General features: G+C 37.3%; 1 protein-coding gene across 1 annotated transcript; it reads right to left on the bottom strand.

Annotated features, from left to right (window-relative positions):
* Window positions 1–46,885: 46,885 nt before the first annotated feature.
* LOC125232686 (kin of IRRE-like protein 3) lies at window positions 46,886–130,867 on the bottom strand. The gene is made up of 16 exons (XM_048138441.1): window positions 130,831–130,867; window positions 128,957–129,089; window positions 114,513–114,721; window positions 98,557–98,667; window positions 82,750–82,953; window positions 81,866–82,017; window positions 75,135–75,282; window positions 68,478–68,608; window positions 66,385–66,544; window positions 53,897–54,000; window positions 52,461–52,650; window positions 51,835–51,968; window positions 51,006–51,189; window positions 49,252–49,499; window positions 48,216–48,374; window positions 46,886–47,214 (listed from the first exon to the last, which is right to left on the bottom strand). The coding sequence occupies exons 1-16, from the start codon at window positions 130,865–130,867 to the stop codon at window positions 47,041–47,043; spliced, it is 2,478 nt and encodes an 825-aa protein (XP_047994398.1). The 3' UTR covers window positions 46,886–47,040.
* Window positions 130,868–144,179: the final 13,312 nt, after the last annotated feature.

Below are 144,179 nucleotides of genomic sequence, written 5' to 3'. Positions count from 1 at the left end.
GCATCTGTTATTCTGTACTTACACAAGAAATTACAAGTACAGGTTGTCAAGTTTGAAGTCTTATAGAAATAAAAGAAGTTCCAAATTAAAACACGAGCATCTAATAATATATATTAAATTAAATATCATGGCATTTTGCATAATTTGCGAGACCAATCTAATCTGTATTAGGAAACGTACTATCAGCTGCAAAAGTGGATGGCGAATTTATCAATGAATTCATTCATAATTTCTCCATGCACTTTTGCAGCTGACAGTACATAATTTGTGGTAAGTACCTACCGCGATTGTATCTACATGAACAATTCAGACTCTTTGGCGTCATTTCTAACAACATAAGGTTTATTTTTTCGAAAACGTCCAAAAAATTACGCGCGTTTGTCCGATCTCGAAGCATGAGCAATGCAATACAAATTGTTACTCTAACCCTTTCGTTACTCATGTACTCGGGTCGTACTAAATCAGGGGGTTAACCCCCAATCGCCCTCCGGAAGGGGGTTGTTATGGCCAAAATGTTTCAATTTATATTAATTACGATGTTATTATAAAGTGACAGCTATTAATTCTAACAGATATTAACATTTGTTAGGGGGTCAATAATAATTCCATTGATTTTCCGATGATTATTTTGAACAGGATATTGTTTACCTTTCAAAGTAACGTAATTGGAAAATTTTATGATTATATTTTAAACCACAGAACTTAATTTAGATAGAAGAAACAAATTCATATATTTGTATAGGGGCCGAGCGTGTCAAATTTTGTACTGAAGTTGATTCTTGCCTGTAATTTTAAATATGTCTCAGGCTCTTGATTGTTCATAATTTTTGTGTTGTTGCAATTGAATATCACGTAACGAGGCATTTTTTATGTTTTGGTTGACTTCAACTTACAAAAATTGACGCCCGAAAGCTGCAAGCTGCGAGTAAAGACGGACAACTCAGTGGATTTCACTGAGTTCATTTGACACGCTAAGTAGATACGTTTGCTTGATCTAAACGAATCCATTTTATAAACCACTAGCTTTTGCCCGCGGCTTCGCTCGCATTAAATTCGAAAATTGCGGAATGCCCCATACAAATTTCTACACCCCGTTTTAGGGATGTGGGGGTTAGAATCAAAGACATATGGAACTCTGTATAGACGGATAAAGTGTAAAAATGTTAATTTTTATCAATAAATGTATCTTATCTTATCTTAAGTCTAAGAAAAAAACGTACCTCAAAGCCCTAGAGAAAAAGGTACGGTGGCCTAGATGGCGTTACATCTTTTGTTATTAAAAATGAAGCCACATTCTATAGTAAATTAAGGAAATGGCTGACTATTAATGCTTTTTATGACATCTCCGAATATTATAATAATAATGCAATTTAATGTTCAATACGATTACATACTATTTGTATGTCTTTCACATCACGGAACAATGGTATTCCGGACCTTTGGGAGGCGTGCGCGGGGCCGAAGCCAACGCGTAGAGGCCCTTCGACACTTTAATGAAATGTAAGGGGTACACCGAGCGGATGTTGCCCTTGCCCGTATCATGGGACACACGCAGAGGCAACACCCGCCAGGGTGTAAGGACTATTTGTGGGTTAATGGAATCTAAAATGAACTGGTCTATTTTGATGAAAGTGATGGACTAAATACTGGGCTATGGATAAAAAACCGGACGCCTGCCTAATAAAACCGTATCCAATTTTATTTCCGACAGACGGTGACTCGTCCCCACAAGATGGGCCCCCAAAAAAAGCGACATCCAAGATGGCTCAAGGGCAACACCGGTTACATAGTATTATTATTATTTTTTGTAATTATTGTTCGACATCTATTTCTTTTTTTTTATTAATTACTTATTGAATTTATTTGAGAGTATTTTCTATTTTTAAAATTTAATATTGTATTGTACCCTAATTATGATAATTTAAGTTTAACTTTGACATGTTAAATTGTAAATTTTATGAATAAATGAATATGAATATGAACGCTCGGCTAGATGGCGCTAAAATTAATATTTGACGTTTTAATACATATCAAGCTAACAATATGGGCCAAATTGTCAAAACTGAGTTCAAAAGTTTTAAACTTGGGTCCAGAGATGGCAGTCTATTATGCACTGTGATTACACATTTTACTTTGACAGTAACTCTCTATAATACTCAAATCCTCTTTGGTTAGAATGAAACAAAAGTAGCCTTCTCCATCCCTTCAACTATCTCCACTTAAAAAATCACGTCAATTCGTCGCTCCGTTTTGTCGTGAAAGACGGACAAACAAACAGACACACACACTTTTCCATTTATAATATTAAAAAAAGTATGCAAGTATGGATTTTGCAAACATTTTACATATACACCGTGTTTTTTTTGTTTTCCGTTAAATTCGACACGTCGTTAGGTTCATTATCAGGAACCACCCTGTATATCACTTTTAGTTAAATTCGCAAAAAAAAATATAATTTTCATAAATAAATAAATTTATTAGTGTGAGAGACCCTTAAGAATAACATTCAAGTTAGTGTCAAGTGATTGACGACACATGTCAAAACAAATAACATTAGGAATTGGTAAAGGCTGTGTGTGACAGTCAGTGTGAACACACGTGTTCAGCAATTACCTTTATTTTTTTAATAACTCGATAACCGCAAGAGTTAAGACGCTAGTTTCTTAGAGAAATTAATTGTATTTATTTTGATGTAATGAATCTTCCCTTAAAGGTAACGGAATTCAATAATAACAGGGTGTGTATAATAAGTTACATATTACTTAAGGAATTGGTCCCACCAAAAGGTGAAACTGACACCACGATAAAAAAAAGATAGTCGTTCCGTGTAAATAAATAGAGAGAGAGAGAGAGAGAGAGAGCGATTTTAGTTCATCGCTCGGCGATGGAGTGCTGAGTCGGCAACTCGCATGTAACACCTCTGGCTTCCATAAGCTATGGAGACCGCTTACCCTCAGTGGTCCAGAAGCTTATTTACCATCGAATCCATACTAATATTATAAATGGGAAAGTGTGTGTGTCTGTTTGTTTGTCCGTCTTCCACGGCAAAACGGAGCGCCGAATTTACGTGATTTAGGCACGCCACAGACAGTCTTAAAAATTCATAATCTTAGAAAAGATTTGTATGCAAACTGACACTGACAGATCTGTCAGTGTCAGTTTGAACTGACAGGTTAGATTATGAATTTTTCAGACTGTCTGTTGCCGGCCTTTTTAGGTGGAGATAGTTGAAGGGATGGAGAGTGACATAGGCTACTTTTTGTCTCTTTCTAACGCGAGCGATGCCGCAGGCAAAAGCTAGTAATATTATAAAAGTTTTGATAATTTGATTAAACTTTTACATTGCAACTACATGTATCCTACAAAACGACGGCGAAGTAACAAGAACTCCTAAGTACAGGTCGATTACAAAAATATGTATAACTTTTTCACCTTATTACAATGCAATAAGGTGAAAAAGTGGATACATATTAGGGTGGAGCGAAAAAACACTTTTCTGGAATTAGCAAACCTAATAGTTATCAATCAATGCCTTTTAGTCTATGAAGCCTTTGTGCAAATTTTCAGCTTTTTAAATCAACATCTTCTGCCTCCGCATTAGGGTTGAAATTTTGAAAATCTCATACAAACCTGAAAATTCAACTTTTAGATAAAAAATGTTTTTCGGCAGTATTATGTTCAGTATACATTATTGATACATATTATTACAAGAAACTACCAAAAATTGTGAAAATAGCGTTAAAAATCGCCATTTTTCAGTATTTTAGCGGCTATTTTGGCGAATGTACTGAAACTAGACAAACTTTGGCGATTCTTGACGCTATTTTCGCAACTTTTTGTAGTTTCTCATAATGATATGTATCAATAACATATACTAAACATAATACTGTCGAAAATTTTTTTTTATCTAAAAGTTGAATTTTTAGGTTTGTATGAGATTTTCAAAATTTCAACCCTAAAGCAGAAATGTTGATTTAAAAACGCAAAGGCTTCATAGACTGTTGATTGATAACTATTAGGTTTGCTAATTCCAGAAAAGTGTTTTTTCGCTCCAGCCTAATACATATCTCTGTAGTCGACTGTACTTAGGAGTTCTTGTTACTTCGCCGTCGAAAAGGTCAAAATTAGTTCCCTCACGATACATTTTAAGCAAGTTAACGCCATGTTGGAGTAATAAGTGGCGCCATTAAGTAATAAAGCCGAGTTCAATAACAAACTGATTGTGTAAGAGCGAGGAGTTCGTGAAATACGGCCGGGTAGGGTCGCCATGCTTTGGGACTTTTTGAGACTCGAACCAAAGTTATGTAAAACTCCGTAAAACATAATTAGTCTAAGAATAAAATGTACTGCAAAAACATCAAAATTCGTGCTCGTTTAGATTTCACTTATTGAACTGTCGAAAATAAGGTTTTAAAATTTGTTGAAATGAGTTGGCGAATGCAATGTGGTTACAAAATTTACTTTGACATTTTATCCTTACATTAATTTTCATTTAGCTTTTGCAGTGCCTCTGGCATGTTTGCGAAAGCACGCATGGACGATTTCTACGCCATAATGAGGAAAAGAGTCGCTTCTCAAACAAATCGCCTGCGGGATAGCTCCAACAGCTTGCTGGCCGATATCGCCAGTAGATTGGACAGTCCATTTGCTAGACACTGGGCGTCCCTTCATTGTCCTGTATACCAAGACCCAAAGTAGTAGGTAATAGTTTGTCAATAGGTTAATTAGGTTAGAATGTACTAACACTAGTTATGTAAGTCTGTAATTAACACTCTATGGGCAAATTGGCCTGAAATAAAGCATTATTATTATTATTATTTATCGAACGATGGAGAAATGAATGAACCGTGTGTGAAATTAAATGAACACTTTTTGTTGCTTTTTTATATAAGCTTATTCATCTGGTCTGGTTCCACACTTATCGACAAAAACCTTTCTTCTACATTTTTATCAGTCTTTTCGGTTTTCAGCAGTCTTCTACCAGTAGTTGAAGAATGATCTTGGTCATTTCGCCATCTACGCCTGTCACTGTGCATAGAAACATTAAATTCAACTGAACGTCAAGAATCTCACATGTTGTATATTTATATTATCGTTTCTATTACAATGGCATCCGGCATCAACTTGTTAAAATACTGAATTATAATTAAATAATACGTTGACTGACACTATAACATAATTTTATTAGGGTGAAGGAGGAAATAGTGGAACTTATTTATATTTATTTGGAGATCCAACAGCTATAACATTAAGTATAATCAAAATATTGTTTGGAGGTAGGTAGGTAACTAAAAAAAAAAATATTATAAATAGGACATTCTTACAAAGATTGACAGAGGCCCACGGTAAGCTCAAGAAGGCTTGTGTTGTGGGTACTCAGACAACGATATATATAATATATAAATACTTATATACATAGAAATCATCCATGACTCAGGAACAAATATCTGTGCTCATCACACAAATAAATGCCCTTACCGGGATTCGAACCCAGGACCGCGGCGCAGCAGGCAGGGTCACTACCGACTGCGCCAAACCGGTCGTCAAACTAAGAACAATAATTTTAAAAAAATACAGGAACTCACTGGTAGCTGGCATAATTATTGGATATAATTAGTCTTGAGAATTGCCAATAAATAAACTAGTAAGTTCAAACTAGAAGAAACAAGTTCATCTATTTGTATAGGGGCCGACCGTGTCAAATTTTGTACTGAAGTTGTTACATACCTGTGATTTGAAATATGTCTCAGGCCCTTGAGTGTTCATAATTTTTGTGTTGTTGCAATTTAATATCACGTAACGATCCATTTTTAGGGTTCCGTAGTCAACTAGGAACCCTTATAGTTTCGCCATGTCTGTCTGTCCGTCCGTCCGCGGATAATCTCAGTAACCATTAGTACTAGAAAGCTGAAATTTGGTACCAATATGTATATCAATTACGCCAACAAAGTGCAAAAATAAAAAATGGAAAAAATGTTTTATTAGGGTACCCCCCTATATGTAAAGTGGGGGCTGACTTTTTTTTTTATTCCAACCCCAACGTGTGATATATTGTTGGATAGGTATTTAAAAATGAATAAGGGTTTACTAAGATCGTTTTTTGATAATATTAATATTTTTGGAAATAATCGCTCTTAAAGGAAAAAAAAGTGCGTTCCCCCCCCCTCTATTTTTTGAACCATATGTTTAAAAAATATGAAAAAAAATCACAAAAGTAGAACTTTATAAAGACTTTCTAGGAAAATTGTTTTGAACTTGATAGGTTCAGTGGTTTTTGAGAAAAATACGGAAAACTACGGAACCCTACACTGAGCGTGGCCCGACACGCTCTTGGTCTGTTTTTGTATGTTTTGTTGACTTTAGCTTAAGGTAAAGCGGGGAATATCTCTGATGGGGGCTAATCATAACTAATCTATTTTTTAATGTTGAGTTCTACATGTATCCACTGAACACGCCTACCATATATAACCGGTGGACACTTTATTTAATAAAGCAAACATTGTAAATCCTGGGAAAAATGGACCAGTTACATTTGCCCCCCAGTCGAGATTTGCCCCGCATTACCTTACAAAAATTGACGCCCGACAGCTGCAAGCTGCGAATAAATACGGACAACTCAGTGGATTTTACCGAGTTCATTTGACACGATAAATGGATACGTTTGCTTGATCTATGGTATATATGGCATCTGTGGGTAAGTAAGTAATTAATTCAATAATTCATCTGTAGTATGCCTTAACTTAGCACACGACCAAATCAGTCACAAAACACTCAATAAAGTCTCAACAAAAAATACACCATGCTCACCCTACACCCAAAGCTAGAAACTATACGGGTATCGAGAAAACTAATCTACAACACCTGCGACTAGAAAAATGTTGCCTTTGCCTCCCGGGACTCGAACCTTTTAACTTTCAACTGCTGAATAAAGAGATTAAACGGGCAGACCTCTGGACCCGGGAGCTGCTTTTTGTGCTCCAAATTACTTGTCAGTTTGTGAAAATGTGGAGTTTGGGTAATAGCAATAAAAAGGCGTTTTTAGAGTGTTATGAATGTAGTAAGAATTATATGGAAATATCCGCAGCGTTTTAAACTTTGTTTTTTTTTTTAGACTTATGTAAGTTTTTAAGACGACACGGTAGGGGTCAATTCTCCATACAAACGCTCTCGACTATTTCCTCCCTGGTTTTTGAAGATAGAGCAAAGTTTTTCAACACAGATTGTTATTATTTTTATCTGTGTCGGATCGTTTTGATTTTTTTGATATTCTGCTTTTTAAAGACTCTAGAGCCAATCAAAAATTTCCAAAAACGGCCTTTTTCATTGTGGCGCAAAAAAAGGTGTGATACTCAAGATTGGTAACAATTAACCAAAAAAGCTAAACGGTCCGACATAGATTATTTCATTGTTATTCAGATTCTCAAATTTCGTTCCGACTGATTAAGTTTTGAAGGAGGAAAGAGTCGAGAGCGGAACCTCGATTTTAAGGATTTTTTTGAAATATCTTTTAACTGAGTTGTTCTTAATGGACAATTTTTTTTCGATAAATCTAATTAATAACACTTGTATATTTAACTAAAATTCCCAAGTTGAAAGGGGGGCTCCTTTCCATTTTAGCATTTTCGCTACCGTATCCTCTTAACCCCCGACGCAAACACGACAGGGTGTTATAAGTTTGACGTGTCTGTAACTCTGTATGTCTGTCTGTTAGTCTGCCTGTCTGTCTGTCGGTCTGTCTGTGGCACCTTAGCTCCCGAACGGATGAACCGATTTAGATTTAGTTTTTTTTTTGAAAGCTGAATAAGTCGGGAGTGTTCTTAGCCATGTTTCATGAAAAGCATTCGCGAAGAACACTCGACTAATTCAGCTTAAAAAAAAAAAAAAAACGAAATCTAAATCGATTCATCCGTTCGGGAACTACGATGCCACAGACACACGACACAGACAAACAGACAGACACGTCAAACTTAATAATATAACAACACCCCGTCGTTTTTGCATCGGGGGTTAAAAAATCCGTTCAGGTTGTGGTTCAGGTTAGCTCTTAAAATGTCTATTAAGAGCTAACCTGATATTTATTTACATTTAAATAAATAAATAATAAATAAATATTATAGGACATTCTTAACGACAGATTTGGCTGGGGCCCACGGTGAAAAAGCTCCAAGAAGGCTTGTTTGTCGGGTACGTGTCAGACAACAGAATTCTTTCGGTTGATATATAATATTACAAACACTAGATATACATAGAAAACATCAAGGCTAAAACGAATAGAAAAAAATATCTGATGCTCATCTCACAAATGAGAAATGAACTATTCCTAGATACCGGGATTCGAACCCAGGACCGCGGCGTAGCAGGCAGGGTCACTACCGACTGCGCCAGACCGGTCGTCACTTCTTTCCTTTCGATAAAATTTTGCTCAATATCTTAACGAATTGAAGACCCAAAGATATATTTTCTTTTGGAAAGTCACATATTATATGAGTAAACTCCGAGACAAGGACAAATATTTTTATATTAAAGGAAAAAATGGAAAAATTTACGCTTCCGGCGGGACTTGAACCCGCACCATTTTTGCAATCCGTGCAATGCTCTTACCAATTGAGCTACGGAAGCCACGCCGGACTTCGCAAATCTTTCCATGCCTTTCCTTTTGTACACACGTCTTGGGGTGACGTCTAAAAATGGTGCGGGTTCAAGTCCCGCCGGAAGCGTAAATTTTTCCATTTTTTCCTTTAATATAAAAATGTTTAGAATCGTTAGCAGACGATTCTGCTTAATAAAAATTAATTTAAGGACAAATATTATTGGACAGGATATGGTCGCAATATAGTCTTATTATTGATATTGCGTGATTTAATGTATTGTATCTGTAAGAACTTCCTTTCATGTGTTTTTTGGAAGTATAATTCAATTAGATTAGGGTAGGTTGGGGTTAGTTGAGACTACAAAAACAAGTGAGACCTTAATTAATTTTTAAAACATTTTGTAAAATCTTCAGTTCTTTAAAAATGCGGTTGCAATGACAATATAATCTAACCATCGCGCATAGCTTGAAAATAAAATAAATAATGGTTCAGTTGCCCAAAAAAATTAAAAACTTACATTAATACGAGAGATAAGTCTTCTATGTAAACCATTCTTAAAATAATTATAAATAAAAGAGAAAGCTTAAACCTCACAAAATACTTAACTACAAATAGTATATTGTGCAACAAGGGAGGTAAGGGGGATTTTGTCGACGAGTGTTAATAACTCGCGACAGCCGCAGGCTAGAGAGAGTTATAGACACGAGTTTACAAAATCCTTACCTCCTGAGTTACACACAATATTTTTCATCACATTTGAGAGTAAAATACAGAGAAAAAAAATCATAAAGCAAAACCTTCAATGAATGGCGGTGTTGTACTGCCCGTTGCTATGGCAACGCGATCAAGCGCAAATCGAGATGGCCGTCACAATTTCCTGCCAGATTGCAAATTATAATGATTTATCTACGTGAAATTTACAAAATAAATGTAAAATACACTGAAATAATTGTAAAACATAAATAAATAGTACATTACTACAGAGGCCGGGACAAATGGGGTTGCCGGCCGAAGACATATAGACGGCCGAGCGAAGCGAGGTCGGATAGGTCTGAGGCGGGCAACCCCATTTCCCGCCGAGGTATGTATAGTGCTTTTCTCAAACATGGTATGAAATAAATAAAGTCTACCGAAAATAGTAACTTTGGATGGCTGTATCTCCTAAACGGTACGTCGTAGCGCAAAAATAATCGAATTTTCGTTCCCCTTTAATACCTCGTATACGCCTATAAAAAAACAAAAAATTAAAAAAAAAAACGAAAAAATTTTTTTTTGTATGAAAACGCACCCAAAATCAAATATTGTCTAGGGCCCGTACCAGTTGCAGTCGGCACGTCTATAAAGCCCTTATAGTTTTTTTTTAATTGGCTAAAATCGGCTAAATACCTGGATGTTATGTCACAATTATCTGTGTTTGGAAATTAAAAAAGAAGACTTTGCCGGCCTTGGCCTGCAAGGTTTGTATGAAATTCCATTATCTATCAATCGTCCTAGCCGCACCTGCAACGTCATACTTCGCTGCCAATTATAAGGTACGTAACATCAATATTTCATACCATGTTTGAGAAAATGCATTTTTCATACCGTATAATATTTTTTTATAGCTTAAATTATAGTTGTGCAAAAAAAATCCTTGGCTGATTGAAACATCCTTTGCCTGAAGTATTGTACGGATTGTATTAATTTTTAAAACTAAATCCATTACTCCCTTGGGAATAAAATAGTACATTATTCTTCAGTACACGTAGACGCAATGAGACCTTTAAACAGCAAATGTGATGAAAAAAATATTAAATATATTTTAGAAGTATTCTACGTACCCAAATCGAGTATTAAGATACAATGATTTCGTGAAATCAGAATTTCTATTTTCGCCAAAAAGGTAAATGTTTTATAACGAACCCCGTCACAAGTAACTTTTTATAAAAGGATTGACCCTTATCAAATTTGTACACCCATGAAACTCATTTCACTTTTTAAATGGCAATAAGTATGTATTTCAAATTGTAATCTTTATATGCACAGTGACAGATATTTTGTTAAATTAATCAAATAAAAGATAAGTGGTACGCTCACGTAATGTACATTTTATTTTATTTCCAATAAGGCTCACTAGCTTTTTCAAACTTAATAATGGGTGAAAAAGTGTCCCTTACGATTTTCTTATTGTGTTATTATTTTCCATAATGATTGTATGTATGAGATAACAAAAGAGAAAACAAAATGTATCTAAATTCTAGAATATTTTTTTTCTCCTCTCGAACGTGCTGAGTAAGAATAACCTCAAATTTCCTAAAAATATTTAAAAAAAAAATGTACAAAAAAAAAACGATTTTTTACCTATAGTCACAACACAAGGGCATAAATACGAAATTCAAATTACATATTTCAGTTCAACAATAAAACGTTCTATTGTTAGACCTTTTTATTCTCGGCATATACAGTGGGTTAAAAATAAAAGGCAATACCGTAAGGCCGCGTCAATCAACCTACCCCGTCTTCCCCTCGAAAACAAAATGGCCGACCTGTATGGAGTTTCTGTGTCGGTTACGACATCGCGTTTGGGGCAGTGTAGCGACGTTTGTATTAACAATTCTTTTCTAGTTTCATACTTTTGAGATAGTGATGGGAATCTAGTTTAAATATTCATGGAATAGTGCTACTTATTAGACACGTGGAAAGTAACATACATTGTACGTTTCAATGATAATTGAGGGGTGAAGGAGAAGCAACTCGTGTAACATATCGTAAATCAATATAAGTGACATCTATTGAGAACTTTGAGAAATGCGATCATTTTCCGATGTGTTTTTATTATAATTATTTACCTAAATACTGACGAAATAAAGAACTAGACATGGCATTTTTCTAAGTATTATTATACCTATCGCACTTTATATTCATACTCATTCTCATCTTCATACTCATTCTCAGGCGTAGTAACAAAAAACTTGACATGACATTCAGCAGTATAATAATATATCATTTTGTAGTCATAGTCATTTCCTTCTTCATACTCATTCTTAGACCTCGTAGCAATATTAAATCGTGTAACAAAGAACTAGACGCGACATTTCTCAACATACTAATACACATTTTATTTTCATACTCATTCCCATCTTCATGCTCATTCCCATACCTTGTAGAAATATCAACTCGTGTAACAAACCAAAGGACTAGTACAGCATTTATCAACATAATATCACATTTCATACTCATACTCATTCCCATCTTCATACTCATTCTCATGCCAAATAGCAATATTCACAATCGTACCAAAGAACTAGAAGCAGTATTCCTATCAACACAACAACACATTTCATACTCATACTCATTCCCATGTTCATACTCATTCTCATGGCTCGCAATATTTACGGTCGTAACAAAGGGCTGGACGCGACATTTCTCAACGTGCTTTTATTAAACGGCTGATGTAGTTTGTCACCGGTACAATAAAGGCCGTGGTCTGCAGGTACGTGCGGCTGCGAGGTATGTAGCTGTCTTTCATTTGTTTATGAAAATATATTTTTCTTTTTGAATGGCAGCATACAATTGGCAATTACGGTAATTATTTTTGTAATAAGTGTCATCTCCACTTTAGACTTTATTCGCCCACTGATGAACATAGGTCATCACTTGTGTGCCTACGCCATTTATCCCGGTCTTTAGGGAGCTCAGGTTCAGGCTCTTATCCAGTAAATAATATATTATTACAACAATAGTAACAACCTTAATTATCAGCTTATGTTAGTTCAGCGGCTGGCTCTTAGACACTGCTACGTTACAAGTTTTGAAGTGTGCTACCTTTGCATTCTCAAAATCTTATACTTTTAAACGAGCAATTCTTGTATATTTATTTATTTATATATATATATACCGACGATCTCGGAAACCGGTCTAACGATTTCGCTGAAATTTGTTATGTAGGGGTTTACGGGGGTGAAAAATCGATCTAGCCGTAGCCTTAGATCCCGGAAAACGCGAATTTTCGAGTTTTCATGAGTTTTTCTTTCGCGTTAGTAAACGTAAAATATGGTCGTTAAAATTTTGCTGCGCGCGAATCGGTTCCGCTTAGCTCAATCGTACGAGGTCGGTCTAATGTTCGCAGACAAATTGCAGGTGTCAGGGTTTCGAATCCCGGCCAGAATTTAAGTTTTTTTTTTTTGTTTTTGTATTTATAAGAGTTTTTTTTTTTATCTAAAGACGTGATATAATAAAATAGAACCAAGCGAAGCTCGGTCGCCCAGATTGAATATTTTAAACATGTATAGGAATACTGATTTTGTGGCCGACTGACTACTTAACTGTCTGTGTTTAAACATCAAAATAAAATGCAAACATTAGAATATTGGTCAATTGGGAAATACGGGGCAACGTACGTAAATATGACCGCTTTTAAAGCCGATTTAAAAAAATCAACACTGAACAACACGAAGTTGTAGGCACAATTTATTGAACACCACAACTTGCAATACTTATTTCATTTCAAACACCGGTACACTGGTACTAATTAAAATACTCTAGGTCCATGGGGTCCCAGCGTGAACAAGTTGTTCACAGAAATAGCGAAGCGTCTGGTTGAGGTAACTGGTGACTGAAGAGCAGGTCGCACAACGTATCAGCATTGCGATACAGCTAGGAAATGTCGCGAGTATCCTTGGTACAATGCCGCAAGGGCCTATTTTAGACATTAGCTAGCTTTTAAGTTTAGTCTTAATTTCTTATATAATTATGTAAATATGTTCATGTAAATTAAAAATGATTAAAATACTAATAATAATGGCTGACTGATACATACCTCAAGGCTCCTTGGAAAAGATAAAGCGGTTTTCAGCTGCTCGGCAATTCTACGCTAAGCAGTATTAAAAGATATTCTATTCTTACACTTTATATTTATTTATGATAAAAGATAATCTTGAACGCCACTTAGAAAAAGCTCTATTTAAAAAGAGGAAGAAATACAATCTTAAAAGCAGAGATTAATAATCAGAGGACTTATTGCAACAATAGGCTACTTGACCCTTTTTAAAAGTTTGTCTTATATTATTACTTACTGTCCAATTAACCGAAAAAAAATATTACTAGATATTTTATTATGACTATAAATCGCAAAAAATATTTATAAAGAATACTTTTACGTAATCAGGCAAAAACAACATCAGCCATGTCATCTATAGATTCTGTGAATTAAGTCATTCAGTGCGAAAACAACACTTTCTGACACTTTAAGTACGAGGCATAAAGGTCATTATGTCAGTGATTGATTTAACATGAATTCTATGACGTTACTACACGACCGACAGCGTTTTCGGTGGCCAAAATTTAAAAAAATACTCACATTTTTGAATTAAAAATGCGTAGTCATCGTACACATTTAGTACAAAAAATCATTAAATATTGAGTGGTTAGATCAGTTACCCAAAAGCGTTAGTTCCGCGTAGCACCATTTCCAGTCGCATTGTTCCCCAAACGCGTTAGTTCCGCATCGCGCCGTTTCCAGTCGCATTTTTCCCCACTAGAGTTTGTTGTCGTTCATGTATGTTTCTATTGGCATGTATTGACAGGCGATCCTTTATCTAACAGTTTTTTTTTCCTAATCGTTTATTTTACCAAGAGCATTTACCTACCACTTATCGACCTTCGTTCCATAGCATTTTTTTCTATTCGATTGATGTTTCAGACGCAAATATTAACAGTCGCTCTTATTATAACATTCTTTACATACACGGTACTTTGCAATAAAATAAAGAATAAATAAAGAATTTATAGGTAAAGGACTACATACTTAAGATCTAATCCCCTTAAAAAGTTTAAACAATTAAGTGCTTTGGGATAAATTCAAATTTGGGGAAATTTCTCGCTGGCAGTACTTGTCAAGACACCATGTCTATCTGAACATTTTTATTTAACATTTTTAAGAACTTTGTTGTTCAGAAAACACCGTAGACAATCACTGATCTTAAATTTCAAAGCGCGGGGTAGATTCTAAAATAGATTGTGTGTTCTTTTTAGGGTTCCGTAGTCAACTACGAACCCTTATAGTTTCGCCATGTCTGTCTGTCTGTCCGTCCGTCCGTCCGTCCGTCCGTCCGTCCGTCCGCGGATAATCTCAGTAACCGTTAGCACTAGAAAGCTGAAATTTGGTACCAATATGTATATCAATCACGCCAACAAAGTGCAAAAATAAAAAATGGAAAAAAAAATGTTTTATTAGGGTACCCCCCTACATGTAAAGTGGGGGCTGATATTTTTTTTCATTCCAACCCCAACGTGTCATATATTGTTGGATAAGTATTTAAAAATGAATAAGGGCTTACTAAGATCGTTTTTTGATATTATTAATATTTTCGGAGATAATCGCTCCTAAAGGAAAAAAAAGTGCGTCCCCCCCCTCTAACTTTTGAACCATATGTTCAAAAAATATGAAAAAAATCACAAAAGTAGAACTTTATAAGGACTTTCTAGGAAAATTATTTTGAACTTGATAGGTTCAGTAGTTTTTGAGAAAAATACTGAAAACTACGGAACCCTACACTGAGCGTGGCCCGACACGCTCTTGGCCGGTTTTTTAATTCATGATAGTTGTAAGATGAATCAGCTGGATTTTTAAGGGGGTAAATTAGAACGAAAAAGATCCTTAAACGCATATTACATTAGAATCATTTCTACAGACTTTCAACATTATCCCACTTGGTGTCGAATTTATCCCTACCTTAAAAATAGTATTCGACATGGTTAACCTTGTTTTGGCATAATCCACCTTTCGCATAATCAATTATGGCCAGTGTTTAGATGAAGATCTAAATCGTGAAGTTCCTACTAGAATTTTAATAGCAATACTCTGAAGAGGCCGTTTGTAGTTCCTTTTTTCTTCAAATATGTACTATTTCTAATTTCAATTATTCTATGTCATATTTTTTCCTGTCAATATTCTTTCGATATTAAATCTGGAGTTTCTACGACATAAACCCGTTATTCCCCGGCAACAGCCAGAGATGGGCATTAATCGATTAACTTTTTATTCGACTAATTAATTGATTAAAAAAAAATCGTCAAAATTAGTCAACGATGGATTTAAACGCGATTAAATTAATCGACCTAACATACGATTGAAATTCATTTAATCCGTATCTTAATCGATTGATTTTACGATTAATTCTCGATTGAAAGTTGACAGGTAGTCAATTTGTGCGTAAATTCAGGCAAAGCTAACTCTGCAGCTCTGCAATCATGGTTTAAAATTGGTCATTATGTTTAAAATCAGCATTACCTACCTAAAACCTCTAAAAACAAAAAGATCATGTAATGTTTTGATACACCGTGTTTGTTTTGTTTTCCATCAAATTCGACACGCAGTTAGGTTTTCATCAGGAGCCGCCCTTAAAGTTAACGGAGTTCAATAAAAACACGGTGTATTTGTTCGTAACATTTATCGAGACAAATTTATTCGATTACCTAGTTAATCGATTGGAAAAATTAATTGCTGGAAATTATTCGATGATTAATTTAATCGCGATTAACGTTAATCGAAGCTTTTCCATTATAACTAACTAGCTGCTGCCCGTGGCTTATTATGCGAAAGGTGGATTATGCCAAAACAAGGTTAACCATGTCGAATACTATTTTTATGGTAGGGATAAATTCGACACCAAGTGGGATAATGTTGAAAGTCTGTAGAAATGATTCTAATGTAATATGCGTTTAAGGATCTTTTTCGTTCTAATTTACCCCCTTATAAATCCAGCTGATTCATCTTACAAATATCATGAATTAAAAAAAGAACACACAATCTATTTTAGAATCTACCCCGCGCTTTGAAATTTAAGATCAGTGATTGTCTACTGTGTTTTCTGAACAACAAAGTTCTTAAAAATGTTAAATAAAAATGTTCAGATAGACATGGTGTCTTGACAAGTACTGCCAGCGAGAAATTTCCCCAAATTTGAATTTATCCCAAAGCACTTAATTGTTTAAACTTTTTAAGGGGATTAGATCTTAAGTATGTAGTCCTTTACCTATAAATTCTTTATTTATTCTTTATTGTATTGCAAAGTACCGTGTATGTAAAGAATGTTATAATAAGAGCGACTGTTAATATTTGCGTCTGAAACATCAATCGAATAGAAAAAAATGCTATGGAACGAAGGTCGACAAGTGGTAAATGCTCTTGGTAAAATAAACGATTAGGAAAAAAAAACTGTTAGATAAAGGATCGCCTGTCAATACATGCCAATAGAAACATACATGAACGACAACAAACTCTAGTGGGGAAAAATGCGACTGGAAACGGCGCGATGCGGAACTAACGCGTTCGGGGAACAATGCGACTGGAAATGGTGCTACGCGGAACTAACGCGTTTGGGTAACTGATTCTAACCACTCAATATTGAGTGGTTAGATCAGTTACCCAAAAGCGTTAGTTCCGCGTAGCACCATTTCCAGTCGCATTGTTCCCCAAACGCGTTAGTTCCGCATCGCGCCGTTTCCAGTCGCATTTTTCCCCACTAGAGTTTGTTGTCGTTCATGTATGTTTCTATTGGCATGTATTGACAGGCGATCCTTTATCTAACAGTTTTTTTTTCCTAATCGTTTATTTTACCAAGAGCATTTACCTACCACTTATCGACCTTCGTTCCATAGCATTTTTTTCTATTCGATTGATGTTTCAGACGCAAATATTAACAGTCGCTCTTATTATAACATTCTTTACATACACGGTACTTTGCAATAAAATAAAGAATAAATAAAGAATTTATAGGTAAAGGACTACATACTTAAGATCTAATCCCCTTAAAAAGTTTAAACAATTAAGTGCTTTGGGATAAATTCAAATTTGGGGAAATTTCTCGCTGGCAGTACTTGTCAAGACACCATGTCTATCTGAACATTTTTATTTAACATTTTTAAGAACTTTGTTGTTCAGAAAACACCGTAGACAATCACTGATCTTAAATTTCAAAGCGCGGGGTAGATTCTAAAATAGATTGTGTGTTCTTTTTAGGGTTCCGTAGTCAACTACGAACCCTTATAGTTTCGCCATGTCTGTCTGTCTGTCCGTCCGTCCGTCCGTCCGTCCGTCCGTCCGTCCGCGGATAATCTCAGTAACCGTTAGCACTAGAAAGCTGAAATTTGGTACCAATATGTATATCAATCACGCCAACAAAGTGCAAAAATAAAAAATGGAAAAAAAAATGTTTTATTAGGGTACCCCCCTACATGTAAAGTGGGGGCTGATATTTTTTTTCATTCCAACCCCAACGTGTCATATATTGTTGGATAAGTATTTAAAAATGAATAAGGGCTTACTAAGATCGTTTTTTGATATTATTAATATTTTCGGAGATAATCGCTCCTAAAGGAAAAAAAAGTGCGTCCCCCCCCTCTAACTTTTGAACCATATGTTCAAAAAATATGAAAAAAATCACAAAAGTAGAACTTTATAAGGACTTTCTAGGAAAATTATTTTGAACTTGATAGGTTCAGTAGTTTTTGAGAAAAATACTGAAAACTACGGAACCCTACACTGAGCGTGGCCCGACACGCTCTTGGCCGGTTTTTTAATTCATGATAGTTGTAAGATGAATCAGCTGGATTTTTAAGGGGGTAAATTAGAACGAAAAAGATCCTTAAACGCATATTACATTAGAATCATTTCTACAGACTTTCAACATTATCCCACTTGGTGTCGAATTTATCCCTACCTTAAAAATAGTATTCGACATGGTTAACCTTGTTTTGGCATAATCCACCTTTCGCATAATCAATTATGGCCAGTGTTTAGATGAAGATCTAAATCGTGAAGTTCCTACTAGAATTTTAATAGCAATACTCTGAAGAGGCCGTTTGTAGTTCCTTTTTTTCTTCAAATATGTACTATTTCTAATTTCAATTATTCTATGTCATATTTTTTCCTGTCAATATTCTTTCGATATTAAATCTGGAGTTTCTACGACATAAACCCGTTATTCCCCGGCAACAGCCAGAGATGGGCATTAATCGATTAACTTTTTATTCGACTAATTAATTGATTAAAAAAAAATCGTCAAAATTAGTCAACGATGGATTTAAACGCGATTAAATTAATCGACCTAACATACGATTGAAATTCATTTAATCCGTATCTTAATCGATTGATTTTACGATTAATTCTCGATTGAAAGTTGACAGGTAGTCAATTTGTGCGTAAATTCAGGCAAAGCTAACTCTGCAGCTCTGCAATCATGGTTTAAAATTGGTCATTATGTTTAAAATCAGCATTACCTACCTAAAACCTCTAAAAACAAAAAGATCATGTAATGTTTTGATACACCGTGTTTGTTTTGTTTTCCATCAAATTCGACACGCAGTTAGGTTTTCATCAGGAGCCGCCCTTAAAGTTAACGGAGTTCAATAAAAACACGGTGTATTTGTTCGTAACATTTATCGAGACAAATTTATTCGATTACCTAGTTAATCGATTGGAAAAATTAATTGCTGGAAATTATTCGATGATTAATTTAATCGCGATTAACGTTAATCGAAGCTTTTCCATTATAACTAACTAGCTGCTGCCCGTGGCTTATTATGCGAAAGGTGGATTATGCCAAAACAAGGTTAACCATGTCGAATACTATTTTTATGGTAGGGATAAATTCGACACCAAGTGGGATAATGTTGAAAGTCTGTAGAAATGATTCTAATGTAATATGCGTTTAAGGATCTTTTTCGTTCTAATTTACCCCCTTATAAATCCAGCTGATTCATCTTACAAATATCATGAATTAAAAAAAGAACACACAATCTATTTTAGAATCTACCCCGCGCTTTGAAATTTAAGATCAGTGATTGTCTACTGTGTTTTCTGAACAACAAAGTTCTTAAAAATGTTAAATAAAAATGTTCAGATAGACATGGTGTCTTGACAAGTACTGCCAGCGAGAAATTTCCCCAAATTTGAATTTATCCCAAAGCACTTAATTGTTTAAACTTTTTAAGGGGATTAGATCTTAAGTATGTAGTCCTTTACCTATAAATTCTTTATTTATTCTTTATTGTATTGCAAAGTACCGTGTATGTAAAGAATGTTATAATAAGAGCGACTGTTAATATTTGCGTCTGAAACATCAATCGAATAGAAAAAAATGCTATGGAACGAAGGTCGACAAGTGGTAAATGCTCTTGGTAAAATAAACGATTAGGAAAAAAAAACTGTTAGATAAAGGATCGCCTGTCAATACATGCCAATAGAAACATACATGAACGACAACAAACTCTAGTGGGGAAAAATGCGACTGGAAACGGCGCGATGCGGAACTAACGCGTTCGGGGAACAATGCGACTGGAAATGGTGCTACGCGGAACTAACGCGTTTGGGTAACTGATTCTAACCACTCGCCTATTGACCATTGACCTAAGTGGAGAAAATTTCGATGGCTTGGTTGAAGTCTTGGTGGCTCAGCTGGCAGATCGCTGCTGGAGTATCGATCCAGAGGCCGTGAGTTCGCAGACATTTTCCACTTTTTAATTTATTCCAAGCCTAGCCAAGATTTGCTGACGTTTTTACTAAACAGAAGTTAAAAAACCGGTCAAGTGCGAGTCGGACTCGCCCACCGAGGGTTCCGTACAAACTTTCAAACTCCCCAGTTAAAATAATCTCATGTTTTCACATAACTCTAACGACTTGACTAGAAGACAAAAGTATAGGTACTAATGAGCATTATTGTGTATAGCGCCATCTCTCGGTGAATTCGCTAACTAATTTGCGCGACCATAGTATGTTGGTTTTTCAGGGATTATTCTTTATAATGTTAACCGATTTAAACAATTTTTACTTTATTGGAAAGAATTTGATTTACGTAACATCTCGTATTAATTTGAAGTACTATATACATCCGCAAAGGTGGGTAAATTAAAAGTAAAAATCTGAAAAGTTTTTTGTAAATTAAAAAAAAAGTTTTCAAGATACAAACACGATTATATTTTTCCTGTAATATTTAGCATAAAACAAATGTTTGCTAAAATTTTCATAATTTTTAGTTGGTAAACTTCGGAGATAAGGGGGGGGGGACGGTATTTTTTTTTACATTTTCCTTCAAAATTCTTTTTTTTTCCACAACAAAAAATTAAAAAAAAATAGTTTATTTATGTTCAATTTGAGCTCTTTCTAACGATACCCCACTTGACCTAGTAACTTGAAATTTACAGTTTGCCCCCCATTCCTTTTGGCCATTTTCTACAATTAAAATTAATAAATTTAAAAAAATTATATGTTCTATTTGTAGAGGTTCACAATGTTCACAACTATTCCAAATTTCAAGTTGATAGCATTAGTAGTTCTCGAGATATTTAGGAATGTGACAGACGGACAGACAGACGGACAGAGTCGCACCATAAGGGTTCCTGTTGTACCTTTTTGGTACGGAACCCTAAAAAGTGTCACATTTAGCTCATTTATGGAAATGAGAATAAGATACAATCCTTGAAACCTGAAATTGCAAATTTCGATTGACACATTAGCCGGATATAATCCAAGGAGCGTTACGTAGTCCAAAAGGAGACGTAAGAGGGACTTCACACTGTCCTATCCGATGTTGGATGTCGGATGTTGAATCGGAAATATCCGATCAGATGTTGAAATGGATATCAAATACGATCTAAAACCAAAAAAACTCTTTTATTTACACGGGAGCGAGTATCTTTTGTTCGTTTCTATACTTTCGTCGATAGAGCATTTAGTAGGGCCAGTAGGTAAAGAAGGAAAACTAGCTTTGAAAGGACTTAACAGGTTTAGTGCTAGCGCAGGTCATTTGCATTTTACACGTGCTTTTGTTGAACTTATTTACGAGCTGATAGCGATCTAGGACTTAGCTGTGACTGTGACTAACAAGGCAGTAATGAATGTTTAAAATGGGGAGTTAAATGTTTTTGGTGATTTAAAAAAAAATTGAAATGTGATAAATTGTGTTGTTAGACGTTTCTGCTTATTAAACATTATTGAACGATATCTCTTGAACAGCCAGGGTCTTGGCGAAGATTTCCGACATTCTAGGTTTTTATACAGGTTGTTATTTATAGTCTCTTGCAATAATTTACGGTGTGAATAAATAGACCAATCCTAACATATCGAAAAAATGTTTGCCAGTTTCATACATTGAGATTCTCTATGAGTTAGTAATTTTTTCTGTTCGCTATTTCAAGGTTAGTCATAATATATAAGTATACTGAAATAGTATTTTATAATACAATCGTGATATAATACAAAGCTTTTCAGTCGAGTAACATGTTTAGGCAACGAAGCTTGCTGAGTGGCCTAAAAGTACGGTACGAGAGTGAAAAGCTTAATTATATCACTATTGTATACAATTTTCTATGAGTCATCATCTTCATCATCAATGGACGAAAAATATCATCAATCAAGTTAAAATTAATGTTAATAGCGTCGTTCACTGTTGTATCAACATCGAATTACCTGGCAACCAATTGTTTGTAATAACCGTCTCTGATTGGTTGATAACGCGATAGATAAAAAAAAATGCGTTTCAGATGCAGAAAAATTTGCCAGGTATCGCAAATTAGTAAAGAACTTGTATGTAGTTCTATTTTTTTAAAATTATTACAGTTAACTAAAAGTGAACTGTAATGAAATATTACAGTTGACTAAGTGTCAAAGACTATCTACACTGAAAAGTCAGTACTTATAGTTTAGTCTGTAGTGTCCTAATTGAAAGATTAAAGTCGACGAGTAGAAAAAAATACATGATCACGTTTGTGATGATAGTGGCCACGCGATCAGCTTTGCCAAAACATAAATGCTTACAATTTTCTCTATAGAAATTGAATCCAAAGTAACGCCTTCATATTAAGTAATCCCGCAAAAATAAACAAACAACAAAATTCGTAGAAACAGATGGCAATCCAGGCCGTTTCAAATAAAAGTTTAAGAGCACGTACTGTAATTAGGCCGCTATTATGTATTACCGTACGTGCCGTATAACCGCAGCCGCTGGCCGTTACGCGATCACGCCGTTTTAATCACTGCCAATAATCAGAAGCACGGTATGGTGTTAGCATTAGATACTAGGAGAAACTAAGGTGAGTTTTGACAGAGGAACGTTGAAACAAAGTTGATTTTTTTTTCAATTCAGCGGGCCAGCAAACGCGCGCTGTTGCGAACTAACTGATAGATGTTAATAAGTTCTCAAAAATCGACGTTGTCACAATTAGCCTTTGTCACAACACTCACCTCGGTCTTTCCTTCACACGAAATAAAGGATACAAAATTATACATTGCTATTTAATCAGACTTTAGTCTGCTATTATTGCTAGGAGTGGAATTCCTTGCCGACGGCTATATTTAGAATAAGAAGAATAAGAATAAGAATAGTTTATTATTAAAAGAAATTAATACAATCGTACATTATTTGTCCCGTGGCCCCACACTAGGCTAAGCCTGTCACGTGGCAGCCAAAATAAAGTGAACATAACATTTTGGTATTCTAGTAACATTTCCGAGCTCATATAACCCGGCAACCTTCAAATCAAAAGTGAACAGGCATCTTCTGGGCGAGCTCACTCCATCGTAGGCCACGTCTTTGCCTTTGGCTAGTCTGTGGCCAAGAGTACGCCCCTTTTTATTTAAAAAAAAATAGAGCTTTAAAAGTATACACGGGTAATTCTCTCAACCAACGAATTATCAATACAGCATTTTTGTTACTTTTAATCACTGCCAATAATCAGAAACTGCAGGGTACGGTGTTCGGATTACATGCTACACAAATGGACATTACAACAAATTCTGCTCAGAGAGCGCCTCTAGCACATTCATCATCGTCATCATCTTCATCATCACCATCATCATCATTATCATCATATCGGCCCTTTATCGCCTATTGCTGAGCTAATAGGTCTCTCTTCTACATAGTACGCCAATTGTCCCAGTTCTGAGCTAGTCTCATCCAGTCGTAACCCGCATTTTGCGACATGCATGTCATCCACACAACGAATATCAAGCGCTTTACATCACCATTCAGCACTTTGAGAGGGCCTACCAAGAACCGCGTTCGCTGTGTTGCACCTTTGTCGTACTAGCAAATTCCCATGTAGGTAAGTGTGTTAGGGAAGCAAGATGTTGATATCATATGGTCTGACTAAAAAAACAGAAGAGTGAAGACTAGGCCGACTAAGTCACACGTGTCACAATCATATTATGTTCTTTATTACCTATATTACACACAGAACGTGGAGATTATTGGACAGAAAGTGGGGATGGGCTGGGCACATTGCCAGGATGAACCATAGTCGCTGGGCGAGACGAATTACGGCCCAGCCACGACATTGGTTTAGACCAATGTCGTGGCTGGGCCGTAATTTGTCTCGCCAGCGCGGCAGCGGTGAGCGGCAGCCATACGTGCGAATGAAAAGTCCCATCGCTGTGTCTCGCTCCGATGTATGGCCGCCGCTCCCCGCTGTCGCGCTTAGACCGATGTCGTGGCTGAGCCGTTATGGTGTGGAAGCCCGCTAACACCCGCGGTGGTGGCAGATAGATGGAGAGATGATATCTGCCAACTAGCTGGCGATAACTGGATGCGGATGGCAATGGACCGACAAGCGTGGAGGAATGGAGAGGAGGCTTATGTCCGAAAACGGGCGGCTTTAAAGGCTGTTATAGATAGATAGATAGATAGATTACTTATATGCTTAGCGATAGGCAAAAGGGCGTACATTAATCAATGTGTATCTGCTACTAGTAGCTACTGTACCTAAACAGTAGCAGTACCTAATGAAATGTCATTAAGCGGCAGCTCGCGATACTATCGGTTCTAAACACCGCCATACGCATGTATTACGATACCCAATGCTCATTTCACGAGCATAGAGCCAGGTTCGACTTCGCTTTTTAAAAGTCTGTTTTTTTATCTCTTTTTTTTGCCGACGATGCATACGAAATTAATATTATAAATGGGAAAGTGTGTGTGTCTGTTTGTTTGTCCGCCATTCACGGCAAAATGGAGCGACGATTTGTCCTGATTTTTTAAGTAGACATAGTTGAAGGGATGGAGAATGACATTGCTACTTTTAGTCTCTAAGCCGCGGCCCGCGGGCAAGAGCTAGTGTTATAGAGGTATATTTAAGAGCTCTGAGCATAATTATGCTCAGAGGCTTTAGGTGATGAATCCAACTTAGTGTCCCGACCGAAACATGTTTTCTGGCCGAAACCGAAAACGAAGGTTTGGCCTTGGCTCTATTACTTTCGGCCGAAACCGAAACTTTAGAAGATTTGTTAAAATCGCCAAAAAATGTATATTTTTTTATAGTCTTGTATATTATCTACCTAAGTATTTTTTATTTTTTTTAGTTCACTATTTCCATTTTCTATTTTTTGAACTCTTGAAGTCTTTCTATCTTTTGAAGTCCCAACGCGACCCAAAAGTATCAAGTAAGTACAATTTTATAGGTTTCGGCCCGGCCGAAACATTCGGCCGTTTTTTGGCCGAAACTGGCCGAAACTGAAACCGAAACCGAACCTTCGGTCGGTCACTAAATAGTATACATATTAAAGAATAGCTATGTCACAGCATGTTTAGCCAAAAGTAGAATACGGTCATTGGTCTCATTTGCGTTTGCTGAATAATTTTCATGTTAATTATCAAAATTTGCACTTCGATTTTAGGGTGCGTTTCGGGCTTGATTGTATATCTGGTCATTAATGAGTGAGCCAAAACTCGTACGCATTTCATATATACACATAAAGTCATGTTTCTACTCCCAAACGAAGTAGGCAGCGCACATGAAACTACTTAAGTTTCAGTGCCGCTCTTAGCGCTTAAGAATTTAAATAGAGCCCGAAAAATATTGGAGTACCAGTTTTTTCCCATAGCTTAGCCCGCGAACTAAAATAGTTTAAACTTTGGACCCCCATTTCACCCCCTTAGGAAGTGAATTTTGAAAAATCCTTTCTTAGTGCTCCTCTACACCTTATAAGGAACCTACGTTCCAAAACTGCAATTTCTAGAACCAGCGGTTTCGGCTGTCCGTTGATATGTCAGTCAGTCAATTTCTTCTTTTATATATTTAGATTTTCGGCTTCTATTTTGGAAAGCGCTTAAATTTTTTTTTCGGCATATCCGGGATAATTTACGAGGAAAACAATATTTTCCTTTATTCAAAATGGAGTTGTGCTAATAAAACAATTCTTTATATTATAATTCGCTTACTAGGCACTTTACAAATTAAGGAAAACCTGGAAAACCATATTTCTTGATACTTCCGAGAATGATTTAAGTAGGTACCTATTAAGACTTTCTTTTGAGCTTCACACTATCAAGCAAAAACTCATGCTAGTGGTACATATTTATTTTTAAACTACCTATTTTTTTTAATTCACGAGGAAATTCACGGACGTAGGCTAGTGCAATGCATTCATTACCTCCCTAAAACGAAACCCATTGCCAAGTTTTACGCAGAGGTCCAAAGTGCTTCTCCCGAGTGCTCCTAACAATTTGCATTCATTTACCTGAAGTGTTATTCCCAAAGCTTGCCAAGGTCTGGTCTTAGTGTAAAGCCTTAGTGCACGATCGTGTCGGGCGGGGCGTGCAACGTGCACGTCAAACAGGGACGTGCATGTCAAAGAGTAACATGAGTCACGATCTTATGACCATGTTCCATTTATTCACGGTGCAAGTTCCAGTGATAGTCGGTCTCTAACAAAGACATATGTAACTCCGTATAGACGGATAGTCTAAGAAAAAAAAGTACCTCAAAGCCATAAATAGAAAGGTACGGTGGCAAAGATGGCGTTACACCTTTGGGCTAATATTAATATTTGACATTTTAACACAATATATCAAGCTTGTATGGGCCAAATTGTCAAAACTGAGGTTCAAAAGTTTTAAGCTTGTGTCGAGAGATGGCAGCCTATGCACTGTGATTACACATTTTACTTTGACAGTAACTCTATAATACTCGATCCTCTTTGGTCTCTAAGGAAGTGTTATATACCTACTTTCCCGATATTCATAGATCAATTCATTTGAAGCTGTAGTTCAAATAAACACTCAATATATAGTGACTCACGCTACTCTTACACGGTTTCAACCAGTGATTGAATCTCATGCTAGTCTCTTGAGTCGATGCTTCATAATAAATAAATAAATATTGGGGGACACCTTACACAGATCAACCTAGCTCCAAACTAAGCAAAGCTTGTACTATGGGTGCTAGGCGACGATATACATACTTATATAGATAAATACATACTTATGTACATAGCAACAAAAACAAAAAATAAAAATAATAATAACATTAAGAATTTACAATTTAAGATACTATGTACATAGAAAAGATCCATGACTCAGGAAAAAATATCTGTGCTCATCACACAAATAAATCGTCACTACTTTAAAAAATCTCATATCTTACGCTGCTCCTTAAAGTTAAAACGCAGTAAGTCTATATACATTCCATACATACTACAATTTTCTTTTCATTGACAGACGAAGATACAAGTTTTTTTAAAAAGTAGTGACGAAATGGCCTTACCGGGATTCGAACCCGGGACCGCGGCTTAGCAGGCAGGGTCACTACTAACTACGCCAGACCGGACGTGTGGCGTAGTTAATATACCATACAGGGTGGACGCACTCTCGTTAGCCCCGCCGAACTCTCCACTCTGAGTGTCTACGTGGATAGTTACTCTGTCAGCCGGCCTTTGCTACGTGGCAATCGAAACGCAGTCTGGCTCTGTCGCACCCCTGCAGTCTTCTGCTCTTCAGTCTAGCACTTGCCAACGGGAGAGCTAGTTGCGATACGCGTACGAATCGATGCGATTGCGACGAATACTAGTCTGCTGGCAGTCCCAGGGATGTAGCCGAATGGCATTTCTACGAAACGAAACGAAAACGAAACGCCGCAAAAGGTAGTCTCGCTCTGTCGCGCCAATACGCAAGAGCGATAGAGATAGATATCTACGAGCGTTTCGTTTCGTGAGCGTTTGTGCCATTCGGCTACGCACGCAGGAAAGTCAATGTCAGTGCGATTACTTTCACTGGAATGATCTCATATCTCAAATACACATACATAAACAACTTACGCCTTTCCAAAAAAGTTAGGCAGAGGACATGAAACTGCTCAAGTTTCAGTTGCACTCTAAGCAATTACGGGGTTGAAATATTGATACTGCAGACAGGGTGCTAGTCCACGTCACAAGTCACAATTGAACCCATGTCTTTAGACTTTTACGAGACCCATGGGAGGAAAAGGGGCCAAATAAAGACCCGCCATTACGAATAAAATTATATGTACTTCCATTTTATATTCTTTGGTATACAGATAAGTAGATGGTAGCACCCGTCTCTCCAAAGGATTTGTCGAGTTTGTGTTGCTCTTTTGTGTTGGTCCAAGACGCGTAATCTTATCTTAAATGCATTTTCACATTATCCGATCCGATATCGGATGTCGGAAGGATTCCAAAGGCAAAAATCAAAGATGGCGGCTTGAATATATGGAATATCGGTTCTACATCCGATATCGGATAAAGTCTATTTGAATCCGGCCTTTCTCACTGGAAGGCTTATGAATTATTTCTTGAACATATTACAAATGACATCTGTTTACACGTAATTGGATATCTCAATTATATAACCTCAACATGTCAAACTCGTAACCAAAGTACCCATGTTGCGCGAATGACTAAAAATAAGTGAACTGCCTCCTATTAAACTACTTTCAAATATATTTAAATGTTGTATAAATAAATAAAATAAAATATAAATGCGTACTTATTTACATAGAAAACATCCATGACTCAGGAACAAATATCTGTGCTCATCACACAAATAAATTGCCTTACCGGGATTCGAACCCAGGACCGCGGCTTAGCAGGCAGGGCAGGGTCACTACCGACTGAGCCAGACAAGTCATCAAAGTTGTAACTTTCATTATAATTATTTTGTTAAACAGCTATGAGAAAATGCAGTCTGCTCTCACTAAAACAATATTTGCTCTTTATGTTTCCTACACCGCATTATACTCTATTCATTAAACCAAAAGCTTTTTTACCTGAACTTTATAACTGCAAAAAACTTCACCACTTACATTAAGGAGCACAAAGTCATAATAATACTCCACACAACATCCTAAAAACAAACACAACTAGGAAGTTAAAAGTTTGGGGAACTTCCCACTTAGTGGAGTGTTAAGTTGAGGAATGCCCAAGTTTCTCCGTTTCAAGGTTCTGTGGCGTTTTTGCGGACATTGTTTGTGTGTCTTGGCAATGTTGGGTCCTGTATATATGTCTTTATAGCGGTTAATAGCCGAGCGCAGAGTGAGATACTCGCTAACAATGTTTTGTCGATCCTGTGTACTAAGAGATCCGAATCAAAATAGTCGTTAGCTTAAAAAAAAAAGGTTTCCCAAGACTACGGGACATGAAGGGGAAGTAAGTTAAATATCGTAGATAGGGTATTTTGCTGGAAGAAAACTTTATTTTATTCATAAGAGGCAGTAATTCTACAAGCAAAGATTTTCTAAAAATAATTAGTTGACTTCCTGACTTGACACCCTGTATAATGTCACATTATTGTGTGATACATACAAACTTTAACTCAAAACTATTCACAAAAAGGGGTTTGGCATATGAAACTGCTCAAGTTTTAGTTACGCTCTTAGCACTTAAGGGGTTGGAAGAAAAAGCAATAGGGAATATGCATGATTTTTTAATACGATTCTACTAGGTAGTTGTTAAATTACTAAAAATACATTTGAAAAAAATATTAAAACCACTATCATATACGGGCGATTTTGTCGCAATCGATCGAGTGGCATCTGACGTCACACGTCTGGCCGTACACACGAGTGGGTGAGAGAAAAGAATAACTCTTTCTCGCTCCCACTTACAGACGTCAAACGTAACATGACGTCACGTTGCATTTTAAGAATTTGTGCGGGAATTAAAAAGATCCACTTTTGTAAATTAAATATCACTATTAAATTACGATAAATCTCAAAAGTATTTTGTAAACGTATGTTTTTTTATCAATAATGATACAATATTTTGGCCATTTTGGAGTTAGTAGGTGACGGAACCACCAACCTCAGTGCTGCTCGCGTGCTGACAGCCTGGACGGTATGAATGCCGCTTCCAGCGCGCGTCTTTTATTTTTTAGCAGTTCTGCCATGTTAATGAGCGACAAATGTTTATTTTCACATAATATTCGTATTTTGTGTAAGTAATTATGTGTAATTCGCTGGTTTTTTGTGCTTTTTCCGCGCGTGTGTGTGTGTATATGGTGTATATTTTATATAATCTCTGCAGCTAAAGTTTTTATTTTTAATATTTTATTATTCGTGACCTACACTTGTGACTGGTTCCTAACCCTCAATCGAATTCTTTGACATACCCAGGAGGGAAGGAGGTTAGAGTAAGTACATTTTATTTAAGATAGAATTTGCGCAACACAAATGTGCTATCGTTAGCAATCGAGTCGATATACCTACTGTACGACCAAAGACTTTATTTTGTTATTTTAAGTTCAATTTTTGTGTATGACCTAAAAAACTGCAGCAGCTCTCCTAACTCCTATGTTTCCTTACCATCTAGGTTTTTTCCGCTCATTGTTCACGAACTCAGATTATTAGGCCAGGCGGAAAGCATAACCGTATGAAAAATCCCCAAATCTGCTCTTTCCGCACAAGTAACTATAAAAAAAGCAGTTACGTCCTTTGAAGTAAGGCTATGCAGGCCTGAAGCTCGGCTTACCGTTCTTGTTACCGCTTACACACTTATTTTCGAGAACCAGCGCGCTTGGTCTCGTATTCTGTACACTATTGATGAATCTTTCGGATACGTCTATGTTGGTTTCGTCGGAGATTTTTGTTTGGTGTGAAATGGCAATATTTACAGGTTTAGTGGTGGAATGTGGCAAAAAAAGATAATCCTGGCTTAGTACGGCCACACACGAGACACGTGATATTTCTGAGGGCGAGCGTATTAAGAAGCGTGAGGGGGTCATGTGCGAGGACTCTGTAAATATACTAGTATACTCTAAAAAAATGTGGGCTTCTCTACTGGTTTGCTTATGTTTAACTAGCTTCAGCCCGCGAGATTCTCTAAGTAAGATTAGGTATTAGTTTTGCTTAAATACCGCGGGCCTAGTGGAAATCACAATCGTTGACGTCAAACGCCGATCGAAACGCAGTCTCTTAAAAAAGCGCTGGTGGCCTAGCGGTAAGAGCATGTGACTTTCGATCCGCAGGTCGCGGGTTCGAACCCCGGCTCGAGTTTTTCTGAACTTATGTGCGAAATGTCATTTGATATTTGCCAGTCGTTTTTGGTGAAGGAAAACATCGTGAGGAAACCGGACTAATTCCAATAAGACCTAGTTACCCTTCGGGTTGGAAGGTCAGATGGCAGTCGCTTTCGTAAAACTAGTGCTTAGCCAAATCTTGGGATTAGTTGTCAAAGCGGACCCCAGGCTCTCATGAGCCGTGGCAAATGCCGGGATAACGCAAGGAGGATAATTATTGTCTCTTATAATCCATCATCATCTTATAATTGATTACCATCGCTAGCGCAGATTTCTGGCCGAAGGGTGTATCTAATAGTCTTTCTAAGGCAACCTGCCGAATTCTACGCTGGGACAGACGACGCAACGAAGACTCGACGTTACGTCGTCACCTAAATCTAGTTAATATTTTGTCATGTATCTTTAGTTAGGTAGTAGGTACACAGCGCTTTCGTTCTTACTGTAATGCTGTGTAACATATTTGACTTAAATAAATAAATAATCGTTTTTGTTTTAATATCCATACTTCCAGACTAATATTAGAAATGGGAAAGTGTGTGTGTCTGTTTGTTTGTCCGTCTTTCAGGGCAAAGCGGAGCGACGTATTGACGTGTATGTATGTATGTATGTATAAGCTTTATTGTACATAAAGGAAACAAAAGAGACACAGTTACAGAGTCAGTAATATACAATGTAGGCGGACTTATCCCTTAATGGGATCTCTTCCAGTAAACCTTTGAGGAAATGAGTAGAAGCGAATTAACGATGAGTGACGAATTCAAAAATGTACAACCACTAAAAGAATTAAATGCAAATTTTGTATACACATGGTAACAAATATATACATATACAATTACATTAATACACCAATATATACATATATAATAATATAATAATAAATAAACAAATACTCATAAAATATATATTTATATAGGTACTTAGACCAAAAAGTATATGGATATTAATTCGAACCACAAAGCAAGACGACAATTAAAAAAAAAATAGATAAAAATTAAAGAAAAAGAAAAAGAGAGAAAAAAAAAAAACAATCCGATAAAAAAAATATTAAGTGTCGGAAAGCCATAGTTTTTTAAGGTTATAGGACGTGATTTTTTAAGTGGAGACAGTTGAAGGGATGGAAAGTGTCATAGGCTACTTTTTGTCTCTTTCTAAACATCCACTTCCCTAGAATGGGAGGTGGAAGTTTGTATGGAGAATTCCGCAATTTTCTAATTTAACGCGAGCGATGCCGCGGTCAGAAGCTAGTATCATAATACAACGTCATTTTCACACTGATAAGTTCCACACTACAGTGTTAAATACTATAGCAGTGTTTTCCAAAGCCACTATATCCCAAAATAGTGATATAGTTAGGTTTTAAATCTGTTAAAACACAACTACTAAAAATACTATAAGCGGCTTGTTGGGAACCTTAATAGCGCAAACTGATAGCATAACAGTGATTCCTAACACTATTATACAATAATATTGTTCTTTAGTAGGTTATTTGATCCTGTTATAGACCAGGTCTATAGCGGCTCTATAAAATGGTGATATAAACGTTTACATCACTTCCTAATAACACCTTTTAGCGGTATAAGCTTATAGAGCTAAAAGGTGTTACTGGAGGCTTTTATACGACAGGCGGTCACGCCGAAAACCTTTATACGACATCTATAGTAGCTTTTAGCGTCGAAAACCAAAATTATAGCACTAAAATGTTACTTGGGGTATTTATTGAAGAGAAAGCAGGAATCAGGTGATATGTCTTCGGAGAAAACCTATGCCGTCAACACTAGCTTTCACGTAAGAAAATTCTGAACTACACGTAAAGAGTAACGTAATAGAAGGGTAATCTTTTTCCGCTAAGACCCCACTCAAGTTTTAAGCCGTTCATGCTTAGCTCACAGAATATACATTATAACATGTTCTAGGAAAGCTTGAGATGTTCTAGGAAAACTCCAGATTATCAGAAATAGACAGTGCGCTCTGTAGTAAGCGAAGTAAACCATAGAAGTAGGATGTCAAAGAAGAACTGTCAAATATCAAAAGCGAGACCAAAACTGGAACATTTGCAAATGTCATTGGGAGTATTCAGAATTTTATATGATTACGTGACCAATTTGCTCAAAATTCTAATTGTTAAAGCGAAACGAAAATCAACCACTGTATCCTCTAAATACAATGTTTTGCACTAAAAAGTCAATTTATTCGGTAAACTTATATAAAGAACTTGACAGTATTTAAAATGAAATATTTTTTACCATGCACGAAATAAAGCATCAAATAACCCCCTATACAAGAAAAACATGGATAGAAGTTATTTTTAAATCCAATTTCTAGAGGTATTTAATAAGTCAGGTAGAAATATATAAAGTAACTGAGTTGACCGTGACGTCACTAAATTCGATTTCATATTAATTCCATATTAGCAAGACGTTGAAATTCGTTCTGACAGTTCTTAAAAAGAAGCTGATTTGACTAGGAGGCAAGTATCCTATTGAGTAGGCTAGCGGCCGCGAAATGTCGTCAAAAATGGTCACGATTTCTCATTTGTAGTGTGCCTCTTTTGCACTCACTGGAGATTCATATATGGAACAACTTTTCTTTCACACACTTCAGCAGTCTTTAGGCGGATGCGAAATGATAGGTCTGTGAGTAAAACTTTTAAAAAGTCCGTAACTGATTTTTTTTTTTTTTTTTATTATAAATGGGCTTACTCTTGACCACAGACTAGCCAAAGGCAAAGACGTGGCCTACGATGGAGTGAGCTCGCCCAGAAGATGCCTGTTCACTCTTGATTTGAAGGTTACCGGGTTATATGAGCTCGGAAATATAGCCGCCGGCAAGGAATTCCACTCCTTGGCAGTGCGCATAAGAAAAGAAGAAGCAAAGCGCTGAAGAATTTAGAAAAATGTGGTTAAAAAACCTACCTTTTAGAGAAATAGCTCAGTCATCATTTGTTTTTGTGTGTGTTATAACCTCTAGGGCAGTGTTTTTCAAACTTTATGGTGCCACGACCCATTATGACCTCTCAATTTTTTCGCGACCCCCATACTCATACCTTGTTTCTAATATTACCTATAACTGAGTGCTGAAAGATGTAATAAAGTTGTAAATTCGATCAAAGGTAAATATTTGCAAACTCATCTATTTCGAATAGTATTCGTAGATATGGGTGTACTTTATCACTTATCGCTCAGCTCAGAGGTGAGATGGCTTTCGAGAGGGAGGGTTTTGACACGCGTTATAAAGCTTAAATCAGAATTATTAATGTTTTACGATATTGTTGCTGATTATGTTACGATATTGAAAGTAGCATATCTTGCCGGTATCTTTGACCACTTAAATGTTATGATCGCTAGTCTGCAAAGAAAATGACGAAAACATAATTACAGAAAAAGATAAAGTTAACGGAGTTCTAGCAAAAATTGAGTCGTGGACAACATTTTTACGCCGTGGCTTGCGTGGGCGACGGTCGCGCGATGGTCGCGCGACGGCGATGCGACGCATACGAAATCAAACCTTATCGATGTGGAAGTATGAGACGCGACGGCAGTTTGAGTATGCGTATGCAGTTTTATTATTTCCCTTGCATGACTAAAATCATTCAAGAAATATCATCAGATATGGTGGAGCGCTTGCAAAGTTTAAAAAACCAACTCCAGTTATTTTTCAACTGAAACATTGCTTGGTTGATGGAAAGTTGGATTTTGAATGATTTTTTTAATATTAAGTCCGTTGGGCTGGCCGATCTCAACGCCTCGGTGAAAGAAGCACCATTTCAATTGATGCGTTCTGGGTTAAAATAATGGCTGAATAGTAAAAGAAGCCCTTAAAGTTTGATCCCATTTGCTACTTCATATTTATGCGAGCTAACGATGACGTTTTCAACAAATAAACACAATTTATTTATTTATCATTAAATGAGTTGTTTTAAGGTTAACATTTAAATTTTCAAGAATTTGACTTTTTTAAGTTAAAAAAAAAAAATTAACTAGCTGGTCATAAGTTTATATTAAAGCTGAACTTTGCGACCCCCCTGGATAAATGCCGCGACCCCCTGGGGGTCGCGACCCACACTTTGAAAAACACTGCTCTAGGGTGTTCTGGTACAATGCTATATTTCTTATTAGTTATTAATTGTAATATTTGCCCTTTTTCAAAATTACCCTAAAGTATCCTAACTTCAAACTTTTAAAAAGGTAATCTGAATAATACAATAAAACAACACATCGAAATTGTTAATAATTCCATTTATTTTCATTTTCCATTATTTTACTGAAAACATTTTGACAGTTAAGAAATATTTTAACTATTTACACAATTTTATCAAACTTAAAAAAACATGATTAATAACTATTATAAGCTAGGAAAACAACACAGCCTCTAGTGTGAATTTCCTTCAAAAACGAAACATTTCGACATTTTGATAAGTTGGTTTTAAATCGTTTCGCTCAGCGCGTTGTTTAATGGTTATTTATGTGACTGTTGTCTAATTATTTACAATTGCATACAAATGTCTACATCCAAATAATAAGTCATATACAAGTTCTTAAAATGACAGTTCATTTTTAAAACGTTCGATATTTGATACTAAACAAATAACAGATCGATGGATTGATTCTTTCTTTGTAACAGAATCTTCTAAATTAAAATATAGAGTTAGGTTGCCGATATCGTAAAGTAAAACTTACGATGCACTGGCAGATACAGATTTCTTATGCCATTTGCTTATCGCTCCTAAGCCTATTATAGAGAACGTTTGATATGGATGTAGCATTATACAGTATGTAAACTAACGAAAACCATTTACTGTAACCCGTAAATGTCCAGGTGATACTGAGAAACTTTTACTATGGGATCAACCCCGAAATCACGAAAATATCTTCTGACAGTTTCATAGGTAGTTTTATTTTATAGTAAGTATTTCCTATGGGAGAGTAAATTTTTATTTCGCGTTTTGGGTGTTGGTCATTTACGGGTTACAGTAAATGGTTTTCGTTAGTTTACATACTGTGTATAAAATGACGCATAGCAAACCGCTGACATTAAAAAATACTTAACGCTTTAGAATGAAATTTACACTAGATGTACAGGATATCTTATATCCTCGAAAAAAAAAAAACTTCAATGTAGTTTTATAACGCTGTTACATCGACAATGTCTGTATTGTACTGTATTTTACAATTCATATAAAATATTAAAAAAAACAATAATTTTCAACACAACATTTAACAAAATATTTATGTGTATCACGATTGTATAACTTTTACATAATATATGATACTGATTTATTAATTTTGTAGTCGGAAACTGACATTCTGGTATTTGTTAAATGATAAAAATTTTATCTTTTTGACCAACCACTGATAATCATTTACCTATGTAAGCAATTGACAACGTTTCAAAATTTTCAATGTCCCTAAATCGAAAACCATTTCGAGATATACGCTTGTAGATCACATAAATAATTTCTTTTATTTTTTTTTCCTAATTTTAGTATAAAAAATCTTAAAAATAGTTTAAAGGGGAAGTGACGTCAAATAGCTGATTTAGAGCTGCCACTATACCAAAAAAATCTTCCAGTTGGGATGTCACTTGAGTTTGACAGTGACACTTATCACAGTTCGTAGCAAAGATATTAAAAATTTCATGGCTTAGTCTATGGTTGACAGTGACACCTTGACAGTCAGACATACCGGACTGTTTGAGCTGACTGTTAAAACTTTTTTTTTAGAAATGATTTTGTCGTTTTCTTAGGTGTATGAAACAACACATGTGACGTCACGAAGCTGTGTCTTGACGTTTGTAACTTACGCTCTTTCTGCTCGAAGTAGTAATAAGAAGGGATTTTCTCATTAAAATAGCAGTTTTTGGAAAAATAAAAAAATACGTGTATCTTTTAGTATTGAGTTCTTTCAAACCAATCAATAAAAAGTAGTACTCAAAAATATGAAATGTTGTCAATTTATGGCACCATAAAACATCCCGTAATGTCCCAGTAGTAAAGATACTTTAACATGTAATCAAATTATAATACGCATACATACGCTCAACATAGTTAAGTTAGTGTTAATTTCTCATGTAAGTGAATTGTAAATATTCTTATGAGAAAATAAACTTCTTTAAACCGAACACGAAAAAAATCTTGTGAAACTTAAAAAAAAAGTGCCCGTCAACACGATTTTTCTATACCATTCATTCGATGAATTTTGACTTAAATTATATATGTATATGGTTTAGTTTTTGGATATTGTGTTTCTTAGCTTTTAAGTATTAATTATTGTTAATTGTATTTTGTTTTATTGTGTAATTTTGTATATTTAGAATAAGTTAGTATTATAAATTGTAAATTGTATTAATGAATTGGTTTTTCATATGAAATTGGAATTTTTCACCGAATTTAATATTTTTTTAGTGAAGTACTATAAATATCGGGTGAACTTATTAGGTAGTTAACAGCGTGTTACTATTAATTTTCCATTTCCTACACTTTCGTAGTAAACTTTCAAAACTAAAGGATTTATACTCTGTCAACCAAGTCTGTCAGTAAATAAGAACAAAGAAAACTATATGCATCCTTTTCTTTAGGGTGCTAGAAAAAAGGATACCTATAGTTTTCTTAGTTCTTATTTACTGACATACTTGTTTGACAGAATATACATCAAATAATTTTATACAAATTCCAGTACTACGTTTCTGTCGCATAGCCTTGCTCGGTTTGTTTTAAACGCTACCTGACAGGTAATTTTAATACGTTTAAGTCTGTCAAAAAATTAAATAGATCTGTCTGATTATCTGAAATGTCAGTGTCAGTTTAATAAACAGTACTATCGTACAGTATGGCCACTCCCTGCTTCCCGCTGAAAGTACCGCCCACCCGCTCTCGGTTACCTCACAGTTACCGCCTTAGCCGTCTGTCAAACAGTTGACCTGTTATATCTCACTCATACAAGCATGGTACGCATTCACCTACACAAGCTTAGACTGTGTGCGCAGGAACGCGCCTGTTTCATATTTATATTTGATCGCCATAATTGTCCGAGGTGTGGTCAAAGTAAGGTTAACATAAAGTAGTTAATGATAAATATAATTTGGTCGTTTCAGCGAACGGTCTCATAGCGAAGAGTCTCGACTCTCGACCAACATCTTAAGAGTCGCTATGTGGCTGGATCTAGGGCCAGATGCAGAAGGCGGTGATCTTGGACACGGCGCGGATAGTCCGACGGTTCCTATCTCTGCAGCCCTAACCACCGGCAGCTTGCTGCTGCCGCTGCTGGCGGCACCCTAGGTGAGATTTTTTATAATGTGTTTATATGTTTTATATTGTTTTGTAAGTGTTTTTTTATTTTACTTTTATACTCATATTGTAATAAACCTAGGCTAAGAGAAAAGATAAATAAATAAATATAGATACCTAATTATATTTCTCCACTTGGCAGTACAGATACATCACAGCATCCACAAATGAGACAGAATGGTGCATTCGGTATCCTATTGTGTGAAGCCGCTGTGACGCGTTGGATGCATAAAATGACAAAGGCGCTCACACGCGCAGTGTTACCACAAACGCAGTATAATGTGACGGAGGCTTTGAGCTCATTGTTTGAATTTGGATGCGCTGATGTGCTGTGTAGTAATAAGGCCCTGAAAGACGATTGTACACTGGGAGAAAATACAACGAGTTTACATGTTCGTTCAACAAGTTTCTTGGTTAAAATAGCGCCTACGTGCTCTTTGGTTCAAACAACGAGCTACTTGTCATTTGAATCGGCAATATATTTAAATCAACAAGTTGATTTTATAAAAACAACCTGACACATATTGTTTTAAACATACGTTTGGCTGATTCAAACGGATAAACCGCAACTGAACAAGTCGAAGTTGTTAAATTCACAATGCAAATTTCTCTCAGTGTATATAATATGTAAACAGTAAGTGTGCATTAAAGAAATCTTAAAAAATCTATTTATTGTTTACGGCACATTTTTTTTGATGTTGGTAGTTTTTGAACATTGTAATTTTTCCTAAGTAACCCGTTGACCAAGAATGGTGTAAAGGGTTTGAAACGTTGGTGTGTATTGTAAATTCATTATATCGTCACTACTTTTAAAAAATGTCGTATCTCACGCTGTTCCTCAAAGTTAAAACGCAGTAAGTCTATATGCATTTCACACATACTTACTACAATTTTCTTTTCATTGTCACACGAAGATACAAGTTTTTTTAATACAAGTTTTTTTAAAAGTAGTTTCCATAGTTTTATTTCATAATAAAATGTTCATGTTCCTATTTAGTGGCGGTTTATTTGAATGAATTGAACTAATTTCTTGTCATCTAAGCTAGTGATTTCCGAAAATAGAATCTCCACTCGGGACGTCAGCACAGTATAATAAAGAGTACTATCGTACAGTATGGCCACTCTCGCTCCCCGCTTAAAGTGCTGCCCACCCCCTCTCGGTTACTTCACAGTTACCGCCTGTCAAAAACGCGAACAGTCGACCTGTCATATCTCACTTATACAAGCACAGTACGCGTTTACCTACACGAGTTTAGACTGTGTGCTAGGAACGCGCTTCTTTCATATATTGGATCGCCAGTGTCCGAGGTGTGACGTCAGTCTATGTCCAGAGTATAGAGAGGTTGTGTCTAAACCCCTACTACAAGTTTTTGTTTCAATAGCCTAAATATCTCTACGCTGCGCTCAAAAGAGTTAAGACCTCCAAGTTGCGGTCTGGGTGCCGCGAGACGGACGATGATCTGGCAGACCCAGGCGGCGATGGCGGGATGACCTAGACGCACATCTTAGCGACTGGCCGGAGATTGCTCAAGACCGTGATGGATGGAGATCCATAAGGGAGGCCTTTGCCCAGCAGTGGGACACCATGTAGGCTATAAATAAATAAAATAAATATAATAATTACTAGCTTTTACCCGCGGCTTCGCCCGCGTAATAAAAGTATTCTTATTGAAACGTTTTTTTCATTTGGATCCGTAGGTTTCTTTGTAGGTACATCTGTCCGCGATTATTTCGATTAAGGTAAAGCGGGGCAATTCTCGACTGGGGGGCCATTGTAACTGATCTATTTGCTGTACGGTCAGCCAAGAACCTTACACTGCTTTTTGGCTGACTGTACCTTACACATATTACTATTGTTTTAAAAGAAATTCTTGCAATGATTGTAGAATTGTTACACAGCGACCACAGCGTAGGTAGTAGGTACGAAAGTACGAATATGTATGTATTTTACCTATATAAATATTTATACTGGGGAAACTTCATACGACCCACATAGCCAGTATCTCGACGCTATGGTCGGTAGGGTAAAAAGTACTTCCTTGCATTATCGCTTACAATTTTTTCCATTTTGCTTATACTTATTGCAAATGTAAACATATAAAAGGCAAGCAAACAACGATCTTCTTACAGCACATTGAATATAATAGTTATCACGGATGCAGGATACTCGCCGATGCCTACTTACTAATCCCTTCCCGCTGAGCCACCTGCATTTTACACTGCCTAGATAGCGATTGCCGACCGGAATAATTTCCGACCCCAATCCCTATTCTTATCCCCGTCCCCATCTCTATCCTTGTCCCCGTCCCCATCCCCGTCCCGTCCCTGTCCCCGTCCCTCCCCTATCCCTATCCCCGTCCCCGTCCCCTATTTTTATCCCTATCCCTATCCGTATCCGTATCCCTATCCCTATCCCTATCCGTATCCGTATCCGTATCCGTATCCGTATCCGTATCCGTATCCGTATCCCTATCCCTATCCCTATCCCTATCCCTATCCCTAACCCTAACCCTAACCCTAACCCTAACCCTAACCCTATCCCGTCCCCGTCCCCGTCCCCGTCCCTGTCCCTGTCCCTGTCCTTGCCCCTGTCAAATTATCATGCTAGGAGGTGAACTTTGAAAAATCCTTCCTATAAGGAACTTCCGTGTCAATTTGAAATCTTGAACCAGAAGTATAGTTAAAAACTAAACCTACACTTATGGCTATTTTGGATATTTTAACCCCATTGCACAACAACAGGGGAGAAAATATCTTTTCCACCTCATTAGATTTTAAAATCGTTGTGTTTATCGTGATCAGCGACCCGATAAACCATAAAAACGATACCCATATTGTGTTTTTGACTTTACCTCCTTTAGGGGTCAAATTTTCAAAAAACCTGAAACATGTATTTAGTCATATGTCTTTAGGAATCCTCCTGTGAAGTTGTCCCTGTCCCTGTCCCTGTCCCTGTCCCTGTCCCTGTCCCTGTCCCTGTCCCTGTCAAATTATCATGCTAGGAGGTGAACTTTGAAAAAACCTTTCTTAGTGCTCCTCTTATGGCTATGTTGGATATTTTAACCCTAGTTGTGTTTTTGGCTTTACCCCCTTTGCACCCCTTTAGGGGTCAAATTTTCAAAAAACCTGAAACATGTATTTAGTCATATGTCTTTAGGAATCCTCCTGTGAAGTTTAGTATAAAATAGTCAAACTAATCTTGTTTCCCCATACAAACTTTGAACCCCCATTTGAGCCCCTTAGGAGGCGAATTTAAAAAAATCCTTTCTTAGTGCTCCTCTACACTATATAAGGAACCTACGTGCCAAATTTGACATCTCTAGGACCCGCGGTTTCGGCTGTGCGTTGATATGTCAGTCAGTCAGTCAATATCTTCTTTTATATATATTTTTGATATTTAAACCCCATTGCACCACAACAGGGGAGAAGGTATTTCACTTCCGCCTCGTTAGATTTTAAAAACGTTGTATTTATCGTGATCAGCGACCCGATAAACCATAAAAACGATACCCATATTGATTTTTTGACTTTATCACCCCCTTTTCACCCTTTTAGGGGTTAAATTTTCAAAAAACCTGAAACACGTATTCAGTCATATGTCTTAAGGAATCTTCCTGTGAAGTTTCGAATAAAATAGTCAAACTAATCTTGTTTCCCCATACAAACTTTGACCCCTATTTGACCCCCTTAGGAGGTGAATTTTGGAAAATCCTTTCTTAGTGCTCCTCTACACTACATAAGGAACCTATGTGCCAAATTTGAAATCTCTAGGACCAGCGGTTTTGGCTGTGCGTTGATATGTCAGTCAGTCAGTCAATATCTTCTTTTATATATATTTTTGATATTTAAACCCCATTGCACCACAACAGGGGAGAAGGTATTTCACTTCCGCCTCGTTAGATTTTAAAAACGTTGTATTTATCGTGATCAGCGACCCGATAAACCATAAAAACGATATCCATATTGATTTTTTTACTTTATCACCCTCTTTTCACTCTTATAGGGGTTAAATTTTCAAAAAACCTGAAACACGTATTCAGTCATATGTCTTAAGGAATCTTCCTGTGAAGTTTCGAATAAAATAGTCAAACTAATCTTGTTTCCCCATACAAACTTTGAACCCCCATTTGACCCCCTTAGGAGGTGAATTTTGGAAAATCCTTTCTTAGTGCTCCTCTACACTACATAAGGAACCTACGTGCCAAATTTGAAATCTCTAGGACCAGCGGTTTCGGCTGTGCGTTGATATGTCAGTCAGTCAGTCAGTCAGTCATTCAGTCAGTCAGTCAGTCAGTCAGCTTCTTCTTTTATATATTTAGATTATTTAAATACCTAAAGATAGACTATTTTTTTTCGTGTCGTTTACGATATCGAGTAATGTATTATGTATTGTCAAAAATCCATGGTAGCGGGTGTGGACGCCATTGTGACGTGCACATACAGAATGACAAAGGCAACGCAGTGTTGCCGCAAACGCGTAATGTGACAGGGCCTTTACTCGAGGATGAAAGGCTGGTATTAAAGCTTTGTATAGCATTGTTTGGTGCGCTGATTTGCTGTATATACTTAGTACTCTGATAAAGATGTAAAATGTGTATTAATAGGGGAGACCGGGGCTAGTTGACTATAGGGGTAGGTTGACTAACTATTAAAAACATTCAGCCAAAAATCAAACTTGAGTCGGGAGTGTTCTTAGCCATGTTTCATGAAAATCGGTTCACTATGTCGCGGTTGGGGGTTTTATCAAAATTTTAATTTTGTATTTATTTATTTTTTGTGTAAAACATAATAAATAAACCTTTTGTATGAGGCAAGACCACGGTTGGGTGGATGTCAATGTGAGATTTGAGTGGATGTCAATGTGAGAAAGAGGATTGAATTTTTGAGCTATAAAAAATGGTAAATAATTAGATATGGCACAAATAGCACTTGAAACAGCCAAGGATAAAAAACCAAATAAGTACAATAACGACATTGTCATTTTAAATACAAAACATATTTACATAATTATATTAACATAATAATATTTACAATTTTATTATATAGGTCATTACGAACAGTTACCTCGGGTATTGTTATTCTTAAATATATTAGGGCAGTGATTTTATATTCAGATATTTCTCAAATGGTATAAAGTGTTAAAAAAAAAAAAAAAAAAAATAAAACTTATAAATATTACCAAATTTTCAGCTTTTTAATTTAATGTTTCATTTTACCTGTAAAGTTTACCTAAATCTTTTTTTTTTTTCAACTTTTCTTGAACTGGCATATTTTCTGTAGTTTTAAAAATGGGAATCAACAAAAAGAATAAAAAACCACTTACGATAATTTTTTCAACCATACAAAAGCAATTCATATACAAAAAGTAACCATTCGTAGTTTATTATCATTATTTATTAACAATATCACAAAATGGTGATTATGATGAATAAGTACATTTTCGTTAGAATTTCTAATATATATTTTTCTTTAAAAACGAAAATTGACAAAACAGATATATTATGTAAAACATTTAACAAAAGCTCTTTAGGTATTAAATTATAATATTATTATCTCACAACCATTTACCAGAAGAAACACAAATAATACTGAAATTATTAATACTGTTACATTTATGATACCAATTAAGGACTGCGCACACCAGATGCGTTTGCGTACACGTGCTTGTGAGCGTTGTAATATATCGATCATTATGAAGGACGCCACACCGCATTGCGTGAAGCGTGCGTACTCAGCTTCCATTGGAACATACACTGCACTTCTACGCAAACGTAGCCAGTTTGCCCTCTCCTTACCAATACTTTGTATTGTTTTCCTATTATACGTACAATTTATGATTTATTAATTTTAAAACTTCTGCCACTATTCATTGAAAAATTTCATTTATTTACAATAATTACATTAGGTAACACAATTCGTTATTTCATTTTACCCTAACTATTTAACTATAGACTTTTAAAATATTATAACCTAATAAAAACACCTTTCGTTTCGGTCTTACTCGTAACATTTCGTTCAAGAAGTGACAATTTTAGATTTATTTTGTCAAATTAAGTAAGTAATTTAACAAATTAGAATAATTTAACTTTTTATTGTATACTTAAACCAATTATTAACAAAAATATTGTAAGAATAAAAGCATTTGTACAGGTAGTAACATCTCATTTCACTCATTCGAATAAACATTGCAATAATATAATATTGATTCGAAAAAGTATTTTCTAGAAAGCTTATTATTATTAAAATTATTTTGAAAATATAATAATAATGATACTTGGGCAAAACAACTTTTTAACCAACAATTTTGAGCATTTTTCTCTTACTCAAAAATGTCTACATAAAGTTACCAAGACATCGAATTTGTGTTTTAACATACACCAGTGAAAAGTAACATAAAATCTCTAATTCATTGGTGAAAACAACGAAGTTTATAATCTGACCACAGATTTGAGTCGGTAAAAAAATTTATTCGCCCATTTGATAAAAAAATAACACATTCGCGGACACGTCTGCTATAGCATACGCGTAGTCTTTTAGTAGAGCGGCGAGAGGGTCTCGGGAAAAGTTGATGTGACTGGAGAGTATACTGCTGACAAGTGGTATCGTTGTGATCGGTAGACTTTACTGAGTACGAAATAATGACTTGTCACTTTCTCAGACTGTGGGGGGGTTAACTATGACGTCACAAAGATCGCGGTCCCGGGTTTAAATTTTTTGCCAATTTGTCTAGAACCCCTTATCCAATTTTGAAAAATGAGGTGTCGATTGAAAGCGTATAACATGCTGATTAAGATTTATTATATGTGAAAAGTATAGTTTTGTTAGTTATTTTTTAATTAACAATAATGCAAATATACGTTTTTTTTACTCTCTTTTTTGATTTTTGTGACTCAAAAAGGCAATGGAAACGGCCACTTAGCTAAAAAATATGTTATATAAATCATTTAACTACATTATTAAGCTATCTGTTGCTTTTTGAATTTCTACGATCGGATAATAAATGAGCAAACTACAACCACATACCTGTAGGCGGGGAGTACCGCTTGACACGCGTTCCCATACATTCGGCGTCTACCAAATTACACCTCGCGCAAAATTCGTTTCAAGCAGATATACCTCTAATCTTATTCATCGTAACCTATCAATATTGATATCATTTGAAAGCACAATTAAAGTACTTTAAAAAACAATGTCAATCATTTTTTTAAAATCAATAATCGGCCAGTCTGTGGTGGTTACAAAGGAAAAAAGTGGGTATGCAATTTGACTGGTTTCCTAGGTTTGATACCCAAGACGAGTTTAAAAGGGGAGGTAAAGGTGACATATGGGTCTTTCTCTGGCCTAAAAGCTACACAGAGGGTCAGGGGAGAAAAAACTAGGGTTAAAGTTTAGTTTTAAGTTATTTTTTCCTTTATTTGTTGATTTTATTGTGTTAAATTTTTTTTTAATTTTATCAAGGATACACGTTGGTTTCTTTTGCTAAAAGTTGCCTTTTTTATGAGAAATGTTATGAATTTTATGGCTTTTTCCGATAGAGACTAAAATTAACTTTCAAATAAGGCCACATAGTCATACTTTTACTTATATAATATTAAGGGTATGACTATGTATCAGTAGGCCACATAGTCATACTTTTACTTATATAATATTAAGGGTATGACTATGTATCAGTATGACTATGTGGCCTTATTTGAAAGTTAATTTTAGTCTCTATCGGAAAATGCCATGAAATTCATAACATTTCTCATAAAAAAGGCAACTTTTAGCAAAAGAAACCAACGTGTATCCTTGATAAAATTACAAAAAAATTTAACACAATAAAATCAACAAATAAAGGAAAAAATAACTTAAAACTAAACTTAAACCCTAGTTTTTTTCTCCCCTGACCCTTGTATAGCTTTTAGGCCAGAGAACAACCCATATGTCACCTTTACCTCCCCTTTTAAACTCGTCTAGGGTATCAAACCTAGGAAACCAGTCAAATTGCATACCCACTTTTTTCCTTTGTAACCACCGCAGACTGGCGATTATTGATTTTATGAAAATGATTGACATTGTTTCTTAAAGTACTTTAATTGTACTTTCAAATGATACCAATATTGATAGGTTACGATGAATAAGATTAGAGGTATATCTGCTTGAAACGAATTTTGCGCGAGGTGTAATTTGGTAGACGCCGAATGTATGGGAACGCGTGTCAAGCGGTACTCCCCGCCTACAGGTATGTGGTTGTAGTTTGCTTATTTATTATCCGATCGTAGAAATTTAAAAAGCAACAGATAGCTTAATAATGTAGTTAAATGATTTATATAACATATTTTTTAGCTAAGTGGCCGTTTTCATTGCCTTTTTGAGTCACAAAAATCAAAAAAGAGAGTAAAAAAAAGTATTTTTTGCATTATTATTAATTAAAAAATAACTAACAAAACTATACTCTTCACATATAATAAATCTTAATCAGCATGTTATACGCTTTCAATCGACACCTCATTTTTCAAAATTGGATAAGGGGTTCTAGACAAATTGGCAAAAAATTTAAACCCGGGACCGCGATCTTTGTGACGTCATAGTTAACCCCCCCACAGTCTGAGAAAGTGACAAGTCATTATTTCGTACTCAGTAAAGTCTACCGATCACAACGATACCACTTGTCAGCAGTATACTCTCCAGTCACATCAACTTCAAAACTAGACGACTTTTTTCAATTCCGCCGCCTTACTATTTTGTTTCCGTTAGCCTATGCCAGATGACGTCACTAGCTGTCCGTGAACAAGTTAAGTAGTTCAAATTAGTAAAAAATAATTGGAAACGCACCTTCACAAAATCCAAACTTGTCACCGAACGATTGAGCACAAATTATTTACATGTCCTACAGCTGCGTTGTTTGTCAGAGCGGGGTGTCGCGGGGGGTGGCGCGCGGGAGGGGCACGGGTGCGGGCAGCGGCCGCGGCAGCGTACGCAGGTGCTGTAGCGGGATGCACCCGGGCGCGAGTGTGGTGCCGCGGGGTAGCGTGCACGAGCCGGACGCGAAGCGTGCGGGCGGCGGGATGCCGGATGCGCTCTGGAATGATGAAATAATTTAGTGATGGATTATTCACTTCTTGGTTTGGCGTGAAGTTCTTTTGATGCCCGCGGTTGGTATTAGTCAGATACAAATTTTAATTTGTTGAATAAAAGTCAGCGGAATGAGTGGAATTAATTATCAAATGGTTTGATAGCAAATTCATGTTATGTGACAACAGTAACCGGGCAAAACCCCGTGGACCCCACCACGTTACTTCAAGGATAGGTACCGGTGACCAGGAGTTGCCATAGTAACCTATAGGTAATATTTACCGCTGACTCATGTATAGGTGGCTGGTGGGTCGACAGCGGATATGCTACGCGGAATACCCGAAACCTCTCGGATTTCACCAGGCTGCTCGACAGATAGGAGTCACCAGAAGCTGCCATAGTAACCCGTTGGTAGAACTTACCCCTTACTCGGCGTCGGTTTGTTCAGCAAGAGCTCAGGGTGTTAGGGATGGGATGGGAGGAGGTTACCCAAACTGCCCATGACCGGAATAAATGGAGAAATATGATTCCAGACCCCAGACTAGAGGGCATTAGACAACAGGATTTAAAGAAGATGAAGAGAAGAACTTACCCCTGACTCATGCATAGGTGGATGTGATGATGGAGGTGATGTGCGGAGCAGGCAATAACCAATTACACTTCCTTCGATTCCAGCCACGCTGCTCCACAGATAGCAGTCACTAGTGATTGCCATAGTAACCTATTGGTACTTACCCCTGACTCGTGCATAGGTGGATGTGACGGTGGAGGTACTGTGCGGAGTGGGCAATACCCTGTCAGACCGTCTCGGGCCCAGCCACGCTGCTCAACAAATATGAGTCACCTGGCATTGTAGCCTGTTGGTACACCTGACTCGTGCATAGGAGGATGTGATGGTGGAAGCGCTTTGCAAACAGGGTAATACCCTGGCAGACCCCCGCGAACCTCGGCCACTTTGCTCCTCAAATAAGTTACCAGAGGTTGCCATAGTAACCTGTCAGTACTTACCCCTGTCTCGTGCATTGGTGGGTGTGACGGTGGAGGCGCTGTGCGGAGCGGGCAATACCCTGGCAGACCCCCGCGGACCCCAGCTACGCTGCCCCGTGGCCCGCGGCTGCCCAGCGGTGGGGATATTGTGGACACTTGCTGTTGCCGGTAGTAATCCATCTGTTGGTAAGACGAGAATAGAGATTAGGACTCGACTAATGCAGCAGTGCTGGATTGTTTTATCTTAAATAAAAAATGTTGCTAAAAAAAAAACAAACAAACTGGAGATACCATACTGTCAATAATGTCAATATATTAACCGGAGACCTAGGCTTAACAGCTTCAAATTTTCAGAAGACTTGAAGATTTAGCTATTTAGTAGTAGTTGTTGCACCTCTAGCATCATCAGTATCTGACGGTATCCTATCTTGGTCCCTATCATTCTCCTCTCTCTAAGCTAGTCCAACGAGGCCTGGTTGTGAACAGGAGTGGTATATGTACAGTTTTAATTCCTCACCTGCAACTGATCCGTATCCGACGGTATTATATCCGGGTTCCTATTATCGTTTTTACTGTCATCCTTTTCTCTCAGCTTGTCTGGAGAGGCTGGTTGTGACGTCGGCGCGGGCGCCGAGAATGGCTTACGTTTGCAGATTTTTGACTGTCTCACCTGCATCACATCATCGGTAGGTATCTGACGGTATCCTTTCTTGGTCTCTATCATTGCTCAAATGCTTCTCTCTAATCTAGTCTAACGAGGCCTGGTTGTGAATGTTCAGTTTGAATTCCTCATCTGCATTTAATCTGTATCCGACGATAGGGTTACTATCATCGCTTTTGCTATCATCCTTCTTTCTCAGCTTATCAGGCGGAGCTAGGGTGCCGAGCGGGGCTTGCGTTTCTAGATGTTTGATTGTCTCACCTGCATTGCTTCATCAATATCTGACGGTATCCTATCTTGGTCCCTATAATTATTGCTCCAATCCTTCTCTCTAATCTAGTTTAACGAGGCCTAGTTGTGAACGGGAGTGGTAAATGTACAGTTTTAATTCCTCACCTGCATCTGATCCGTATCGGACGGTATTATATCCGGGTTCCTATCATCGCTTTCACTGTCATCCTTTTCTCTCAGCTTGTCTGGAGAGGCTGGTTGTGACGTCGGCGCGGGCGCCGATCGGGGCTTGCGTTTGGCACAGCGCTGCCGCACAGCGATCATGAAGAGAACTACCACGACCATTAGCACGCCGCCGCCGCCGACGGCGGCTGACATCGTGCCGGACATTTGGAAGGCGGTTCGGGGTAAGTCTGCAGAATGAAATAGTTGTTTAGTTTTTCGTTGGAAAAGTCTCACGTAGATAAAGTGAAGATAGATATCAAAAGCAGTTAAGGAGTCAGTGCCGTCGTTGTAAGGGAAGCTAGTGTAATTGCTTCTAATGTCAATCAAAAATAATGTATGATCAACTTTTATAAAGACATTGGTCTCGTCAAGAGCAAGCTCGGCCAAATTTCACCATCCACTACTACGAAGTTTCGTTTCAATTTTAAAACTATGTGTTGGATTGTAGGACTTTATACACCAATTCAGCATAAGGTATAACCAAAAAAATAGGGCAAGATACAATTTTGTAGGCTTGTGTCGTTCACGAACTATGAACTGTTAGGAATAAAATAAAATCCCATCAATGACCGAAATGAACTGAATCTTTCCAGGCTCTGAGATTCGGTCTTTGCTCATTTAGTTCAATATTATAGGATCGGCGACTTCGGCGAGCGCGAGCGGTTTGGATCGAGAACTAGTGTGTGACTGCGCCGACCGAGAGCGAGAGCTAATTAGCAGAGCAACAAAAAAACGTCAAGGTTTCATATTAAACTTCGGTTACTTACAACCTTTGGGCCCGGAATGTTACTATCTGTGGACTATTCGTATCATTTTGACACTATTCGGTCCCATTCGTTCTGATCTTTCCGACCGCAGTGGTCGCTGGTCTGGCTGAACTAAATGAGCAAAAGACCTAAAAGAGCGAACTAGTTCGTGGGAGCGATTGAACGAGATCGGAGCGCTCCGATCAACGAACGAAACGGCACAAGCCTACAATTTTGTAATTTTTAACTAAGATCTCTAACGCTATAAACCAATTACCGACATAATATTTTATCCTGTGATAAGTCTAGTGGGTGAATCCAAGTAAGAGTAACGTGAGTCACGACTTCATTGTGTATTTATTTGAACTACAGCTGCAAATGAAAGGATTCTATGCATATATTGGAAAAGCAACACTTCCTTAGAGATAGACTATCACTTGTACTCGCACCGTGAATAAATGGGACATTTTTTTTTTTTAACTTCTGATTAGCAGAAACGTCTGCAATCGATGCCGTTAGGCTTAGAATAAATTTAAAAGTGGAAAATGTCTGCCTTGGGTGAGACTTGAACTCACGGCCTCTGGATCGATACTCCAGCGCTCTGCCAACTGAGCCACCAAGACTTCAACCAAGCCAGCGAAATTTTCCACTACTAAGGTCAATGGGACCCGTAACGACATCTACCGTAAGAGTGTTAAACTTATTTATTTTATTTATTTTAGGTAATTACAAACATAAATCTCTAATTAATTTACATAGTATCGTTAAACCAATAAGGTTTGTCTCGATACCACGATACGACTTCTTAAACGGGAGTGTTAAACTTCTTAAATGGGACATGTCATAAAATCGTAACTCATGTTACTCTACCCTACCCTAGTCTACATTTTAAACAAAACATTTGTGTCGAGAACCAAATTTGTTGCGGACTGGTGAGGCATTACATACCCTGTAAGCTCTTATCATGCACATGATGCTTCTCCGGCGGTCGCAGCGTCCCCGCGCGCAGCGGGAACGGTTCGCCCCTCCCCTTCGCGTTGTACGCCAGAACCGCCGCGGCGTACGTACGCCCGGGTTGTAGACCAACCGCCGTGAAGCGGGGGACCGCACTGGACACATTTGCCACGATTTGCTGATGGAAAGAAATAATCACAGCTACAGACATTTCTTACACAGATTGGCAGGGTCTTAAATTGTTGTCGGCCATTAAGGCTTTTTGGATGCATCAAAAGTAGTTTGATGGTATCAATGCTGTTGTTATAGACATGCGATGCAATAATTATAAATTATCGAAGACTGAATTTACAAATTCCTGGGACATACATTAGTATGTTGTAGGCTTTACTGACTTCATTGCTAGAAGAAATTAAATTTTTTCTCTAATCGAATTCAAGAGCTATTATGATTAAAATTATTCATTGTTTTGCTGATTGTTCTGAAATTTATTCATTGATCCGTGTTAAGCGACAACACACTTAATCATATTTAAGAAGTAAAGGCCATAAAGGTTTAGGTTAAGCCAAAAACCCGAAGCCAATATATGGGAACTAAAACCAAGTCTGACTAAAATCTGTAGCGAATAAAAATGGTAATGGTTGGTAAAAATGGAAGTCTATTGCAACTATATAAGAAAAATTAACAAAAGTGCCAGAACGAACTCTAGCAAAGCATTGTACTACAATATTATAGTTCAACTTCCATTTTTACCAACCATTACCATTTTTATTCACTACAAATCACAAAACAATCCTATCTATAAAAATCCAAAAGAACGTACTTGCGTGACGATCTCCCGAACCTCCAGAAGGAAGGATTGCGGCATGCCGCCATTGAAACCTTCCATGCAACGGACTCCAAATGACGTTAGCGACGCGTTCACAACTGTGCAGTTGTGCACTTGGTCTGGTCGTCCTGCACAAAAAATTCTTCATCAGTTCTATTATGTGTAACAGATTTTTGTCAAGTTCTACTAAATAAACATGGCTGATTGGATCATGAAAATACAAACACGCTGATTTACATTAATGTGATTTAGAAAGCCATTGAAGGCATGTCTGATTCCTGCGATTACCTTTAAAGCGTTTCGCACTCATGAACATGTTAAAGTTTGTCAACACCAACAATACAACATGATTAAATCAATGTGTAAGACTGTAGGTAGATATCCAATACCTAAAAAATATACGTTGAACTGAAGCTGGACTCCAGACATTTTATCAGATGGGTATTGGATTGTAACCTTCAGTTAAGACACACAGCAAAGGCTATTTGGACAAAAAATAATTCCCACTATATTTTCAGTTGCAGCGTCTAAGAAGGTAAATTATACATGAACAGCCTACATGGACTGATTTTTTATCCACATATCACATTTACCTACACTAAATTAGAAGAAATACTTACCAGCAGCAATAATATGGTACACACAGGGCACCCTTTGCTTTCCGATCCTGTTATGCGCCCAGCAGAGTAGAGTGCCGTAATCCATCTCAGTGTGTGGCGTGTATGTGACTGTTGAGCTCGTGCCGGCGCGAGACACATACGAATCGCTTACTTCGTTGCTATTTGCTGTGTTGTTGAAGGTCCAACGAAACTGTATGAAAAATATAAATTTAGTTACCTACTCTTGAAATGTAGTTTTGCGCGATTGGTTAGCTTAAAAGCCATTTTTGTTTTGATTGAACTTCCTTAAAAATCAGTAAAAAGAGTTAAATTGGTCTTAGTCACGTTCAAACTATGTACAGTGACCAGAGCTGTGCAAAGGATGAAGATTCTGATAAAGCACTCAACAACATGAAACTTAGGATGTCGTCAAATGGATTTGCGTCGATGCGGCATGTGATGTGCACATGACACCACTTTTCAGGACTGTGTGCGTAGCCACACAACACACATGCCCACGATAATATATCTTTCGTAGCTATCTACCTCTATCGCCAGACAGAGCCAGAGCGACAGAGCCAGACTGAATTTTTGCGGCGATTGGCGTCGCAGAAATTCCATTCGGCTACGGAGCCTGACCACCTAACGTCAACTGCCGCACGCTGCTATAGCAGCGTCTGACATGAAAAGTTCATGTCAGATGGACTTATGTCAACTGCTCGTTGCTTTAAGCGCCAAAACGTCAACTAATAGTACATTACATCAGAGGCCGGGAAAATGAGGATTTCCGGCCAAGTGGGTATATACGGCCGAGCGAGGCCGGATAGGGATACGAGGCCGGGAATCCGTTTTCACGCCGAGGCATGTATACTTGTATAGTGCTTTTCTCAAACATACAATGAAATAAAAAATAAAAATGCTCTAAAGGACAATATTTTATAAAAAAAAGTTACTTTGCAGGCTTAGGCCTAAAAAATAATATGAAATCCCTTTACAGTCCTCTCGAGTTGTTGCGCCCAAAAAGCGATACTTCCCAGCCCATTTTAAGGAACGTAAAGACAATATTTCATTGCATGTTTGAGAAAATATCACTTTGTGCATTAGGTGAAGGTTCGCAAACGCAATAGTTTCACGTTTACGATAGATGGGATTGCATCAACGCGGTAATTGGAATGTGCTCGACCTTCCTTTAATTTGTGCAAGCACTTATTATGTGGATCTATTGATATGTAGTTACACTAGTTACTTACGTCAGATGGATTAGCGTCGACGAGGCATGTGATGTTTGCATTCTCTTGCTTCGCAAAACCGTGCATCTGTTTTGCTATTAAACGCACCAAAGACATCTATAATGCGTTCTGTTACAGCTCAATATAAACCGCATGGTGTCTGCTCGATCTCGCTTATATTCTGTGCACTCAATTCTATTCTGTGGAATTTATTACTAAGTTACTTACAGTGACGTCAGATGGATTAGCGTCGACGTGGCATGTGATGTGTGCACGCTCCTGCTTTGCTACTCCGTGCACTCGCTGTTGTGAGCTGCGGCATGTCGGGGCGTCTGGTAACAACACATAATAAAATTGTGTGGTGAGGTGACTGGTAGAGAATGGCATGACATGCCATGTATCATTAAGTTCAGAGCAAGAGCAAACTCTTTTAAATAAATAAATAAATGAAGAAATAAACTGTCTCCCAACCATATGTCAAGACTATAATATAAAACTCCCGTGAGACTCATACATATTTAAAAATATTTTAAGCGGGTTACTCACGTATTAAGTCGATATAGCGTTCAAACCCAAACCCGCTTAAAATATTTTTAAATATTTTTACATATGTCAAGACTTGAACCTGCGAATTTTTAGAACAGCCGTATTATGGTTTTGAAAATTGTAGTATCGCAGATATTTCTGCATGGTAAAAATTATCATAATTAAGTGTGTTCATCTTTGTACAGTGAACATTAGTAGTAGGGTGAATCCACGTAAGAGTAACGCGAGTCACGACTTCATTGTGTGTTTATTTGAACTACAGATGCAAATGAAAGGATCTATGCATATATCAGAAAAGTATCACTTGAACTTGCACCATGAATAAATGGAACATGTCATAAAATCGTGACTCATGTTACTCTTACCGCGGATTGACCCAGTAGTGTATTAGATCACGAATCAAAGGCAGATAGTATTATCTGTCAGTTAACAAATAGAGGGTATTTATTTAATCGTTGCAGTAATTTATAAGGTAAAATCACGCCATCTTCATCTATCATTAAGAATTACATCCCCACAAAATAGCGTCAAGAACTATATTTCGATTAAATTAGTACTTTCTATGACAAATACATTGCAGCTAAAATACCTGACATTCTATTCTTTAAATATAAATAGAAATACACATTTCCAATATTTCAAGTCTCTCGTATTACATCGTATAAATACGTCCGTTTTATTCCTCAGACGCAAACACGCTCCAAAATAACGTGCATTAAGGATTTCACAAATACGTTCTCGGATCTGAATGAGCACAAACTCCTCAAAAGAGCTTGCACAAACCTTTCAGAGTTTAAACTGCTATTCGGAGGGGACACCGATTCTGATATAAGACGCAGATTCAGTGAACAGAATCAATAAAAAAAAACCGGTCAAGTGCGAGTCGGACTCGCTCACCGAGGGTTCCGTACAAACTTTCAATAGTTGAATCATCAAAATGTTATTCATAGAACTCTACAGATTTGACTAAATCCCTCAAGACTCAATTTCCCACATAACAAGTAATATTTTAATATACAATTTTATTGTTAGACAACGTCCAAATAAAATCAAGACTATTCGACTTCAATAGTTTACGACTTACGACATGTCGCAAGGACGCTCCTGAACCGACCTCATTATATTAGGAAAAACGATGTAGGAAATGAGCGTTCAACGTACAGCGACATCTATCGGCAAATTGAGTAAACTAATGCGCGCGAGCTAGTATGGAAGATGATTTTTATGGAATAATTGTTTATTGCGTGAACCGATTTTAACCATTTTGCCTCTATTTGAAAGCAGGTAATTACATTGTTATTTTGTTAAAAAATACAGGTACAATAAACACCCGCAAGGATGTTGAAATTGAAAATGTAAATCTGAAAGGTTTTTATAAATAAAAAAAAAAGTTTTCAAGATACGTGTACGATTTTATTTTTCCTGTAATATTCATTATAATAGCCATGTTTGGTGAAAATTTCATAAATTTATGTTGGTAAACTTCGGAGATAAGGGGGGGGGGGGTATTTTTTTATATTTTCCTTCAAAAAACATTTTTTTCCACAACCAAAAAAATATAAAAAAATAGTTTTCATAATATATGTACAGTTTGAGCTCTTTCTAACGATACCACACTTGACCTAGTTACTTGAAATTTTCAGTTTGACCCCCTTTCATTTTGGCCATTTTCTATCATTTATATTAATTAATTAAAAAAAGAAATTCTTTCAACTTGTAGAGGTTCACAATGTTTATAACCATTCCAAATTTCATATCGATAGCGTAAGTAGTTCTCGAGATATTTAACAATGTGACAGACGGACAGAGTCGCACCATAAGGGTTCCTGTTGTACCTTTTTGGTACGGAACCCTAAAAACGGTATTATTTTTTGTTTACTATCGATTATGAATTTGGAATATAATATTGGACCATTTGTAGGAACATCATTGGAATTCGGAACATAATAATTTTTAATAGCCCATAATAGTTTTTAAAACAGTAGGTGTCACATGCAGGGATCGGATACCGGTATTTTTTTCGGAACGGTTCCGTACGTTGACCCGAGAACTTTACTTTAGCGTTTCTGGTTCCATTAACCGGTATTCTTTTTCGTTCAGTGAACGAACGTTTATGAGTGAGAACTGTTCCGAAGAACAGAATTAAATGATACGTTCTTTAAAGAACAGTTCGCGGGAACGGAATTAAATGATACGTTCTTTAAAGAACAGTTCGCAGGAACGAAATTATTTCGGTTTTTCTATTTCCAAGAATTTGAACGAACAGTGCAAGCGGTGTCGGCCACGGCCATCACTTTAGTAACTTTAGTTTGATTTGAGACTAGCGGTGAGTAAACGTGGCGTCGAACGAAACAAATACGTCGAAAACATTCTGCACCACAACCACAATGAAGTAAGTTTTTTTCTTTTAACTTAGTGCTTTCAATTTTACCGATTTTAAAATTTAAGTAATGTCACGACGCTTAAGTATTTATTTACAGGCAATCGTACAGTCCAAGGTCAAATAAGGACGGGACGCCGCTATTAGCAAGAGCGAGCGTCCTTATTTGACCTTGGTACGGCCATCTCAGGTGTGTGTGTGTGTGTGTGTGTGTGTGTGTGTGTGTGTGTGTGTGTGTGTGTGTGTGTGTGTGTGTGTGTGTGTGTGTGTGTGTGTGTGTGTGTGTGTGTGTGTGTGTGTGTGTGTGTGTGTGTGTGTGTGTGTGTGTGTGTGTGTGTGTGTGTGTGTGTGTGTGTGTGTGTGTGTGTGTGTGTGTGTGTGTGTGTGTGTGTGTGTGTGTGTGTGTGTGTGTGTGTGTGTGTGTGTGTGTGTGTGTGTGTGTGTGTGTGTGTGTGTGTGTGTGTGTGTGTGTGTGTGTGTGTGTGTGTGTGTGTGTGTGTGTGTGTGTGTGTGTGTGTGTGTGTGTGTGTGTGTGTGTGTGTGTGTGTGTGTGTGTGTGTGTGTGTGTGTGTGTGTGTGTGTGTGTGTGTGTGTGTGTGTGTGTGTGTGTGTGTGTGTGTGTGTGTGTGTGTGTGTGTGTGTGTGTGTGTGTGTGTGTGTGTGTGTGTGTGTGTGTGTGTGTGCGTGTGCGTGTGCGTGTGTACAATATACACTACTTTCCCATTAATTGTGTCGTTGGTACTGTAGATAGTCAATTACCATAGAAATTACATCAGCTACTATCAACAATGGACCTTTAGGGTCAGTTGCACCAAACCGTCTGTCACCGTTAAAGCATTCGTTAAATTTTATTGTATGGACAGTTCCATAGGCGTCTGCTGCGTGACGATGATGTGTGTGTCAAATGTGGTTGATGCAACGGGCCCTTAGTCTAAAAACGTCACAATGAAAGATGTGAAATGTGCAATTAGTCACAAAAATAAATTGTTTTTAGTATTCAACACTCCCGTGTCCCAGAACTCGAAGAATCCCAATTCATCCAATGTTCTTATACTGCTGCGAGTGAAAGGGGCACTAATGATGATATTTATGACTTGATCGATGCACAGAATGAGCCACTGAGTAAGTACTTACCTATACTAAACCTTCATAAACCTAAATACTGAAACTCTGCCCGGTGGTTCGGTGTTAGGGCTTGCAATTATCCGTCCAATTCGAAATCCGGATGATTCGAGTCGATATTTGAAAATCCGGATATTCGGATAAAATGGATATTTCGAATATTTTTTATTTTATTTAATAAATCTCATAATTAGTAACATAATTATGTATTACGATACGAAAAACACGTCGTAGGAAATTGTTATTTTATAATCAGGCTTGAGCTGTTGTTCGTAACCTTAATGTTAGGTTAGGTTACTTAGTTATTTCATTCTTGCCTTTTTTAGGGTTCCGTAGTCAACTAGGAACCCTTATAGCTTCGCCATGTCTGTCTGTCCGTCCGTCCGTCCGTCCGTCCGTCCGTCCGTCCGTCCGTCCGTCCGTCCGTCCGTCCGTCCGTCCGCGGATAATCTCAGTAACCGTAAGCACTAGAAAGCTGAAATTTGGTAGCAATATGTATATCAATCACGCCAACAAAGTGCAAAAATAAAAAATGGAAAAAAATGTTTTATTAGGGTACCACCCCTACATGTAAAGTGGGGGCAGATTTTTTTTTCATTCCAACCCCAACGTGTGATACATCGTTGGATAGGTATTTAAAAATGAATAAGGGTTTACTTAGATCGTTTTTTGATAATATTAATATTTTCGGAAATAATCGCTCTTAAAGGAAAAAAAGTGCGTCCCCCCCCCCCCCCTCTAACTTTTGAACCATATATTTAAAAAATATGAAAAAAATCACAAAAGTAGAACTTTATAAAGACTTTCTAGGAAAATTGTTTTGAACTTGATAGGTTCAGTAGTTTTTGAGAAAAATACGGAAAACTACGGAACCCTACACTGAGCGTGGCCCGACACGCTCTTGGCCGGTTTTTATGAAATGACTTCAGTTGCCCATAAGATATATGATTTTATTTTTATGTAATTTTGACTAATATTTGATATTAATGAATTTTAATGCTAGAGACATAATCTGATTGCCATATGAGGCAAAACGTCATGTTGTGATCGTTTAGATCGAATATTACCTAAAAAAGGTATTACCTACCTACTCCTTGTTTAAATATCAGATTGCATTTACGAGGTTTTCATTGCCGATTTATTCAAATGCAAAAAGAACTATGACATATTACAAACACCATTTAGCTTTGTTAAATAACAAGGCTGAATGATCTTTCTCTCTAATAATTTTCACCTCTTATCTTTGATGACTTCGTGACTCCATTCCAGTTACACTTGGGACTCTCGGGTAGACGTTCTTAGCCAGAGGGCCTTACGTTACGTATACAGCGAAAAAGTTTTGGTGTTGCAACACTTGCAACCTATTTTGAAAGGATAAAATGTAAAAGCGTATCTGCTTAACTACTTCATCTTGTTCTGCAGTTCAATACTAAATAGGTCTTCCGCCGCGGGATACATAGAAGACTTCTTTTTGTCAGAAAATTTGAACAGTTTTAGTTCTGTTTGCAATTTATTTATTTATTTATAATGTATTCGGATGCTAACAATAATGAAAGTGCAGCGTTTGATACGGTACTCAGTGTCACTTGATTGATTGAGTTAAATTGATATACATTTACATGAGATTATCCACAAATATTCATGAAAAAAACCCTGCCTGCTAAGCCGCGGTCCCGGCGGATTCGAATCCCGGTAAGGGCATTTATTTGTGTGATGAGCATAGATATTTGTTCCTGAGTCTTGGATGTTTTCTGTGTATATAAGTATGTATTTATCTATATAAGTATGTATTCGTATCGTCGCCTAGCACCCATAGTACAAGCTTTGCTTAGTTTGGGGCTAGGTTGATCTATGTAAGATGTCCCCCAATATTTTTGTTTATTATTTATTTACTTATAGTCATACTTGTTATGGAGAATTTTTGCCAAAAGCTGCACTTTTGGATGGAAGCAAGCCGCTTTGCATGGTGATAGTAGACATTATAGTAAACGATTTTTTCCGAGGATATCGAAATTTCATCTCTTAGGAAGCCGAGCGTAGCGAGGTGTTTTATGAAAATGAAAAAAATTCTATCTTTTTATTGTATCGTCCGATTTTGACAAAACGTATCTCAAATGAAAGGTATTAATTTGTGTAATTTAAAAAAAATACAAAGAAAAAAATTTAAAAGAAAAGTAAGAAAAAAATAAAAAAAGTAAATTTCCGTCTCGCACTGAATAACTTCAAAGAATGACAGACAAAATGTACAATGTCGATATACAAGTTTTTTTTAATCGAAGACAGATAAATTTTTAGTTGAAAACTGAAGACCGCATCGAAATCAGATCAGCATTTTTTAAGATACAAGTTGCCAAAGTTGGGAAAGATCGCTTTATATGGCCACTTTGAAATTCCTTTGCCAGAAAGTCAGAAATAACATGTTTTTCTGACACAGAAAAATACATAGTAACAGTACACATCAAACTAAAATTAAAAATTCCGAGGATATTATAATTTCATCCCTTAGAACGACGAGCGTAGCGAGGTCGGTTACGAAAACCGAAAAAATAATCTCATTTTTTTGTACGTTGTCCGATTTTGACAAAACATGTTTCATTTGAAAGGTATTACTTTATGTAACTTAAAAAAAATATTGAAAAAAATTGGAAAAAAATGTAAGATTTAAAAAAAAAACCTTAATTTTCGTATCACACTGAATAACCGCAAAAAAACGGTAGACACGGTGTATAATTTCGATATATGATTTTTTTAAATTAAAGACAAATAAATGCATGATTATAAACTAAAAACCGAATCGAAATCGAATCAGTAGTTTTTAAGATGCAAGTTGTCAAAGTTGGCTTAGTTTGTTTATATGGTCGCTTATAATAGTTATAATATAAATTCCTTAGCCAGAAAGTCAGAAACATTATATTTTTCTTACAGTTAAAAGTATGCATAGGTAATAGACATCATTATAAACATTTTTTTACAAGGATATAAAAATTTCATTCCTTAGAAACCCTTACAAAGACGATCCAATAAAAAAAACTGCCTTTTTTTTGTTTTTCGTAACAGACATCGCTACGCTCGGCTTTCCAAGGGATGAATTTTTTATATCCTCGTAAAAAATTGTTTATTATGATGTCTATTACCTATGCATACTTTTAACTGTGAGAAAAATATAATGTTTCTGACTTTCTGGCTAAGGAATTTATAAGCGACCATATAAACAAACTAAGCCAACTTTGACAAATTGCATCTTAAAAACTACTGATTCGATTTCGATTCGGTTTTTAGTTTATAATCATACATTTATTTGTCTTTAATTTAAAAAAATCATATATCGAAATTATACACCGTGTCTACCGTTTTTTGCGGTTATTCAGTGTGATACGAAAATTAAGGTTTTTTTTTTAAATCTTACATTTTTTTCCAATTTTTTTCAATATTTTTTTAAGTTACATAAAGTAATACCTTTCAAATAAAACATGTTTTGTCAAAATCGGACGACGTACAAAAAAATGAGATTTTTTTTTCGGTTTTCGTAACCGACCTCGCTACGCTCGTCGTTCTAAGGGATGAAATTATAATATTCTCGGAATTTTTAATTTTATTTTGATGTGTACTGTTACTATGTATTTTTCTGTGTCCGAAAAACATATTATTTCTGACTTTCTGGCAAAGGAATTTCAAAGTGGCCATTTAAAGCGATCTTTCCCAACTTTGGCAACTTGTATCTTAAAAAATGCTGATCTGATTTCGATGCGGTCTTCAGTTTTCAACTAAAAATTTATCTGTCTTCGATTAAAAAAAAAACTTGTATATCGACATTGTACATTTTGTCTGTCATTCTTTGAAGTTATTCAGTGCGAGACGGAAATTTACTTTTTTTATTTTTTTCTTACTTTTATTTTAAATTTTTTTCTTTGTATTTTTTTTTAATTACACAAATTAATACCTTTCATTTGAGATACGTTTTGTCAAAATCGGACGATACAATAAAAAGATAGAATTTTTTTCATTTTCATAAAACACCTCGCTACGCTCGGCTTCTTAAGGGATGAAATTTCGATATCCTCGGAAAAAATCGTTTACTATGATGTCTACTATCACCATGCAAAGCGACTTGCTTCCATCCAAAAGTGCAGCTTTCTTTTCATAACTAGTATGACTATTATTAAATAACAATAATTAATAATAGTGGCACACTCAAGGAGTAATTTTTGATATAAATCGCTTTAATATCGTAAATGTGTTAATTTTACTTTAAAATTTGTTTTCCAAATGAGCTTCTTAAAAATTGCAATGGTATTTCTGTCATTCACAATATTCGAATTATTCGTTTTATCCGGATTTTAACGTGCAAATTATCCGAATTTCAAAATCAGCGGATATATCCGGATTACAATACAAGCCCTATTCGGTGTCACTCCTAAAGTAGGTACTTACAGGCGACCGTACCGACATATGTCAATTAGGGACGCAGTTATTTGTAAAAAAATGAGAAAGCCTTATACGGTCAACCGGGGTGGCTTTAAAACGCAGGGGTGACTTTGAAAATTTAGTTTTAAAGTCATACTGTAAGTAAATTCGCGATTTTCTATGGTAGATTTACAAGAATATTTATTGATCTATTATCTATCTACTAATTACATGAACAGTTTCAGTAAATAATGAATGATGTTAATTTTAAAGCCGTTCAAATACCATCAAAGTAACCCCAAATTTTCCTAAAGCCACCCCGGTTGACGTAGCTCTCCCGCTCTTACAATCCCGTACTTGTTGGACCTTGGTCGGTTTGGTCGTCTGTAGACAGTGTAGACACTAATACACTCGCCAACTACAGTTGTGTATTCCATGTAGATACACCAAGGGCCCAATTCTCAAAAGCTTGTAACTTATTGTAATAATTTTCTAGAAATGTAAGTACATTATGCAAAATAAATAAGATATTTTTATTGCAGATAAAAGCTTTGACATAGATGATGAAGATCTAGCCTTCAAAAAAATATATATAGAGAAAAAACTACCCCATATCCAAGCGATTCTGATGACCTTGAGTTGGATGTAAGTGCTTATAGTGTGAGAAAGCTGTATAAAATATAATCTGCACTAATTTGTATAAATATGTGTGTTACTTAATCTGTGTGAATTTGTAATAGTGATATGTTTTTAAATGTTTTTAAGGACCAAGATGCAGTCCTTGAGAGAGCACAACCCATGCAATCCATTTATAGTGAACCGGAACCGGACGCGATGTGCCCTTGTTCATGCAAGCGTAATATAGTTGCAGTCGTTATAAGAAAAAGTTAGAACAAGTTCCCGAAGAGAATTTACGGGCTTGTTTAGAAGATCTCGAAAATAAAATAGAAAAATATTATTAAATGTGTATCAAGATTATGTGTACTCTATCATAATTATAGCTTCAGTGTAAAAGTCAATCATATTTTGGTACATTCGTTAGTGAAATATCGTTATAAAATAAGGGTTATTCCACTAGTCAGAGTTACCACTAAGTTGTTACCAGTGGTAACTACAATGTTATTTTCCCATAGGCAATTACTGGAAAGATTATATAATAAGATTCATAAGTTTTGTTTTATTTTATACACATGTAAAGCATGACCAGAAATATATGACTATGCGCCATGTAGCGGAATTTCATTAAAACTATTTTCTTCATAGTCATCATACTATACTGAACTGTCACTCCATACATCAGAATAACAGCGCACTCCTGCCTGACAATAGTTATTTATATTTCTGGTCAGGCTTTAGTTTCTTAACCATACTTACCATATCCAACGCGATCAATGTTATTTTCACCAAATCTAATGGCAACAGCTGAGACTGTTTCCTCACCTTTAATTGCGTAAGAGTCGTTAGAGGTGCACATTGACTTGCCTAATATCAAGGACGATAGATACCGGGACTGACAAAGCCCATACAAAAGTTTACCTCTGAAATGTCCCATACATTTCCGAGCGATTATTTCCGAAAAAATTAACAATATCAAAAAATGTTAGTAGTAAACCCCTATTCATTTTTTAATACCTATCCAACAATAGGTATATCACACGTCAGGGTTGAAATGAAAAAAAAATCTCTCCCCACTTTACGTGTAGGGGGGCGGGCACCCTAATAATGTTCTCATGCAATGATTAGTTGGTTTCGATTTAGCTTAATATATTTTTTGTTCTTATTTATGGTGTCTGTATTTAGCTCTGCCGTGAAAAATATTTAAAGAAATAAGGAGGCCGTTTCATCATCGCCACCAGTACAAAACAAGGTCCCACGTAAGAAGAAAATAAACATCGACGACTTCGATACAGGCACAAGCTTCATGAATTTTAGGCTGTGTGGAAGTAGCAAGTCTTCAAACCTAGCTTATTAAATTGTCATTCTCTAAAACCATGCTTTAATTTTCTACAAATATTAACGCGAAACGAAACCCAGTACTCGCTGTCCCGATTATACATGACGTCGGCACATTATTGCCATATGAAAACGATTTGTAGCGACACTCTTCCAGGGTCAAATAAAAACTTGTCAGGCTTTAGTTACTAAAAAAGATCCGGATTTAATCCGGAGTTCGGACTTTGCCCTAAAAATAATCCGAAAATCCGGATTTTATATTATTGCAATCCCTAGGTATAACCCAATCCTTTCAGAAAATATTTACTTTATCACAAAATTATTTTAAACTTTCTTTTTGACATCGAAAAGGCTTTAGTTTTTTACATACCGAATAACTTTATTTCGGTATCATGATTCCTTTTAAGATAATTACATTATGTATAAGGTAAGGAATAATATTTAGAATACCTAAAATATGACAAATTTTGCATTCTATTCAAATCAGTACGAGTATACTTCACGGAGTCCAAAACTATACGCAAATCAGAAGTCCAAAACTAGAAAAATATAGATAGAGACTATAGAGAGCGATTGCGGGCGCCGGTCGGCTCGAGCGCGAGTACTTGCGCCGCCGGCGTACGCGTCTGTGTGCGTGCGCCACGCGCACACACAACTTTAGTATACAGGGCCTCTCTGTGGGTTCCGCCCCCGTCAACGCGACGGCGATAAAGACCTAAAAATCTGAATTCGTGCTTGCCTCCTGTATCGTCTTAATCCTTTAATGATTCCGTTAACGTGAAACTTTAAGTAGACAGGTTTTATGAAGACAATTGGCCGGTGAGCCCTACAATTTTAAAATTTGCCGCCCTTTATACATGGTGTATATTCTATGCTGTTTCTTCCTATCCTAATAGTTTCAATATCAAGCATACACTATCACTGCACGTTCGCTGTTTATACGCCGAAAGTTGCAACTCAAGTAAATGAAGTAAACAAAACAAACAACCTACCTTCACCTTCATTGCCGGCCGCGGCCGGCCGGCTAACCGAAACAGAAATATACATGAACTTCGTGTGAAAAAGAGACAGCGAAAGGCGGCTCGTGCGTCGGCGAAAACGTTCGGCTCTGGCGCTCGCTACAGTCGCTATACCTACTCCCGCGCGGCTCGGAACGAAATAATATTGGTTTTAGGAACGCTAAAATTCTGTTCGTTCATTTAAACGTTACTGTAAGGAACTGTTCTTTGAGGGAACGAAATAAGAACCGAAACCGAAATTATTTTGTTCCCACTGAACAAAATTTATAATGAACCGTTCGTTTAGGGAACGATATAAGAACCGTAACCGAAATTATTTTGTTCCCATTGAACAAAATTTATAGGTAACGGTTTAAGAACGATATCAAATGGTATTTGGGAACGGGTTCCGATCCCTGGTCATATACTACTTACCAAGAATGATATTAGGGTCCCCCCACATCTAGCGTCTCGCGAGCGTCGCGTCGGGCCAACTGTATGGAAAAAGGCTTTGCCCATACAGTTGGCCGGACGCGACGCTAGTTGTGGGGGGTCCCTTAAAACTGAACTGACAAAACCTATACAAAAAAACGCACCCCTGAAATGCGTGGGCCTTTTAGACTTAAAACTAGATGTGCACTGTGTCGCAGCCTGGAAGTGGCCAAAATCATATTTTCCCCAAATATTTTGCGTGTTTTTATTTTTTATAAGAACAAATGACATATTTCTTTATAAATTAATTTGAAAAATAAATAAATTTGTATGCATCATCAGTGTAGTTATGATAGTATTTAATAGGTGGCGTAAAAAAATTGAGGCAGGTACGATTCTTAGTACATAATAAAGTACGTAAATCCTATATAAATAATTGCAGGCGGTATTGAACCCTTAAGTCTAAGGAGACTCTTCGCCTCCTTATTGCATGTTCTATCGCCTGTACAATGGGTTGTGTTCTGAGGAACTGTTTGACATGATGCCAACGTCCACTTTTCATCATCGCACCGCTCGCCATCGTGAGGGCGCTCATCCACACACTTGGAATTGGTCGCGCACCGTGCGGTTTCAGAGGAATTTCCTCCCGCGGATGCTCCGGCTGTGGAATGAGCTCCCTGCCGAGGTATTCCCGATGAACTACAGTATGGGGTTCTTCAAAAAAGGAGTGTACGTGTAAAAGTGTAAAGTGTAAAAGGAGTGTACAAGTGATACACCCCTTGAGTTGCAGGCGTTCATAGGTAACGGTGACCGCTTTCCATCAAGCGGACCGTATACCTGTTTGTCACCGACGTGGTATAAAAAAAATCCTTGCTACTTACAAAGCACATCCAAGGAGAAGGGCTTGCTCTCGCCATCGCCTTCAGCGTTGAAGCCGACACAGGTATAGTTGCCAGCGGTTCTTCTCCCGACTCCTTGGAGGACTAGGGAGTGGTTGCTGATGATGATGCCTTGGCCGATGTTGTGGAGGAGGGTCTTGCTCTGAAATATGATGACGAGTCAAAGTGATGCTGTAGTCTAAAATAATGTTAGGTCAGGGTAAAGGATTTTTTATAAACAAAAACCTGGTGGAAAAGATTATATTAATTAGGACTAACCACAAACATTAATATACATAAAATAAAAAAATAATACAAACAAACATAAACACAAAATAAAAAAAAAATGAAAAATCAATTAAGGTACAGCGAGGCAAATCTCGACTGGGGGCCATTGTAACTAATCCATTATTTTTTTTCATTATTACACTATGATGAGTTCTACATGAACACGCCTACCATATAATTATAACCGGTGGACACTCTATTTAATAATGTAAATATTGTAAAACATGGAAAAAATGGACCAGTTACATTTGTCCCAAAAGGTTATAATACTCGTTTTCACTTAATTTTCGATAATATCGGTCATACTTGAATAGAAACCGAAAAGTGTGCAAAATTGAATAACACCACGGTTATGCTTTAAATTTTAGAAAATCCAACGGCTATAAATCACAATTTTATTAAAAAAATATTTAAAAAAAACCGGCCAAGAGCGTGTCGGGCCACGCTCAGTGTAGGGTTCCGTAGTTTTCCGTATTTTTCTCAAAAACTACTGAACCTATTAAGTTCAAAACAATTTTCCTAGAAAGTCTTTATAAAGTTCTACTTTTGTGATTTTTTTCATATTTTTGAAACATATGGTTCAAAAGTTAGAGGGGGGGGCGCACTTTTTTTTCCTTTAGGAGCGACTATTTCCGAAAATATTAATATCATCAAAAAACCGGCCAAGTGCGAGTCGGACTCGCGCACCGAGGGTTCCGTACAAACCTGCATTTGATATGAATTTCAACTTGATAGCTCTACGCGTTCATGAGGAAAAAAGTAATAAGTTTATATTTATTAAAAAATATATATTTTGTAATGTAACTAAAAATTTAAGGTTTTCGGAATTTTTCCTTTATGTGTGCTATAAAACGTTGCTTCATGCCAAATTTCAAGATTCTAGGTCGACTGGAAGTACCCTTTAGGTTTTGATTCCCTTGCGAGTACTTGCGAGTTTCAAAATATGCAGCTTAAATTGCTGTTTCTTTTGATTGCGTTGACATAGAAGTTTGATTTTGTTACAGCTTAAAGGTATTATAGACCTGAGTATTTGGTATGAATTTCAATTTAATACCTCTACGCGTTTATGAGGAAATGGGTAGTAAGGTTAAAATTAATAAAAAAAAATATATTATGTGATGTAACTAAAAATTTATAGTTTTCGTAATTTTTCCTTTATCTATGCTATAAGACGTTGCTTCGTACCAAATTTCAAGATTCTGAGTTCACGGGAAGCACCCTGTAGGTTTTGATTCCCTTGCAAGTGTCGAAAATTTGCGGCATAAACGGCTGTATCTTTTGATTGCGTTGGCTTAGAAGTTTGATTTTTTCACAGCTTCAAGGGACAGTAGACCTGAGTAATTGATATAAATTTCAGCTTCATACCTCCACGCGTTCCTGAGAAAAAGGGTCTTGACAGACGGACGGACGGACGGACAGACGGACAACAAAGTGATCCTATAAGGGTTCCGTTTTTTCCTTTTGAGGTACGGAACCCTAAAAACGATCTTAGTAAACCCTTATTCATTTTTGAATACCTATCCAACAATATATCACACGTTGGGGTTGGAATGAAAAAAAATATCAGCCCCCACTTCACATGTAGGGGGGGGTACCCTAATAAAACATTTTTTTCCATTTTTTATTTTTGCACTTTGTTGGCGTGATTGATATACATATTGGTACCAAATTTCAGCTTTATAGTGCTAACGGTTACTGAGATTATCCGCGGACGGACGGACGGACGGACGGACAGACAGACATGGCGAAACTATAAGGGTTCCTAGTAGATTATGGAACCCTAAAAATCATGATCTTAATTTACTTACATTATGCCTCCATTCTACTTTGTAAACGTAGGGATGTGCCTTGATGATGCAGTCAAAATACACGTCAGAGCCTTCCCTGATGTTGGTAGGATCAAGATTGGTCCCAAGTCGAACTGTAGTCTCAGGGATGTCTGTGAATAATAAATAAAATTCATTATTGGATTCATATCAAGGAAGAAATAAGAATAAAGAAACATGGGGCATGAGTTTGACGACCGGTCTGGCGCAGTCGGTATTAGTGAACCTGCCTGCTGCGCCGCGGCCTGCGGTCCCGGGTTTGAATCCCGGTAAGGGCATTTATTTGTGTTATGAGCACAAGCCTTCTTGAGCTTACCGTGGGCCTCAGTCAATCTGTGTAAGAATGTCCTATAATTATTTTACTATTATTATGTGTCAAATATTGCAAACGAGAATAAATACGTGACGGCTTCCCTGAGTGATTTAAAAAGACACCAGTTTGCATTATTATGACGCCCCAAGTTACAAACGATGTCTCCTCGCAGAAAGAGACAAAAATCTAGACAAGCGGTAGCGTGTCAAGCCAAGTTCAAGTAAAAGAACTGGCGAGCAGCACCGTGTGTAATATTACACGAACCATTTGGAGCCACATTTGACCCCCTCATAACTCAAAAACTATTTTACATAAACGTGTCAAATTTGGCTTATATATTGACACTTGCGAGATACATATGTGCTCCAAATTTCATAAACACATCTCAAACGGTTGTCACCATTTAGACTGTCATGATACCGCTCATTTCTATGGAACAGCCAAATTTTTTTTTTCGCGATTTCGGCATTGTGCCCATAATAAAAGTATTTTATGTTGCTATAAATAAATTTCAGGATTGACCATTGAACTTGGCACCCATTAAGATATCACTTCTTTTTTCGTTGAAGTGAACAACCAAGGCATATATCATGTTATTGAACTTGGCTCTCATTTCACATTTATGTTTTTTGAAGGGATAAGTTAATTTCGGTACAAAAAGATTTGTAACTCCGTCGAGTCTTTTTTTTTATACCTAAATGGGCTTACTCTTGGCCACAGACTAGCCAAAGGCAACTCGTTTTTTTATAACTTCCGATAGCTTCCTTGAAATCGCACACTTATTGAGTAAACATGATGAAAATGAATAAAAATATTAACAGAGAATTGACCACGCAAAATTGTTTTTCTGAGTTCAAGCACACCTCGGACAATGGCGATCAATTATAATGAAAGAGGCGCGTTCCTACGCACACATTCTAAACTCGTGTATTTGAACGCGTACCATGCTTGTATGAGTGAGATATGACACGTCGACTGGTCGTGTTTTTGACAGGCGGTAACTGTGAGGTAACGCCGTGGCTTGCGTGGGCGACGCAAACGCATACGAAATCAAACCTTATCGATATGGAAGTATAAGACGCGACGGCGACGGTCGCGCGACGGTCGCGCGACCGTCGCCCACGCAAGACACGGCGTAAGCGAGAGCGGGTGGGCGGCACTTTCAGCGGGGAAAGGGATTGGCCGTACTGTACGAGTACGGTAGTATTCTTTATTATACTGTGGTTAAAGGCAGCAATTTCACATTTTTAAATTTATAAATATGATTTATTTTTAAATCATACCCTTCAGATATTAATGAAATGGGCGGTGCTTTATTTACTTTCCTTTGTGGAGGTACTCAAAAGAGATATGTACAAAGAGTTTAAGCGGTCGAGAGCACGGATAAAAGAATTTCCTGATTAAAATATTGGCGCTCATATGTAATAAGTACTCGTATCTTTAACAAAGGTATTTAAAATTTGAAGTTTTCACCAGTTTTATCAGTTTTCCGGGTTGAATTTACTAAGGTCAATACGGGTAAGTGTGACCAAGTTATCGTCTGTCAAAAACGCGACGTCATAAAAGCATGTTACGCGTTTAGCTACTAGCTAAGCTTAGACTGTGTGCGTAGAAACGCGCCTCTTTCAAATATTTAATCGCCATGGTATGAGCACCTGTGTGCGTAGCCGAATGAACAAACGCTCACGATAATATTTCTTTCTTTGCTATCTATCTCTATCAAGTTCAAGTTCAAGTTCTTTATTTGCAATCATGTTGTATAAATAGGTATAAATTTATAACAATGAATGTTCCAAACATGAGCCCTGAAAGGGCACAGCAATTTTTTAATCTAACTTAATTCTAATACAATGTAATAATCATTTTCTTAAAATTATTTTAGCACTTATTGTCTAAGTATTCTTTAACTGAATAAAAACTTTAGTTCGTAAGCATATCTTTTAATTTGCGTATAAATAGCTGGTATTCTTATTTTTCTTTCTTTGTTTTTTCTGGAAGTTTATTATAAATTTTTGTGGACATTGATAAAGGGCCGGAAGAATGGAGTTTTAATCGGGAGGTTGGTGGCATTAAGTTAGTATTATTTCTTAACTTATAAGTTTGCTGTATTTCCTCACGTCTGGTATATAGCTCGGAGTGTTTGCGAACAAATTTGCATGTTTCTAAGATGTATTGCTAGGTACGGTAAGTATTTAGTGTTTTATAAAGTAAGGTTTACAACTATCAGTTTGTTTTATGTTTACAAGTATGCGGATAAGATTTTTTTGCGATGTGAAAAGGGAGAGACCATCTGTACTGTTGCCTCATAAAATGATACCATAAGAGAGCCAGGAATAACTATATGCGTAATATGCAGCCAGTGCTGTTTTAAAATCAGTGGTTTTCTTTATTTCCCTAAATTCATATGTGAATTTCGCGAGTTTAAATATTTTTAATGTGTTTAACGTGTGATTTCCAGATTATATGACTATCTATTTGCTATGACTATTCCGAGTAGTGTAAATGTATCAGCTACTTCTAGCTTTAAAGAGTTGTGGCTGTAATTAATAGTTAATGGGTTTTTCTGGGAAGGGTGAAATGTCATTAGTTTCGTTTTTTGATAGTTGATTTCGAGGTGATGATCGTGCATCACAGAGAACCTCCTATAGAGTAGCAATAATGTATATTTTGTTCGCGATACGAGTCACCAGTGTTTGGGGTGCGAGGAACGGGCGGGGAATGTGTTAAGCGCGCTGTGATTGGCCGTTTCAAGGACGGCGGGCAGTCGCGCCAGATGAAAAGGGACAGAAGTATGACTGTCCCTCTACTGACGCGTAAGTGGCCAATGTAAGTTGACCTATGCCGGCTCTGAATAAATTATAAATATGACTTATTTGTGGAATGTAATGCCGTCTGTTTTTAAATTTGAGCTTCTTGTTACCTTTCCACACAGGTGGATATCTTTAAGGCATCAAAATACCCTTTTCCAATTTTTTAGTGCGAAAAACACGCGCTGCTTTCGGGTCTGTTACTTGGTCGATACTGATCGGGCACGGCGAGCGCCCGCGCTTATATCAGTGCAAATACTAGGAAGGCTGGCGACCGCGAGTCGTCTTGTAATGGATGTCTATAGGGGTTGGTCTGTGTCGTGCATCCAGTTTGAAATATTATTAAGAATGTCGTTTATTTTGTCATTTATGTGTGTTGCATTTTGGCATGAGGTAATCGCTCTTGCGTATTCGAGCGACAGAGCCAGACTAAATTTCTGCGGCGTTTCGGTGGCGTTTCGCGTCGCAGAAATGCTATTCGGCTACGGATGCTGTACTTATTATACCTCTAGAGGTATATTCTGTGGCCATTGTGTAGGTGTGTATTATTCTTAGCCTGTTCCCACACAGGGAATAATAATGATAGTATCTATAATATAATTAATATTAATTACGAAGCTTCTTTATTGCTAATTAACACAACTATTGATGTGAGTAAAATTGCCTACGTATTGCCGTGGCAAGGTTGTACAGCGTGAACATGTGCGTCCAATTATCGAAAATTGATTAATTAACAGACACTTAATGAGTTATTATATTGTTATAAAATAGTAGTGACAAAATGTGCCGTTCCACGGGGAAAGGTAAGTGCGTTTTCACTTTGTCCGATCTAATATCGGATGTAGGACCGATATCACTTTTTTTTTTTAATTCAGTGCTTGGTGAGGGTCAATCGGTCCTCGCTAGGAGTACGGGCGGCCGATTGTCATTAGATAGGTACGAAGTGTGCGTTTTGTTTAGGTTTGGTTTATAGTGTAGTGTACTACTGTATTGTGGCTATTTATTGAATGATTTTAAATTGTCTATTACGTATTTGGTGAACTTTAAAAATGATTCAAGAGTTTCTTCTTATTGAGTAAGTCCGTGTAAATTGAATGGCTTTGTGTTATGATTGCTGCATATGGTGTCGTGGACAGTTCTTGCGTAAAGGAAACTTGGGCAAGTTTTAATAACATTTTTATATTAAAGGAAAAAATTCTTCTGCTTCTGTAGCTCAATTGGTTAAGAGCCTTGCACGGATTGCAAATGATGCGGGTTCAAGTCCCGCCGGAAGCGTAAATTTTTCCATTTTTTCCTTTAATATAAAAATGTTTAGAATCGTTAGCAGACGTTTCTGCTTGTTAAAAATAAATTTAGTATGGGTTAGCACATTGTTACTGGTGAATTCTCAATATAACTTGAGACTCCAGTGCCGTTACAAGATGTAATAGTCTGTCGGTAGATGGCGCTAGACGTCACCCCAAGACGTGTGTACATAAGGAAAGGCATGGAAAGATTTGCGATGTCCGGCGCGGCTTCTGTAGCTCAATTGGTTAAGAGCCTTGCACGGATTGCAAATGATGCGGGTTCAAGTCCCGCCGGAAGCGTAAATTTTTCCATTTTTTCCTTTAATATAAAAATGTTTAGAATCGTTAGCAGACGTTTCTGCTTGTTAAAAATAAATTTAGTATGGGTTAGCACATTGTTACTGGTGAATTCTCAATATAACTTGAGACTCCAGTGCCGTTACAAGATGTAATAGTCTGTCGGTAGATGGCGCTAGACGTCACCCCAAGACGTGTGTACATAAGGAAAGGCATGGAAAGATTTGCGATGTCCGGCGCGGCTTCTGTAGCTCAATTGGTTAAGAGCCTTGCACGGATTGCAAATGATGCGGGTTCAAGTCCCGCCGGAAGCGTAAATTTTTCCATTTTTTCCTTTAAATAAAAATGTTTAGAATCGTTAGCAGACGTTTCTGCTTGTTAAAAATAAGTTTTAATAAGGTGTTCCATGGTTTGTCTTGTCATTGTCTATTTTCTTGAATCTTTTTAGCCGCCATCTTTGATTTTTGCCTTTGAAATCCTGTCGACATCCGATATCGGATCAGATAATGTGAAAATTCACTAAGGTCAAATACGGGTAAGTGTGTCATAAGGAAAAATGTGTCGGGCCTTAACATTTGGCGTGTTTAAATAATGATCAGTGTTTATTGAGAGTTCCATACGTTTTCTACTAATCGTGAGTAGCAAGTAGCAAAAGTATGAACAAAAGGTCTCGAGGTGAAAGGTCTTTAAAGCAAGAGTAAATAGGTATCTCATAGGTAAGCGTGATCCACCGTAGACCGCATCATCACTTAGCATCAGGTGTTATCGTGGTCAAACGTCTACCTATTCATACTAAAAAAAAAAAAAAAAAAAAAAATTTCTTACTAATATCACATACAAAAGAAAAACACATTTTTTCTGCTTTAAATATGGCATTTTTAAAAAAAAAATTGTCCACATTATTATTTTGTGTAGGTATAATTTCGTGTCCCCAAGTATATATTTTTAAATACGTTTTTAAAAAATGTCCGCTTTTTTTCCATTTCGCCCCATGGTGTATCACATTACACACAATAGTTTTCAAGCATCATTAATAGTAGCGTAGGCGCCAACCGAAATAAGGTACTTTTTGCAATGGAAAGTCATACATATAATACTGAACGAAATTCCGGGAATAATGTCGTAGCATAAGTTTGATGGCATTACCGAATTAATTAAATGTTTTTGCACAGTGCAGCGGCTTGTTGGAAACATAAGTAGTAAATTATGAAACAATAATGCATTGTAATTGTATTTTAATTTAATATTTTTAAAATGCTGATTGTATTTTAGATAACTGAGAAAGTTTCAACAAGTACGACGAACATGTCCTATCGTCTTCCAGAGACGGTATTTGCGGCATTGCCATATTGCAACGACAGGCAAGCTCTCGACACCCTCGGCCTTGTTTGTCAGTAATGACACGATTGATTTACTTTTTTTTTTTTTTTGAAGACAGGTCTGGCTCAGTCGGCAGTGACGCTGCCTGCTAAGCCGCGGTCCTGGGTTCGAATCCCGGTAAGGGCATTTATTTGTGTGATCAGCACAGACATTTGTTCCTGAGTCATGGATGTTTTCTATGTATTTAAGTATGTATTTATCTATTTAAGTATGTATATCGTCGCTTAGCACCCATAGCCATAGTACGAGTACAAGCTTTGCTTAGTTTGGGGCTAAGTTGATCTGTGTAAGATGTCCCCAATATTTATTTATTATTTTATCATTTATTGTCTGTATAACATGGCTAAATACAATGATGGAGCATAACAATAAATACATAGAATCACCATGGTCTTGCCAATAGGCGTACAAACAGTGATGAACTTTACTGTATGACATGACGTCACAACTCATGATATCTCTGGGCGATCGCTTCGTCTTCGCCTCAGCTAGTATGTGATTGTGGCCATAAGCCTAATTTTAAAAGAAAAGAAGTAATATTAGAATAAACACTTACACTGAATATCCAACGTCCAACCGTCTTCCAATGGCGATATCTGCGGCATTGCCGGGTTTGATGCCCGGCAGGCAAGTCTCGCGCCCGCGTCTGCTTTGCTCGGCAGCAGTGACACTGTTGATGTTGTCGTGTTGCCATCCGTTGACAACTGTTGACAAATAAGGAACATTAGAATCATTCATCCATACATAAACTCACGCGCAGCCGACTTAGGTGAAATGATAATCGGTGACGATAGACGCCGATTGAAACGCAGTTTGGCTCTGTCGCGCCAGTATAGAAGAGCAATAGAGATAGCTAATCGTTTGTGCATTTGGCTGGCAGCGAACTCGCTGAGCTCTCGTCTCGCTTTCAACTCGCCAATTGTGATAGCGCCTTTAATAATCTATTTAGACATGCGGTTGGTTTGCGTTAATTATAATTATACTCGTAGCTCAAGCATAAACCCTAATCAAAGTGTGTTTGGTTCGCTAAGTACTATATTGCGTAATGGGCAGGATGGCTGATTAAATTTGTATCTTACAAGTTATTACTGTTATTAGTGATATTGAGTAGTACTCAATATACAATACAAAAAATATGTCAAAACGTACCTATTCCGAAATCTTAATATCACTTTGAATAATAGGAAATATATTTGATTTGATTGGCTTTTCTGTGTGGAATTCGTAATTTTGATAGCTTCTGATAAAAATAAAGGCAGTAACTACATATTTTGAATTTTAAAGACGAACCTCTCAAATCTCAAGTGTCATGTAAATAGGCTCTAAAAGATCTGGTTTCTTAGGATATAGCAGTGCCGTATTAGAGCGTCCGTCTATACTTCGTATTAGTACCAGGCCTACGTCACTCGCTCGCTCGGTTATGTACCTAGTACCTACACGCTAGCCGTTCATTCGAATGAACAAGTGGTCGAGGGGCGCCACGCGCCCGTCTGTGTAGTCTCGTGGTAGGTACCTACTATTCTTCTGAGTTTTACGTAGTAACTTATTAGTATTAGTTAAATAAAGCGTAGGTATTTGTCGTTTTGCGGGCAAGTGAAGGATCTGTTACGTTAGTATAGTAACGTATTAATAATCTGTGCTAGTACGAAGAAAGTGCGTACCGGCACCGCTATCTTAGGAAACTACAGCTTAAGACTAAAATTTCCAGCTCCGACTTCTGTGATAAACTTCAGCTGGACTTCATCACAAGTGACAAAAAAGCAGCTGTTAAGACGCTACAGGAGCGAAAATGGTAAAAGGGAAAGGAGGCCCCTTTCAATTTGGGAATTTTAGTTAAATGTACAGTCAGCTGCAGAGAAAAGTAGACCCCCCTGCATACAAATTTGTATGCAAGGGGGTCTACTTTTCTCTGCAGCTGACTGTACCAGTGTTATTAAGATTTATCGAAAAAAAATTGTCCATTCACAACTACTCAGTTAAAAGATATTTCAAAAAATCTTTAAAATCGAGGTTCCGCTCTCGACTGTTTCCTCCTTCAAAACTTAATCAATCGTAACGAAATTTAAAAATCTGAATTGTTATTGATGTTTGATTATTGATGTATGATTGACAGATGATGAGATTGTCTGTGTCGGACCGTTTAGTTTTTTTGGCTAATTGTTACCAATTTTGAATACCAAACCTTTTTTCGTCGCCTAAATAGAATATTGTTTTTTTTTTTGTCTGATTTTTACTGTTGTGCTATATTTATACCTATTGTTTTTATTTTTTAGTTTCACAGTGCTTTGGTTTTACTGTTATGCTGTGTAACTTATTTGAATAATAAATAAATAAATAAATAAATAATCAATAAGGCCGTTTTTGGAAATTTTTGATTTGCTCTAGCGTCTTTAAAAATAAGAATATCAAAAAAATCAAAACGGTCCGACACATATAAAAATAATAACAATCTGTCTTGAAAAAATCATTTGTATGGAGAATTGACCCCCCTGTATCGTCTTAAGACTAATATTTCCAGCTCAGACTTCTGTGATAAACATCAGCTGCACTCACAAGTGGCAAAGAAGCAGCTGTTAAAGAATGTCACTTACGTCAAACTTGTCAACTCCGGCCCCTTATGACCGATTCGAGCCGCCCGGCCGCTCTCGTCCCATTCAATCTACATTTATTACAACTACGTGGCCTTATTTTAAGGCGACTGTAGTGTTGTGTGTATCTGTAAACCTTTTTAGGTGCAGAATGAAATAATCTTTATTTACGTGAACATATTTTGACGACCGATCTGGCGCATCTGCGATCTGGCGCGACCGATCAGTAGTGACCCTGCCTGCTGCGCCGCGGTCCCGGGTTCGAATCCCGGTAAGGGCATTTATTTGTGTGATGAGCACCGATATTTGTTCCTAAGTCATGGATGTTTTCTATGTATATAAGCATTTATATATTATATATATCGTCACAACACAAGCCTTCTTGAGCTTAGGTACCGTTGGCCTTAGTCAATCTGTATAAGAATGTTTTAATTTAAATTTAATTTCATTTCATTTTATCATATATTATCATATATCATTATTATTTATTCATATATTATTTATATTTATTTACATAATTTATTATTTATTTATTATTAATTCACAAGAACGGTTACAGTATACCCGTTACACTTGCTACTAAAAGTAAGATAAACATATTAATATATAAGAAACAAAGACTAAACTTAAAAACTAGCTAATGTCTAAAATAGGCCCTTGAGGCATTGTACCAAGGATACTGGCGACATTTCCTCGCTGTATCGCAATGCTGATACGTTGTGCGAGGAAGTCGCCAGCTCTTCGGTCACCAGTTACCTCAACCAGACGCTTCGCGATTTCTGTGAACAACTTGTTCGCGCTGGGACCCCAATGGACCTAGAGTTTCTACGCCAACTGATCAATAACAATAATAAATAACAATGATATATTTTGCCAAACCGACCTCTTGCCAATTTCACCACAATTGTACTCCAGCGTTCTGCCAACTGAGTTACTAAGCCAACCGAGGCAGCGAAATCTTCCACCATATATTATACCATGGAGTAGGTACCGACCAGAGGCCGTGAGTTCAAGTCTTAGCAAAGGCAGAAATCCTCTTTTAAAATTCAAATCCGTAAAATCAAATAATTCTACAAAAATCAGTAAAATGAAACCATAAACAAACATAGCACGACACTATTCTCAACTTGACTAGATGTTTGTCTTTTATCGCAATAAAGATTAGAGCAATAAGGAATTTCGGAACTTTAGTGTGGAATTGACTTTCTTTTTGAAGTTCTCCGGACCGGAAAGTTTGGGCACTTCCAATGGGACCATTCCACTTAGTACGAATTGTTTAGTGTTTATTTTTCGTGTGGGATAAGCCTTACACAATCTTGGGCACTTTGGGCTGATTAAAATTGTAGTTTTAGACGAATGGCGTTATTCATAAACGCTTTTTATAAACCTGAATTAGTCAATAATCGTTTGTCTTAACTGTCACGTTGGCTTATGGATTTGTGGGAAAAGGACAAAACACTTTTTTAATAATCAGCAGTTCATAGCCGGGTTTGTTTAATTACCTAAGTTGCCTGACTTTGACAGGCTGATTTAGAAGGTATTTAGGAGATCTCGAATGCGAGTTTGATGATTATACAATGCTTTATTTTGATCAGTTGGCATAGTTATTATTTTATTTCAATAGTCCGCAATGTATCTAAAATTGCATTAGGGTTCGCCGTCTATAGGTTACAGTGAACGCTTTCTATCAGGTGGACCGTATATACGCTGTTTGCCACCGACGTGGTATAAAAAAATACACAGCTTTTCAAAGTCTTTACTAACGATTAGAGACTGCATGTTATTATGCAACCGGTGTTTAAGAGAGGCCCAAAACTGGCACAAGCGTGGATAACAATTTGAGGCAAAAGACGCCACGAGTCTGGGGATCGATTTTTGAATTTTGAACGCACGAATTCGCCCTTCGAAAGTTTGTCGAAAACGACGTACCTAATGCTATTTTTGAAAAAACCGGTCAAGTGCGAGTCGGACTCGCTCACCGAGGGTTCCGTACAAACTTTCAATAGTTGAATCATCAAAATGTTATTCATAGAACTCTACAGATTTGACTAAATCCCTCATGACTCAATTTCCCACATAACAAGTAATATTTTAATGTACAATTTTATTGTTAGACAACGTCCAAATAAAATCAAGACTATTCGATTTCAATAGTTTACGACTTACGACATGTCGCAAGGACGCTCCTGAACCGACCTCATTATATCAGGAAAAACGCGATGTAGGAAATGAGCGTTCAACGTACAGCGACATCTATCGGCAAATTGAGTAAACTAATGCGCGCGAGATAGTATGGAGGATGATTTTTATGGAATAATTGTTTATTGCGTGAACCGATTTTATCCATTTTGCCTCTATTTGAAAGCAGGTAATTTCATTGTTATTTTGTTAAAAATACAGGTACAATAAACACCTGCAAGGGTATTGAAATTGAAAATGTAAATCTGAAAGGTTTTTTATAAATAAAAAAAAAAGTTTTCAAGATACGTGTACGATTTTATTTTTACTGTAATATTCATTATAATAGCCATGTTTGGTGAAAATTTCATAAATTTATGTTGGTAAACTTCGGAGATAAGGGGGAGGGGAACGGTATTTTTTTTTACATTTTCCTTCAAAAAACATTTTTTTCCACAACCAAAAAATTATAAAAAAATGTTTTGATATGTACAGTTTGAGCTCTTTCTAACGATACCCCACTTGACCTAGTTACTTGAAATTTTCAGTTTGCCCCCCTTTCATTTTGGCCATTTTCTATCATTTATATTAATTAATTAAAAAAAAAAATCTTTCAACTTGTAGAAGTTCACAATATTTATAACTATTCCAAATTTCATATCGATAGCATAAGTAGTTCTCGAGATATTTAACAATGTGACAGACGGACAGAGTCGCACCATAAGGGTTCCTTTTGTACCTTTTTGGTACGGAACCCTAAAAAGGACGACTAGTAATTTTAAAACTAGTGGTAATGACCACTCGTTTTCGATTCTGTTAGTAGAATTTAAATCGCTAATAGTGGAGTTATTATTGAACGTATTTCACGAAATCGAATGGCCGAGATTCAAAAATCGGCCTCCTGTTTTTAAAACAATACTTTTTATTCGACCATCATAAGTCTTATAAGGTAAAATAAAACCCTGTAAATGTCAAATAAAAGCACGGGAGTAGTTAAAAAATTATAATTAGTAATCAATGTATTTTATAAAGTCCTGATCGCTTCTGGAACTGCCTCGGGTGTTTAAAAGTTAAAGTTTACCTTTTTAGAGTTCATAAATAATTTCGTCTTAAGACGCTACAGGAGCGAAAATGCTAATATGGAAAGGAGCCCCCCTTTCAATTTGGGAATTTTAGTTAAATATACTAGTGTTATTAACTAGGTTTATCAAAAAAAAAATTGTCCATTAAGAACAACTCAGTTACAAGATATTGCGAAAAAATCTTTAAAATCGAGGTTCCGCTCTCGACTGTTTCCTCCTTCAAAACAATCAATCGGAACAAAATTTGAGAATCAGAATAACAATAAAATAATCTGTGTCGCATCGCAATCTTGAGTATCACACCTTTTTTTCACGCCATAATCAAAGGCCGTTTTGGAAAATGTTGATTGGCTCTAGCGTCTTTAAAACTAAAAATATCAAAAAAATCAAAACGGTACGACACAGATAAAAATAAAAATAATCTGTGTTAAAAAAATCATTGCTCTATTTTCAAAAACCAGGGAGGAAATAGTCGAGAACGTTTGTATGGAGAATTGACCCCTCCTGTATCGTCTTAAATAAATTCGGTTCCCAATAAAAGAATAATTTGCTTTCAAGGGCATCAGTGTATAATAAATATGATAATATTCCTCGTTCAAAATCGGTAATCAGTATTTCATAAGACAAAATCTAAACGCAATTTTATGAGAATACACGTGTAAAAAGGTCTGAAACGAAATTAAACCAAAATTCCTTATCTTTAATATCCAATTTAGATCATGATTCAGATTTAATAAAACCGTTGTAATTATTCAAAGTGGGGTAAGGAAAATTGGGGCTTATTACAGTTTCTATAGGCATCGGTTGTTCTGACCAGTGTGCGTAGCCGAATGCGCAAACGCTCACGAAACGCTCACGATAATATCTCTTTCGTAGCTGGGCGTTTTCCAAAATATATCTCGAATATCGAATTTTACCAGATCTGGACGTGTCTGGGCTCATTCTTCTCAGAATCACGAGCGGATTCGATCCCGACGAAAAAAAAATTAGGACACATTTTTCGGCGGCGTTTCGTTTTCGTTTCGCGTCGCAGAAATGTCCTTCGGCTACGGCACCAGTTCGTAACAATTGTCGGCCGACAGTAACACTTTGCCGTTCATTGCGTGTTTAACAAAGAAATCCCGCAACCTTCAAATCAGGCATCTTCTGAGCGAGCTCAGTCCATCGTAGGCCACGTCTCAGCCTTTGGCTAGTCTGACACCAAAATTGCCAGTGTCCAGTGTCAATGTCACCGGTGGTGGAATAAGCCAAAGTATTACACTAACCCCCTCAGTCATAAACCTTCATTAAAATTATCAATCCGATAAAGTTCGTTTGTCCCTTTTTATCACACATATATGTCGGAAAGGGAAAAACGAACTTTATCGGCTTGATAATGATAACGTTAGAAAACGTTTATGAATGAGGGGGTAGAAGTTTGTAGGTTCTGGTGTTATTACCGTCTCTTTAGCGTTGTTGATCCTGTGGCCGTTCTTCCACCAGGTGATGGAGGCAGGGGGTCTCGACCCTGAACTTTGGCAGAGCAGGTCGTAGCGTCTGCTGGCGGACAGCGGCTGGTTTGAGCCCAGGATGTGGACAGTTAGAGGTGGAACTGTGGACAATAAATACCATTAGAGACAATACAATACAAATCATTTATTCGTAGGTAAACAAAATTTAAACACATTACACATTTAAAAATATAGTTTACCACTTAATGCCTCAGCATATTGTTAACCATAATTGTCAGCGCTGATCTTCCAGCCAAACCATTTGTGGAAATTGGAGGAGACCATTTTTGAGAAACGGATGCAGCAGCAGCAGACAGACTTTAAACTTAAATTAAACAAAGTGAGGTTAATGATTTGGTTACGTCTTGGATCGTTTCAATATCTATTTTTTTGTCAAGTTCTTAAATTCACCCCCATTTTGCTTTCTTCTCCCATTGTAATGTTCAGCCTTTGTCATCTTTAATCATATGAGTTGTTTGTCTTTTTCTTATTTCATCTCATTTGTTTTTTGATCCAAAACGATTGGAGGAGATGGATTTGCATACCAAAAGAAATGTTTGGTTCTCCTTTGAACATCGCCTAAGAGCGAATTATTTCCTAGCATGGCATGTGCATTTGATCCGAAGTATTGAAAGTCATATGACAAAAAGGGTATTACGAATGACTGTGGAAGGAAGTAAGGGGAGAGGAAATCCGAGGAAATGATGAAAGGGCTGTTTGAGAGATGATAATGAAACAAAAACAAGTGAATGATGAGATCACGGGAGGTGGAGAGGTATGGAAGAGTAAAACATGCTGCGCCGACTCCAACTAACTGGTATAAGGGCACTCACAGTTCATATCTAAAGTGAGCGTGGTCTCAATAGGATGCGCCCGCTGGTGGTTGGAGGCGCGGCACGTGAGTGTGGCCCTCACGTCGGCCCGCGTGAGGGGCCCCACGCGGAGCACACCCCGCACCCCGTTGTTCACGAGGGGCGTCGCCGGCGTGTCTGTCTCCACTTCGTCCCTGAACCATTTCACCCATGGTCGAGGACGGCCTGGAAGAAAACGTTGAAATTAGTTGTTTTATTCGTAATAATACTTGTCGGTGAAACCGTTATAAAATTTACGTGGTTAAAAATCGTGTGCTCTCGGCGCCATCGTACCTACTTAAAGAGTCGGGTGAAGCCCGAAGTACGCGGTAACATTCCGAGCGCTTTCAGCGCTTTCAAAATGGATTGGGCGAATCTCGACTCAGTCAAAGAGTTGGCCAAAACCCGACGCACGCGATCCGAAGCCGGGTGTCTTATGCGCCTTTATGGTTAGCGCTCGATAAAAGAAACATGTTAATTAAAAATCTGATAATATAATTTCATAGAAAAAATTTACATAATTTCTAACGTAAATCCAACTTTATGTTTATCAGAAATGTCTGCAATCGATGCCAATATTTGACGAAATTCACGAGATAACAATTCCATATGCGGTTGACACAGCTTTCGCCTCCGAAACAATTGAATATCGAACAAATGAAATTGACATGTCATATTATGAATCATTTCAAAACGTGACCATAACTTCAATCAATCAGCCAAGTATTGAAATTGCATCCGCTTTTGCAAATAATCAAATAAGCGATCAAGCCTGCCAACACACAAATAATCAAATAAGCGAAGCTAACCGCGTCCAAAGCAAACAATGGATTAGTGGAACGATCAGGTTATGGTTAATTTACAGTTGTATAACGGTAAACCTTTTCGGAACAGTAAGAAAATCGGCCCCCTTATCGAATCAGAATTAATGTTTAACCTTCGTACCGAAACCCTCGCAACGCTCAAGATTCACCTTTTTGAACCACTACGCGCTTTGCAATATTGGAATCTTTCGCTTGCTCGGGTATCAATTTTGGCACGTGCGGTTAAACTTCAACTTTGACCCCTTGTAAAACAAATAACTATTTCGCGATAAAAGTAAATAAGTAGGGTAAACTCGCCTCATTAGGTGACACGCCTATTGTGAAACAATCAAAAATCGTGTTTCGGAATAGTGCTTCAAAGCTTGTATGTATCACCGAATGAGGCGAGTTTACCTTAGGTACAAAAGAACAATAAAGGAATTTAAAACATGTTTACTACCACGATATGAAATTTCATTTCATTTCATTTATTATGAACCAACTTACACTAACAGATAAACCAAACATGTAAGTTATAGGTTACAGGTAAAGATTACAACACAGGACTATACAACTATACATAAAATTGAATTTACAATCTAGACAGTACTACGGAACATAATACACTGCTTAAACATAACAAATTATTACGACATGTGAAATGGATCGGGGTAAAGATTTCTTCATCTCCCGTGTGTGTCATTAGACTGTGGGATATGATTTCAATTGTGTTATAGGCGACGGGTTACCTGTCACTAATATCTCACAATATCACTTCTTTCAATCATTCAATTGCATGAAACGGCACTGAAACTTGAGCTGTTCATGTGCTCTGCTTACCCCTTTCGAGAATGCATCATGCAGGCCTCAGTTTATCAGTGTATCATTCTGATTATCAGTGACTTAAGGAAATTTCAAATTATTAGCACGTCACCGTCAAGGAAAATGTCATTGTATGGAGAAAATGAGCAGAGCTCCCAACCGGTCACTTAATACAACTTAAAATTACATACATTTCTGAAAATGAAAAAATGAAAATAAAAATCTTTATTTTGTTGCATAATATTTATGTCTTTATCTATATGTCATGCGTTTGTCATAATTTATAAATTAATCAATCTAATACAATTTTATTGTATTACTTGCTACATACATATCCAAATCGTTAAATACAACATTAAATTGCAAGTGGAATGTCAAAAAACTCATCATAATTGTAGAACATCTTCTCAAGAAGCCACTTCTTAATTTTTGATCTGAATGTTTCTGTGGAAGCTGCATTTCTAATGTGATCGGGTAATCGATTGTAGACGGTGGGTCCAAAGCAGTAAATCGACTTCGCCGACTTTGCGAGTGTGTGTCGCTCCGCCACCAGCCGATCCCCGTGCTTGTTACTGCGCAGGGGGTATCTGGCGTTCATACCTCTGCGTTGAAACTTATCTAGATTGGTGTGTGTGAACGCCGCTACCTGCTGTATCAGCATACAAGGCAGAGGTAGAATTTGGAACTCTATGAAAAGCTTCCGGGCAGGAGCGTCGTTCGGCTTACCTGCCATACTGCGGAGTGCTCGCTTTTGCATTGAGAAAACACGATACCAATCCGCACACAATACCAATCTGAGTACCTAACATTATTATAAAAAGTCAAAATTCAGATCACTTGTGGTACTATCTTCCTTGTGTGGTATCGACACTTAGAGAGATAGAAGTAAAGAATTTATAAGTAATTTATCTATTTTATCCAAGACACTTTTGTAAGCGATTAATATTTCAAAAAGAAAAACATAAAAGTAATTCCACGACTTCCACGAAGGGTAAATGGACATAACGAACAACGTCCCTAAGTAATAGGGACAAGGACAAGCGAAATTAAATTATATGATCATCCATTACATTACAAGTATTTGAATTCCATCAGGCTAATACGTTACAGTTTCACGTGTCTTTAATTATTCGAGCGAAATATTTGGGAGGGCTTAGAAGTAATGTAATACTCTACAACTTTTTTTTTATGTTGTTATTGTATGTTGACATTTGTGACGTACCTCTACCTCCGTAGTGATTAGGTAAAATTTGGTCATAAATATGTAGTTAGGTGCTTTAAATTGAAGCCTGCGTATTTGAGCTCGATTTTGCGCTTTTTAACCCCCGACCAAAAACGACGGGGTGTTATAAGTTTGACGTGTCTGTCTGTGTGTGTGTCTGCCTGTCTATCTGTCTGTCTGTCTGTCTGTCTGTATGTGTGTCTGTTTGTGGCATCGTAGCTCCCGAACGGATGAACCGATTTAGATTCAGTTTTTTTTGTCTGAAAGCTGAGTTAATCGGGAGTGTTTTTAGCCATGTTTCATGAAAATCGGACTACTTTGTCGCGGTCGGGGGTTTTTAAAAAAAAAAAAATTTTGTTTACAATTATAGTCTGCGGGTTACTTACATTATATATTAGAACTTTCCGGCAGAGAAAAATTATATTATCACATTTTGATTTCAAAGGTGAATTTCACAGCTAAACTGAACTTTCTCAATAAATTCGTAAATTAAATTTCAAAAGTCTGTAAAACCTGTTATAACAATAATACGAAATATTTTTTTTAGCAAAAGTGCCCAGTCTCCTTTAAAAAAGAATACGTTTCGATTCAATGTCATAAGTAAAACCCCGAAGTTATAAAAGTTTTAAAAAATAAAGTGTAAAACGACAATCCCAAATCATTTTTTTGTAAAACATAGGTATGTACATACCTATATAACAGTAGGTCTTAAATGTGGTATGAAGATAGGTATCACTATACTTCGCCACGTGTCGTGGCATACTTGTATTTGTAAATACAGTGTGACTACAAAGAACATGTAGCTTCCATTTATAAACTAAGTTTTATTTTATACATAAATAACATAGAAATCTCCCGAATCTAACAGAAAATCTTGTACAGAATAGTACGCTTTAGTTACTAAGAATTTGTACAATATTTTTATTTACCTCATTAATTTTTAAAATCTCTTTTGGTAACTTATTATAAATTTTTGGTGCCATTCCAAAAAAAACTTTTGGCGAACAACGCTGTATTACATAGTTTCGATTGTAATTTATATGGTTGGACATTTTTTGACTTTATTATAATTATGACTATTGGTTTAAATTAAAGTACCTATCTAACCACACCGCAGCATGTCGCCCAGTCCAAAACGGAGATCTATTATTTTACGAGCATTATCAGAATTTGGGTCTCCCCAATTAGCGTAAGTTGTGAACAAAAATTAACTCACTGTCAGTTTTGTGACGACAATTAAGCATAAAATCTGTATAAAAATTTACTTTCCCAATGTAGAAAATCACTTAAAGTTTGTGTAATTAACACAAGAACAATGTTTTGATTGAAATTGCATGCTTAATTATCGCTATAAAACTGACAGTGAGATAATTTTTGTTAACAACTTACGCTGAGGGTCCCAAATTCTAAAAATGCGCATATTTGAACTATTGAAAAAAAATGGTCCTACTATGACTACTGTTTTGCCACTGTTTCTGTGCCAGTTCGAGTATAATAACAAAATTGCAGCTTTAATTGCGCGATTCCCCCGTGATTTAGCGGCAAAGGCCAGATTAGTGTGTACGATCAACATGGTTAAACAATTATTGCTTTGGGCGTAACAAGGTTTAGTTGGGACAGTTATTAGGTAAAATTTTCCTGTTGTGAATTTCCATTTTAGAAACTAGCTTTCACCCGACTTTCAACCCCCCCCTCCATTTTCAGAAAATGAAGACAAAAAGTAACCTATGTCACTCTTCATATCTTCAACTATCTCCAGTTAAAAAATCACGTCAATTCGTCACTCCATTTTGCCGTGAAAGACGGACAAATAAACAACACATACTTTGCCATTTATAGTGATTATAGATTAATCAAAATCTAGATTTTTTTTCTAATCCGCGAATATATAGATAACGTGCTATCTGTGCTTAGTAGTTTTACTTCCGTATTTTTATACATAAATATAATTCAGCCCATGACTTATTAGCTGTACAATATTTCCTGTGCCTGTGCTTATTTCTTAGGTCGATAGTCCACTATCATATACATATGTTCGTCATATAAATATAATCATAGATCTGTATGCCTCCCTTTTTCTCCGTGAAGAAAAAGGACGACATGACTGTGTTTCCTATGATTATATTTCTATGATAAACATATGATAGTGGACTATCGGCCTTAGTATTTTCAATATCTGGGCGACCGAGCTTCGCTCGGTTCTATTTTAATATATCACGTCTTTAGATTAAAAAAAACTCTTATAAATACAAAAACAAAAAAAAAAGCCAAAAAACAAAAACTTAATTTCTGGCCGGGATTCGAAACCCTGACACCTACGATCTATCTGCGTACATTAGACCGACCTCGTACGACTGAGCTAAGCGGAATCGATGCGCGCGCGGCGAAATTAAGGACCATATTTTACGTTTACAAACGCGAAAGAAAAACTCATGAAAACTCGAAAATTCGCGTTTTCCGGGATCTAAGGTACGCTAGATCGATTTTTCACCCCCGAAAACCCCCACATAACAAATTTCAGCGAAATCGTTAGAGCGGTTTCCGAGATCGTCGGTATATATAAATAAATAAATATACAAGAATTGCTCGTTTAATAGTATAAGATTATTGGTATCGCCTTACACATAATTTCCAATTACACGCGTTTTAGGTTACGACCAAGCCAAGCAGCAATGGAAGTATTATAACAACTAGAGATGGGCCGAATACGAACATTTGGCCGAATATTCGGTACACCATATTTTTAAAGCTGATGATGAGTTTGTTAACTTTACCTCTAAAATAAATGGTAAACGGTACTTGATACATAACTTTGCTACCACAGCTCGTAATGCTTCTTTCATTTTAGTGGATAACTAATTAACTACCTACAACTTTCATTTATTATCAACCCAATTACACTAATAGGTAAACCAAACCTGTAAGTTATTGAGTAAGTTCTATAACTTACTCAATAACTTACAGGTTTGGTTTAGCTATGCCTATGCATAGCTGGGCACCGTTAATCAAATAGTTAACTTCGATAGTTGCTAATCCGTTACTAAAAAAGTTAACTTCGTTAATCGTTAAAGCGATACATTTCAACAAATTTAACGTAAGTTAAAGTTAATCGATAATCCGTTAACACGTGAAAAAGAAATGAATTTTGCTCTAGGTTTTTTAGTTGTATCAGTATCCACTTTAATGTATTATATTTATTTGTGTGATGAGCACAGATATTTGTTCCTGAGTCATGGATGTTTTCTACGTATATAAGTATTTATAAATATTATATATTATATATATCGTTGTCTGAGTACCCACAACACAAGCCTTCTTGAGCTTACCGTGGGCCTCAGTCAATCTGTGTAAGAATGTCCTATAATATTTATTTATTTATTTTATTTATTTATTTATTTATATTTCTGTAAAAGCCCGAAGTACATAACAGCAAGCCTATTAAACTCAAGGCTGCACGTGGAAGGCAGTGATCGCCTGAGCTACTGCCAAGAGCTGTGTCAGGAGAGCTGCAAGATCACGGCAGGCGGAAGCGGGATGCTGGCGGTGTTGGGACTGTTGGGGCACTCAGGGCGGTAGAGGCTAGGGAAGTGAATGTAGTCGTTAATTGGGCTCGAATTAGCTGCCAATCAGTAGCCATGGTAAAACTTAGGATTCACCGAATCAACATTGGTAAAAGCGAACCCACGTGAAGAATACTTCTTTAGTTACTATTTCGGGATTTTAAAAATCGACATCGGTAAATCCTAGGATTTACCGGTAAATCCTAGGATTTGCCATACTTCGGGCTTTTATAGTAGCGTTCAGAACGTGTTTTTCGCATCGCAGATGACGCCTGTGCCCTACTGGATTAACGATTAACGGACTTAACGAGAAATTTAACGGAAGTTAACGAGTCCGTTAACATTTTTTAATTTTAACTTAAAAGTTAATCCGTTAATCGAAATGTTAACTTCGTTAATTAACGATTAACGGGTTAACGAGTTAATGCCCAGCTATAGTTGGATGGTGATAAGCAATAATGTGTCAACCCACAAAAACTAAAAAAATGAGATTTTAATGCCATGTTATAGCTGGATTTTTAAACTTCTATTTGCAAAAATGACCTTTTCATTTTGAAAATTTTTACTATCCCAAAAGTAAAAAAATAGGTTAACACAAATCCTATATCGTGTGTTGCCTGTTTTGCATTAATGTGTCAAGAACCTTAACTTATTATAGTAATTGGCAGAAGACATATTTAAATTACAATAATGTGTTATGAGGGTTGACTCAACGATTTTTTTACACTTGACTCATTCTTGCAAAACGCAAAAAATGACATAGTTACCCACTATGAGACTTGAATGATTATTGCAAAATGATATTTTATTCGTTGTTTTATGCTACGACCCGTGTTATAAAACATAAGTCATTATTGTTAAATTATATTCGGGTCATAAATTGTTCGTTTTTGGTGTAAGTACCATGACACTATATTGTAAAATATAACTGTTCATATTAATTTATGTTTGAATAAGTTATGACTTAGTCCATTAGTATATTTTTGCACATGAATGGTAAATTCAGTACGAAATTGAACATTTTAAGTCATGAATATACATATTCGTTATTATAATTTGCAAACATTTTTTACAAGTACGTGTTTATATAAACATCTAATATAAGCTACTATTTTTTTATAATTACTAATTACATTAAGACGTGTTAATGTATGCCTAAAAATATTGTTTGATTTTTGAATACTTACTGAATGGTAGTTTATTATTTTGTTAAAGATATTTTATGTTTTGTTCTTGTACAAATCATGAGTTATTCATAATTTAAATGACTTAGTCTATTTCTTAGCGTAAAAAAATATTTTGTTGTATATTTTAGATAAGTAGTTTGTTTTTTTTAAAGATGATTATTTGGTTTTTGTAACGATTTTTTGTTGAAAAAGCACAGATAATTTAAATATGTGTCTAGAAATGATCATTACTCTAATAGTTAATTTATAGTATTTTATTCAACAGGCGTTTAAAGGAGGTCAAGAAATATGAGTGGCGTACTTTCCACGAGTATTTTGGAGTCAGTTAAACACCATTGCATACAATACTTTTACAACGACCATTCACTTAGTTTTTAATAGTTTTTTTAAATAACTCTCGCGAAATTCACACTGTTTCCTGTATTGCAAAGGTTTGCACTGTCAGCTCAGCTGCCCAAAGCCTTCCCGCGCACGCACGCAGTATCGTTAATGCAATGCGTTGCCATGATTACAGAACCAAACAATGCGTTTTCAGTTTTTTCGATACGCACAATTCTGTAAATGACGAATAACAGTTCGGGAGTAGAAAAATCATTAAAAGGTTTGATTAATAAATAATGTATTGATTCCTACATGACGACCGGTCTGGCGCAGTCGGTAGTGACCCTGCCTGCTACGCCGCGCACGATATTTGTTCCTGAGTCATGGATGTTTTCTATGTATATAAGTATTTATATATTATATATATCGTTGCCTAAGTACCCACAACACAAGCCAGCTTACCGTGGGTCTCAGTCAATCTGTGTAAGAATGTCCTATAATATTTATTATTATTTTATTATTTATACCTAATAACATAAGTGACCATGACTGATATGTTACTTAACATTTATAAAGTTAAAAATATGCATAGGTAGAGTATTTTACAATAACAATTTATGTGCTTTAACATGTTTATTTAAGACTCATAGATATTTTTAAACAATTAGCAAAAGTGGGTTAAGTATCATAACACAGTCTTGAAAAAGTTTGACGTCGTCGAACAATTCGCAATAAAAGAAAAGGGCATTATTTCGTCAAATTGAAGTTTGTTTTGAAATTAAGCTACAATAATCACTACTACTGAACGTATTATAGCTGAAAAACACAACAATCTATATAAAAAACAATTTTTTTTAAGAGAAACACAAAAAAATGAGAAAAAATCTTTAGACGCCATTTTCTCAAAATGGTTGGCGTGTTGGCGTTGCATTTGACACATTATTGCTTATCACCATCCAGTTATAGGTTAACTCTGGTTTTGCTTCTTGAGTATCTTTTTTTTAACTTTGCTTACAAAATAATTTAATTTTAATTTAACGAAAATGTTTGCTAGTTCCATGGAATGCTTTAAGTTAAGGATGACCTGGATGACATTATCCGATGAATTAAATACTCGGTTTATTTAGTTAAAAGTCTGCAATATAATTGGAGCAAAAAACTCAAGACCGAGGTCGCGGCGCATTGTGGACGCCCTTTTGCCCCATCTAGGAGACATAGAATAGTCTCCCCAAGTAAATTACGACGCCGAACCGGCTTTTGTCGACCAAAAATCGCTGGTTAGTATGAACATGCGTGCGCATGTATTGTGTTCACCGAGGACGACGCGTAACGCCGTGGCTTGCGTGGGCGACGGTCGCGCGATGGTCGCGCGACGGCGATGCGACGCATACGAAATCAAACCTTATCGATATGGAAGTATGAGACGCGACGGCGACTGTCGCGCGACCGTCGCCCACGCAAGACACGGCGTAATACTAACGAGCGATTTTTGGTCATCTAGAGCTTATTCCGCGTCGATAGGTTTAAGAAAATCCTAAGTTAATGGGCTTACAACACCTAATTGCGCAAAATTGATGTTACTTGCGTAGTTTTTTAAAACAAACTATTAGTTTTAGTAAGGCAAGTAAATTATATGTTATTATTCATTATATTTCAACGAACATAGACGAACTCGATACACGATTTAATGAAATCGGCTCGATAGAAAAAAATTGCAAAGATTGGTCTCGAGTTCGTCATTAAACGGTTCTATGTCGTTCAATTATTCACTTAGTTGTCTTTAATTAAAATTATAATAACAGAAATATACATATCTAAAACACTAACGAAACATATTGAAGAAATAATGCATCTTTCTATTTTATTTGAATATTTTTCCGTACTTTTCGTACCTAGCCGCCCTTTTTTAGTGACATTGCACTCTCACTTACTCCCATACGAATAGACAGTGTACGCTAGCGTCAAGGTCATCCGGTGTTGTCAGCGTCTTAATATAACTGAACTATCCGGCTGAATACGAACATTGAACAATGAACAACTTTCCAAATAGACGTTATACTTTCGTGAGACATATTCAAATATTTATTGAATTTACGGCACACTAGCACACTCAGTGCACACGTCGCGTGAACTCCTATATGCCTGAAGAGGGGCCTCCAAAATTGGTCCGAAACATGTCGCAGCAGTAGCGATATAATAACGTGAGCACAACCGTAGATTTTTTATTTATTTATTTAATCTTTATTGTACACAAAGAAAAGAACTTATAGTACAAAAGGCGGACTTAATGCCAGACAGCATTCTCTACCAGTCAACCTTTAGGCAAACAGAGATATTGTGGGCGGTGCTAATAACAAAATATTACATACAATAGAAATAACATAATAAATTTACATAAACTTACATAAATATATATACATATATACACACAAAAATACATATATAAACAACTAGGAATCCTTCATTCTACTAGCAAAGAAAGAACGTACAGATTTCTTAAAAGCGAACTTGTTTGGAGCATTTTTGATATGTAGGGGAAGTCCGTTCCAAAGGCGCGCCACATGCACGCGAAAAGAGTTAGACATAAAGCCAGTGTGATGCGGTGGAATGGATAAGGTCATATTGCCAGAGGAGCGAAGACGGCGCTCGCGAGAGACACCGTAATACTGAAATAGGGACTTGAGGTATTCAGGAGCATGTGGATCATTAAGCACAGAATATAAAGAGCAAAGCATGCGAACACTGCGTCGTTGTCGAATGGGAAGCCAGCCAAGCTGAGAACGATATGAAGAGATATGATCATATTTGCGAAGGCAGAAAATGAAGCGTATGCAGTTATTGAGAAGGCGATCCAGCTTACTTAGAAGTTCTTCAGAGATGTCCGGGTAACATACATCACCATAATCGATTATGGGCAGAATAAGAGTGTTTATTAACAGAATTTTGGTCTTAATCGGCAAGAAGTTCTTGAGCTTATTGAGAGAATGAAGAGAGTTCATAACTTTCCGACTAATCTCGCTAACCTGCGCCTTCCAGCTCATCGTACTATCCAGTAAAATACCAAGGTCTTTAACGCTATGACTAAAAGGTATTGGTGTACCATTAAAGTTTACGGGTGTAATAGCATTAAAATCCAGTCTAACAAGCTGCCGAGAACTACCAATGACAATAGCTTGGCACTTAGAAGGGTTTACAAAAAGACCGTACTTCTCAGACCACTGTTGGATGTGTAAGAGATCCAGGTTAAGCTTGCTGATAGTGCACGAAAGTTCAGTAACATCACAGTGGTCGTAAAGTTGCAAGTCGTCGGCATACAAGTGGTGAGAACAGCGGAGGCCAGGTGTGATAAAATTAATAAAGGTGGAGAACAAAAGCGGAGATAAAATACCACCCTGGGGGACGCCAGTCGCAAGATTACACCAGTCAGACAGAGACCGGTCGACCCTGACTGCTTGTTGGCGGCCACACAGATAAGAAGCAAACCAATTAAGGACAGTAGGAGACACATTCAAATGTTTCAGCAGAGCAAGAAGTATGTCATGATCAACAGTATTGAAAGCGTTGGAGAAGTCTATTAGAACAAGAACTGTGACCATTTGACCCTCCATGCCCTGTCGAATGTCCTCCGTGACTTTAATAAGTGCTGTGCAGGTGCTGTGGCTCGGACGGAAACCTGACTGTACAGGGCTCAACAAGTTGTGCGAGAGAATGAACCGAGACAATTGCTTGTGCACCGCCGCCTCAGCTACTTTAGAGAGAAAAGGGAGTATAGAAATTGGTCGAAAATTGCTGAGGGCGGTGGGATTGCTAGTTTTCGGAAGCGGAATAACGAAAGCCTTTCGCCAGAGAGAAGGAAATTCACCAGTAGCCAGTGAGCAATTGATGATGTCAGCCACTACAGGAAGCATACAGTCAAGGACTGATACAATCATATGACGGCTAACATCATCACAGCCCACGGCTTTTGACTTAATGGCTGTTATTATAGATTTGATATCGGAAATAGAAACAGATGAAAAAGAGAAAGTGTCAGAGACAGGAGAAGGTAGAGATGAAATGCTAGAGAGGGTGGCGGCTTTAGTTTTGCTATCGACCGAAAGAGCGGAAGAAAAATGACAGTTAAGATCATTGAGAGAAAACGTATTATCAGTAATACTGTTAGCAGGTTTTCCCATGCCAAGCGATTTGAGAAACTTCCACACATCGGCCATAGACGAAGATGATGATAGATTCATTAAATAACTTTCCAAACATGCCGAATACCGAATATCCGGCCCATCTCTAACAACAACCGTCAATCTACAACGGTCCCTGAGTGAATTGTTAATAGAAATGTCAACTTGATCTCTCTTTGAGCCGAAAATGAATTATTTCCTCCTAAAATTGATTAAGGTCACTCTCAGGCGTCCCTACAAAAGTGTCGCAATATTTATGAAGAGGTTTGGCGAGTATTTACTGTTGAAAATATACCTAGTGTTTTTTTTTTTTTTAATAACCCGATATAGTAAACCGATTTTAACTTTGTTTTGACCGAAACTAAATCTAAATCGGTTCATCCATTCGGGAGCTACGATGCCACAGACAAACACACAGACAGACAGACAGACGTCAAAATTATACACCCCGTCGTTCTTGCGTCGGGGGTTAAATATCACTCTATTACGTAGGTATACATAGCAATGGCAGTGTCCCACTTTTGTGCTTTATCACATCTAATCCACAACATTAACAATCTTGAGCATTTACTCAATCCGTCAGATTAATATTAACAGTTTCAGTAAACCTACCGTTATTCATTTATTAATTTAATTTTTATTTAACAGAAAAAAATACAGTACAAAAAAGCGAAATCAATGATATGTCATTATCTACGAGTCAACCTCAAAGTACGATATTGAATTTGTTGCGTTCTAAAAGTTTTACCCCCTTATACATAAACGTACCTACTCTAAAGTTATCAAGCCGATAAAGTTCGTTTGTCCTTTTCTATCACACCAATACGTCGGAAAGGGGCAAATTTATCGGCTTGATAACTTAAGTGCACGTTTATGAATAACGGGGTTAATGTTTATGTTCCACAGACATTTCCAAATAAATCGATGGCATTAAATTATTTGCCCGTGTGGTGACGGGTTAAGAATTTCACCACCCCCTTTCTTCCCGTGGGTGTCGTAGAAGGCGACTGTGGGATATGGGTTAAATTGTGGCGTAGCCGAGAGGCTCGCAACCTGTCACTGCAATGTCACAGTTTCGTTTTCTTTCAACCCCTTATTTGCCAAGAGTGGCACTGAAACCTGAGTAGTTTCATGTGCTCTGCCTACCCCTTCATGGGACACAGGCGTGATTGTATGTATGTATGTATGTAAATTATTCAGAAACATTTGTACAATTTGTCTGGCTGCCGGCGTTGGCCGGATGTCTTCTAATTGATTTTCAAGTCACGGGTATAATTCAGCATGGTTAGGGATGAATTTAAAAGAGTTGCACAGACCACCTTAACTACTAGACGGAGCATTCAAGCCAACTCAAAGTAACCACACATAATTAAATATGTTCTCCTATCGTAATTTAGGAACTACGAGTTGAGCACACTCATAGAACACGAAAATGAGGTATTCCACGAGAATGTCGCTTACGGCATGCTTTGACCTTATATGGTAGCTAACTAGCTATCCCAATCAAATCCGTAAAGCTCGAGAAAATACTGCCAATATTGTGTTAATCAAGTCATGAAAGGTTGTATGTCTGAGACAACTTCGCTTTCTTAGCGTCTTGAGAAATATTAGAAGAATTGCATGTCGTAAGCGACATTCCCGTGGATTCGAAATATCGTTCGGTTTTGTAAGTCACAGTCCCTGAGATAATCGGGCCGCCTTCCAAAAATTCAGGGCTCAACAGGGACAACGGGGCTCCAAAAATAATTACTCGTTAACAGAACAAATAACCTAACCACAAAATTATCAATCAATCAATCTTGAATCAATCAATCTTGAATCTTGATTGATTGATTGATGACCACAAAATTAAAATTTTGAAAAAACCCCCGACCGCGACGTAGTGGACCGATTTTCATGAAACATGGCTAACTCAGCTTTCAGACACAAAAAAAACTAAATCTAAATCGGTTCATCCGTTCGGGAGCTACGATGCCACAGGCAGACAGACAGACAGACACGTCAAACTTATAACACTCCGTCGTTTTTGCGTCGGGGGTTAAAAAGACCGAGAGCCAGTCCTAAGAAACTCTGGATAGATTCTGTAGTAGAAGACCTGAGGAGAAACATGGGAAAGTTTACTAACTGGAAGTTTTAGCAAGTATCGTGACAACTGGAGGAAGATTGCGGATGAGGCCAACACCAACAAAGCATTGCAGCACTACGGAAGTAATAAGAAGTAAGTAATTTTTCCCTTGTTCCTCGTAGATAACCAAGTTTGGTAACTGGTTTTGTATGAGGAAAAATAATTCTTCCTAGCTAACTGAGTTATGAAATAGGATTTTTTTTTTCTTCGTAGAAAACCAAGCGGGTAAACAAAGAAAAAAAAATCTTCGTAGAAAGAAAACTGCTACGAGGAAAAAAAAATTTCATAATGTAAACAAAGAAAAAAAAATCTTCGTAGAAAACTGCAAAAAAAGAATGGTTTTCTACGAAGAAATAAAACATCCTCTTTCATAACCCAGTTATCTAAGAATAATTATTTTTCCTCATACAAAACCAGTTATCAAACTTGGTTATCTACGAGGAAAAAGGGAATTTATTCAACCACTTGGTCCCATTGTATGAACGTTCACAACCGGTAGATACTCGTGTACTTTTGGAATATTTACAAAAAAAGTCGGTTAAAAATAGCTGAAGGTTTGAAGGTTTGAACCTCTGCTATGAAACTAAGGAATGGTGTAGGATGCTACTCAATTTGCGCTGCTCAAATTATGGTATTTTACCCAATTTTCTGGCTACCACCTGACAACGCGCTCTTTGTTTTAAATTTTAAACACTTCATGAGGTGTCTATATTAGTCTGTGGTTGGAAGTTGCATCAATGTTGTTTTGAATAGCGGGTTTAACGAGCTCGTCAGAATGACAGCTGTAATATTATTGAAGCATTTTGGGACAATTTATAGGTCAGAAAATGATCATTAAGAGGTGTACAGGGAAATGCTTGAAACAATTTGACTTTGTAACTTTGTTTGCACTTGTTAAGGGGTGAACAACTGAACATGTCAAAAGTCCCCGGCCGCACCCGTTGGACCGGAAAGCTGAGGGTGTGAAATTTTCTTATTTTTTGGTTTTTCATTTACATCCGTTCGTTCCATTTAGTTCTATTTACATATTTGGGGCATTATTTGAACTGTGAAATAGACGACATAGATGATTATTTAATAAGTAAAATAATCATTTATTCATCTTTATTTTTTCATCATAATTATTTTATATCAACGAGGAGGCACACTGATATTTTATCCCGCCAGGTGGCCAGACGACACCTGTGCAAGTGCCTAGGCATGTCACTGTCATTCATATGTGAGAGAGATAAAAAAATATCATCTTCTCGCTCCCACTTATGCAATTATTTATCTGTGAATGGACTAATAAGGTGCCTCCTTATTGTATCAAAAGAAAATCTCCAATACTCACAAATCTTAAAAAAAAACTCTCATAGATTTGTACAACAACGGTGTACCAATGAATTCTCCACTTTCTCCAGTGCTATCTCCTCTTTTGGTTCCATGTCCTGATACTAATAATATGTGCAAAATTACCTCCATATGGAATATTAGTTTACATAGAAAGATTTGGGGGCATACCACGAGAATGTCTTTGATTTTGTTTTGTTTTCGTTCGATTTTCAAACAAAAGAAGTTCAACTTAGACTCACCTCCACTGACGTCACATTTGAGCGTAAACGAGTCGCCCTCAACGTAGGGCCCAACGATGGCCTGTTTGACGGCGCCCTGGTCGTCTGTGATCACCATCTTGCTTGGAGGCACTGGGAACAAAATGGTAAAGCTTAGATAAGGATACACAAATATACTAATAAGGTTGTCTCTGGGCATTTTCAGAATTTGGGACCCCCCAATTAGCGAAATTTGTTAACAAAATTAACTCACTGTCAGTTTTGTGACAATAACTAAGCATGAAATCAATTAAAACTATAGTTTTTGTGTTAATTACATAAACTTTAAATGATAATCTACATTCGTAATGTGTTAAAGGACATTTTTAGACAGATTTTATGCTAGATTGTTGTCACAAAACTGACAGAGAGTTAATTTTTGCTAACAACTTACGCTAATTTGGGGGGCCCAAATTCTGAAAATGCCCCTCTAATGTATTCAGACACTGAACAGAAGTTTCCAAAATGGTCTTATGGAAAGTTCTCGGTATTGTTTTTCGCACGCTTATTACCAGATTTAGGGTCAATTTCTAAGGCATTTGATGATTTGATATTTAACCGCCCCTACGTACGATGGTAAGAGTAAAAATACAAAATACTACCTTACATTCACCTTAGATATTAAAACCACAAGAAATTAGTACCTTCTTTAAAGCGAATGAACTCCCATAAACATAACATAAAACTCTTGCCGAAGATACCGCTTCTAACGTTCTAACGCAGAAGTTATGACGAGAGTTCACACGTTCCAGGGTGGCTAGCCGAATGGAACCTCACGAAACAGACCACCTCTACAACTAGATGGAGCATTCAAGCCAACTCAAAGCCATCAGCGATGACTCATCATCAGACTAGAGAGGTTTTCAGGCTAATTTGACATGTCTGACGTCATAAAATATTATGTTATGTTTTCCCGTAGTAATTTAGTACGGGAATTGGGAACACAACCGCTTGATCTAGTTGTGTCAACGTTTACAACCATCACTTGAGTCATTCATTATATTTTTTTTGGAAAAAATTACTTTTAGTGTATGTAAGGGTGGCCACATCTAGCGTCTCGCGAGCATAGCGTCGGGCGAACTGTATGAAAAAAGACACCGCGTCGACTTTGCGTCGACCTCGCGCCGACGCGGCGTCAGGTTTTGCCATACAGTTGGCCCGACGCTACGCTCGCGAGACGCTAGATGTGGGGGACCCTAAGGTCTTACGGCTCAGCCACGACATTGGTCTAAGCGCGGCAGCGGTAAGCGGCGGCCATACATTGGAGCGAGACACAGCGATGGGACTTTTCATTCGCACGTATGGCTGCCGCTCACCGCTGTCGCGCTTAGACCAATGTCGTGGCCGGGCCGTTAGACGATCAGAATGGAGCGTTCGGCGGGGCGTGTAGCAGGCCGGGTGAGCGTGTCCATCCTATACAGCGTCAACTCAGGACACTTGTACGAGCTTAATTGTTTGACAATAACATGCACGCCGCACACACCGCAACACTGCGCGCCCAATATGAGCGTGCACTCAACGTTAATCTTAGGGTTCAACGTGGGCTTGTTATATTGTGTAATGGTGTAAGTTGCTACTCAACAAAACAAGCAACAAAACAACAAGCGCTGGTGCCCTAGCGGTAAGAGCGTGCGACTTTCGATCCGGAGGTTCGAACCCCGGCTCGTACCAATGAGTTTTTCGAAATTTATATGCGAAATGTCATTTGATATTTGCCAGTCGCTTTTCGGTGAATGAAAACATCGTGAGGAAACCGGACTAATTCTAATAAGGCCTAGTTACCCTTTGGGTTGGAAGGTCAGATGGCAGTCGCTTTCGTAAAACTAGTGCCTACGCCAAATCTTAGAATTACTTGTCAGAGCGGACCCCAGGCTTCCGTGAGCGGTGGTAAATGCCGGGATAACGCAAGGAGGATGATGTAAGTTGCTACTCGTGTGTTTTAGCAGTACAAATCGTGGTGTTTTAGCAGTAAAACTGTACATAAGTCTGACCACTTCATAAGACAGTACCACACCCGGATGCCCGCTTAACAAAGCGCCTACTAACTCTGAGTAGAGCATCGCTACGAATAATTGTAGACAACATTACTCGACACTGCTCACTTAACAAACATTTGCATGTCATAGGTAAAACCGACAGCCGTCTATGTCGAGGATGCCTGTCGGCCGAAGAAACGGTGGCCTACGTCATCCTGGAATGCGAGGGAGAGAACACACAACGGGCTCAAATCCTCAAAACGACGAGGTCACTCCGAGAAGCCTGTGGAGACACCAGGAGGATCCTGCGCTTCTGGGCGGAGTTAGGCTGGCTAGACCCCTAGCCAGCAAACACAGCACGCACAATGCCCTCTCTCTATGAGGCTAAGTGCGGAAATCGGAGCCCACAACCATGAGACAGTAAAAACTTCAAAAGTGATTCGGTGTCTGCATGGTGTGATCGTTGATACCATACGAAGTTTAACATGCCGGGATAATTTATTAAGGGCGACATTATGGAAGTTTTTGTGATAAAACTTTTTATTTCAATGCTTCTGGTGACCTAGTTGGATGTCGTACGCGTCTTACACGTTTCTTTATCGATTAGCATACAGGTGCTGATTCAACGTGGAATTTTACGTACAATTTTAAGTAAAAGAAGGAAGAATCAGGTAAAATATGTACAGTCAACCAATTGGAACCCTAGGCCACTGTAGAACTATGTCATAGTGACGTTATAAATCAGATTGTAAGAAATCTCTTACTGCTTGTCATTTTGACATTGTTGTAGAGTGGCCTAGGGTTCCAATTGGTTGACTGTATGTATGAATCATCATTCTCTTGCCCTTATCCCAGTCACTTGGGGTCGGCGCAGCATGTCTTTCTCTTCCATACATCTCTGTCACTCGTCATCTCATCATTAACTTGTTTTAGTTCCATATCATGTCTCACACAGTCCATCCACCTCTTCTTCGGTTTTCCCCTCCCGTTACTTCCACCAGCTTCCACATTCATTCGTAATACCTTTCTCGTCACATGCCTTTCATCCCTCCGCATTACATGTCCATACCATGCTAGTCGATTCGCTCTTACTTTTTCAACAATCGGTGCTACTTTCAGGCTTCCTCTGATATACTCATTCTTTATTTTATCCATTCTTGTCACGCCACACATCCATCTTAACATTCTCATCTCTGCTACGTGCAATCTCTTTTCATCCGTCACCTTTAGCTGACCTTTGACTGTATGTATGAATGTGGTCGGTATATTCATTTGCTTTACTGACGCTTATGTACACGTAGTTACCTATAAAAGGTGTACTATTGGCACTTTTATATTCAGGGGTAAATATTTATGTAAATAAGTATATGAGACCACGTATCCATTTCAAAATATACATCAACATAATCTGCTCATTTTCACAAAATGCTTACAATACCGTGTAGTGTATGGTAGTTTTATGACACATCTACGACGCACATTTTGCAGTAGATAACATCGTTTTCTTATTAGAAACGAAAACAATGAGTCAATCATCATCCTCCTTGCGTTATCCCGGCATTTGCCACGGCTCATGGGAGCCTGGGGTCCGCTTTGACAACTAATTCCAAGATTTGGCGTAGGCACTAGTTTTTACGAAAGCGACTGCCATCTGACCTTCCAACCCGAAGGGTAAACTAGACCTTATTGGAATTAGTCCGGTTTCCTCACGATCTTTTCCTTCACCGAAAAGCGATAGGCAAATATCAAATGACATTTCGCACATAAATTCCGAAAAACTCATTGGTGCGAGCCGGGGTTCGAACCCGCGACCTCCGGAACGAAAGTCGCACGTTACTTACCGCTAGGCTACCAGCGCTTTTACAATGAATCTTAATATGAATGAATTAATTCGTGAAACGTAGAAACTGCAGACATCTCTTAGTTCTATTATTTAAAATTGAAACTTATCTATTAGCTACTTATCTAAAGAAATTTCTTCAAATATATTCTCGATCAAGAAATAAATTAAACCGCAAATTATGCAGATTACAAAGCCTTCTGTTATCGGACTTTTTATCAAAGTAATGGCCTCAGCTTGGTGCTCCCCAAGGAGCCCTTTTAGGGCCTGAATTTTAATCGTTCCTTTAATGGATTATTATCGATATCTTTTCCTCAATAGGCCCTTGGGTTTCAATAATTTGAGACCTGATGAATAACAAGGAGCTTCAGATTTATTAAAATTATCTGTATTAATGATTTTCTAACTTGTACTTCAACACCGTTTTCTTGTACATACTTATTCAGGTAGGTAATTGTAAAATTATTTCCTAGCTTCAATAAACAATATTGTAAATGGTACACGATTTCCACACGCAAAGTTTCAAGGTATTATACTCATCGTATACAGTTCTAGAAAGAAATTAAAAATAAGCCCAGAAAGAATGCTCTTCAGAAAAATATAATATTTTAAACACTATAATGTTTTGTGTCAGAATAAAAGAAACCATGAAAATTTTGAAAAACACGTAAACATATGTTTATTAATTGACCCCAAAACTTAGCAACGTCGTAGAACAATACCGAGAACTTTTCATGAGAACATTTGAAAAATGGAAACTTCCGAAATAATTTCCTCGGCAACCTTAATTTTAATACCTATAAATTTGGTAAATATTAACTAAGATATTAAGAAGCAACATCGTCCAACAACTGACCTTGAAATAATCAGGACGGTTAAACATCAAATAAAATTAACGAACCCTACCGATTACCCCCGTCAAGTTAACCAAGAGGATAAAATCGGCCAATTTGCTCCTCATTATCTCCCAGAAATCCTTCTTGTCTGTTCTGGTAAAAATGCATTTGATTTTAACAGCACTTAATACCTTTTTGCAGAGATTTTATGAGGAAGTATTAAAATGCCAATTTCAGAGAAATCATTCGAGTAATTTGAGTCTGCTTCTTGAAATAAAAGATGGTAGGCGATTAATTTTTTTTTTTTTTTTTTTATTTATTTATGTATTTTTAACCCCCGACGCAAAAACGACGGGGTGTTATAAGTTTGACGTGTCTGTCTGTGTGTGTGTCTGTCTGTCTGTCTGTTTGTCTGTCTGTCTGTTTTTTTTTGTCTGAAAGTAAGTCGTCGGGAGTGTCCTTAGCCATGTTTCATGAAAATCGGTCTACTATGTCGCGGTCGGGGGTTTTTTCAAAATTTTAATTTTGTGGTGATTAAACACAAGTAAAAAAATGAAATGTATATTTAAGACAAATCTTAGATTGACTGATGGACAGTCCTACAATAGATTCTAGGAGACGATATGCAATACACATGTATGAGGTTTAGTATTTTATTTAACATACAAATGCTGGTGGCCTAGCGGTAAAAGCGTGCGACTTACGATCCGGAGGTCGCGTGTTCGAACCCCGGCTCGTACCAATGAGTTTTTCGAAGCTTATGTGAGAAATGTCATTTGATGTTTGCCAGTCGCTTTTCAGTGAAGGAAAAATCGTGAGGAAACTAGACTAATTCCAATAAGGCCTAGTTACCCTTCGGGTTGGAAGGTCAGATGGCAGTCGCTTTCGTAAAATTAGTGCCTACGCCAAATCTGGGGATTAGTTGTCAAAGCGGACCCCAGGCTCCCATGAGCCGTGGCAAATGCCGGGATAACGCAAGGAGGATGATGATGACAAATGAAAAGCTACAGTGGTAGCGATTTTGACAGCCAAGCCAGTGCAAATATTTATCAATCAATCAATCAATCAAAATATTTATTCGTAATAAACTTAAAAACTACACATTATGCATTAAGTATGACTAAAACTACAAATGTACATGGGATGGATAAGTTTATCACGAAATGGTCCCGTCTCAGCATAATGCCGACCCGGAGGTCAGCGCTGATCTTCCGACGAGACCATTTGCGAGACACGAACGCAGCCGCACGCATTTACTTTGAATGTCAAGCTTCTAAATGAAATTTTGACGTTTACCTTTGCGCAGGGGCTATCTAGATAGTTCCCAGCTTAGCTTGGTGCAACTTTAGGATTCAAACCAGAGACCTCCTGCTACTTAGGCAGTGCCAGTACCAACGAGGATCGAGGCACTTGTCTTTACCAGCCGGCCTAGCCGAAATGACAATCCTTGACGCTAGATGGCGCTACAAAAGAGCGATATGGAGATCTACGATACGCTTCTAGTTACACAGTAATTCAATGTTTCTTATATAAATATAGTGTACCTAATAGCAAAGAGGATCGAGTATTATAGAGAGTTACTGTCAAAGTAAAATGTGTAATCAGTAATCACTCTTGACACAGGCTTAAAACTTTTGAACTTCAGTTTTGACAATTTGGCCCATATTCTTAGCTTGATATGTGTCAAAATGTCAAATATTAATATGAGCGCCATCTAGCTGAGCGTACCCCAAAGGTGTAATGCCATCTAGGCCACCGTACCTTTTTCTGTATGGTACTGAGGTACGTTTTTTTCTTAGACTTTATCTGTCTATCTATACAGAGTTATATATATTATGTCTTTGCTAATAGGGATGACGACTACATAAACAAAATGGTATTCTGTTTAGTCCGTCAGTTAGATCGTCCAAAAATACTGAACTAATGAAAAAATAAAAAGATATAGAGCATCAAAGTTCCAGAGTGGGGGCTTGAACGTCACTTCTAAGTAAACATTGTACCTAGGCGTGACGTCACGCGAAACTTCAACGCACTGTACCGTCGTCATTTTTCGTTTACGAGAAAAAAATAAAAAATACGTGTCTAAAATTCTTTGATAATCTAACTGGTAGACTAATTAGTTTTAGTAGTAGTCTCGCCTATTGTAAGATATCGTTAACGATATCAGATGTCAAGTGAAAATTTAATGAAGATCTGTTCTGTACCATTAGGTTCCTTTATTCCTAATTTTTTCTCAGAAATTATTTGAGTGTTGTTCTCTCCATTACTTCCAATTACTTATTTCCAAAACATTAAATCAAACACCAAAATGTTAACATTTTATTACACAGTTGAGTATTTTCTAGAAATCTGTACTTTAGCCTGTTACTGACAATTTTTATAAATTTAAAAAAAAGTCATATTTAAGCGTTCTTAGGCATGTTTGAAACCGTAATAATTCAAGTTTGGAAGTTACAGAATTTAATAAAAAGGCAACGGAGGATGTCTGATATGGAAATTAATCTAATTTTGCGTATTAAACTTGGTTTCAAACGGTTTCTTGGAATTGATTAAAGAACTCGTCGGTGTACACGGTAAGTTGCGTTTTGAAGTTTAGGGGTGGAAGAAATTAATAAAACATTTAGAGTAACAGACTGGAAAATTCCAGTGAAAGATTGCACGCTCACTTGGTATTTCTAACAAATCTTTTATCACTCAAGGGCTAGACTTAAAATGGTTGTAAAGTATGTATATAAAGTTAATAATTAAAGCTACAAAATACTTCTACTACTTAAATATACAAAAATAATTCATACAGAAGATTTTTATCAAAGTAAAATCTGTAATAAAATTAAATGGACTGCCATCGTTTGGTGCTGAGTCATGAGTGTTTTCGTATTTTATGTATATCTGGAGTGATCTTAAATAAAAATAAAATTTTTGAAAAAACCCCCGACCGCGACATAGCAGACTGATTTCCATGAAACATGACTAAGAACACTCCCGACTAATTCAGCTTTCAGACAAAAAAAAACTAAATTTAAATCTGTTCGTCCATTCGGGAGCTACGATGCCACAGACAGACACCCTCACACACACACACACAGACAGACAGACAGACAAACAGACAGACAGACGGACAGACGGACAGACAGACAGACAGACACGTCAAACTTATAACACCCCGTCGTTTTTGCGTCGGGGATTAAAAATTAATCTTGAGAAAACTGCGGGGCGGGGCTTACCTAATCAATTCCTATAAGAATAATCTATGTGATTCTGATAATTTTATTCGCATATTGTTCATAATTATTACACTATGTCATTGAAAGAAGAAAGAAAATAGTAAGGTACAGCTGGGCAAATGTAACTGGTCCGTTTTATCCATTTTTTACAATGATTGCATTATTAAATAGTGTCCATCGTTCATTTATATGGTAGGCGTTTTCATTGGATACAATACATGTAGAACTCAACATCATAGTACACTAAAACATGGAAAAAATGGATTAGTTACAATTGCCCCAGTCGAGATTTGGCCCGATGTACCATAGGTATTCTTTACTTTACGGTTCCTTAATTTCAAAAGTGGCACTGAAACTTTAGCAGTTTCTTCTACTCTGCCTACCCCTTTTGGCAATACAGGCATTAGGATACGTATGTAGAAATAAAACAATATGAAAAATCATGCAGAGAAAATAGCTGAAACCAAGAATAAACTAGATAAATAATAGAATCTATTCACTAGGAACTAGGTTTGCGACATGGGACACGTGAGACACAGACACAAAAGAACACAAGTGTGATGGGTTGTCTGTCCGCGTGCGCTACTCTAGTCTGCAGGGCGAAACATTGCAGTGAATGCAAGTCGTGGCAATGAAAATAATACATTTTTCAATAGAATTGAAAATTCTAAGTACCTATCGTATAATATTTACCAAAACCTGCAACCAACAAAGCCTCTTGGAATCTTGGAAACGTTTTCAAATATATTATTGCATGCACATCCTCTCAACGCACAATCTGTTGCACCGGAATCAACGGAACAAAGACCGGCATATTCATAGTCTCAGTCATATCACTCACAACCAAAATACCTATCTATTTATCCCGGCCCAGCCGAAGTGACAACCGTTGAAGCAAAGATGTGGCGACGGAAACGCAATTTAAGCAATGAAGTTGACTAGATGCTACGGTAAAATCAATCTGCATTTGACGACCGGTCTGGCTCAGTCGGTAGTGAGCCTGCCTGCTAAGCCGCGGTTCTGGGTTCGAATCCCAGTAAGGGTATTTATTTGTGTGATGAGCACAGATAAATACCCTTACCTGATTCCTGATTATTCCTGATTGATGATTCCTGAGTCATGTATGTTTTCTATGTATATAAGTATGTATTTAAGTATGTATAATGTCGCTTAGCTCCCACACTACAAGCTTTGCTTAGTTTGGGGCTAAGTTGATCTGTGTAAGGTGTCCCCAATATTTATTTATTTAGGCCTAGTCAAAGTGGCAATCGTTGACGCTTCGTGGCGATTTAATTGCAGTCTGGCTGTCGCGCCACTGCAGAAGAGCGATAGGGCACAGTATAATAAAGAGGACTATCATACAGTATGGCCACTCTCTGCCTCCCGCTTATGTGCCGACGACCCGCTCTCGGTAATCTCAGCGACTGTCAAAGATGCAACCAGCCTGTCTTAGGAAACTCCTATATAAAAAAATAATGTATGGAAAACTCGTCACATAGACAACCTAAAAAAAGAAATAATGCAATGTCAACGGGAGGATTGTTGCCTCATCTCACTCACACAAGCATAGTACGCGTTCACATAAACTTAGACTGTGTGCGTAGGAACGCGTTTGTTTCATATATTTGATCGCCATTGTCCCAGGTGTGGATAGCAAGAGGTTACGATACGCCTACGAAGAGTAAAATTTAATTTATTTATTTATTTGATATTATTTGATTTCTCACACTTTCAGTTTCAAATTGTTGTTTTTAAAGTTTTTGTTCTGTGCATTGTAAAAAATACTGTTACATTTGACTAGCTCGATCAAAATTTCGTCTTTTTCTTTGGTGAATTTCTCCATATTGAGCCAGCGTCCACCCGATGCTTCAAAATAACTAAAGACGCGGCGGCCAGCGGGCGGCAGTCGCGGACGACGGGCGGACGCCGCACGCGGCGTGCGAAAACGACCACTCCCGAGCATTTCCGAGGAATCCCGAACACACCAATCACACGCCGCGGGCGGCGGGTGAAAACGACCACGACCTAAGCTATGACGTTGACTAGGATATCATAGGACCGGTAAAGTCAATCTGCATACGCTTTCGTGTCCGCCATTGCAATCGCTCTTTGTGCTCAAGAGTCAACCTGTGCACTTTACTGAATAACCTTATTCAAAAGCATAGTCGTACAGAGATAGGGGTTAGGGGGAGTAGGGTTGTCACGTGGGTTGACATACTGGGAAGTAATAAGTTCACTGCATAGTGAGTTTAAGCTTTAAATCTAGCTAGTTAAGGTTTGTGAGTTCAGGTTATATGTCTACGGTTATATTAGGCGATATTCTGGAAGCATCAGCTGCTTCAAGCGAAATTAGGTGTGCTTTTAATAGCTATTGTGCACTTGTGTTGCAATTGGCAGTACCTACATTATGGAAGATACTATTTTCTACTGAAATTTTCTGTGACATTTCTTAAACTAACTGAAGTAATAAAATAGTATATTACGATACGATAGAGTGTTTTAAATCGACACGAGTTACGAATTTCATTTTCGCACGTGTATTGTACGACGTTTTTCAGTACAGATGGCCCTCCGAAGTTCCGACCTGACATATAATGAACCTCTTCTCGCACTAGTGCGTAAAAAACACCATCTGTACTGAAAAGAGTACATTACAATACAATTGCGTAAAAACGAGTGGTCAGTAAATTAAAACACGACCGAAGCGAGGGAATGTAAATGATTATTTTTATTAAATAGGTATTACATAGTTTTTTAATTAATTTAGGTTTAAAAAACTACCTAATATATTACTCCTTATAAGCACGGCGTTAATATCGACACAATTCGAAATGAAAAACTGAACGAGTAAAAATACTTTTCCGTGAGAATATTTCCATAGAGAATATTTCAAGTACCTACAATAATTCTATGATTTCGCTTTAATATGCCAGGGTACCTAATACATAATGCAGATACATTAGTCGAATACGAATTTGCATGAAATTTCAAGGAAATTCAGAGAATTTATATTTAAAGGTGCTATAATATGAAAAAGCCATAACTCTATTGAAGGCTTTCATTGTAATTTGTTTTGTGCTATTGTTCAGTTGTTGTCGCTTTGTTTACATTATTTATTACTTAAAATGACTAACAATGGATTTTTTTTAGTATGAATAGATAGACGTTTGACCACGATTTGTTACCAACAATTTAGAATTTCAGCTTGTTTTATTTAACTTAGTATCTGGATGGTCGACCGAGCTGTGCTCGAAGTTTGAAAACTCGAAAAATCGCGTTTTCCGGTACCTAAGTGCGTTTTCGTGCGATCGGATGTCGCACCGATATCCCATAATAATATATTATTTATGCCGTGCTCTTCGATTTTTAACCCCCGACGCAAAAACGACGGGGTGTTATAAGTTTGACGTGTCTGTCAGTCTGTCTGTGGCATCGTAGCTCCCGAACGGATGAACCGATTTGGATTTAGTTTTTTTTGTTTGAAAGCTGAGTTAGTCGGGAGTGTTCTTAGCCATTTTAATGAAAATCGGTCTACTATATCGCGGTCGGGGTTTTTTACAAAATTTTAATTTTGTGGTTAGCTTGTTGCCTTTGATTTTCTACCTACATCCGATATCGGATCGGATAGTGTTAAAACCCATCTTAAAGGCCGGCAACGCACCTCCAACACCTCTGGTGTTTCGGGTGTCCATGGGCGGCGGTGATCGCTTACCATCAGGCGACCTGTCTGCTCGTTTGCCTCCTATCCCATAAAAAAAAACACACTAAGACTAAGTTAGATAGATTTTAACCCCCGAAAACCCCCAAATAATAAATTTCAGCAAAATCGTTAGAGCCATTTCTGAGATCGCCGATATAAATATACAAAAATTGCTCATTTACAGGTATTAGATAATCATTTGGAACTTACAGGGTAACGCTAAGTCAAGGTAGGGTTCAAATATAGTCAAATTACTTTTGACTTATTTCATCAGCCTAAGAATGCATCAAAATCATCACTAAAGGTATTTTTCCTTCATATCTAATTCAAATATATATTTAATAGAGGTACTATAAAATTAGTATTCGCCCGATAATCCGACCGCGGCGCCGGTCATCCAATATCCCTCTATTATTAATAATCTGAGGGTATATAAAAATTTAATCTGTGCGCTGGATACACACATACAGTACACATATTAGGTGTACAGTCAGAATCCAGAATAGTGGTAGCATTCATTACGCTAAACAAAAATATGTAGAGGTATAAGTATGTAGGAACGGAACGTGTAGTACATGTACATAGTACAAAATACACGATTCCCTGCATTGTACTAGACCGAACTACTTCTAAATGATTCTGCTCTCCAGTACATTTAGTACTCTCACTCACGCGCAACAGAATGGGAGCGAAAGGAGCGAAGAGCCGAGGAGTGACAATGACAGCAAAGCGATCCGTGTGATCCGACCGCAACCGAACTAGAACCGACTGACTCGGACCGAGAGCCCGCGAAAACGGCCGATCTTTCGGCTAGTACGAGCGAGCGTTACTGTACGCCATATGCACAATTTGTCTCTCGCTCTCGGTGTACTACTGTACTAAATGTCCTAAAAGAACGAACTAGTACACTTCGGAGATCGTACTAGTTGGGAACGATCTTTTCAGTGAACGAGCAGGCACAACTTTAGCGTGAAACGGAACGTTGTATGAGAGTAGAATAACAGGAACGGTTTGAATGGTGAACGACCGAACGTGCGAGAACAATTTGTAAAATCTGTTTAATTTCTTATTAAATTTGTTGATTGAATAAAACATATTGAGTGTTGTTTCCTAGTTTTCGTTCGAGGCATAACATAATCCCACATAAATATCTATTCTGTGTGTTTATACATCGCCGCCCTTTGAACGCCTAAAAAGCTAAAATGGGCCTACTTGGGAAGACCGAATGGACACCGTCCTGCTGATCACCCAAAGTAACGTTAGGTGGATAGAGTGCATGTAGACCTCCGTGAGCTCGGCGTCAGCGAAAGCTGGTGCGATACCGCCCAAGACCGAGCAAACTGGCGTGCTCTTGTGTTGGAGGCCAAAACTCATTTTGGGTTATCGCGCCAGTAAGTAAGGAGTTTATAATATAGAAATAATAATTAAACTTTAACATTTCTGGCCACGAACTGCAGGTAAAGATAAGAAAGAAAGATACTACAGATGTTAAGAAAAGTTATTCAGAATGTCAGGTACTTTTAGTCCGTTGTCTCATCTGCGGACTGTACTGCATATAGGTGTATTTTTAGCATCCCGTGCCAATATTGTAGGAGTGCTTTCATTTAACTTGGCTTCGTCGTATTGCCAATATCGTTTGAACTAGTTGTGTGAAATTCGCAGAATTGAAAAAAAAAAAACATTTTGCTTTCGTTAATTTAGATCAGGAGATATTTGTTCTTAAGACAATACATGATGGGTATTTAGTAGATTAAATATTCGTATAATATTTGTATATTATGTGTATCTTTGTCTGAGTAGGTACCCACAACACAAGCCTTCTTGAGCGTAGTATAACTAATGTTTAAGAAAGTCCTATACCTACTAAATGATTGGTGTTGAACTACCAACTTACATCCACCATCTACAATACCAACAATTCAAGCAAATAAGGAATTATGACTTTCACAATCGGCAGGCATCACGTGTCGATATTTCAAAATTATTATCCGATGGCGGTCTGATTTGGTATATAGATACATTAATATCCACGTCCGTTCGCCTAGGATACCTATTTTCGCTGGGCTTCATAAAAGTTGAGATTACCGTAGCTTTTCGGTGAAGAAAAACATCGTGAGGAAACCGAACTAATCCCAATAAGGCCTAGTTACCCATCGGGTTGGAAGGTCAGATGGCAGTCGCTTTCTTGAAACTAGTGCTTACGCCAAATCTTGGGATTTAGTTGTCAAAAGTGGACCCCAGGCTCTCATGAGCCGTGGCGAATGCCGGGATAACGTAAGTTTTGATTGCAGGTTCTGACAAAAGCTACCTGCTAGAAACTAGGCGGCCATTTCAGCTTTTGCAAAACCTAGCGTAGATATACGATAGTATCTCCTTTCGCTTAAGATAGGTATCTTAATTCTATGTATTATAGAGGTAAACTGAAATAGATACCATACACTAAAGAAAAAGCGATCAAGCCCACTGGTGGCGAAGCCGGGAATCGAACCCGGGTCTCCAGCTAACGCGGCTGACGTGTTCGACCGCTACACCACCCCGACTTATAGTATATAATATAGTAGTGTTACTACTTAAAAAAACAAATCAAAAAATATTTAATAAAATAATTTGATTTGTTCCCTACATCGATTCTATGTATTTCCTATATTATTACTATGCATTTCGTAATTATCTTAGAATTGAGTTGTGAAGAATCTAAACCGGGGTCTTCAGCAATACGGGCTAACGCCTTAAATATCTACCTTTAAATTCCACCACAACAGGTCACCCTGTATGTGGAACTAGGTACGAATGTTTTTAAAACTACAGTAAATAAGCTATTACTGAATTGATGAGCTCCTTAGGCCCTGTCCTGACTTCAATTCATCTTAGGCCAGTCGCTGAACACTTTATCAATAGGGGCATTTATACCTTTTTCTACTCCCGTACTGTTATTCGTGAGTTACAAGGTCGTGCATAGAACTTTAAAACCCTACATAAAAGATGTCAGGACAAGTCTATCTAGTCTATACCCTGAAAACATTTAGTAGCAGTAGCACGATATAGCTGTTACAGTTCAGTAAATACATTGCTACCAACTTAACAAACCAATTCGCAGAGTCGAGACTCCTTCGTTTTCTGCTACGTTCATTGGCGACGCGTCGAATCGCATTCAAATGTATGAGAACTCGATTCAACTCGGCTCGATTCGTCTTAGTGGCCAGGCTTCAAAGAACCATACCATAGACAGTTTTATTTTCATGTTTGCACTCAAACTGCATATTCAAAATGGTAGGCGGTCCACTAGATAACTAAGATGACTGAAAGTAGGTATTTGTTGATTTATAATTTTCTTTCAAAATAAGTGCTTGGTCGTAGAAAAAGTATTGTATGCAACGGTGTTTAACTGAGTCAAAAAATGCTCGTGGCGTCTTTATTAACAATTTTCGGCTTCGCCTCAAATTGTTACCCACGCCACTCACCTTTTTTGACCTCTTTTAACCACCAGTTGCATAAAATACTATTAAAGAACTTAGTTGAAAACAGAAAAGATGCGTATGTTACAATAACTATGAATTAAACATGTAAAATCTACTATTGAAGATTGGACGGAAGCCAGACTAAGTTCGGGAATCTGATATTTTAAAGTCAAATATCATCAAGTGTTCTAGAACACATTTGCAGTTTACATGAATACTAAGAAAAGTTTGCTCTTGAAATGTGATATTGAAGTTAAATTAGTATGAATAGAATAATGAACATAGTTATAAAAGTATGGGTTATTGTGGAAAATGAGAATGAGTATTATATTTTGTTATCAATAGACTGATATAAAACATAGTGAGGAAACCGGAATAATTCCAATAAGATCTAGTTAGAACCTTCTGGCCTGATCTGTCCTTCCGGGTTGGAAGGTCAGGTGGCAGTCGCTTTCGTAAAACTAGTGCCTATGTCAAAGTTTGGAATTAGTTGTCAAAGAGGACCCCAGGCTCCCTGAGCAATGGCAAATTTCCAAATAACGCAAGGATGATACGAAACGAAAAATATGAACGAAAAGCTTGTAATGACAAATACAGCAGGGAGTCAATAAGACAGGGTTCTAGAGTGGCCTAGGATTCAAGTTGGTTGAGCGTACATAATATAACGGCAATTTAGCTTACCTTTTATGACAGTAAGATTGAAGAATTCCTCGTCTGGGCCTGTTTGAAGTCGACCCGGCAACGGTAGGTGCCTTGGTCTGTCGCTTTTACGCGGTCTACTCCGAACTCTGCCGGCCTTCGTTCCGGCAAGAAATACGCTTGACACAACTATTTATTCATAAGCATGGAGCCTGAATCTAGGCCTGCTAACCATAGGCCTGAATATAAGGACAGTTCAACTTACCTATGACAGTGAGATTGACCCTAGAATTCCTCGTCTGGGCCTGTTTGAAGTCGACCCGGCACCGGTAGATGCCTTGGTCGGTCGCTTTTACGCGGTCTACTCCCAACTCTGCCGGTCTTCGTTCCGGCAAGAAGTACGCTCGGGACGCGAAGACGCTTTCGTCGGACCATCGCTCGGCGACGCCGAAATCCCGTTCTCGAGCGTCGACACTGTGGACGAAAAATGTTGGTTAGTAAACCGAAAAGTGCAATAAAGTAACCTCATAGACAAGGAGTCCGCTTTGACAACTACGAAAGCGACTGCCATCTGACCTTCCAGCCCTTCGGTAACTAGGCCTTATTGTAATTAGCAGAGATCGGATTTTTGTCACTAAGAATGTCGCAAATCCGTCCGATCTCTGGTAATTAGTCCGAAAAGTGACTGGCGAATATCAAATGACATTTCGCACATAAGTTCCGAAAAACTAATTGGTACGAGCCGCGGTGTTCCAACCCGCGACCTCCGGATTAAAAGTCGTACGCTCTTACCGCTGGGACATCAGTATTCTCATAGACACAATACCATGTACTTACCGAAATGTGTTAGCAAACGTTCTAAAAATTGATAAGTAATTTATCTTTTTGATAAGTAATTACATGAATGTAAAATTGTGAACCACATCCTCTTTATCGCAAGCTTGTCTAGCGTCAGGTACTCTTTTTGTTTGTCCTCCCAAATACGTAATATTAAAATAAATACATCATATTCCTCCAAGCTGTGTATTTGATTCAAAGACTGAGACTCTACCGGTAGTATAATGTAAGTTTATCGTAAAAATGGATTACCGCACTGGCAATCAAAATATCTCCATGGCAACGGTCTCTAACCACCCAAACTTCGTATCAGGAAAGTTTAGAACTTTGACAGGAAGTCCCTATCCAATAAAAGAAGTTAAAAATAGATTGTCTTTGGTTACGAATTTTAAAGCGTATTTACACTGTACGATTTTTTACCTGTCTTTTTACAACAGTGACATTGACACTTGTCACTGACATTCTATGTCTATTTCTGGGTTAATAAGTGACATAAGTGAAGTGTCATTGCCATGACTCTGTCGGGCGATATTGTCACTGTTGTGAAATATGTTACTGATGCCGTGTAGGTATCACTACGACAAAAAACCGGCCAAGTGCCTCCTTTTTTGTAGACACTTAAGTCATTTTAGCGAATAATCGATATTTTGAACAATTTCTAAAAAACACGAAACAAAAACCAATTTAATATATGTAATATTCAAACGCACTCATACAATTTCAAGAGCTTTGGTAACTCCTTGCAGCGGCAGTGTGCCAAATTTCAAGTTAATCGGTTCAGTAGTTTTGACGAAAATTGGCTGTGACAGTCGGACAGACGGACGCATATAAATATACAAAAATTGCTCATTTACAGGTATTAGATAATCATTTGGAACTTACAGGGATCCTAATGAGGGTTCCGTTTTTCCTTTTTGAGGTACGGAACCCTAAAAAAGCAACAACATAAAACTTGAGTAAAAACATAGATTGATTATGTTACAAGCGGGAAAAGTTGTTGTTTAACCACTCGTGCCAATATTGACACTCGTGTGGTTCGAAAAATGGAATATTGATAGGCTGAGAGCCTGGGAGATGGTTGATGGAACACTGTAGTCAGCTGTGGTCCATAGGTATAGTATATTCAACCTATCTCCTAACACTCCTCCTTAATACTCCCAGATACATTGTGCTTGTGGGTTGTATATAGTTAACCTACGTGCTGAGAGGCAATCCCTTATCGTATGGAGAGGCGGTTTATCTGTATTCAATCACTACTACGTTGTCTACGTGATCAACGTGTAGGAATGTCTACTAGCCTATCACAAGCGTTACAAAATACACCACACCAACTTGAGGTAAATATTTACTCAAAAAAGATCAAACTCAAACTTCATTAAATATTATCATTCATAAGCATAACCTAACCACAAAATTAAAATTTTGAAAAAACCCCCGATCGACACATAGGTAGTGGACCGATTTTTATGAAACATGGCTAAGAACACTCCCAACTAACTCAGCATTCAAACAAAAAAACTAAATCTAAATCGGTTTATCCGTTCGGGAGCTACGGATGAAGCGATTTCGATTTAGTTTTAGCCACGTTTCATGAAAATCGGACCACTATGTCGCGTTCGGGGTTTTTTTCAAAATTTTAATTTTGTGGTCAGGTTATTTGGGTTGTATTTTATATGAAAGGACATCTTTAGATATAGGTAAATTAAATGCTTTGGGTTTTTACATTTTTCTTATTTTTACATGATGACCAAAAGTGATATTTTAGGTGTTATTAGGCAATTTAGGCACAATCTGAAGCGTTATAACTAAAATGTTTGGTAGGACTGATATGTTGTTCAATGTGCTATGACTTTTTTCGACTGATAGCTTTTCTATTTTGAATATTTTTTAAAGCACGAATTATATATAAATAGGATTTTTTTGAAAATTCCAAGTTTGCAGTAAGTAAATTTAACCTTTCGTCTGTGTCTGTCAAAAATTTGTCATAAAAAATTAACTTTGATATACATTTTTTAAGTCCAACGCCTTATGGTAGGATCCTTATCAAACACAGACTAAGGGTTAAGTCTCAGAAAAAAAAATGTTTTAAAGGTTGGTGTTGTTGGTGTTTATTACATAAATGTTAAAAAAAAATATGTAAAATTTAAAAAATGATATTTTACAAAAAAATATTAATATTTTTTTTATTAAATCAATGGTAAAGAGCCAAAAGTATATAGCTAGATTTTTTTTATTCTTTTTCTCGTAATAATACAAAAACTTAGGCATTCTTTGGGCGGTATTCAATTGCATTATTTCCAAAATTTCTGAATTCGCTCCACCCTAGAGTGATAACCATGAAAGTAAACTTATGTAGACGTTAGCAATTTAACACTGTCTCGTGGTAAGAGTACCTACAACACACTGCGTGTTGCCAACGTACCAATTGTTTATTGTACCGTACGAAAACAACCATTCTCCTCCTAACATACAGGATGAAATAAAAAAGACTGTTCAAAATTTTCATACTGACTTTTGAGATGCTGAAATCGCAAAAAAAATTCGTCTGTTTCATACATTTCGACTGTCATGATGCTGCTCGTTTCTATGGAACAGCCTATTTTTTCGTGATTTCAGCTTTAGTCCCATAATAAAAGTTGTTTATTATGATCTTAAAAGTTTGAATGAAAATGAAAAAAAAATTATAATAAAATATTTATTTTCAAGTAGGCATATTAAAATGCGCATATGAACGTCAAATAAAGCTACGCCGTCTCTAACCCTACGCTTGAGCCTCGAGAAGATTTCAGTCTTTAATTTTAATGGTCTTTAATTTTATTTCAGCCTGTAGAAGATTGATACTGATAGACAAATCAAACAGCAATTCCCGTCAACTTTGTACAAAAATTAAGGGAAAAGTTAAATTTGTTTTTATTAATTCCTATTTTGTTACCAAGATTTTGTTGATGAATTGAGATTTTATTAAGTTTTATTTCGTCATTAAGGTTCTCTAGTATCTATATTTTCTTAATTATAACAATTATCCTGTATATATCTTACGAAAGTCGAATTATATTACTAAATGTTGGTAACAAAATAGGATCAATTAAAATTTGCTGACGTGGCATTGTACAAAGTTGACGGGAATTGCTGACGTAAGCGCTTCGTCATCGATGCTCGAGCAATCGTCACGATAGTTAGGCATCCTTCGTCCAATATTCAGACGTCGGTCCAAAATAAGTTACCTACGATTTTGACAGACTCGCCGATGCAAACGTTATTATAAACTTCAAACTTCAATAAATTAAGTAAGACGTTTAAACAACTCATGTTAAGGAGGCGCTATACAGGGTGGGGCCTGTAACAAAAGCAAAAAATTAAACTGTAGGCTGTACTCCTTAAACTGACCAACATTTGTTTAGCGACTTTACAAAATCATGAAGTCTCTAATTTTCTAACTTTTCATACAAAATAAATATTAGCTTCAATGGACGCCATTATTGTTGTCATTGACGTTGTCAGTCACACTTTACACTTAACAGAATTCGCAATACATTACCTCTTAGAAAAAACTTTCAAGGGTGATAAAAATCAAAATAGAAGTTATTTTTAAAAGTCGCTGAACAAATGTTGATCAGTATAAGGAGAATAGCCTAAAGTTTAATTTTTTGCTTTTGTTACAGGCTCCACTCTGTATAACTCGTTGCAAACTTATATTGGCCTTATTCTAAGATTGATCATAACTAGTATGAAAGTAGCCATTAAGACGCTACAAGAGCGAAAATGCTAAAATGGAAAGGAGCCTTCCTTTCAATTTGGGCATTTTAGTTAAATATACTAGTGTTATTAATTAGATTAATCGAAAAAAAATTGTCCATTCAGAACAATTCAGTTAAAAGATATTGCGAAAAAATCTTTAAAATCGAGGCTCCGCTCTCGACTGTTTCCTCCTTCAAAACTTAATCAATCGTAACTAAATTTGAGAATCCTAATAACATTGAAAGAATCTGTGAAATTTTGATTACCACACCTCTTTTTGCGCCACAATCAATAAGGCCGGTTTTGGAAATTATTGTTGGGTCTTTAAAAATGAGAATATAAAAAAAATCAAATGGGTCCGACACAGATAAAAATATTAATAATCCGTGTTGAAAAAAAATCAGTGCTCTATCTTCAAAAACCAGGGAGGAAATAGTCGAGAGCGTTTGTATGGAGAATTGACTCCTCCTGTATCGTCTTAACAATGTTAACAAATATTTTATTTAAAATGTCTTCTATTTCCATTTTACCACATCAAATACGGGCTGAATCTTTGATTTAACCAATTCTTATTTTTTAGCAATTTCTATTGACGGAGATTTTAAAACTGATCACAAGAGTTTCTTATCATCGACTTTACATTTTGTGTTGGTTTGAGGCAGTGAAAAAATTAGATTCTCAGCCATAAAATTATTTCATAGACAACTTGTCTCAATCTAACTTTTTCTCTTTTTTTCGTTTTTCCAACCAAGAAATTTCGCCTTAAGCGCAACGAAGTCTGGCGCCGAAATCAAGAGGTATCTATTGTTTTGTTTTCAAGAAAGCGAAGAAATTCTTAGAACGTTTACAATAAATATTTTTCCTTTGTGCAACCAGCGATATTAAATATTTTGTGAGTTCAGAGAACCGCGATGTTACTAAAATATTTTTTTCTATCCTGGAATTCCTATGTATAAGATTCAGCGATACAATGAAGAAAAAAAAACAAAAACTTACTTGATACAACCTCAGTACCTACCTATCACATAATAACTTGTCCGCCGTAATGAACGATGCTCTTCGAAAGTGTAACCATCAAATCATGGTGAATTCTAGAACGGACAAAAGTATATTCGATCTTGCGCGACTCAGAGCTAAACGAAAAGTAACCTCCACTGTAATCACAGAAGTTCTCTATGCTGACGACGTTTGCCTTATGGCGGACAGCTTGGAGGACCTGCAAAGTTATCTATACAATTTGGACGACTCGTGCCGTACGTTCGGCTTGGTGATCAGCGCGTCGAAAACCCAGATTCTTAAACAACCTGCACGGGGGAAATCTGCGAACGATGCTGTTGTTCACCTTAGAGGCAATGCTTTAGAGGAAGTAGGAACTTTTCGTTACCTTGGGAGTCTATTGCGGAGAGACAATCGTCTCGAGTCTGAGATATCCTCCAGGATAGCAAAAGCTGCAGCAGTCTTTGGCGGACTCAACCAACGAGTTTGGAAATCACACGATCTCAGGCTTCACACTAAACTCGCCGTTTACAAAGCAATAAATCTGCCTGTGTTGCTTTATGCTTCGGAGACCTGGTGTCTGTACAAGGGAGACATCAAACGTCTCGACACCTTCCACCTAAAGTGTCTCCGAGCAATTCTTCGGGTGAGATGGCAGGATCGTGTTCCAAACTCGGAGGTTCTGCGTCGTACTGATATGACGGGTATGGAATGCCTACTCGTCAAAGGTCAACTGCGTTGGTGTGGACACCTTGTGCGCATGCCACCATCAAGATTGCCCAAAATTGTGTTTTACTCTGAACTAGCTTCGGGTAAACGCAAGGCTGGTGGGCAATATCTGAGGTACAAGGATGTCCTAAAGCGCCAACTGTCGGCCATCGGTATATCGTGTAAATCATGGGAGGAGCTTGCAACTCAGAGTTCGGACTGGCGAACTGCGATCAACACTGGTATCAACGACTTCGAAAGTGCACGCCTCGAAGATCTTGACGCTAAACGCCAGATCCGAAAATCTCGGCCCAAGCCCTCCTACACATACACCTATGACGCAAATGGTAAACTTTACTGCATGACTTGCGACCGGAAGTTTAAAACAAAACTCGGCTTCGCGAGTCACGATCGAGCCCATGCACGTCAGAACTTATTAAATACCTGAATTGTCCAGGTGTCGCCGTCGACGGATACGTCTGGGAGGACATCATCATCACCTACCTATCAAATACCAAGTAGAAGGCCAGACTAGTTAGAAAAAACTGCTTCGAGGAACTAATTCTTAGAAATTTACAGAAAATTGCGAAGTCCGCTTGAGTTACGGGACACCTGGCTAGGTGGTATTGGCTAATACAGTCACAGTCGCTTACTCTAATATCGTTTTCGTAGCGATTGTGACATTGGCTAGGTTCCTTGGTGACCGTAGCTGGGAATTTCCGTTCAACGTAACAGAGATACAGTGAGGAAATGTTGGCAGCATCCTTTTAGTCCTATTTTAGATTTAAGCTGTCTATTAAGTTTTATGCTGAGTCTTAGTCTGTTCAAGTAAATAAATCGATTTTTTTATTCATAGCAAGCTAGAAATCATCTTAATACGTCTTTTAGTTCTAAGTTCACGTAGTAGTTTGCTGCATCTCAGGTGTGAAAAAATTTAGGAGACTAAAAATACCTACAGGTATCTACCTACATTGTGCAACGTCGAGCGAAAGTCGAATTATTAGTTACCCCACTAACGAAAATAAGATAAATTACAACAGCTTGCTGGAGCTTGCAATACTATGACACCTTAAAAAATGCGTTAAAAGATAACAACTTTAATCCCCTTTTTCATAAACTTTCACTAAAGTTATCAAGTCGATAAACTTCGTATGTTCCTTTCTGACGTATTGGTGTGATAGAAAGGAACAAACGAACTTTATCGGCTTAATAACTTTAGTGAACGTCTATGAATATGCATATATGCTTTGGCTATAGCTTCGCAATCTTTTGATACCAGTCAATTATCTCACTCGTTCGGTTAGTAGTCAGTTATGGCCGCTGTGACAACCAACCCGTGTGACTTCTATATCCGGTCTCCCCTACAAAACACATTTTCTTAAAAATATAACGAACTTTCTCGTTGTCTCTTTTCAATATCACTTATCACTTTACTTAATAAAACAAAAGTAGGCGAAATTGGCAAAAGCTTTCATCCAGAATTCCCTCTTTGATGTTAGAAAAACAATAACGTCATTAGCCTTCGCGTTTACTGAAATCGAATAAATTCTTCACCTGAAAGCCCTTGCCAAGTTTCGAGTTGTCTTTACAATGTTGTAAAGAGTTTTGGATGAGGCACGGACGATGGTGCAAGGCATGAACTGAATAATGAATCACGAATAAATATCCAGTCGAAAGAACATGAAAGTAGCTTCCATTTTGAGTATTAACCCCTCAAATGCCTTGTTCCAGATCTGTCCTAGACAAGTTAAACTGTAACTAACAAACTGAAGGTTATTAATTCAGCATTGACAACGGCGTTCCAGGGGTAAGGCACACCTCGGACACTGGCGATAAAATATTATACAGGGTGCCCGGTAATTAATGGACAACCTTTTAACCACCAAGAGGGCAGGATATGGTCCAGAAAATCGACTTTAAGGTTTAGTAAAAATCGCCTGGTTTTCGAGATTTTCGAGATTTTCACACTTTTTAAAATTTTAATACTACCTAAAATTTTAAAAAGTGTGAAAATCTCGAAAACCAGGCGACTTTTACTAAACCTTAAAGCCGATTTTCTGGACCAGTATAAGGTGCCCTCTTGGTGGTTAAAAGGAACATGAATAGTCATCAAGGAATCCTCGGCAGTTACCTCAACCTTTCAAAGCCCAGGCTCATTTTTGAACAGATGTTAATTCCATTGTAGTTAAAAGAGTTTATTGACAGGCAGTGTCCATGGGATGGTATATCGAAAAGGATGCAGGGAGAGCCATATGGGTCAAACACATTTTAGAAAAAGGTCACTACTTCGGACAATACTATAAAAGTTAACGATTCTGGAACATGTATATCTCGTTTTCCTTATTGAGCCTGAAACACTGAGAGAATTTTATTTTACTACTGTTCACAAGTTGGCCTTATATACGTGACTCCTTGATATAATAACTACAAATATATCAAAATAAATTTAGTAAGCAAAGAGCAACAGATATTTTCTCTATTTTCCTGCCAAACGCTTATCGCTTTTTTAGTTGACATTTGTATCGTAAGGAATATCTCCTTATGGTGCACCCTCATTTGCTAACTAATAATGAAATGATGTTCTAATAAATATGACCAGTGTGCGTTTCCGAATGCACAAACTTTCACGAAACGCTCACGATAATATCTCTTTTGTAGCTATATATTTATATCCCTCTTGCGTATTGGCGCGACCGAGCCAGACTACATTTCTGGGGCGTTTCGGTGGCGTTTCGCGTTGCAGAAATTCCATTTGGCTACGGGGCTTGGACCCTTTGCACCTATGAGTACCGCTTGCCACTGTCGCATTATTGCTCAGCCACGACATCGGAGAGAGACACAGCGATGGGACTTTTCATTCGCACGTATGGCTGCCGCTCACCGCTGTCGCGCTTAGACGAACGTCGTGGCTGGGCTGTTAGACCAAGTTTGAGACAAGCCGGCCTAGTCGAACTGACAACGCTACGTGGCGATCGAATCGAAACGGAGTCAAGCTCGAATCGAATCAAAACGGACACACCACTACAGAAGAGCAATAATAAGAGGTAACTACGATACGCTTATACTATTACGATGGATCGAAAAAACACTTTTCTGTTAGTAAACCTAATAGTTATCAATCAATGACCCTAGTCTATGAGCCATTGTGCAAATTTTCAGCTTTTTAAATCAACATCTTCAGCCTCCGCAATAGGTTTAAAATTTTGAAAATCTCATAAAACTTGAAAATTGAACTTCATTATTTGATACATGTCATTATAAGAAACTACCAAAAGTTACGAAAATAGCGGCAAGAATCGCCCAAGTTCACGTAGTTTCACTACATTGGCCAAAATAGCCGCTAAAATTCTGAAAAATTGGTTAGCTTATTCCAGAAAAGTGTTTTTTCGATCCATACTAATGCTTACAGAGCGTAAGGGATTGTACCCAGGCCGCTACGCTTGTGCCTTGCACCACTCGCACATTATGCTCACCGTGTTAAGAGTACTCATTGAATTTGGCCAATAAACAGACTCGAGATTTTGCCGAGAGCAAATTTCTCGCTATTTCCTAATTTTGTTTGTACTTATTCTTATACAAGTGGGTATTGTTTGAGTCCGTTATTGAAGAGCCAATATTTCATGTTTTGTGAACTAATAAAATGAGATTATACTTATTGAATAACTTATTGTTCCGGTTTGTAAATGGTTACAAAAAAAACTGACAGGTTTACAACGAATGTCGCTGATTTTATTTAATTTATAAAAATACATATTTTTGACCAACATGGCGAAAAAGTAACTAATTTTTAACAAATCAGCACCTTTTTTACGATAATATATGATCGCAGAATTTTCTGACGTCGCAAACAAGATATACCTACCAATTCCTCAGTTTTCTTGAGATTGACATATTCCGCTGTCAAATCACCGATGTTTCTGCATTTCAAGTAAAATAGTTATGGTCTCCTTAAAAATGTAGACTGCCCCGACCAGCACTGAACCGCGGGCGGCCAAAGGCCTAGCATCCGCCGCGGCCTGCGACGGCGCACCGCAGTCCTACTGCCAGCCGTGACAGCTACCAAAATAGTGACAGACGTTTGTTTTTTATATATAATATTGTGTTTTGTGGTTTTTTCAGTGTTAATAGGTATTTATTTTTAGTCATAGTTATATTTTTACATAGTTGTATTTCTAATGTACTTAGTTTTTAAATTCTCATGCAGGCCGCGACCCAATCTGGTGATAGCACGTCTTCCACTATCCATCCTTGTCCGTTGTGTTCAAAAACCTTTGAAACTAGCCGTGGCTTAAATATCCATAAAACCAAAATCCATCGTAATGCTCTCAGCCAGAATAATTCTCCGCTTATCCTAGCCAATACACCACCTATTCATCATCATCCGTTCCATATCCGCCTCAGTAATCTTAAACAAAACGTCCCAGTAGTAAAACGTATCCCGCGCGGTGCCCGAATCTCGGTAGCAACCCATCTTAGCCACCTCATAAAAAAGTGTTGTGATGCTAACACTACTGAGGATTGGCACAATCTCCTTTTGTTTCCTTACGTTATATTACATTCAAAAATAAACAACGAAAACATATCTCTAACTCAAAAGATTAAAAATAATTGCAATAACTTTTTACTTCCTTCAACCTCAACCACACCTAGACATCTTCCTAAAAACTACAACGAAATCAAATCCATTGAAAATAAAATCACAGAGGGAGACCTGAAAGGCGCCGCTCGCCTTCTTTTTTCTAGCGACGTGCTGTCTCCAGATAACCCAGATACCTTTTTGGCCCTACAAACTAAACATCCCCCAGCTCCCGCGACCCCCTACTTTTTCGACCCTCCAACAGCAACGGAGTCCTGCTTGCAGACGAAAAACATTGAAGTATTCAATGCCATTTGCTCTTTTAAAACCGGGTCTGCGGCAGGACTCGATGGCCTCAGCCCACAACATCTAAAGGATTTGACATGCCCGTCCTTAGGGGACGTCGGCGAACAATTAACCAATAACATCACGAAATTAATAAACAAAATGTTCACAGGAAATATTAACTCGGAAATTGTACCCATTTTATATGGAGCAAATTTAATAGCTTTAACTAAAAAGGATGGAGGGGTGAGGCCAATTGCTGTTGGTGCAACACTTCGCCGTTTAGCATCCAAAATTGCCGTTAGACATATCTTTCCAAAATTGCAAAAGTCTTTCGAACCGACTCAATTAGGCTTTGGAATCAAAGGAGGTTGCGAAGCCGCCGTGCACGCCCTCCGCACATTCCTTAGCGACGACCAATGCGAAGTTTTGCTCAAAATTGATGTCAAAAACGCATTCAATTCTTTGGAGAGATACCTTGTTGGCAGAAGCCAAATCTAACATTCCCGAAATTTATAACTATCTTCTCCACTGTTACGCAGATCCAACGAAATTAATGTACCGAAAAAACGAATTATCGTCAGAAGTAGGCTGCCAACAAGGAGATCCCCTGGGGCCAGCAATTTTTAGTTTGGCAATAAATCCTATCATCCAAAATTTGAAATCTAAATTTAATGTTTGGTACTTGGATGACGGGACCCTAGGAGGCGACGCCGACACTGTACTAGCCGATCTTACAGTGATCATCCAAAGATTTAACTCCATTGGCCTACAACTAAATTTTGATAAGTGTGAATTATTCATTCAAAATTCCTGTATTAACAAAGATGACGTTGTTCAAAAATTCAACTCTCTCGCGCCTAATATAAAGTTACTCGACAAGAGTAACCTTTGCCTCCTAGGATCCCCCATCTTCGAAGAAAATTTTCCTAGTTATGTTCAAAATTGCGTTTCCAAATTCGAAGAACACTCTCATCGTTTGCTCCAAATTAGCCCTCACTACGCTTTGACTGTTATAAGGTTTTGCCTATTCGTCCCGAAATTAACTTATGTGCTTCGCTGCTGCACCCTTTGGAAAAATCAAAATCTTCTTTCACAAATAGATATTATAATTAAAATTAACCTAGAATCCGTCCTAAATATAAAACTCAGCGAGCAGTCTTGGACCCAGGGATCCCTTCCCATCCGGCACGGTGGGTTAGGGATCCGCAAAATTTCCAGTGTGGCATTACCAGCTTTTTTGTCGTCAGCTCATAGCTCGTCCAGTCTCATAGGAAAAATCCTACGAACAAACTGTGAGGCTGCGGGCTTGGCTGACGCCAAAAATGCTTGGTCAATTGCTTGCCCCGGTCAAAATTTTCCCGAATATCCAAATTCTCAAAGGAGCTGGGACGACATTATATGTAAATTGACCGTTAGTTCCCTCCTAGCCCAATCCGACACTGAGGGACGAGCCAGACTCCTAGCAGCTGGAACCAGCGAAGCAGGGTTCTGGCTCCATGCACACCCTTCACCAAATTTGGGCACATTTTTAACCCCGATACTCTTCGTATTTCAGTTTCTCTTCGTCTTGGGGTCCCGGTCTGCGCCCCCATCGCTGCCCCTGTGGTCATGAGGTTGACCGACTTGGGCACCACGGGCTTTCCTGCCAACGAAGCGCTGGCCGCTTCTCGAGGCATGCTGCCCTCAACGACGTGATCCGCCGGTCTCTTGCGTCAGTCAATGTGCCGGCCCTTTTAGAGCCGACCGGCATATCTAGGACGGACGGTAAGAGACCGGATGGGATGTCGTTGGTTCCGTGGAATATGGGACGGGTGCTGGTTTGGGACGCAACTTGCGTTGACACACTGGCCCCGTCTCATCTCCACCGAACCTCTGTGAGGGCAGCGGCAGCAGCAGAGGCGGCCGAGAAAATAAAGGTAGGAAAATACAGCGGTCTCGGCGCCGAATATATTTTTATTCCATTCGGCGTCGAGACCCTTGGTCCGTGGGGCCCTGGCGCTCTGAGTCTCTTCAAGGACTTATCGAAGAGACTAAGAGACGCCACCGGCGACCGAAGAGCTGGCAGCTTCCTCGCTCAGCGTATTAGCTTGACAATCCAGCGAGGAAATGCTGCCAGCGTCTTCGGTACTATGCCACAGGGGACGTTTTTAGATTTACTTTAGTTTAATTTTAGATTTATTTAGTTTAATTTAATTTTAATTTTATTTTAAGTTTAATTTTAGATTTAATAATTTAGTTTTATTGTAAGATAATTTTATGTTTTACAAACACATGTATAACAGATTTGTAATAAATAAATAAATGGTTACCCACTCGGAAAATGTATTCTAAGGTATGATTGATTATTTCTGAATTGACAAAGTTTCAAAGAAATCCGATGATTACGACTATACCTACTTACAGATGTAGTGCGAAAAAGGTTTTTTTCTTCATATTTTCCCGGAAAATTTCGTATTCGTCATTCTAGTTCAATCAATGTCAGTACCTGACTGAAATAGCATAACACGTTCATAACAATACTAAGCTCGTAACAATAGAAATAGAAATAGAAATATTTTTACTCATGGCAAAATAATACAAAAAAGACACACACAAATACAGATCAACAACAGAGAATTATTTACACACATAACATCACAAAAGGTAAGTAGGTACACATAGTTGCCATGAATATGGTCCTGACTCAGCATGGTGTTAGCCTGGGTGGCCAACGCTGATCTTCCGTCAGGGCCATACCGAATGATACCACGGAAAGTATACCCATTACAAAGGAAATTAAAATTTAGAATAAGTTAACAAATTACAACAGCATAAATAAATAAACATTTTTAAAACATTAAAATCTATAATTCGAAAAACGGAACGTTGACAAAAAAAAAAAAAAAAAATTTAGTCGTGAACGCAACCAAATCTGACGTCAAAGGCAAATCTTTTCGCACTCCAGTGTGTTGTGCGTCCGTGCTATTCTACGTTAAAAATACTAAGAATGCATTATGTATATGTATGTATATGTATATGTATGTGTGTGTGTATGTATGTGAATGTTATGTATGTGTTAGTTTTTTTTTTTTTTTTTTTTTTTTTATTATGTTGACAGCACTCAGAAAGTATATAACTTTGGAATTTTAAATTTTCTAAGAAGCAGAATCTATTCTGCAATGGATACTTTTACACTAACAATAAATTAGAAAGTGGAAAACTATTACTTAGGCGCTGCGCACTGGGGCGGACATTCAATTTTTAATTTTTAAATGAATTCTGAATTTTAGTTATATTTTTGTGTCATTTTTTTTTACCTGTAAAGAAGAAAATATATGAAAAAAGAGTGGAAGGGTCAGTTGGAAGTGGAAGACCTAGGCGAACTTTTCTTGATCAAATCGGGGAAATATTGCAAAAAGGCCAGGTCAGAAGTACTCGAAACCGACGAGCGTGTATGAGAAACGTTATGAAAGTGTGAAGCGAAAGTGGTTTGTCAGGATCGTAGTAAATGGATATCCGTGATCTCTGCCTACCCCTCTGGGAAATAGGCGTATTTGTATTTATGTATGTGTATGTATGTTTTTTACCTGTAAATCGGCGTTCCAAGGTCCTCCTTGTACCACAACACTAGCAGCACAGCGTCATCCTCGTCTGTAGACGCGATGTCACACGGGAGGTACACGGGTTCGCCCGCTACCGCTATTACTTGTGTCATGGACACTGTAACAAAGGAGACACAATGGTTACGATATGAACGACTATTAGACAAATGATTATTATGAACGACTATTAGAAAATAGGCATGGACGTGTAGGACAACTACAATTATTTAGCTTATTCAATATAATACTTTACATAATACTTTTTTTTTAATTTTAACTCATTTACATCAAATTAATCTAGCTTGCAGCACAGCCGGGTTAATAATATTATTGTTTTTTTTTATACTCCCGAACTGTTGTTCGTCATTTACAAGGTCGTGCATAGATCTTTAAAACCCTTCATAAAAATGTATTCCCCAAAGCCAGCGTCCGCCGGCTTCCGCGCACGCGAGCAGTATCGAAAAAACTGAAAAAGCATTGTTTGGCTCTGTAACCAAGGCAACGCATTGTTATAACTTTACTGCGCGCGTGCGCGGTAAAGCTTTAGGCAGCTGAGCTGACAGTGCAAACCTTTGCGTCAAAATACAGGAAACAGTGTGAATTCAACGAAAGTTATTCAAGAAATCTATTAAAAACTAAGTGCATGGTCGTAGAAAAAGTATTGAATGCAACGGTGTTTAAATGAATCAAAAAATACTCGTGGCGTCTTTATTAACAGTTTTCGGCTTCGCCTCAAATTGTTACCCACGCCACACATCCTTTTTGACCTCCTTTAAACGCCTGTTATAAAATACTATAATTGAGGACACAATAAGACTCGAAATGTAAAATGATATTTATTGTAAAAGAAAATAAACAACGCTCTCAAAAAGCTACTTAATGGGATAATAATTTTTCATCATGTTGTCTATCGAAATTCATATCAAAACAATAAATGTGCCAAAGACTCATTTAGGTGTCTTAGAAAGGGAAATGGAACGTAAAAAAAGTCGGGACGGAAAAAGCAGAATGAATATTGGCCACATTGATGACTCTTCTTCTTCCGAATAGACTATCTATACCCATAATAATTCACATATACAATATATGATCATTAATAATTTTACCACATTTAAATTTCATTACAACTGCAGCTTTGATTGAGTTATAAGGGAGCAAAATATGGCGCCATCTACGTGTGGTGCAGTGTATGCGCGTTCTTAGACGGTCACATTTTAATGTATGGGACGGGATGATCTTCTTATATTAAATCTATGCTTGACATAGTTCTACAGTGGCCTAGGGTTTCAATTGATTGAATGTCTACACGAGACACTAATAAAATGAAATAAATAATATACACTTACAAAATACCTAGAACAGGAAAGCGCCACTTCCATTCCTCCTCACAGTCCCTTTTCTGAATGTTTTAGTTTTAGTTTTAGTTTTATTTATTTCATAATGATAAATTACATTATAAATTATGCTATGTTAACCTATATGAATTTACATTATGATCGTCAATATAATTATTTCACATGCATTCATTCAATTGTATAATATCAATAATAATAATCAAAACAAAAAGAGTTAACATAAAAAAAAAATCAAACTAAAAAAATAAATACATAATGGAATACATTTTAAATGAAAAAATCTAATAGGTAGATTATTAAGATATCTCATAATAATGATCGTCATATTAAAACTAAGAGCATTAAGAAAATTACAATGTCAAATAATATAAATTTGACATAATATAGGTAGAATGTAATGGATTATGTAAAAATTGCTTTTTACATAATTTGTAAAAACTCGCTTACTTCTGCCACCAAGTCTAGCGTCCTACTTTCTCTATGTTCCCCATGTGTGCGCATTACCCGGGCCGGACAATCCAGTGTGCTTGCACCGGATCATTGCATCCGGGCAAGACGCGGCCGGACATCCGGCCCCACTTATCCGGTTACCCGGCTGCGTGCCAACTTATTGCGCTCGCAAATTGTCCTTGTGTTCTTTAAAAGTTTAAAAGACAGAAGAACATTTTGACTAGAAGGGTATTGTGAAAAGAAGAGGTAAGTTTTAAATACTAAGCAATTAATTTATTTTATTTCTATCCTAATATATAGACTTCTTATTAAATTATAGGGCTTACTCTTCATATGAATAATGGAGTTAATGTAAAATAGCCTTGGAATAGTGCTGAGCCCTAAACTAGGTTAACCACAGGCAAAGATGTGGCCTACGATGGAGTGAGCTCGCCCAGAAGATACTTATTCACCCGTGATTTGAAGGTTGTTGGGTTATATGGGCTCGGAATGCAGTGTGTGTGTGTGTGTGTGTGTGTGTGTGTGTGTGTGTGTGTGTGTGTGTGTGTGTGTGTGTGCGTGTGTGTGTATACCTACGTGTGGAATAGAAGAACGCCACTTCTTGGCAGTACGCGTAAAAAAGAAGAAGCAAAGCGCTTCGTGCGAATTCCTCGATCGTCACTTTGGCTAGGCCGTTTGTGCACGACGGAGTAAACAAGCCACTTCCAATATCTTTGTTGTATATTTCGCTCTGTATTTTTAGCTTCGTTTTTGTTGGGGTATTTTTGTTCGGCGCTATGACTGGTAGAAAATGTAAAAGTACGAAAATTGCGTGGGGTAAGTTTAAGGTTGTTTTCATAAAATCTTTTTGGAGATTTCCATTAACTTGTAGCCTCATTAGAAATTTAATATCAGTCAAATATTATATTTCAATACGATATGGATCGGATATACCAATAGAACACTTTAAGTTCTCGCGTTTCGTACACATTTTTCAAGACACACACGGGTCGAACGCGATAAAATAACATTATGACCTTTTACCGAAAGATTGGATATATACCAATGTCTTCAGGTATTTTAAAAAACTTGTTAAAGAAGTAAAACTTTCGTAAGACATCATAAACTCTAAATATATATAAACCATGACACACCCGGGCAATTTTACTCAATCTGATAGAAAACTTTCGCTGAACTTCAAATTAATAAAGTGGAAAATTGTGCAAATGGTGAGAAAACGTAACAGGGAAATAAATAGAAAGGAAAATAAAAAGAATGGGAAAATATGCGAATGGCTAGAAATAAAAATAATGGGAAAATATGCGGACTATTAGAATTTATTACGGGAAAAGATTATAAGGTATTGAAAAAAAAACAAATGGTAAACATTGCAAAAGGAAAAAATGCAATGTGGAAATAACGATTTCCGTAAAATGTACACTCCCATTTCTATATTTATGATACTGAAATTGAATTACTTTGATAATTGATTGAACACGTGCCAATAAATATAAACAGTTTATCAATTGGCCACGATTGCTAAAACGAACTCGATACTGAGGGATGTATTTTAAATTCATTATGCGTGGAATAATTTGGTTGGGCAATATTCATGAATAATTATCACGGTAATTGAATATAATCATATTTGATTAATACAGGTTTATTTATATCAACCAATTCTCGACTCCATAGTCTGGAGCATCGTTGGAGGTTGCCAGTTTATCGGTCACATTTTGGAGAGTGCGCTGAGGAACTGTACCTTGCTCCTCCGTCCCCATTTCACCATAGGACCACCAGACAATCGGCAATACGGCATCGCTTCACGGTTAATATTCCGAAAGTACGCACTAAGCGTTTCGCTTCAACATTTCTTTTGCGAACCGCCAAAGGGTGGAATGCCCTGCCTGAGTCTGTATTTCCGCATGAGTACGATCCAGGTCTCTTTAAAGTAAAAGTAAATAGGTATCTCATAGGTAAGCGTGCTCCACTTTAGACCGCATCATCACTTAACATTAGGTATGATCGTGGTCAAACGTCTACCTTATGGGCCTTAGAGCCTGGCTCAGCTTTGACAACTAATGCCAAGATTTGGCGTAGACACTAGTTTTACGAAAGCGACTGCTATTTGACCTTCCAACCCGAAGGGTAACTAGACTAGATGATGTTTTCGTTCACCGAAAGGCGACTGGCAAATATCAACATTTCGCACATAAGTTCCGGAAAAGTCAATGGTGCGAGCCGGGGTTCGAACCCGCAACCTCCGGAACGAAAATCGCACGCTCTTACTGCTAGGCTACCAGCGCTTCAAACGTCTACCTATTCAAATTTAAAAATCACTATAGTAGGCGTTAACATTACGCCACAACCAACACCCACAGACACTTTTAATTGGATGCGCCAATTGCATCTTTTCCATATGTGTGTGTGTGTACAGATACGGCCTAAAGACGATGGTCAACTCAGCGAAAAAGTCGCTTGCAGCGAAGTTGAGCACCATCTATGCGTTCTTTGTATAATTATGCTATTATTCCTATACACGAACCTTACTGGTATATTTAGCTGTCACTAGATGGCGTTGGCGTCATTGAATACAGAAAAATACATTTTTGTGTTGATTGCAATCTTTCATTTGCTAATTTCGCTTCCATCCAAATTATTTCAAAGACACTTTAACCGGTTTTTGAAGTATTGAGTTTTTTTCTTAGCCACATTTTTCTTTTCATTTCTATCAGGATCAGTCTGAGAATAAGTTCAAATTGGTGTCACGGAGTGCCATTTCAAGCCAAGACGCTAAAAAACACAAAATCACGTCATTGTCATGGCTGGGATTTGAACCCGGGACTTAGGAGCGCCCGACTCGTTTGCGCCTTGCAGTCTCGCCACTGGGCCATAGCATCATTAACGAAGCCGGCGAAATTTACTACCACTTAAAGATCATTCGATAAACATGCCAATGGAATAGGAACCTTATCCGAATGCAACAACCCCCAAATTGACGCATGCCTCATTACTGTAAATTGGCAATACGTTTAATTTTACCAGTATTCCGTTTAGTATTAAAACGTTAAGAGGGTAGATTTAAATTCTATTCACACCATACAAAATTATTTTTCTATCAGACTTTTTCGTTGTTCGTCCTTCGTTGCCGCTTACGTCCGAATTAATTGCGTTTTGAGTTATATTAGGTTTACTCATATTATAATAACGATGAGTTCTCATTCCAACATCGATATGATAATGAGATCGCAAATAATTGCCTTGCACAAAGAAGGATTTAATAAATCAGAGATAGCAAGAGAAATGGGTGTAAACGTAAGTAACTTTTTTAATTTTCACTTTTCCTTACAATACATGAGTTATATGGCATTTCTTTGTTTTATACTTTTCTTATTTTTATTATGAAACAGGAAACCTTTTACCTACTTAACATTTTGTGAAATAATAACATATTTCTTTTTATTTTAGACCATTTCCTTTAATTAATGTATAAATGCAAAATTAGTATTCGCCATTTTATATTGTTGTTTTGCTAAAACATTTGAGTTTAGTAAAATCAACTCGAGCTAGACATTATTATGTGATGATAATAAGTATGAATATTGTTACATTGTTTCAGCGTAAAACTGTTAGCCTGTGGGTTGACAGGTATCAAGGGGAAGGATCTCTGTTGCATCGGCCTAAATCAGGTAGACCATGCCTAATAAACACTGAGCAACGTCAGCTAATGGTGCAGGAGTATGAGCAAGATGGCTTCAGGCCCACAAGGCATTACGCAGGATTGTTTGGCACGAGTGCGCGCACTGTTCGGCGTGCGCTTCATAAAGAGGGTCTCCATCATCGCAGACATGCCGTCAAACCTTTGTTGACTGCTGCACATAAAACTGCTAGGTTACAGTTTGCTCGAAAACATCTAGACGACGACTGGACTAACGTTATTTTTACAGGTTAATAATTTACCTACTATTTAGTGTTTTTTATTACGTCTGTGTTTGTTTATTTCTCCATTTTATGGTAAAAGCAAATTAAACTGGTAAAGGCTCTTTTAATTCTTCTAATACAGATAGGTAGCAAAATTTCATTTTATCCACAAGAGTGTAAAGTAATTTAATACAATTTTTAACTTGATATCCTAAACTGGCTAGTAGAATTTAACTACCTATGATATTGAATCACAAATATTGAATACTGAAATAAATTTATTTCATTTTGTTTCATGTTTTACAGTTAGGATTTTGTTTGGGTTGGTAAAAATTTCTGTGTTTCTTTTGGTTGAAAAGTTTGTTTAACCTTCGTGCGTTGAAACCCTCGCAACGCTCAAGATCCCACTTTTGAACCACACGCTACGCTCGTGGTTCGCGGTTGGAATCTGTCGCTTGTTCGGGTATCAATATTGGCACGTGCGGTTAAACAACAACTTTGCCCCCTTGTAAATCAAATGACTGTTTTACAGATGAGAAGACATTTAAATCGAGCCAACACGGACGGTTGAATTTGTGGCGTCGAAACAATACGCGGTATAACAATGAGCATGTCGTGCCCAATATGGAGTCAGGTCGCATCACCGTGAACATGTGGGGTTGGATGACTGCAGCCGGTCCGGGAGAACTAGTCAGGATACCTAGCCGCGCAAATAGTGACAATTACGTGGACGTGTTGGAAAATACGATGTTACCTACAGTTCGAAACGTGTATCCTGAGACTGAATTGCCGGTATTGTCGTTTGTGCAAGATAATTGCCCGATACATTGTTCGCGTACTGTAAAGGAGTGGTTTGGTCAACACAAAAATGACATCAAGGACATTCCCTGGCCTGCAAGGTCACCCGATTTAAACCCAATAGAAAATGTATGGGGTGTCATTGTCCAACGATGGGACAATCAAAACGAAAGAACACCGGCAGCATTGGAAGCACATTGTTTAAAAATTTGGGACAATATTCGCGGTACCGATTTGTGTCAAAACCTAGTTACGTCAATGAGATCCCGTTTACAGGCAGTTATTAATAACGAGGGAGGTTACACAAAGTATTAGTGTATCATCTTATAAGTAGTGTTTAGTGAATTCCGTGTTTAGTGATCAATAACAATAAAAAAAAATATTTTGTGGATAATAATGTAATTAAAGTGTCATTTGTTCAAAATCTTAACTAAGTAAGTATGTCACGACAGTAGAATTCAAATTTATACAGTGTGGAAAAACTACCCAGTTTTATTCGTTTTCTAAAATAAAATAATATTTTTATTAGGTAAACTGAGTTTATCTACTTATATTATGAGCGCATTCCATCCAAGGCCACTCTGTATAAATTGTTATCTACGCTACAGCATAGTTTTTTTTATTTCTCTATTTAACCTGCAGTGAAGTTATGTCGTTATGATATAGATAAGCAAATACCTACTTTACTTAATCAGGTCAGTAATATAACACTTTCGAGGTTTCAGCTGGCAAATACGTAAGATATATAGAAGATCGGATTCTCGATTTATCATATAATTATAACTTGTTTTAATTTCAAAGCATTTTTTTGTATTTTTCAATAATACAAATAATCTTTTTTACATCACCATCAACTCTGTTTGTTCCCTGCTATAAGGGAGAAAGTCACAATTTTCTAATGTGGCTTTCCATAGAGAAGGGTCCATATTATGCTTCATGTGCAGTAAGGTCTGAATTTCTGTTAAAATTTTAGATGAAAAGGACCTTATTACATTTACATCACCAAGTTTATTTAGGCGCGGAATTCCATTTTTTCCTTGTGTAAGTGTTTTTTTAAGTTTAAAAATAATTTTGATACACAATAATTTGTTTAGTTCTGTTGACGTCAACAGTGCACATGGTAGTAAATATATTTTCACCTTGGGCTTTTGAATCTTTCACTACGCTCAGGCAAATACCTTCGTAGTAAATATTTAAAATTGCTTCTTTTATTAATCAATATTCTGTTATAATACTTTGTTACATAGCAGTCCGATCTTCTATTTTAATACCTATTATTTTTATTGTGGTGAAGCTTCAATCCTTTTCCGTTTTGCGGAAATGCTACTTAAGCTTTAATCTCAATAAAATGTTAGGTGCTTGCCATTTTGAAGAACTAAATAACAGCCCTATTATAGATAGTTGATGGCATAATTTTGCTAATCAAATAAACTGATTTCTTCAATTGATTGTCAGCATGTGTAATACACAGAGACTAGCAAGGTAAACATACTATATTGTTAAGTTAGATTCCTTCTGTCGGTTTAAAAATATTCAACTAGTAAAATATTTATAGATGTAATGTAATAATATAAATATGCCATTAAGTATAATTAAAATGACTTCTAAATAAAGGATTAATAATAATAAGATTAATAAGTGGTTTAATGTTTATGAATTCCTAAGGAGAATCCAAAATACGAGTACACCCAATAAGTAAGTATTTAATAACTGTGAAAGTGATTTTATTTACCTAATTCTTGGTTATTTTTATCACTAGTACCGTATAATGAATTAATGATAAACAGTGTTGATATGGCTAATAATCGAAACACGATTACGACAAAAATTTAACTATTATTTATAAATGTAAAAGCAAAATACCTATTTGATATAATAGGTAATAGTAAGAACGGTAATAGTCACATTTCGGCGCATTTAATGGTCTAATGCTAAAACTCGAAGTATTTAAGAAACCCATTGTGCCCGTTATCGGCTATTGATAAGGCACTTTTCTAACTTAATAATACGATACTACTCTCCTGGCCGATTTCGACCACGGCGACTGTTTCAATCTCTATTTCGTTGGTGCGAACCCACAAATACCCGTGCACATGACGGGCAGCAAATAATATGTATTGTATAACTTAGTAAATTATCATTGTTTCCAACCGGCACAACGAACTTTGCTTGACCAGTTTTACCGCTGCAATTATCAATATTATCATGCATTTTTTACTAAAGGTTAGGTTAGGTAATTGTGAAGAATATTTTTATCAGTATGATGTTTGTTTCGAGAATTTAGTGATGCCGATAATTGGTATAAATGGCTTAAGTCTCAATGAGTCAATGGCACTTAAGACTATTATAAGTGAGCGAGTGGTCACATACCCACTAAGTCATAAAAGTTGCTACACTGGTTGATAAGTACTACGTAAGACCACAGATTATAACAGCTCTTGCTATAAGATATTACAGATGACTTCTAATGGTATATAACTATTATTATTTGGGTAAATAATATTACGTTATATGTACTCCATTTATATTATTATTCAGAAACGAAAATTTGATTTTTAATTCGTTAAATAAGTCCGTTTGGCCAGCAACGCCATCTAGGTAAATATTTGAACACCTTATTCAATCCGACCGCAGGCACGTGCATGCGATAATCGACCTAGTGGTTTCCATGCTGCTATGGCCGCGAGTGTACATGCGAACGATCGGCGAGTGGAGGCATCACGCGCGCACACAACAACAACTGTACGGTATGATTAATAAGCTCAGCAATTCCCGTCAACTTTGTACAAAATTAAGGGAAAAGTTAAATTTGTTTTTATTAATTCCTATTTTGTTACCAAGATTTTGTTGATTAATTGAGATTTTATTAAGTTTTATTTCGTCATTAAGGTTCTCTAGTATCTATATTTTCTTAATTATAACAATTATCCTGTATATATCTTACGAAAGTCGAATTATATTACTAAATGTTGGTAACAAAATAGGATCAATTAAAATTTGCTGACGTGGCATTGTACAAAGTTGACGGGAATTGCTGAGCTATAACCTAACCACAAAATTAAAATTTTGAAAAAAACCCCGACCGCGACATAGTTGACCGATTTTCATGAAACATGGCTAAGAACACTCCCGACTAACTCAGCTTTCAGACAAAAAAAACTAAATCAAAATCGGTTCATCCGTTCGGGAGCTACGATGCCACAGACAGACACACACACAGACAGACAGACAAACCGACAGACAGACAGACAGACACAGACAGACGGACAGACGGACAGACGGACAGACGGACAGACGGACAGACGGACAGACGGACAGACGGACAGACGGACAGACGGACAGACGGACAGACAGACGGACAGACGTATAACACCCCTTCGTTTTTGCGTCGGCGATTAAAAATAAAGTACTAGGAGAACTTAACCAACAAACCAAGAATTTTACACAATATATTGATTGTGTGAAGTTATTGATTTTTGCTACCTAAAGGTTGTCTGAAAGACATGGATTTTTTATGTTGCTGATTTCTATTGTATTGTTTTCTTTTATTTAGTGTGAAAAAAAGTAGTCGTATTATATTGTGAAACTGAAGTCTGTAAATCTACGGTGTTTCTTATATTTAAAAATATCTTCTTTCTGATTCGTTAAAATAAACAACTTTTTTTTTATTATAAATGGGCTTATTCTTGGCCACAGACTAGCCAAAGGCAAAGTCGTGGCCTATGATGGAGTGAGCTCGCCCAGAAGATGCCTGTTCACTCTTGACTTGAAGGTTACTTTATAGTTATTTTCATCTCACGCCATTTTATGTCTGATAATAAATGTGTTAAGGGGTTTAAGGGGGAAAGCGCTGGTGGCCCAGCGGTAAGAGCGTGAGACTTTCGTTTCGGAGGTCGCGGGTTCGAACCCGGCTCGTACAAATGAGTTTTACTGAACTTATGTGCGAAATGTCATTTGATATCTTGAGGAAACCGGACTAATTCCAATAGTTACCCTTCAGGTTGGAAGGTCAGATATGGCAGTCGCTTTCGTAAAACTAGTGTCTACGCCAAATCTTGGGATTAGTTGTCAAAGCGGACCCCAGGCTTCCATGAGTCGTGGCAAATTCCGGGATAACCCAAGGAGGATGATGAATAAATGTGTTAAGGGGTTGAAAGTAAAACATACGATATTGCAGTGACAGATTACCATCCTATCTCCAACACCTCATTTACACCTATATCACAAAGACGACTTCTATGACACCCACGGGAGGAAAGATGGTGGTGAAATCACCCGTCACCATCCGGCCATTTTTTTATAATTTTTCAAGTAACTCTTCTAGTGATTTGGGTGTCCATGGACGCAGTGATAGCTTACCAATCTTACCATTAGGCAACCTGTCTATTTATTTTCCTCCTTACTCATAAAATAGTAAACAAAAACCAAAAACGTCAAAAACCGTTCGTTTCGCTCAAAGTATGGTTAATACAACATTATCGGCGCGATGCCAGTCCGGAAATAAGCAGGTTTCCGTCCAGTCCAGTGGCGGCGCATCGATTTAATGCCTCAACTCTTTGCTGGCTTCATTTCTGCTCGTTATTCTTCTTTTGATTCTTTGGTTTTATTTGAAGTCTTTTGTGGTCTGTTATTTCTACATTTTTTTTAGGCCAAATATACCTATGTATGACATCTTCGGCACAACTCGGACAATGGCGATCAAATATATGAAAGAGGCGCGTTCCTACGCACACGTTCTAAGCTTGTGTAGGTGAACGCGTACCATGCTTGTATGAGTGAGATAAGACCCAGGTAGACTGGTCGCGTTGTTGATAGGCGGCAACTGTGAGGTAACCGAGAGCAGGTGGCAGCACTTTCAGCGGGGAGCGGGAGGGGCCATACAGTAGTAGCAGTGTGTGCTACTCTGCGGCGGCGCCACCATAATGAAATTCAACTAATTATATGTTAAAATGATGTTCGTAAGACGTACAGTATGTACGTATAATTTTATGACTGTACCTATAGCGGGAAACGAAATAATGGGCTTTTATTGTGGCGCCGCTGCAGAGGATGCTCTGCAGCGGCGCCACTCAGTTCTCATAGATAGATATGACATCATCTACTTTTTTCTCATGGAAATTGATGTACCAATGCTGTTTATTATGTACGTATTGAAAAAATCACTATAACTTAGTAAATTTATGTACTTTCAGTAATTCCGCATTCCGCCTGAACGGTATGAGCTAGTATGTAAGGAGGTGTACCTACGGGTAAGCGAGAGGGAGATATGTTCCTTCCCGCTCGCTCCCGCGCTCGGCGCGTTTCGTTCTAGGTTTCAATAATTATTATTAAATTTATGCCCCTGTTGTACACTTTGCTTTTTACTTCGATTGCGAGGAATTAATTATATTTTTCTCGGCAATTTACACCACGAAATTGTCGTAAAGCGAAAGAACATAATAGGTACATAAGATAACCAATTCCCGCCAACTTTTTTTCAACATGTGATCAGAGTTTCAGACGCTTGGTTTTTTGCCAAGTCAAAAATTTTTTAAACGATAAGTAATCGAATCCTATTTTATTTCATTTACTTAATTTAATGACAGAAAATACGGAATTCTAATAAATTATAGCAAAAATAAAATAACCTATCAAAGTTTTGTCACCTACACAATTTTATTGCTCAATAAAATTGTGCAATATGTTTTAACTGTTTGTCTCTTGAGACCGATTACCTTAGTCTTAGGCCGGCACGGCAACAGACAGTCTTAAAATTCATAATTTGATAAAGTCATAGGCTTCCCACAGACAGTCTTAAAAATTCATAATCTTAAAAAAACTTGTATGCAATCTGACAGTTCAAACTGACACTGACAAGACACTGACAGATCTGTCAGTGTCAATTTGCATACAATTTTTTTTAAGATTATGAATTTTTAAGACTGTCTGTGGGAAGCCTATGACTTTATCAAATTATGAATTTTAAGACTGTCTGTTGACATGCCGGCCTAAGACTAAGGTAATCGGTCTCAAGAGACAAACAGTTAAAACATATTGCACAATTTTATTGAGCAATAAAATTGTGTAGGTGACAAAACTTTGATAGGTTATTTTATTTTTGCTATAATTTATTAGAATTCCGTATTTTCTGTCATTAAATTAAGTAAATTAAATAAAATAGGATTCGATTACTTATCGTTTAAAAAATTTTTGACTTGGCAAAAAACCAAGCGTCTGAAACTCTGATCACATGTTGAAAAAAAGTTGGCGGGAATTGGTTATCTTATATACCCTATTATGTTCTTTCGCTTTACGACAATTTCGTGGTGTAAATTGCCGAGAAAAATATAATTAATTCCTCGCAATCGAAGTAAAAAGCAAAGTGTACAACAGGGGCATAAATTTAATAATAATTATTGAAACCTAGAACGAAACGCGCCGAGCGCGGGAGCGAGCGGGAAGGAACATATCTCCCTCTCGCTTACCCGTAGGTACACCTCCTTACATACTAGCTCATACCGTTCAGGCGGAATGCGGAATTACTGAAAGTACATAAATTTACTAAGTTATAGTGATTTTTTCAATACGTACATAATAAACAGCATTGGTACATCAATTTCCATGAGAAAAAAGTAGATGATGTCATATCTATCTATGAGAACTGAGTGGCGCCGCTGCAGAGCATCCCTGCAGCGGCGCCACAATAAAAGCCCATTATTTCGTTTCCCGCTATAGGTACAGTCATAAAATTATACGTACATACTGTACGTCTTACGAACATCATTTTAACATATAATTAGTTGAATTTCATTATGGTGGCGCCGCCGCAGAGTAGCACACTTATTAGTGTGCTACTCTGCGGCGTCACTATAACTTAGTAAATTTATGTACTTTCAGTAATTCCGCATTCCGCCTGAACGGTATTAGCTAGTATGTAAGGAAGTGTACTTACGGGTAAGCGAGAGGGAGATATGTTCCTTCCCGCTCGCTCCCGCGCTCGGCGCGTTTCGTTCTAGGTTTCAATAATTATTATTAAATTTATGCCCCTGTTGTACACTTTGCTTTTTACTTCGATTGCGAGGAATTAATTATATTTTTCTCGGCAATTTACACCACGAAATTGTCGTAAAGCGAAAGAACATAATACTCGTAGGTATATAAGATAACCAATTCCCGCCAACCTTTTTTTCAACATGTGATCAGAGTTTCAGACGCTTGGTTTTTTGCCAAGTCAAAAATTTTTTAAACGATAAGTAATCGAATCCTATTTTATTTAATTTACTTAATTTAATGACAGAAAATACGGAATTCTAATAAATTATAGCAAAAATAAAATAACCTATCAAAGTTTTGTCACCTACACAATTTTATTGCTCAATAAAATTGTGCAATATGTTTTAACTGTTTGTCTCTTGAGACCGATTACCTTAGTCTTAGGCCGGCATGTCAACAGACAGTCTTAAAATTCATAATTTGATAAAGTCATAGGCTTCCCACAGACAGTCTTAAAAATTCATAATCTTAAAAAAAATTTGTATGCAAATTGACACTGACAGATCTGTCAGTGTCTTGTCAGTGTCAGTTTGAACTGTCAGATTGCATACAAGTTTTTTTTAAGATTATGAATTTTTAAGACTGTCTGTGGGAAGCCTAAGACTGTCTGTTGCCGTGCCGGCCTAAGACTAAGGTAATCGGTCTCAAGAGACAAACAGTTAAAACATATTGAGCAATAAAATTGTGTAGGTGACAAAACTTTGATAGGTTATTTTATTTTTGCTATAATTTATTAGAATTCCGTATTTTCTGTCATTAAATTAAGTAAATGAAATAAAATAGGATTCGATTACTTATCGTTTAAAAAATTTTTGACTTGGCAAAAAACCAAGCGTCTGAAACTCTGATCACATGTTGAAAAAAAGTTGGCGGGAATTGGTTATCTTATGTACCTATTATGTTCTTTCGCTTTACGACAATTTCGTGGTGTAAATTGCCGAGAAAAATATAATTAATTCCTCGCAATCGAAGTAAAAAGCAAAGTGTACAACAGGGGCATAAATTTAATAATAATTATTGAAACCTAGAACGAAACGCGCCGAGCGCGGGAGCGAGCGGGAAGGAACATATCTCCCTCTCGCTTACCCGTAGGTACACCTCCTTACATACTAGCTCATACCGTTCAGGCGGAATGCGGAATTACTGAAAGTACATAAATTTACTAAGTTATAGTGATTTTTTCAATACGTACATAATAAACAGCATTGGTACATCAATTTCCATGAGAAAAAAGTAGATGATGTCATATCTATCTATGAGAACTGAGTGGCGCCGCTGCAGAGCATCCTCTGCAGCGGCGCCACAATAAAAGCCCATTATTTCGTTTCCCGCTATAGGTACAGTCATAAAATTATACGTACATACTGTACGTCTTACGAACATCATTTTAACATATAATTAGTTGAATTTCATTATGGTGGCGCCGCCGCAGAGTAGCACACAATAATAATTATTGAAACCTAGAACGAAACGCGCCGAGCGCGGGAGCGAGCGGGAAGGAACATATCTCCCTCTCGCTTACCCGTAAGTACACTTCCTTACATACTAGCTAATACCGTTCAGGCGGAATGCGGAATTACTGAAAGTACATAAATTTACTAAGTTATAGTGATTTTTTCAATACGTACATAATAAACAGCATTGGTACATCAATTTCCATGAGAAAAAAGTAG

The sequence above is a fragment of the Leguminivora glycinivorella genome, chromosome 13 (genome assembly GCF_023078275.1).
Source record: "Leguminivora glycinivorella isolate SPB_JAAS2020 chromosome 13, LegGlyc_1.1, whole genome shotgun sequence".
In the NCBI taxonomy this organism is placed as follows: Eukaryota; Metazoa; Arthropoda; class Insecta; order Lepidoptera; family Tortricidae; genus Leguminivora; species Leguminivora glycinivorella.
The sequence above is the reverse complement of the archived record's forward strand: the minus strand, read 5'-3'. Positions and strand labels throughout refer to the sequence as shown.

Coding starts and splice junctions, on each gene's coding strand:
- LOC125232686 (XM_048138441.1), bottom strand. CDS start 130,867: ATGATCCGGTGCAAGCACACTGGATTGTCCGGCCCGG. Junction 114,722..128,956: donor CTTGGAACGCCGATTTACAG/GTAAAAAACATA, acceptor TTTCGTCCACAG/TGTCGACGCTCGAGAACGGG. Junction 75,283..81,865: donor TCAACAACGCTAAAGAGACG/GTAATAACACCA, acceptor ATTTGTCAACAG/TTGTCAACGGATGGCAACAC.